Raw genomic sequence first — 112,786 nt, 5'->3', positions numbered from 1 at the left:
AAAAAGAGTTCACAAGATTTTAATGATAAGCCGTTCATAGATAGAAATGAAGCGTTGAAGGGTGAGGGTTAGATGATGACTTGCACCAGTAACGATATGAATAGATACTTTTTCATTGTATTGACCGATTCAGTATTAGGCTAAAAAGTAAACTCAAACTAGAATTGATAGTAGTATGACAGTTGTAATAACCAGGTAACAAGAAACTTAAAAGCACGGCTCAGCTAGTTTTTGCTATCGTTAAAATGTGGAAATATGAAAATATATAATAATAAGTGATAATGTTTCATAGGATCAAAGATAAATATAACTAAAACACATAAGTTATGACAATAAACGACACGATACTCTTGAATTACAGTAACAACTTATAAACAATTTTGTGCAATGTTAAACCTGTCAATAGAGGAGGCTCATGCAGAATGATAGTTGTGACAACAATTGGACTATGGCTCTGTGTACATAAGTTCCATCATCTAATTAAAATAGTAAGCATGTTCATAGTCTTAATATGTAACTATTGGTTTTAAGAGGCATGCGTTTCAAGTGCTTGTGATATATATTCATTTAATACAATGGACTACCATTGTGTTACATAGTACTAGCTACTAATTATATTTTACATAGTAAAGACACTAGCTTTCATTAATAGACTAACATATAAACTAAGAACTATGATTAACTGATAAAATAATAAACACTGTTAGATAGACTTTGAACTAAGCTTGGTATTAGACACTCAGAACATTATCTAGTAGCACTAGTAGTGCAGAAACAGACATGGAACTATAGAGGAACCTGATCCCACTATTTGATAAAAGATATCAGAGAAAACAAAACGTGCAGAATGTTGTCACTTTTATGGAAATACAGTGCAGGGAGCGACATGTATTACTTGAGACTGTCCTGAGAGTGTCAGATGTCATAGTTGGTGCGTGAGTGCTCTAAACCAGTAAACGACACAGCATAGCTACGAAGTTCTTCCTGAGCTGCATGCGTTTAGATACACCAAAGACTTTTCGCAGGTAGGTTAGTAACAATATTTTGAACACTTTGGTGCTACATTTAGCAATTCGTGGTTTGTTAAGAAGAAACATCATAGAAAGAGGAATATAAAATCTTATTAGGGCCTTAAGACAAAGAAGAGGAATTACCACGACAAGGAGACAAATATAGCCGCGACTGTAGTAGTAAAAAAGATGACTTTACAGTTTATCAAAAAGCTGTTTCTGAGGCGAAAAGAACTTTTAAAGTATTAGTAGCCCTACTTATGTGTCATAAATGTTCAAAAAAAAAATCTGCAATTAAGTTTGGCACACAGGACAGAAAAAGAAATCGAACCATAAATATTACGCTATTCTAAGGCGCGCAGTCTTCATTGAAACACAACTATTACGATAGATCATAGTGACATTTTTCTACACTATCATAGTAATAAAGTAACAGATGGACATAGCTTATAATATATTCAATCAGGGTTCTATCATATATATGACACTGTGTAGTTTATATATTTATGTGTTGAGCTGCACAACTCTTTATATTTATATTAAGGACACACCACACACGACTGCCTTATGCTTATGCATGTCTAACATTGATTGGACATGTACCTATATTTCACTGAAAACTAATTTAAAACCCATATAAAGGCATAGTAAATGACTAAAAATATGTTAACAAAAATGTGTGTAGTAATGTTTGGGCTGCAGACTTCTCGTTCAGGTCAAGAGTGTAGGTTGAGGCTGAGGCGAAGAGGGTAACAACATGTCTGGGTGGTACGGGTTGGACTAGCATCAACAAGCATGTCGGACCGAGTTACCAGTGGTAACTTAGTTTCAGGGCCAGGAAGCGAGTTCTGAGGAGGATTTGTGATAGACAAACTAAACACAAAATTCACCATGCAAAGTTGTATAGAGCCAGAGAGTAAGTGTGGTAAATAAGCCAATTTCTACTCCCGCAATTCTAATCTCTAAGCAATGTACCAATATATTAACCTAGCCCTAACGGCCTTAAGTTTTATAAGGTTATCATGTCTAAAATGTATAATACATATACATAAAGGCCACAATAGAAATCGATACGAAGAAAAGGTCACGTGTATATTAAGAACAACTCAAACGCAGGTATACTGACTCAGAATTCATAGATACATGAAATAATACTAATGGCCGCCAGGTCCTGACAATCATTCAAGGAACAAACCTCAACGGAGACACAAGCAAACCAGTGAAGAATGAATGACACCAGTTCTAGAGTTAGACTGACTTAGTCTCTCATGTTCTGAAAATTCCGCCTCTGGCGATGTCGTGGCGACGACGCTTGAACTGCTTACCTCGCAGGATAATAATTTTTTTGCGTTCCGTAGACCACCCCCGGGCACTTTAGGTCCCACCGGGTTTCTTATTACTTGTCTAAAGACGACAGCTTCTTCCCAGAGTCCGTGACAACGACGTGAGGCTCGCTGAAATGATCACCATCTCCCAAACACACCATCTGGGACTGAGCTCTCGTATCCTCCAGCTCTCTCTCTCCCACAAATACAATAAGACGGCAGCCTACTAGATTGTGCGTGACCAGAGAAGGGCGACGGTGAACAACTCTGTCCGTACTGAACCAGTGAGCGGCCTGGAGTTAGAAGAATACATGCAAACGATGACGTTACTATCCACATAAAGCTAACATCAGCTGTGCAAGCAGTATCTGCTGACTCAGTCTTCTTACTAACGTGCCATGAAACTCTGCCATGTAAGACATTAGGTGGTAGCGAGACGATGTAAAGTAACGGAATTGACAGCGCAAAGAAAACTCAGATTCCTCCAGCCCACCCAGCAGATGGCATACCTGACAATCAGCAAACTGTATAAAGAACTAGACAGTCAGAACTCCTGAGCCTAAAAACAACGTTCTTTTGCTCAAGAGACACGAAGAAGAATGTTGACAGATATAAATCACCAGGACTTACGGGATGCGTCTTGCGGTGGAGGAGGGGGCATGCTGTAGGGCCTGTGCACCTTCCCGAGGTAGGCCACATCGTCGTCCCTCAGGTGTCGTCGGTCCAAACCTTGTCACCAGACAACAACAAGAAATATGAACAGATCTGTCACGGTAAGGTACTCGCTGGCACACAATGAGAGTTTAATTCAACATTCCGTGACACAATAACTGCACACATTTTTTTACCTTTTGCTTTAATATTCAGAAAAAGAGGAAAAGCCAAGAAAAGGAAGACCTTAAGAAAAGTCACCGTCAGCCTTGCTTCATTATCATCTTCATTTTATAAATAATAACAACAAATAACATCACGGCTGCTGTTCCTGCTGCCACAACCTACAACAGCAGACACCACCACCACTACACATCCTCCTTCACTACTGCTACCTTCACTCCTTCTTCTACTACCACTCCTATCTGTAGAAAAGAAATGCTCCTCAAAAGACGACGAAGATGGAGCTACAAACATCATTATGGGAAGAAAAAATATCCCCACCAGTAGAAGTGGACGTCCGTGGCGCTCCAAAGTTTTCTATGTATTTATCAAGGAACGATTTTTTTAAACATTAACTACTGTTCCTCGTCGATGTGTGGTCTGACAGCTGTCAGTAATGACAAAGTAATGACATTGTCAGAGCCCAGGTGTGACCTAACCTCCTGTACTTTAGACTGCAAGACTCCAGGATACATTATTGAGCATAAATCATGTTCAGAGGTTCAAAGTGCACGATATCAGAAATTACTTTATACATTATCTTTCACTCTTTGATGTGTCATAAAGTGGGATTCTTAGCGGTGGAGTGAAAAAAAAACCACCTTAAATGTGATGAACAGGCTTTGATTACAAAATATTTAAAATGATGGACAAACGAGATCCACAAACATAATCATAGTAAACGGTTTTTTACAATTCATGAATACTCTGAATGAAATGAAGATTAACAGCTCGCTCAAGATATCAGCTTTAAAAAAAGTTTCATCAATGACTGATTTATGGTCAGTCTGAGCTCTTGTGAGTGCACAGACACTCCTTTGTTGAAGGGAAAGCAGAGAAGAACCAGCGAACTAGATAAATGACAAGGAAAGATTAATACAATGGAGAACAAGATGCTCATTACAGACAATAGATCGTGTTAACATGTATTGTCCTTCAAATCCTGAGTGTTGTCTATAAAAGGCCTTTAAACTCTTGATTGACTTATGATATGTATATCTGCTGTCTTAATGTTTTCCATTTCTTTAGAAGGGAAGTCTTTTTTTCGCGAGGAAGGGGAACTTGGAGTTGAAGCCTAAATAAAAGGCAGGAAGAGTTGATATTAATCATATGTAAGACTCAGTTACATGTTTAGCCTTACCCTCAAAGCTTTCATTACAATGTGCGGCCGATGATCAAAAGGAATGCATGTGACCTTCAAAAGCGTTGGCATGAACACCTGCTGCAGGTGGCGCTGTGTGTACTTAGTGTACTTACCTATATCCCAGTGCAGCGTGCAACAGGTACGCATATGCAAGTCAGTTTGACAAACAATCACATGACAACAGTGAAAAGTTCTTTGCATTGTAAATTGAGAGGCAACCGGTAATCGTTCAAATGTGCACGTGCGGTATGAACATCTTATATTTAAGGAAAGGAAGAAGAAAGATAAGTTCACCTCTTTTGATGCAATGAGAATGCCTCACACGTGGTGGAGAGCTGACGAAGTTCATGAAATGATGGCAAGAAACTTGCTGCACAAACACAGTGTCAACTTCTATAATTCTGTCAACTTACACTTGGTGCACACAGAACACAGGTTGAACAGCTTTGATTCTGTGAACACCTGGGGCAGAAACTACACCCAACATGTTGCACAGTGAACAAAACGTCTTATCTTTCTGTAAACAAAGGAAAGACAAGGTTATGGAAGCAAGTGTGTATTAATACAAAAACATTACAGCCTGAATACTTGCTGAACATTACTGCCTGAAGATAGAAAAAAAAAGCAATACAGAAAATACACATCGTCAGTTCCGGGACCTTAAAGAACTGAACACAGAAATAATTTTTAATACAGAATGAACAGCCTTAGTCTTCATGAACTTACAGAACTGAGACAGAAATAAAACTGAATACAAAATAAATGGCTTTAATTCTTTGAAAATAAGTTCGAAATAAAACTCTTCGTCAGGAAAGCATAGTGAACCACAATGAGCGCCTTTCATACAGGATCCTGTAGGACAGAGAAACCTGCAATCACCAAATACAAAGGGGGGGGTGTGACCTCTCCAAAGATTCTATCACCAAGCTGGCAGCAAAAAAGTGCATATACATATATCACACAGACGAGAAAGGCCTCTCGCTCAAAGACTTTTATAAAAAACAAACCATCTTTCAGCAACAATCATTCTTTTGAGGCAAACTAGTTCATTCAGCAGCTCAGTCAAAATTCCAAACATATTCTTTACGACAGCTACAAAAGGATAAAAGGGTGTTCATTTAGTGAAAATATAATTATACGAAATGGATGCCCTTTGTCATAAGGCTTGATTCCGATTCCTCGTAAGACATGGTAAGAGGAGGACAAAAGACTCAGTGTGGTCAGGCTTATATGCCGGCCATGTATTTATAAAAAGCACAAAACGAGACTAGCTCTCAGTTTCATGTTTGTTGACTACACCTTCAACATAGGACACAGTACGGTGTTGTGTTCTGAAAAAGTCCGTGTCGTAATGCGCACTCCACAGTCTCCAGAGCTCTACCAGATAAGATTGGCGCAGCGGAAACTTAGTTCTACTGAGTTGCTGGGAGAAGGAGAGAATCCCACATGAACAGGCTTTGCTTTAAACTATGAAATATCAAACATCCTTAAGCTAAGCTTCGTTTTGTCGATTTGGTACTTGGTGCCATTCTCTCCAGAGTTGGGGTTGTGCGGTGCTCGGCCCCCTGAAATACACCCCAACTTCAATCGAACCACGCGTCGTCCGTCGCAATGGCCGAGTACCCGCCAAAGTATTTCTGTTGGCGTCTGGAAAGTACTCTTGTGGGCTTTAATGATAAAAGACTCGAAAATATTACTCATGGACTAAGTGTTTCCCCGAATTACAATCGTGTTTGGCCGCATTCAGCTGACGTCAACAGACTAACGCTTGTGATAACTTTCCAGACAATGTCAAAGGTGTTATTGTTAGTTAGGCAGCTACACGTACAATTATGGGTGCTTGACTGCTTGACTTTTTTTCTCCTGCTAACAGTTTCTTCTTTGTTTGTGTGTTTATTCTTTTATTTCTCCCTCTTTCGTCCAGATCTTTTCCCTTTCCTTCCAGTCTAGTCATCAGTCTTTCGGCAGACCTCACTACATGTAGTACACAATACTGAGTTAAATATCTTGTAAACGGAAATAAAAAAATTTTCTCCACGATCATTTCAGTTTTTTTGATTAAATTCAATAGTTTAACTGCTGAAGTAATGCAAACACAAATGTCAAAAATTTTGAAAAATGTTCACTTTTAAAACTAATATCAAAACTCTATATTCTTAACGCCCACTTGACTTCTGATTCTTTTATCCATACACAGGTTATAGCCAGTTTCTAAACAACTCAAAGCTGATGACACAATAATACCTATTTCCTAACATCAAGAGAACACCTACTTCTTAAGGTCACGAACCTACGTCACGACAACACCTACTTGCTCGGCATCAGATGACGAACGAGCGCTGGTGGAGCTCAGTGGAGGTGACGTGTGTGGGAGGCCATCCGGCCAAAAGGCGGGGAAGGACTTCTGCTTGGGCAAAGTCATCTTGGTGCCAGCGATGCTGATGTCGTCCAGCGTGGGTCTGTGCGACCTGGACGAGGTGGGCTTCGAGAACAGGTGACCGTGCACGGGTCGACGGCGCATGGCGTAACGTCCGGTGAGAAACTCCAGCTCCTCCTGCAGACCCTCCAGGGCCATGACGTCATGGATGGTCTGCTGGTCTGCTGGCCGTCAGTCGCTTCCAGAAGCTAATTGTTCTGGTGCTCAGCTCATTTCTGGCCTTGTATGTAGTCAATGTAGTCAACAAGAACTCGGACAGGCAGATTTTCCAGTCAAGATCTTGAAAGAACAACGTGCCCTGAGCACGAAGGTCACATCCCTTGACACACAAAACTGAAGGCCACAAGACTGCTTAGTTCCAAGCGTGGTTTGTCTATTTAACACAATGCAAATGCTGTCAAGAAAATGACCGTTTCCATTGCGCTATTTGCAATGAACACGAATATTCTCAGGTTTCCTGATCGTCCCTGCTGGCAAAGTCCGTCTTATCAGAAAAAAACAAAAGATTCGTGCAGTCACGGGCGATGAAAGCGGGTGGCTGTTTGTAGAAAGCGGGCTGTAAAAGACGTGAAATGAAGGGCCCCCAGTAGGGAAGAAGTTTATAATGTTTGATCCGTTCTTTGACAGCGATGAGAGCGTCCTCTGGTGGCCAAACAATTGCCGCCTTAGGCACAAATCTGCCACCAAGATAGCACTTAGTCATCTCCGGGCAGGCCGAGCACACCGCCGCCTTGCGCCCATGTAACCACCAGCGTGCAGGTAGACCGGACGCCATATGGGGGACACTGGGGTGTGTGTGTGTTGGGGGGAGGTGTGGTATGGTGTGAGGGGGGTAAGACTTTTTATGTATCCTGCACATCCCGGCAACAGCCAACAGCCACACATGTAGGTTCATGTCTGCTCTGCTCACGATTTCCGAAATGTACACACCTACAAGCAGGTACTGATCTTGAGATGTGGGCTATATTAACGGCTCATAAATCACAGCTTTATTGGTTTTGACATGCTGTGAAAGGTTTTATGTCTTTGAGACAAAAATAAAACAGTCTTCGTGTGGAAACCACACACACATAAATTCTCCCTGACATGCCGAATATCTGATACCAGTGGAGTTTTAGTGTAACCCACTGTCGAGTTTTTTCTTATTTCATTTACGTTTTGTCGAACATTCTTCTTTTCAGTCTTCTCTGACACAAATGTTGCCTTTCTTTGACATGCAGTTTTCAGAAGAGAGGTCAATGTCGATTAAAATTATTAAAATTATTTTTAAAAAACGCATTGAAAAAAAGAAATATCGTCTTAACACTTAGAGAGAAGCACTTACAAACGGACAATCACATAATTCTTAATCTTTTTTCAAAGACAAGAAAATGATGCTTCATAAATGTAGGAAACATTTATTTAGCATTGAAATTAAAGTTGTAACTGTCAAATCAATGTTTCTACCTCCAGTAGACATAACCCTCGCGTGCGCACGCACACACACACACTGTTCCACAGCTAAAGCTTAAAGACAGTGATAAAGCATATCTTTGTCTTAGGGAAGGGATATCTTTCCTGGACTTTCTGTCTGTTCTTTATTTCATTCTCTCTTTCTTTGTTATTAATTACCTGTTTGTCTGGTATCCAGGCACTTAGAGCATCGACCCACATCAGCCTATCTGACGCCATCATCCTGTGCTTCTTGACATCTTCCCGGTGACCTGGCGCTGAGCCTGCAGCTACCGGCATCATGCAAGCATCACACACTTCGCCAACGGTCCCCTTCAAGATGGAAGCTGCTTGTGCAGACACTGGAGAGTGCACTGCAGTCTTGCCCTTTTCAAGAAAGAAGTATCATGATTATTAGTGCGTCTGTTTGTCCCTCTCTTTCTCCATCTAACCGTCAGCCTGTCTGTCGCTTGCTCTCTCTCTCTCTCACACACACACACGTGCACCACCACTCACACAAAGAGATAGAGTGCGTGTGAGTGGGAGAGAGAGAAAGAGGGAGAGAGAGAGAAGCTGACTGCTCAAATACCAAGATTAACGGTTATGGGCTCCTGGACAAGTCTAGAGGCGGTTAAAGATAATGATTTCCTAATATGCCTTCCAGCCTGTGTGTACTTTCTACTTTGCTTAAAATGTTCCTAATTATATGACATGGCTATTGCATTAGAAGGTTGGATCTCGCTTGCGTTGCATCGTTAAATTCCTGTTGCAATGTTAGCTTGAATGGCATTTTTGTACTTTCACACTACGGCTGACTACTGATGCTTTTGCCTGAACAACACAACTCGTGTATTCGCCAATAAAATATTTAGTCTTTCTTTTCTCTTGCTCTGATAATAACGAACAATGGGCTGTTGTTTAGAACTGTCACTTCAACATGAAAGGGAGCGCCTGGGCAACTGAAATCCTCTAGTTTGTTTAATCTTACAAGGTAGACCCATTTCCTTCACAATGATAGTTTCAGAGTTCTGCCGCGACAGCAGTCATATATGGCAACATCTATGTTGCCATGGGCACGACACAGCTTCAAGATGCAGACAACGACTTGTAGCTCAAGGACGGGAAGAGAAAGAAGCTTTGCCATGATATAGCCTTAGTTGCTGGCATGGCATAAAACACCAATAAACAAACAAAGAGAAAGAAGCTGAATGATCAGTCGCAGACTGAGGGAACTCACAGAAAACGACCTCATCAACTGCATCCCCTGGTTGTTTTTCCAACCTCCATGATGAGACTGGTAGTAGATTGTTCCATTAGCGAACACCTGCACCTGACGGCCGCTTCGGTGGGTGAAGTCTTTACTGCTGATGACCCTGCTGAGCTTCAACCAAAGTTACTGGGAGGAACATATCCTTGTGGTGATCCTCAGGCCAACCCAGGTCTTGGACGACATCATCCCACGTTCTACAAACGTTCTGGTCTCTGTCTGCTGAACTTTGCTACAGTGCACTTGGGGCTCCATTGTTTTTATTTGCAGTGATTTAAAAAAAACAAACTCGGATTATGTCATTACATTGTCACACGGACAAACTGTCCACACACGGACATTTGCATCACTACTTGCAGCCTGTCAAATACGAGCGCCCTCTGCTGCTAGTGCCCTCAGTTACTTTTTGTCACAACAACAATGTGTAACAGTCTTACCACACCTTCCACCAGCAGCGTGTGAGTATATTCTTGACTAAAACTTCACGATATCTTTTCTGTAGCACCACGCAGTCATCGGGGTGTAACAGATGGAAGTCATAACCCGCCGGATGCCAGTTACATTAAACATGGCGGGCGACGACAGAGACATGGTGGAGGCGGTGTGCACTTCCGGTCACGTGGTGCAGAAAGATTCCCCCCATCAATCGATAGCGCCAGGACATGGTGGGGGAAGGGGCTCGTGGTCCCCTGCACCAAGTCCCACAAAAAACTAATAAGGACATGAAGGAGACGAAGTCGTTGCTAGTGTTTCACTGACCCTGATGTTCAGCATGAACTAAACCTCACCGTCCTCTCAGAGAATTTCCTAGAGGCCCAAGTACTTATTAATCCTCCTTTACCTATCCAGTCCCCATGTCAGCTTTTGTACTTTAGACAGACGTGAAAGGCAAGCTTCTTCGCGCAGCTGCACTCGGTGAGTCGTTTAACCTTTCGTGAAAAAAGCCCATGAGCCTGACTATACTTAATCAGACTAACTACCCCGTATACCCGCTGGTCTAGCTACAGCTGGAGTCCGAGAGCTGCATTAGTTGTTTGTGACTATTGTCACTTGGTGATAGAACCCTATCTGTGTACCCACAATCTGACTGATAGTTCACCTTCTCAGTGATACACTGTCAGCTAACTATACATCGTGTCAGTCAGACACCTCACCACTTCCATGTGTCATTGTAACTACATCGTCAGCCGACTCACTACTCCATGTTAGCCTTACCACACTGGAGAAATCATCTAAGTGAGAGTAATTAGAATACTAGTCAAACATGTATTACAATGTGAGTTAATAAAAGTGATCTATGTCAAAGGTGCTTTCATTTGTTTCTACCTTACCTCAGTCCTGTACAGAAACAGTAGTCGGCCCACAGCTGGGTCAAGTGGAGGAAGTTCGCTGCGTCAGACGGGAATCGAACCGGGTTTTGACGCCACTGCTCTAACCACTAGCTATCCGCTTCCCAAACTTCAGTGTGAGAGACAGGCATCTAGCTCATGCGCGAGCAGTTCATTTTTCCGTCCGTCCAGCAGAGTGCAAAAGGCGCGATGTCAGTCAAGAGAGTGTGTGTGTGTGTCCACCGCCCCCAGAAATATGGTTACCCCCTCCCCCCTCCATTAACATGCTCTTCTCGTGGAACTTGTGGCGCCCCCTTCCGTGTGGAGGCCTGTGCCACAGGGAGGTAACTCGACTCCATCAGATTACCGTCACACCGCTGACCACCGATCGATTCCAATCATTATAGTTGTCGCCACATTCAGCTGAAAAATGGTTAGAAAAATGATTACCGGAGGTACTTTCGTTACCAAAAACATTAAAAGATAATGGCATGTATACGGTTAGGTGTAGAAAGGTCTGGAAAGAGCCAGAGACACAATCTGTGCTGGTGGGGGAGGTGGAGGAAGCGATGACATGGGGCAGGAGTACATTGTCACTAATGTCAGGAAGAGCAGGCTCTGATGACAGCCAAGTACCGCAGACTGCAGAGTCTGGGGAAGATTGATGCAGTATCCAACTACAACAATTAACATACAGGTGTGTAAACATGATGACCCACACACTGTCACGGTGTACCGAGACAGATAATTAGTGGATTGATCCGACGCTTCTGCTGAACACAGTCACGAACTCTGGAATAAATAGAGGATACTCATGATCCCACCCACGCCTGATATCTTACATCGATTTAATAAAACATCCCTCTATCTATCTAATCCTCTTCGTGCTTCAGGTTGCATATAAGGCCTCAACCAGAGTCCGCCACCGACGTCGATCGGCTGAAACCCCCATGAAACCCCATGTCCAACCCTTTCCTCACCTCTGTATAAAACATTTCATCGGTAAATGTATTAGCAGCTGTAAAAGTACTATTGTACGTTCTTATACTTTAGACTGCTGAATCTCTCTTTCTCTTTTTCTTTCTGAATAAAGAATTACCATGGGAAGTTTGATGACTTTGATCATTAATTCCATTGCCAACATAAACATCAGCACTGATTGCAGTGATTAAATAAGTTGTAGCACAATTAATTAAATATGGTTTGGAACCAGAGAGTTGCAGGAACTAATGCCATTTTTCCGACATCACATGTTCATACAACATGACCTACACAGAGCAAAATATAACTACTACAACATAGCTACGACATAGAACAAGTGTAGACAAGTATATATACTGTAAAATGTACCCTTTGAGAGAAAAGGAAGGAGGAGGGAGAAAGAAAGCTAGAGAAACGAGTGGCTGTTTGACACTGCAATTTTTAGCTCCCCTTTCGCTAGACGACGGTGTGTCTTTTCCTAACAATAAATTAAAATGAGACATAAGTTCATCAGGATCGTAGAAGGACCAGATATTAACGGCTAATTCCGCGAGCGCACTACCATGTGCAATTAAGGGGACCTAACAAGAACCTTTAATAATTAAATCCCAGGGGCGGTTACCGTTCGTGACACGGTGACGTATCACGTGATTTCCCATCATTGGCGGACATTTGGGGTGTCGTCTGCTCAGCTCCGCTTGTGCCAGGGACTCTAACCATCAGCACAAATGTCCCTACGCAGTCGCGGTATCGATATAATAAGGGATCCTCGCAGAAACAAGGTGAGATTTCCTTAGACCTCATAGAATAGAAAGGAAAGGGTCAAGTTATTCTTCGTTAAATAAAAAAATACACGTACCATCTTGCCATGCCCAAATAACGTTTTAATAGTTTATTGTGTGTTGACAGAGAAGGTGCATATTTTAGACTAAAGTTGACGTTTTCTACTAAGATTTAATTTTGATTTTAATTTATTTTGGCGGAGAGTGTTAATTTTCGAACCAGTTTTGTGTAATGGCATGTCTGGGTCAATTCAAAATTCTTCCAATATTCCTTAATTATTGTTTATAGATTAGATTTTTGTATCGTTTAGGATTGTTATTGTAGTAATCACGCCACTGTCTGTCGTTTTAGCCTCGCGGTCTGCCTAAACGATCGTTTCAAAAATCGATGGTTCATGGAGCATAATCATCGTTTTCTTCGCGCTTATCACTGACTTCATGCCGCGCATACCACCACACTATCTGGGTGTTCACAATGGAATTTCGTTGGGAAAACACCAACAAACAAATATAGTTTAGATGTTTTTAAATCAAGAAAATACAGTTTTTAGTTTTTAAAACAGTAGCAGTACGTACGTCAAGATGTCAGAGGTATAACGTGCAAAGTTCTACCAATCACTTAACATAAAATTCAGTCTTGTATTAAGTTTGCTTTACTTTACTTCACACATTCATGCTGCCGTGACAGTGTGGCAAAGTCCAAGCTGATAAGCAAACCTACCGATCTGTCAAAGTTGAGTAACACATCCTTGACGTAGCGGCCCGTCTGACCTGTGGCCAGAAACCCTCATAATTGGCTAGATCACCCACTGTTGCATGTCAGTGCCTATAAGCTGCTATAGCGGTCGATTCAGAAGGTTCACATGCTGGTATCAACTCTGAAGCGAACATAATGTCAATAATGTGAGCCTTTTAAGCTACAGCCCACGTATCTCGATCCTTTTCATCCTTCTTCAAAGAGTTGACTCCTTACTGACAGTTACCACTTGAGGCCAATCTCTTATCCCGGCTTATATTGATAATGATCTTCAACTTTTCCTCGTCTTAAATCCGAGATTTACAAAATAATCAAACCAAGGTCCAGTCCGGTCCGGTCCGGTCCAGGTCGATCAAGCACAGCTTCATACAAATACGCGATTCAAGCATGATAGCATCCCACGGAAAGTGTTACATGCTGTCAAACAGACGTGCGTGATCAGAACAATAATTTGAACATCTGTTAGACTTTGATTAAAATTAAGCCTGCTTTTTGTATGCTATGCAATTCTCTCACATATTTTAAACTGTTCGTTATTTTATAGCCAAGAAAATGTATTTAGTGCGTTTAACTAAGGACTTGTAACTCTCTTGTAACACTAAAAGCTGTGTGACCTGTAGCAATGTTTCAGAGAGGTAAATTTCTCGGGGTAGTTCATTGGTTTTTAAATAGAGTCGCTACGCTCGCTGCTTATAAAGGGTTCAAACTATGGACACGCATGTATCACTCCAGGGGTTAGCCTTCACCCTTCGAGAGCGCCAGGTTCTAGGCATCCATGGCCTGATTGCGCCAGCGCTGTACAATCAAGACAAGCAGGTGTACCGAGTTATGCAGAGCTTCCATCGCTGGGACAACGACTTTGACCGCTACCTTGATCTCATCGCCCTCCAGGATCGCAATGAGAAGCTCTTTTACCGTGTGGTGACAGAGAATGTGGAACTCATGATGCCAGTCATATACACACCTACTGTTGGTCTTGCCTGCCAGAAATTTGGACTAGTGTACAGAAAACCAAGGTGATACAGCCGATAAACATTGTGAATTACCCGTATGGTGACATCATTTAAAATACGTCAAAGCTATTTAATAGGGCTGCGATGAAAAACAAAGATATTTATATAAAAAAACTAAGCTTTTAGATGGAGTTTAGCAGTTTGTGAAAATGTTTCATTCCTTGGTAAATGTACTTTAATATTAGTCAATAGAGGAGAATCAATCCTAATGAATGTGTTAAGTATTGGATTATGAATCTTCCAGATGAATATTTAGTCATCCGTTTCTGTAACATCCTATTTAAAATGTTTTTTATTTTATAGCTGTATTTTGGTATTAGAGCTATAGAACATCAAAATCAACTAATAAACAGTACAAAATGCATTATGATGGCTAGATGTTGCAGGTGTAACAGACTGTCTTTATTTCAGAGGGCTCTATATCTCAATTTATGACCTTGGACATGTCTACAGTATCTTTTGCAACTGGCCTGTGGATGATGTGAAAGTTTGTATGAATTAGTTTATTATTAAAAAGTATGCCATATGCTTTAAAAACACATTTTTCTTTCTTTTTCAATTTTTTTTTATCTCTTGTCTCCTTCCACTTTTGCATCACATTAAAAATGGGAGTATTTTACTACAAATGCTACTTTTCATGCAGAATCATTACTGTAGACTGTAGTGTGTTATTCATATGCTTTTAGATTCTAATTTGATACACAGCAGTAAAGTTTGAACCACCCTGAGTACATCATTAATAGACGATACAACAATAGTACTTCATATTAATGTCTTTGCAGGCTATTGTTGTGACAGATGGTGAAAGAATTCTTGGCTTGGGAGATCTTGGTGCTTATGGCATGGGGATCCCTGTGGGCAAACTATCACTCTACACTGCTCTTGCAGGAATCCATCCTCATCAATGTCTACCCATTTTGCTGGATGTTGGCACTAACAATGAGGTAAGCAATTTGAAACGCATAAAGATATATCAACATTCAATATATTTTCTGGGTTTCTCTCTTTCACTCTCACCAGATAATGAAACTAGCTGTCTGCATTGCTGTACATTTTTGATGGTAGAACTGAAAATGAGGAATATTTGTTTATTGAATCCCTGCCGTCTAAAAAAGTCAAGAAAAAATATTTCAATGTTTTTATTCTTATAAGCACTATAGATATAGAGTTTAGGAGGAAAATATGGAGGATAGCAGAAAACTGGCTGCTTTTATCTTTTTTGCTCTTGAACTATGCTTCTTAGAGAACTCACCACAATGATAAGAAGTTATATTACTATTATTGTTATTATAGTGCTGGTGGTTAGAAACCTAAGACTTGTGCAACCCTTTTCAAAAGGCTTAAACCTAAATAGATAACCAGTTTTGTCAATATGTCAGTTTCTTTCTTCCGAAGAGAATTACTTAATTTGGTATCGACCTTTTTCTCTTTCTCTCTCTCACACTCACTCACTCTCCTTAATTCTGTCTTCCTGTGTGTATTTCTGTGAGTTCTTCAGCTTCCTTTCTCTCTAAAAAGCATTCATAACCCCTTACCCCTCCAGCTATGTGAAACCGATTTCACATCAAACAAGTGAATCTCTGCCTGCTCATCATATTTTTGAAAGCATGACTGGAAAACATATGGCTTTCCACTTTGTCATATAAAGAAGGAGTGACAAATCCTATGTTGGTTTCAAAACATGTCCACATTCATTTCCAGACTCTTAGAAATGATCCACTGTATATTGGGCTCAATCAGAAAAGAGAGCGAGGCAAGAAATATGACCAGTTTATAGAAGAGTTTATGCAAGCAGCAGTAAGGAGGTAACTTATCACCTTTTTGTGTAACATTCTCTAATGCCACGAAAACTAGCTAGCATTATGTAAAGCCCAGTATAGCCACTGTTAAGGTGAAGTTAGAAAAAATCTTAGGTCTTAGTGCTTATCTTCAGAAACTTTAACAGTGCAGTACAAAAACCAGTTCAGACTTGGAAAAGAACAGTAGAAAGTGAGACAAAAGGACGTATGGGAACCACCTGGGCCCAACTGAGGGGCGTTGCCCTATACCGGGTCCGCTGGCGAGGTGCTGTTGCTGCCCTACATATGATCCTCAAGGGAGCAACAAGGAATTAACTAACCAAAAACCAGTTACAGTTAAAAATCAGCCTATTTTATTGATGTGTTATATATTATTTTTGAAACCTGTAATTATAGCTAAAATGTTACTATTTATCATTTTGCTTTCAGATATGGCGAAAATGTTCTAATACAGTTTGAGGACTTTGGAAACGAGAATGCTTTCCGATTGCTGGAAAAGTACCGTCAACATTATTGCACTTTTAATGATGATATTCAAGGTATGCCCATGAATTCATACCCTCCTGGCATATTAAATAAAGACTTTGGTAAAGACTTGGGTAGGTTTCAAATACTATGATTGTGTAATACCGTACCTAATAACATTCTCTGAATAAATGTATTCTATCTAATTTAAAACAATATTCATCTTTGAAGGACAAGAAATCTAATGTAAATGTGTTTCAATTTTAGCCAGATTATGCGATTTGTCATTTTTTAAATATTTTCTGTGCTAGCACAATTGTACCTTATCTTAAAAGGCATTTTATAAAATATTTTTCAGAAATTATATGAAATATGCATCGCTAGCCTTATCCTGGGCTAATGGTTTGGATTAAGGTTAAAAGACATTTTCAGAAAATTTTAAACAACATAAATATCAAATCTGATGATTAAAGCATGTAGACAAAATTATTTTGGTTAAAACTGCTCTTTCTGCACCAGGAACAGCCAGTGTGGTACTTGCCGGAATTACGGCCAGTCTTCGACTGACTCAAAAACCTTTGGAGGACAATCTTTTTGTATTTCTGGGAGCAGGAGAGGTAGATAGGTCTTGGAGGATTAAAATATATTTCTGTCTTATTAATGAATTAAGTCTTTGAGCATCTTTTTTCACATAAAATTATTGCATCACAAAACAGCACTTCAATTTAATTTGTGTGAATAACATGTCTCTAGAGGCAGAAGTCACATTTGCTTTTATGCATATGCTTTAATGCAACCTTTCCTAGATAGGTAAATTCTTGGACTTTCCTTGCTTCTTTGTTATCAATTGTGATAGGTTCTGTTGGCGGCATTCTCTCGATCATTTCTTTTGTTGTGGCTGTGTTCACCTTTTTTATGCAGTTCTGGTTGGATTGTTGATTTCTCCTTGAGCATCCTTGTGTTGGCTGGATAGTGTAACAAAATCATCAGAATAAACTAATTCTTCCAGTTACAATGTATCCGTCCAACAGATTCCTCTTTTCTTGTCTTTTATTTTTTGTTTCATAAGCCAGTCCATAGCTACAGTATATAGGAATGGTGTGAGAATACATCTCTGTTGGACACTATAGTAGTAATATTGAAATTGTCTGTTAGTTTTTTGGTGCTACAAACCACCTGGCAATGAAAATATTTAAAAAGTGCTTTTACAACATTTGCTGTTTTCTGTGGTATTTCATAGTGATGCATCATGATAATCATTGCAACTCGTTCTTGATATTAGGCATCATTCCTTCCAGACCACAAAATAGTGTCACCATTTCCAAGAGTTCTCTTTCCTTTTCCTGTCCAACATGCTTCTGTAATTCCAAGAAGATCAAGTTGGCATAAATGCATTTCTCAGAAGGCCTGTGCTAACTTTTCTGTTTGATTCAATGCTCTCACATTTCAGCAACCAATAGTAAAGAGTTTTTTGGATGAGCAGGTTGCCTGCCAGGTTAGGAATGAATTGTTAGTCTATACCCCAACCCCATGTAATGTAGAATACCAGTGAACCACTATCATAGTCTGATCGCTACCCTTAATCTCTCCTGCCTGGTTGACCCTATCAAGAACTAGATCTCCCATCAGCATAGTTCTAAGGATCATCTGGATATGCAAACCCCCCTGACCCGGCAAGGTGGTGGTCCAACAGGGGAGGATGACTTTTATTTGCCATTTCTATAAATTTCTATGTATCCTGTCAGCAGAATACCAAGGATTTTTGGTTTCTAGGGGAGGTTTAGCATCATTTACCCCCAGGTCACCATTAGTTAAAGTACTTGCTTGTTTTATAGAACATAAAGAAAGCTTTAAAGAACTAAAACAATATTTGTTGAGACAAAACTATGGGAGCTGCTGTGTAAACATAAAAACTTTACTATAATAAAATATGAAATATATAGAAGCATGTTTAATAACTATCTAAATTAGCAGTTAAAAGATGCAAAACAAATTTTCTTATATGCCCTTTCAGCATACCACTGTGTGCATGCGCAATAGCCACACACAAAAAGCTGAGGTGATGCTTGGAGAGGAGAAAAAGGCTTTAAAAGGTGTTTGAGGCCATTGTACCTTAATCTCATTCTATATTATGACCTTACACATAACTGTATTAAAGCATGCTAGCTTTTGCTGCAGGCATCAATAGGGATTGCAAATCTTCTAACAAAAGCACTGATGAAGAAAGGCTTGAGCAAAGAAGAGGGTTGTAGCAAGATCTGGCTTGTTGACGCCAAGGGCCTTGTTGTGAAGGTAATTCTTTAAGCTCAGTGCACAGACCATTTTTTGTGTGTGATAACATAAATTCTTCATGGACATATGTTTCTTCTTTAGATATTAAACCAATAAAGACCTTAATTACTGTTATTAAGATAACCACAAGTACAATTCCAGAAAAAAATTTCTTGACAAGAGTGAATGCCCTAGTATTTGTTTGACAGTGAAAGCAGATATATATATATACTCTTGCATGGTGCTTACATTCTTGGCTGATTGTAATATGCTAGTCAGCATGTAAGTCAAAGCAAAAAATGAACAAGAACAACACTAAATCAATTACTGCTTTTGCATTCCATGATATGTTGTTACCAATCTTTTGCACACAATTTCATGTTTGGCATAGGCTGTAAATAAAACTTGCAGGCAAGATCCAGTTTTCAAAAGGCATGTTTTTTCAAGTTCAATAGCTTGTGCAATGGATTTCTTTTCTTTCTATGCACTAATTGCCTCCTCTCTGCATTATGGGACTCTTTGCTAGAGATTACATGGACAGTAGAAATGTTCTACATTTTGAGATGAAAGCTGTCGGAGTAAACAATTTGGATATCATAAATCTGGGATGTATACTGTATTTTACATTCTTGTGGGATGAAGCAGACTTTTAAATTCTCCTCTCCAATCAGTATTTCTCACTCATAGAATTATTGTAGAATTATCACAGATATTTCTGTCGATGATCTACTTGCCATGGGAAATAAGATACTAACAAAATAAATGTGAACTGCAAAAGTTTCTTAGCGGTTCAAAGTTATACTTTTCTTCATCATGAGCAGGACAGACCATCAGGGGATATAACTCACGAAAAAGCTCCATTTGCCAAGGAATACCAACACCTAGTTAATCTAGAGCAGATCATCAAGACGCTGAAGCCAACAGCTATTATTGGTAAGTTTTGGTTTTTTTAAAATCATAACAGCAGAAGATTAATTCAAATTTGGCTCTGATCTCAACAATCTGTTCTATAATTTATCATGGTACTGCTTTTGATGCTGCAAAGATAATAGAAGAAGCTGTGGTCCCTAGACTAGTCCTGTAGATATGTTTGCTTTTAGGTGCTGCAGCATGCCCAGGAGCATTCACAGAGGAGATCCTGAAGGACATGGCATCATTCAACAAACGCCCCATAATCTTTGCCCTCAGCAATCCCACTAGCAAGGCTGAGTGTACAGCAGAGCAAGCCTATTCCTTTACCCAGGTTACACTTTCTTATACTTGAAGCTTGACATATGTGGCATTTATGGTTGCACCCATAGACACAAAATGGAGAGCTGTAGTTTCTGTTGATTATAGAATGATAGCCATCCAGAGGACATGTCTAACCTGAAATTAAACTGTTTAAAGCTCAAATTCATTTTCATATCTTCTACAGAATGGTAGCATTGCAAGGAAGTATATCACATTTTCTGATTGTGTTCCATCAGATGAGGCTGAAAATTAGAAGGGCAATTTGTGACATAACTAAATAAACTAAACTTGGAAATATGTGTACAGGAGCCTAAGGTAAATCATAATTTTAATCCAGACAGTGGTTTATCATTAATTTCAAGAATCTTTTAAAAGTTCAAGTTAATTTTACAACCACCCTACCTAACCCATCCATGTTTCTTGAGTTTACCAGTGTTTGGCAATTAAAAAAGGTCAGCAAATGTTGTAGTGTATCAATGTTGACTGGAGAATGATTCATCTGTAAAAAGCATTGACAACAGCTTTACGACCAACACTTTTGTAGTAACATGAGCACTTTTTCCCCATCATGTTTGCATTGGGTTCCTGATGCAGGGCCGTGCAGTGTTTGCCAGCGGAAGTCCATTCAATCCTGTGACTTTTGGCAGGGAAGAGTGTACACACCAGGGCAGGGCAACAATGCCTACATCTTTCCTGGAGTGGCACTTGCTGTCACATCCTTAAGCATCAGGTGTATAACTGAAGATATCTTTCTAAAGGCAGCAGAGGTGAGTTGTAAGGAACGTGAGATTTTTTCAATAATTAATTAATTTTTACGGGAAACTTTTTCACAATTTGTTAGAAATATTGAGAATATTAAATCATTTTTGAAATCTACCCCCTTAATAAACTAAGTTGTCTTCTACCTTGATACTATTTTAGTTCAGGTATACTAAATTGTATTCTATGTATATATATGTCAGTATTCTCTAATAAAAAGAAAAAGAATTTCAGATTTGAAGGCTTTTGGTTTTGCATGCTTAGTTACTTCTTTACAGAGCTGCAGTAACAATCTATTGCCTTTTACGTTGTACTTAGAGTCTTGCAGAATCTGTGACTGAAAAGGACCTGGAAGAGGGCCGTGTGTACCCACCCTTGTCATCCATCCAATCTGTGTCTTTAAAAATTGCAACAGACATTGCCACATTCGCATATAAGAACAGATTAGCCCTACATATACCTGAGCCCGAGAACCTAGAGAAATTCATCAGATCCCTCAGGTACAGCACAGACTATGAAAGTTACGCTCCTGACATCTATGAATGGCCAGAAAATGCCAAGCAATAAATCAGGTAAATTATTTCTAAACTCCTAGAAATTACCGACGAATTGTGCATCTTAGATGTTGCCTTCTATCTTGTGGCAACCAATTTCAGTCAATGAAGTGATGAATTAATGGATTTGTATGTCTATAAAGGCGGCAGATATTTAACTTACAGATTAGCCGGAAGGATATAAGCAAGATAACACAAGATTATTTAGATTTTCGGTTGTTGCCAATATTTTAAAATATTCTTTGTACTGTGTAGACTAGATACATGATCTGCCAATTATTCTTTTGGACCAGCAGTGGTAATGTGTTATGAAAGTAAATGCATAAACCGAAAGTCCTTCGCCCTTGGTTCATGTCTAATTTTTCTGAAGTAAATTTAAATTCTCTTTAACATCAGAATTGCCAGCCATTTCTAGCTTAGGTTACGTATTTAAATTGGTGCTTAATTCAAAACAACTTCTCAGAGTTTGATTTGTAGTCTGTCAAAATGTGAGTTATACACTTGGTAGCAGCAAAGTACCACAGAACTATAAGAGTATCCACGATGTTTCCATACTAAACTACTGGCTACCAAGTGCAAACCATCTGGCAGGAGCACATATTTCTGTTCTCTATTGTACTGTGTGAACAGCAAAGTGAAATTAAGATACTGTTTTATAAAAATTTAAACTTCTGTTTCATGTGCCATTTAAAACATATTGTTCTCTTCATTAAAAAAAATATTCTGAATGATGACTCTACTAAATCTCTTTTTTTTTAAAGTTCTCCACTGTTTAAAATTATTAAGATCGCAGGAACCCAAGATATCAGATGTTGGTTGCTGATGTATTTTGTCACTGCCTGCACTAACTTAATCTCAGTTTATTGTTTATTGGCTTAGTCCAATTATCATCTAAATTCCTTTTTTTTTTAGCTTGTTCTTAAACAAAGTAACATCAAGCAAAAAAGAAAATTGTTATTCACTTCATGAGCCTGTTTTTACACTGTGATAATCAAACTAGAATAATTAAACAGTCATGACATTTTTTAAAATATTGTATGTCACTCATTGTCTAGCAGGCTGTGCTCTGAAAATGTCAATTTTGATGTGCACAAAAGCCCAGCATTAGATGATCTGATTTCAAGGAATTTTTTTTCTGATAATTAAGCAGATTTTGCCCAGTATTGTTCTTATCTACCAGTTTTGAAAAAAAAAATTAAAACACTAGATCTGTTTCGACAATTTATGTGTGCATTTTTTTCTGGATTGATCAATTGTCTAGACTTGTGTAAGGATGCATGTGTGTGTATGCGCGCCAGCGTAGTTGGGTGTGTGCATGTCAGTGTGAATGTGGAGGGACGGGAGAAGAGGAAGACTTGACTTGTCCCTTAAACCTTAACAGTTAGTGTTTTTTTCCATTCTAAATGAATTCATCTCTCTTTCTCTCTCTCACACACACACCCTATGAATAATATATCAACTGTGTGTTTTCTGTGCATGAAGAAGGTGAGGCGTGGACTTTAACCACAAGACTTACACATTTTTACCTGGAAACTATATCGATGGTGCTTTGCAATGTTCAGTCGCATATATGCCCTAATATGTCAGGGTTAAGGTGACCAGACGTTTCGGGGGCGAAAGCGGGACACGTGCCGATGATGGTGTCGTCACCGTCAAAGAACGCCGAAAAAAGTGATTTTTAAAACAACCGGGACATTTGAATGGATGTCAGCGGGACTGTCCCGCCTAAAGGGACATCTGGTCACCTGACTCAGTTTACAATCTAAATGCATGCTTGAAGAAACGGACAACCGAGTGCTCAGTCCACAGGCAACCCAACCTGGAGGTTCCCTTGTTCTGACACCCATGTGAGAAAAGGTAGAAGGGGAGAAAAAATGGGCATCTCTCTCTCTCACACACACACCGCTGTCTCTACTTATACCCCTAATGACTTAAAATAAGTGTGTGTGTGTGTAGGGGGAGGAGCTCTGGGACGATCTTTATCGGTGTATTTTAAATACAATATAATTATCAGTTAAGATAATGAGAAATGATTGTGTGCATCCCACCTTCTGGCAACTGTAGAAAAAGCACAAACGTAACGTAGTTTGATATAGTACTGTGCCTGTACATAACTTTATTGTGATATAATTCCTTACCTCCCAATCCCTGAAGATGCCGTGGCTCGCCTTGTCTCGTCGCTGACCAAAGAACCGGTGGCGATGCCGCTGGCGCATTAGCTGCATGCAGCGGAGACACCCGAACTTGAGCAACGGCACCACCAGCCGACGTCCGTCTGCAGCGTCCACCCATTGGACAACACTGACCGTCACCAGCGGCCCGTTGACGGCCTCTCTGTACATCCGCCTCTCTCCTGCTGCCATTTGACAGATGTATTTTCTACTACCTTTCTCTTTGCCTCACTCTCTTGTTTCTGCAATGGAGATGAATCGGAGGATTTGACAGTTTGATAATGGTTTGTCCGGAGAGGGATCTATTGACGGTAAAAATGAGGAGAACAAGGCAGGCAAAGGAATTCGACGGGGGTGCTGAGGGTGGGTGGGGGGTATTTTCAGGACTTGATAAATTAGCCCGTTAATTGTGGCCATGGTTAAGTCTTAGTCTTTATGATGATCTAGAGCTTTAATACGCGTGGCTTGTAAGCAGGAGCGGCAAGGATGAAGAGAAACAATCGTTCAAAGTCCTGCAAAATGTCATGTCACTGACAATAGTGTAGTATAGTGAATAGTGAATGCTATATAGTGTATAGGGAATGCTGTAATACGAATTCAACACCATGTGTCATTTACTGGACTTCAGCAAGAGGGAAAACAAGGTGGCATCCGCTACACGACACTTTTTATTTATTTGTCCCGCTTCATACGTTAGCCTTCAGGTCTCCAATTCGAAGCACCCTGCCCACCTGACGGAACTTGATGTGTTACGGTAAAGGTGCGTAAGGAGAACTGAGCTTCTGCATGCAGACCCCTAAACTCTGAGCCACTTACATTTCTTTGCCTCTACATCACTAGACTATGCGACCTTAAATTTTTTTTCTCCATAATCTGCATGCCTAGCAAATACAACATTGGCATTTAACAACATATGCCGAAAAATTAGCAAACATAAAAATAATAAAAACAAATATAGCATCAGATTAGTCATTAGATTTTTTTTAATATTGTGATTGCATATATAAATACTACTTGCACATCCTAGACATTACCGCGTTGTCTGCAGCTCCATACAAAGTGGGCTTAGAACCTGTGGTTTGATTACTAGCAGATTTCCCAGCACAAAGAAACTTTGCTGCAGATCGATTCAGTGAAACTACACGCTGGAACTATGGCCTTGTCATGCTCATCCTTGTTAGCACCAACCGCTACACTTTCACGGATTTCGTCTGCAACCGGCTGGGATTTTTTTGTTTTCCTTTATGTTGTATACTTTTGTTTTCATGCAGTAAAATAAGAGCGAATAATTAACACATTACATACTTCGTTATAGATTACACACTAACCAAAATGAAATTTTATTCCTGTATTTAACTAACCTGTAGCAACTCATGTGTCCGATTTTTAGGCCCTAAACTCTGAGTAAAAACAGAAGACGAAAGTTATTATTTATGAAGGTTTAAATTAAATGTTCACGCTGGAGGCGCTTGAAGACGCTCTTACCTTTTGCAGCTGGAACACAATGGTGTAGGAGACGAAGGAGAAAAGCAAAGAAAACCCAAGACCAACAAAGTTCTGTTCGTTGCTGCTGTCTGTGAACTTTGAAAACCCTCGCTTCCTTTTATTCGTGGCAGGCCATGGCATCGACAACACTATGGTCTTATGGCGTCCCCGCGGCTCAGCCACCTCCTAGGGGGTGGGTTGCATTCATCACAAATCATTATGCCACATCCACTCGGTAGTTGTTGTGATCTGAATGTTTTCCTCCTAAATCTTGCGCGACAATTTCATGGATTGAATTTTATCGTGAGATCCTATTTGGAGGAGGGAGGGAGCCAATTGTATCAGTGTGTGCGACTAGCTATTCTCATGATTTGATTTTGTCAAGCTTGTTGGTGATCAGTGTTTCAATAACCCTTCAGTCACGTTAAAATGTTCTCCGAAAGAAAGTGATGTTTCATACAAACACACACACACACGCGCGGTGAGAGAGAATGGATAGTTTTGTGTATATTTTGTGTATGTGCGAGTGTATATAGATGCATGTGTTGTTGAATGCTGGGCAGCACTGCAGGAAACATTGTGATCGTCTAAGGTATGCAGAATCTCTGGACATACTTTAAAGATACTCATACGAGAAATTAAATGAATGCAAGATAATTGTTTCTCCTGCAGGACGATTATTTCTCAATCAAAAAAAAAAAAAAAAAAAAAGAAGAGTCAAGCGAAACACAATTTGCTTTTCGTCAATTTTTGAAACACACGGGTACGACGTCGATCGTAACGTGGCCACGGTAATGACCACGTTAATGAAGCTGTAAAATTGGCAAACGTCCTCCACATAGTAACCATTTTCAGGCACAACCATTTTTTGGCGTCCTTTCGGCTTCTCGGTCAGAATTCGAGATTGACCTCACCCCTTCCCCAATAATATTTCTTTCAATTACACTAACTCCAATATCTATCTAGACTACATAATAAAATCAGGATTTATTTTTTTTAAAAAGTACCTGTGCTGGATGATACCATGCGTAAATTGTGGTAACTTGCACGCGCTTGCGAACACACACACACAAAGACCACTGACGTAGTCTTTATCTTTGGAAATTCTAGGACGAAATCACCGTCCATTTTGTTGTCCCCATCCCGTCCCCCATGCTCTACGTTGTAACGATGCAAGGTGGGGGAAACGACCCATGGGTCAACGCACTACACTAAACGGTGAGAATCGCTCATCTTTCTTGTTTGTCTTGCTTATTTATGACTGCGGTTTTCCGAGTTCTCGAGGTACCAGAGCAGGAAAGCAGCAGAACACTCAGTTGCTCGACTCGCAGATACCATGGGACGGCTTGACAGGCCGCGCAAATAGCCCGCAAAATTACGACACCAGCTCTGCGACCCCTTCTTTATTTTCTGATAAGTCTGCAGGCGCACCTTGATGCTGTATCGATTATTATTTTTCTTAATACCTGCTTGGCACTTTGATGGGCGCAGGTACCAGGCATCTCACCTTTTCTGATACGGCGCTTATAGCCCTCTCATTGTTCTTGTTCTGGTGATTCTGGCGTGAGTCAACTGAACAATTTGCCAGAGGCAGACTCGCTGTTCTAGCGGACCCATTTCTGAGGCTACCGGCTCCGATAGCCTTTGCGCGCTCTGAACAGAGCGTGACAGGCTTAAAACCCTGGCAACCATCTGCTAGTAGCGCAGAAACAGACGCAGCGGCAGCTAGCTATAATGTTCCACGGTCACTGGTCATTTTCCTGCAACCTGTGCTTTTGTGTTGCCAATTTTTATGTTAGTTTACATCCACATAGTTTTCAACATAACTATCACAATCCAAAATATGATTTCTTTTTGTTAACCCAGTTAATGTTTACACCCCTGTCCAGCCCACGAGCACAAATAAACCAATTAACGATTCAAGCGTGCGAACGCGCGCGCCCAAACACACAGAAATAAGCAAATCGTTATATCAAAATCAATAATTTTTCAAACTATTTCGCTTATCCTTAATGTAACAAAACACGGTATTTTGTGCTTCGCTAGTAAGCATTGTTGCATTTATTTTCGTTTTTTTACAGTTAATCGATCGTAGTTAAGATTATACAACAGAAAATGAGCTGTACAATAGACTATATATAGGTCCCCACTAATGATACCTTAAATTGTTATGAATGAAAGCAAAAATCATAATGAGCAACAGCTCACCTAACATTAGGCAAGATATGAGACTTTTTGTTTTTAGCCATATGTAATGTAACAAAATAGCTCCATTGCTTTCTTCAACCTGTAACCTCGATCGGTTCTCAACCTGTTGGGCGCTACGTACGTGCCGACAAGGGGCACGCGGGGGCACGAAGGCGGTCATTTAAAAGAAAAAAATAGTAAAAGCGGCTCTGTAATTGCTGAATAGTTTGTCCTCGATTACCCAGGCTCTCCTTCTTTGTGATCGAATAAATTTGCGGACAAAAATGGACTAATGCAAAAGAAAAACCACACCGTGGATGCGATCATTAGTCATCGATGACCATTTTTGAATTAAAACAACAAAGGTTTGATAATATTAATTACTGAATATATGGAGCTTTTACTTTCGCTTCTGTAATTGTTCCACATCTACTTTGCAAAGAAACTGCGTACCCAACTATAATTCATGAAGTCAGTTCGAAAATATGAATGAAAACGTTTATGAGGATCAGTTAAAGATGCACAGTCGGTCGCCTTTACCGAAGTGAAATACTGTCGTTCGTCTCACGACACTTCAGCATATCTACAGCCCTGCGTCGGGCGGGCCGGACCGCAGCGAAATTTGAGTGAGCGCACGCGGGCGCACGCGTACTAGCTTGAGAGGTACTACGCCACGGGCGCAAAGATGGCCGCCATGGTTGTAAAGTTTAGACGTGTAGATGATATTCACGGTGGATCTTCTAATAAATAAGTATTTTGCAATAGATAGATATATGCAACGACAAAGAAGGATATTTAAAGTTCAGATTTCATCGTCATGTCTTTCTAGAGATGGTAGATGAATTTGCCTTCGACCTTGAAACTTCGAATCGGGACGACAACAACAGAAAGTCTACTCGTCGTTTGTTTTTACGTGATATGCTTGACTACCGCATTGTTCTTTCCACATAATCTTTAATTCTCATGGACTTTTTCCTCTTTTAGTTCCCAAATGAATGCCACTAAAAGTATATTGTTTGGCGCTGCAATAGATTGCTTCTATTAATTCGTCGTCGTTGTCAAATATGCCCATAAACAAAATTAGATTTTCTACTTCGCTGTCAGCCGCCATTTTAACAGGCGCCCACGGTGGGCGAAGGGTATCACAAGCTCTCTAGGGCGTGAGTGAGCGCCCGCGGGCATCCGCGGTGAGCGCCCGCGTTACGGTACGCAGGGCTGCCATTTCCTGCATAATAATCGGAAGTAGGTGTGTGTGCATCATGGGATAGACACACTCCACTTCCTTTTCCGGTTTGAACCGTTCAACATGGTGAGTATGCAAATGTAACTTGGTTATAGAATCTGAGCAATCTGTTTTCAGGCAGTTGAAAGTTCCTGTTTTTTGTTGTTTAAAAAACCCCGAATGTCTGCGTAATATCTAAAAGCGTATATTGGTGGACTGCCTTGTTTTGATGACGAGAAATCGACTCCTTCATCATGGTTTGTTTTGACACACTTATGGTCCTTAAAAAAAATAAATCTATGGTACAATAATGCAGCCAGAGAATATGAGTTAAAAAGAAACATTGCATGTGTCATTAATAGTTTCTGTCTTCATCTGCAGGGTTACCGCGGACGTAGAAAGTCGCTGAAGCGCGTGGCAGCACCGAAGTCATGGATGTTGGATAAACTGAGTGGCAACTTTGTAAGCTATTTCCATATCTTTATAATTAACATTTTCATTAATAGACATAAAATCTAAACATTATAGCAGATAGAATGTTAAGTATTATCATTGTTGAATAGTAAAAGTAACGTGAGCATTTAGGTGTATGTAGACCCTATTTGATTTTTTTAAGTTTCGATTCTGAAGTGGAAGGCAGTGGGGATTATTTTCTAAGCATTGCATTAAGAACAATCTTTAATAAAGAAATGTTTATGTATTTATTTTAGGCTCCCAAGCCGAGCCCTGGCCCACACAAATCTCGAGAAAGTCTCCCTTTGGCAGTGCTTCTTCGCAATCGCTTGAAGTACGCTCTTACATATGATGAATGCCAGAAGATTACCATGCAACGTCTTATCAAGATTGACTCAAAAGTGAGAACTGATAGGACGTTCCCCTGTGGATTCATGGGTGAGATTTAAATGTGATATTTAACGCTATTGTTTTGTTTTTAAATCCTGCAACAGTTTAATGTTGGGTTAAACCAGTGGTTCTCAAAGTATTTCGGACCTCAGACCACTTTTACCTTACTAAAGTAGGACCACCAAGGTCTAAAATCACTCGGTACAATGAATTTCAAATTTAAATTGCCACGTTACTTTCATTGCAATTAAATCTAAATGTACTTTTGTGGCAGTAAAACAATAAGTCTACATCAATTTACAAAGTACACAAAACTGGAAACTAAGCAAGTGCACTTTGTCGCTAAGGGGTAACTGATGCAGTTAAATGAAACAATTCTCACACTGACATAAAGACTTAGTTGATAGGCAAGCCTTTTATGGAAACAAGCAGTTAGGCATCGATAACATTAAAACTTGTGAAATCAGTGCTAATTAGGGTCTCTGGTGGTGACTGTCAGCTGCAGACCACCTGACATACATGCAGACCATACTTTGAGAACTACTGGCACCTGAAGTCTTGGCTCTTATCGAAGCCACAAGTTTCTTTGTGTTTTCTGTGGTCAAAAATGAGCCTACAGTAGTTCTTTCAGACGGTCGCTATATACCTACATGTGGTATCTAGCATCACCAAATGAATGGGACATGTTGAAATAAAAGCAAGGACATACAAACAGACCATTTTGTTTGTCTTTTTGTTGCTGTGCTGTATAAAGCATTGCATCTATATCTACTGTCAGTCATGTAGTGAAAAAGCACATGTAAGATGGAGGTGGGAGAAAGATCTCACTTGACCCACCTTGTGATCTGCTCCTAATCTTGCTATTGCTGTAGCAGCACATTTCTTGGATTCTTTGTAAATAGTAGTAGTGGAAATAGATCTACTAAGCTTTTCAAACTTCAGCAAGTCTTAAAATTTGGAAGGTTTAGTCATGCTTTGACACATTTAGATTGTTTTTGGGGAAATTAGGCTCTATTCAAATATACAGGACATATAAGAATGTAGGAAAATGTTAACATCAATATAGTTTCAAAACCACACTGAGTATTTGCATCAGTAATGTAGAGGAGAAAATTTAAAACAGTCAAAGCATGGAAAATGTCCCACAAGCTGTGTGTAGTAGGTGGTCTGTAAAACATATCAATTAAGGATTGATGTCTGCAAAGATCTAGTACAGGAAATATCAAGTGTATAAACAGTATATTGTATTACACTGGGAGATTTTTGTTCACAGTTCGCATCTTTTGTTTGTTTTCTTATTTCTCAGATGTTGTGTCCATTGAGAGGACAAATGACTTCTTTCGCATCCTGTACGATGTAAAGGGTCGCTTTGCTGTGCACCGCATCAAGGCAGAAGAAGCCAAGGTTTTTACTTTTTCTTTATGCATACTTATAAAGCGTTCTGTCATCTATTTGGTCTTGGCTCCATCGAAGCCATGGAATTCTTTCTGTTTTCTGTGGTCATATATGAGCCTAGACTACTTCTTTCAGACGGTCGCTATGTACCTTGATCGTGTGGTATCTAGCATTACCAAATGGAAGAAACATGTAACATTTAATAAGCAGCTGTAAATCGGTAACAAAGCTTTCGGCTTAAAAAATTATTTTGCCTTATTGTGATGATTTTTGTGCGCGTTAGAGTGCTTGTATGTCAGCACATGCATTGAAAATTGCATTGCTTTAGTAGCTTGTAACTTTTTAATGATGTCTGTTCTTACTAAATGTGCAGTACAAACTGTGCCGCGTGAACCGTCTGATGGTTGGTCCTAAAGGTGTGCCATTTTTGGTAACCCATGATGGCAGAACTATTCGCTATCATGATCCTCTGATCAAAGTGAATGACACAGTCATGGTGGATTTGGCCACTGGAAAGATCAAGGACTTTATCAAGTTTGACTCTGGTAGGTATTTTTCTTATCAGATAACAGACGCCGCTGTTAAAAATTGTGCTTGTTTGGTTTTAAGATATAAGTTTTTCAGCTGATGCATCTTTTAAATATGAATTTTTGGGTTTTGTGGTCAGGTCTGATTTTCTGTCAGATATGAGTGAGAGTTTCAGGGTTTCAGTTAGCTTATGCAAGGGTTAACTTTTTTCTGACGCTTAAAACAAAGTTACATAGCTTTTTAAACAGGATCTACATAAATCACTCGTTGCAGCCCTATGCTTGTTGAGCAGTATCAGGAATAATCTACACTAACATAAATATCTATCTGGTTTTCCTTGATAAACTTCAGAATCTCAGAAAGGATGCTACAGGTCCAGTCCTGCTATGTTGCTTTCAGGTGCATGTGGTTATTTTGCGTTTCAGGCAATCTGGTGATGGTGACAGGTGGGCACAACCTTGGGCGAGTTGGAACACTCACCCATAGAGAAAGGCACCCTGGTAGCTTTGACATTGTTCACATCAAAGATGCTCTTGGACATACCTTTGCAACAAGGTTTGTATTAGTAGCTTTGATAATATATAAATGAGATGTAGTTTTTCATTTTGTATTTAGATTTAATCTTTGCTTTTCTGCATTTTACAAAAAAATGATGTGAAACAGCTAAAGGTAATTTTTATTTTTCTAATCAGCTACTAGCATTCGAGCTTCCCTCCAATGTAATGTCTTTCTGTACACTTACCTTTCAATCACTCCATCTTACCTTGTGCAGATTGTCTTACGTGTTTATCATCGGCAAAGGAGCTAAGCCATGGATTTCTCTTCCAAAAGGCAAAGGGGTTCGCTTGACCATTGCTGAGGAGCGCGATAGGAGGCTTGCAGCCAAAACCCAGTAAATGTCTGCACACTGAAGTGCAAAACTAGAACTGTTGATTGCTTCTCGTATGAATTAAAATTGAGAAGACTGTTTGCTTTTTTAATTTTTCCTTTTGATGTGCAAGATAAGTGCTTTTGTGTGCAACTTGGGTCAACCATACATTTGTTGTTCCACTAAACTTGCAGTCGTATCCAAGCATTTCTACCTAGATCAGGCTTTCTGACATTTGTCCATCAGCTGCTTTACCATGGCCTTAGTTGCTGGATCTTTGTGAAACACAATTGCCCCTCATGAATTGACCCTTTTTCTATGTTGTGGCAAGAATGGTTCTTGCTAGGCAAAATTATTGGTGCTGAAGCTCAAGAGCAGTTGTAAAGTTAAAACTTGCACCCACAGGCATTTCTATTCATTTTGGCATGTATGGTTTGTAGTTATGGTCAGCATTTTTTTATGACATTCTGTTGTGTATCCTTAAAACAAATGGATGGAAATCAGATAGGTAAGCTCTTATAGAAATCTTGCTGATCTATTTCTAGAATAAGCAATCCATTTGACTAAGACCAGTACATAAGTTCTCTGTTCCATTAGTACCAACAGGTGTTGAGGAAGGTGATGGCTTAAGGCAGTGCAATGAGGGTCTTGAGGCTGGCTGTCAATTCAGTATGGTTATTCTGTGATCTTTTGCTGCCCATGTCACTGGCAGTATTATGTGGCCAGCTGTACATCTATAAATTGTTAAACCCCTTTCACATCACTCCATAGTTTTATTTCCATGGGCATTCTACTGACCACACATTTATTGAATCAAAAACTTGAAAACATTTTGGAACAATTTAATCATTCTCTGGTAAAAATGGCACATTTCAAGTTGAAACGATGCTGTTTTTTGTTTGTTTGGTTTTTTTTTGTTACATCCCAACAGATCTATGCGCTGCTAAGGTGTAAGAATTTTGATTTCACATTGCATAGGGGTCACTTACATGCAGTAAGTATGAGGATTTCTTGTACATTTAAAACTATTCACATACATCTTCAACCTGATACATTGTTTGATAACCACTGTAAACGTTTGTAGCTAACCTAAGTGCAAAATTATTTTAAAGCTATCAAATGTATAAACTCCATTTAATTTATTAGACAGCATTTAAACACTTGTTCTAGGAGAATCTATACTTTCCTGCAAATATTTTTTTAAAAACTGATAAGCCTGCCAACTCGGATCAGTCTTGAAGAATACAAAGAATCATAATTGTAGTAAGTTGTAAGGCACAAATAGAAGAACAGTGTTGCTTATAATAGGTTAAACATCGGAGGCATCCAAGTTACTTTTCATTGCTGCATCACATATCGACATGCAAGCACACCCACACAGATGGGTGTGATGGATACTTAAACACATCTGCCTGCACATGGCCGTGCAGCAGTCTGTAACACTCTCTTTCATGTCAAAAGCTACATCAGCAGCTTCAGGTATGGGCAAGTGTGTAACAAAGAGGTAGGATAGGACAGCCACAATTGAAATTTATTTGATGTTATATAAAGTAAGGCCAAATGTAACAAGCATTTTAAAGGCCATCTACTTGTTTACCCTAATTAATCAAAAGTTTCAATTTGTAAAATCTATAACATAAGGGAAAACTGAACAAATCTACCTCATAAAAAACAGCTCAGTCTATATAACAGTTTGTGTGAAACTGCCTGCAGATTTCTGATGACAGATGAGTGATAATTTCCAAAGCATATAATAGCTAAAGATGATCTCTGTATAAATTACCTGTACCTTATAAGACAGAATAAGAATAATCCACATACAGACTTGACTGGTAAAATACAATGCCATAATATAAATGCTATGCGAGGGTCATGAACTAAGTTCTAGAATGTACATCCATCCTTTTTTCTTGCACACTTGTATAAACATGCATCCAAAGTAAATTTTTATGATGTAACAAAATCAAAGTAACATGGCAGTGAGGGGACTTCACATTTGTAAGCTAGGGGGGAGGGGGTCAGGGTTAAGATATGAACTTTCATGTCACAAACACTCCAAAACATTAACTAACATTTTCCACGCACGCACAAGTCAATTATCTTACAATTTCACAAGTCATCGTTCTTAGTGGTTTCAATTAAACGTACAAAACAGCTAACAACTGATCAGTTAAGTGCTAAAGGTCGGTGGAAGGAAGCATTTTTTTTTACCGCTTCTATTAAATGTTTTGATATGCAGTTGTATACTGGGCAGGCTTAGTGAAACAAAAAGAAAAAAAAATACATCTTCTTGGTAAGGATTAAGAACTGCAAACTCACCAACTGGAAGAAAACCTTGTAGACTTTAATGCTAAAAACATTATGCAAAAATTTAGAAAAAACATTAAACCTTACAAAATATAATTGTCTAAGGAGCATTAGGACACAATAAATAAAAACATCTAAAGTTTCTGAAACTTCAACACTTCGCCAAATATCACAATAAAGATGCAAATACCAAGTGGTTAACAATAAAATGAGAACTAAACTCTTCAATATAGGGCTGGTGTCTTGGATGTCTGTCAACCACAAAATCCTTTGAGCTGCATAATAATGAGATAATAATTACACATTAGTGATATTTTTGTACACAGCTACAAAAAGGAGGAAAAAAACATGTCATGGGAGATAACCCTAGTTTTTTTTAAACCTCCCTTTCTGGCAAGAAGCATTTTTTTGTATCAAAGAAATAGTTCTTCTAGCAGAATTACATGCAAATTCATGTACTGAATTACCGTCTAGGGCAATGTAGTTTTCACAAAGCTGGCCAAATTCCTTATACATTTAAAGATAGCAAATTAGTGCTTAAGGAAGTTGAATTAACTCTCCCCCACCCCTCCAAACCATAAGAAAAACAAAAATTGTGGAGCAGGGCAGATCATGACTAGAACTTAGCAATGAATTCATAACAAAACAAAATGTCACCTAACATGCCAAAATTAACCAAGTTAAAATGCTAACAAAAACAGTAGTTATGGATTTTATTTTAAGGATACTTTTTATTTACAAAAATGTGCCTGGTGCTTGAAAAAAATGCAAATACGTGCTGTTCAAAGTAGTGCAAAATATGCTCCCAGCTTACATCTACAGTGCAATTGGGAGCAAACCTTGCATCTTAAAAACTTTACTGCCTCTGCTTATTTTATCCCAATCTTGGGTTTTACAGACATTAAACATCGCAAATGCATGTTGTCTCAAGAGCAATTACCAATGTTTTTACTTGTAAACCAAAGAATAAATAGTCTCTTAAGACAGCTCTGTATTTCAAGAATCCACAATAAAGTGCGGAACACTGTTGATGGAAAGTATGTACATATGGAGACCACTAAAACGAATTCATTCACAGCTGTCTAACAATCACTTAAATACAGAATACATCCATCTTCTACCAGAGGCAAAAATCTACATGTTACTCCTTTAAGTTTCATCCTTTCTACTTTTCCGAAAGTTAATAACTTATATATTAAACATTCAAAAAAGTGAAAATAAAAACTAAAAGCAACAGAAAACTTCTGAAATAAAGATTTAAATTTTTTCATCATTTTCTGATGAAGCGAGCAGTACATTTAAAACATTAATACCTTTCATTTTTGTATCAACACACTAAGAATACTGTCATGCTGGTTCTGCATGTTCCAGTTAAATGGAGTGGGACATTCAGTGGATTCGGCTGTATTGAGATATATCAGACTAGAAGATTTTTGCCCAATTATGCAAAGCATCATGTCAAAAGTGTAAAATGAAGACCTACTGCTAATTGAAAATAAAATGCAATATCCTTAAATATATTTTGAATGAATGGTACAACTCAGAAGAACTAAAAAACCATCCACAAGAAGAAGAGTTTCTAGAGATAAAACATGTATGTAGTCCTAATAGTTAAAGGAACAGGCAAGTGAATGGCAAGATGAACTTAAGTGATACCAACAATGAATGTTTCTTGACCTTGAAGGATGATGAGGAAAATTACTGAGTATACTGTTATGTTTTATTGATTGTCTGCAGCTTAAAAATAAAAATTTTTTGCACTTCAGTTAGCTTATGCTAGATCTCTCTCACCATTAAAAATATTATGTTGAACTCTTCAAATCTTTTTTAATGAGTTATGATCAAGTTATGCCACATGCCCCACATTTAGTGTTCCCCGGCCATTATCATCATATTGTCTTTCAAGCAGATAGCTATGGTGTTTGACTTTTCAATTCTTAGTTAATGTCAATGATTTAGTAATGGCCTCCGAGCAACGTTCCCTCTATCACGGATAAACAGCTTGCCTGTTCTTTGGACTAAACCATCATGATTAAACAGCAGGCAGTGTCCAGACAAGCAGGACTAATCACTGATTTTAATTTAGTATTGCAGTCCATAAAACTGGATGCTTTGTTAATCAACTGGCACCAGTATGTAAGCTATCCGTAACTAGATAACTTAATTTTTTTTTTTTTAATGCTCCTAAAAAAATATTTACAACAGGATAAGTCCCAATTATGCAACTCTCCTATTTTTGTAGAGTTTATGTTGGTTGCCTATATATCTGGCAGGCAATATATGTATCCATTCTCTTCCAAAGACCTGTCTTCTTTTTATTATTATTTCTAATCGCCCCCATGTGGAGCACAGGGCCGCAACCAAAGACCTGTGCTATTGTGCAATTTTGTTCAGCGGTCTTCGGTTCCATGCACAGTAGTGCCTATAGTGTTTTGACACTGATTAAATGTTCAACAGGGGATGCTGTCTAGAAAACTGGTTGAGCAGTAAAACCTTTATTATGACACTATTTCTGTTTGAAAGTTGCCTTAAGATCTTATCATTTACTGATAACACTGGGACTACTCCAGGCTCCTTTCTGGCTAAAGCAGAACTTTGTTTTAGGTTTCACACATTGAATGAAATTTATTATTTTTCTAATGAATACAAGAAAGAACAGCCTTGATTTTTTCCTCTATTTATAAAATATCAAAAACCTTTCTTAATTATACTCCTGTAATTAAATGATTCCTTGATTCCATTAAATTTAGCCATGGTGTACTAGCAGTTAATTAAAAAAAAATACCTTGAAAATTAAATTTGTATAAATAATATTTATATTCATCACCTGAGAGCGAAGAACTTTTCTTGAAACTCTCCACACTGCCACCCTTCTTCATACTGCTCAATTTTTATGTGTACGTACAGCCAGTGAATTTTACAAAAGTTGTTCAGACACATTTCATTCAATATTAATGAGAAAAGTTCTGACAACCTGGTAACTTAGAGATAATTTTCTTTTTAATCCACACTTGCACATACAGTGCACTCCACTTATAGCACATTATATTACCATCCCTAACAAATTGGCTTGAATTAATCTTTAAATATATTTGTTAGCCCATTGGATGCCAGATTTTCTGATAGTAAAAACCATTCTGTAAAGTTTTCAATTTTTTTTTATCTTCCATTTTTTTTTTCAGGAAACAAACTAGAAAAACAGCAACCAGTAGGTTACTCATACAACCTTCTCATGTAACACTCTCTCACCAAGTGCTAGTTAAAAAAACGTAAAAACTGACATTTTAGTTTAACTGAATATTATCTTTTTCCTACCATCCTTATCAATTAGGATCAGATCCATCACAATAAAGCCATAAAACTGAGAATTTTTTCATTGTTCAATTGGCTGGGTGCTTTAATGCTGTCAAAGGAATCAAAAATATGAAAAAAGAGTCAACAGTCTCTTACTTTTGCACTAAAAATCGTCTTTTGTTTTAACAAATGGACCATTCTGTATTAACTGTTATGAGTGAAATTTAAATGCCTCAATTAAGTTTATCTATCATATTTGGTCCAGACAATGCACGTCTTCAAGTGGAGTACACTGTTATTATCATTTTTGCATGCATGAGCATACATGTTTAAATACGTGCTCACACAAATATGCACACTATATATTTATGAAATAGTCTGATGAACCTGATAAGTATCACTGCAGAAAACTGTTCTACAAGCACAAATGACATGCTGGCAGACATAACCCGTAAAGCCAACATGCCTTCTTTTAGAGAAAGCATTTCAACAGTGCCAAAGTAATTGAAATTTCATAAACAATGCAAACTCTCTTCCATCAACTTATTGGAGAAGGGCCCTTTTAAACACCTTGCTCTGTGTGACTGCTGGTGACAGGAAGGTGAGTGCTGAGACTGGTTTTGATTGGCACCAGCTCAATGATTGGCCCCTTGTCTGTATTACTGTAGATAGGTACAAACACTTGGTTTAGTGCTACAGGCCCTGTTAAAGTTGAGGGGTCTATTGTCACTGGAATTCCATTTTGTATTGCTGATGTTAAGGTTCCATCATTAGACACTTGCTGGGCAGCAGATGATTCTAAGGAATCTGAACATTGAGTGTTTGAGGTTCCTTGGGCAGCCATGCTATCTGCAGGCATGGAGTTTATGACCTGTGGCAAGCAGCAGGCATCAGCAGCAACAGAGGAGGGACATGCTTGCTGAGGCATGCTGTGAGGCTGCACACGGGTTGATATCACTGATACACTCGCATCACTGCTTAAACCAATGGTTACTTCACTCTTTTCCACAACTGATCCCGGCATTACATCCGCTGGTAACATTGGGACTACTCCAGGCTCCTCTTTTGGCTCAAGCAGAACTTTGTTTGTTTTAGGTTTCACACAGACTGAATTTTCTATAAGCACTGAAGCTGCAGACACTCCTTTAGGTACACAACAATTTGGCATAATCTGTGCAGGGTCCACCACACACATGGCTGCATTAGAGTCACTAGTAGTCAGTATAACTGAGTCTGTTCCCCCGAGACCAGCTTCTGCAGGAACAACAGCAATGATGGGTGGCAGATACTCCTGGCACTAGCAGCTGCAAAATTAAGACGTAAATTAAAAGTAATGTACAGTACTTGAGCCCATTAATACAATTCAGCACTACATTTTTCAGGATTTCTCAGTAAACAAGGAGGAGGTAAAAAGAGGTGACAGGAATAATGAAAAGATTCCTTTTAACATGAGCCTAAGCATTTAATGGGCTAACAGAATAATAGCCTGCATATTACCTGCAGAAAGAATAACTCATTAGTTCCCTTTACATCAAATCATTTAGCCTCTCACTGATACCATTTTAGTTCAATACTATTTTCAGCCATAACCGGGTCCGATGGCGGGGTGTGGTTGCAGCCTTATGCTCCAGTGGGGGCAAATAGGAACAAGAAGTCTATGCAGCCATTAGCATGTGTAAAAACCACTGTGCCTTCTCAAAAGCAATTACCAATGTTTTTATTTGTAAACAAAAGAATAAATAATGTCTTTAGACAGACAACCCATGAGATAAGCACTTTCTTCCCTCAAAACTATCATGAAATCTTGCATATGTCGCATTATGAAAAGTCCCAGAAATTTATATATATGGATGTGACATCTCTCTCTCTCTCACACACACACGGACACTCTGTTATTTTGCAAAATGTGTTAGACACATCATAACATTGTTTGCATGTGCATGTTCTAACACATCTGTTACCATGCAGCAACATCAAAATTATCAATATGTCAGTGACCAAACAGATTGGAAGAAGTCATAACAAGCATAAGTGGTGAGGCTTTTTCTTGAGACATGTGTGAAAATATGCACGGTAAAATAAACTGTGATAATACCCAAATTGTACAGAGATTGTAAAACCAATCATCAGTAGTGTTTTCCACTGCTTTTTCATGAACATTATTGAATTAGGATGAAGTAAACATATGCTTATCTCATCTACAGTCTGGAATTAACTGAGAAAGAGACAACCTGCTGTTGTCATGCCAACCTGTTACATACCTGAGACCTCTTGCTGTCCTTCACAGGATGACGCATAAAGGGAATTGAGAAGCTGTTCAGCTGTCAAAGTAGACTTACTTTCAGATACTACCTGTTTCATGCAATATGAAAGTTTTAGATACTGTGGACTTCAAGATGAAAAAAAAAATCTTTCTAGGTAATTATACATTTTTAAATGCTTTATAAAATGCAGTTATTTACTAAGAAAACGTACACAGTGACCAAGAAAGCAAAAAGACATGTGACTTAACTAAGCTACTTAACACATTATTTCGTATTAGTTCTGCATATTGAATATGCACAAAATGTTACAGCATAGGTTATCGAGTCAGTATGAAATCTGGTACCTCTGCTTGCGTGTAGTCTGGAAATGAGATCATTTCTGACAGTACTGTACTGCCCATCTGATCAGTTTCTCCTAATGATGTGCTTATGTGGTCATCTGCAAAGGAACATAAACACTGTTACATGTAAATAAAAAACAACATTGCTTTTATGCTTTTAGTGTTACTGACTATGAATTTTAAATAAAGCTCTTATAAATATCAAGGGAAGTGCAAACTTCAAACTGTATCCTCTTTACAAGCTTAACTTTGTATGTTGTCAATAAATGCCACTAACAGATGTGGATGAGAGTCAACAGTCCTATGATACGTATCTCAAAGATGATGTTGCTCATAGCACTTACAAGACACACCGATCTTCTTAACATAAATATTTGAGTGTTATCTGCATTATTTCCTTTTAAATCAATTTGACCAAAATATAAAGTGTGCTTCAAATGCTGTTTTCATCTAACATAAAAATTATAAAGTGCAACAAGCAAACTGGATTTGGCCAAGTCCAAGCCTCCCTGTTTTTCAGATTATTTTAACCCCTTTGTGTCTTACGGACTGCAAGTGTATGTTGAATGTATGGGAGAATGAATGAAAATGTCAGAGGGGAAAGGGTTAACTGTGAGACAAAGTGTTTGGTGAACCTGGTTCAGCAGTAGATTTGTGGCGGGAACCGGGTAGAAAATTTACTCAGACCTGGAAAAGTGAAGGAAGAAAACATGCCCGAGTCACGACATGTAAATCTCCCTAGTTGAGATCAGATAGTAGAGCAGGGTAGTGCTGATCGATGCTGGATGGGGCGTGGTACTGACACCTTGTGATTAACCTCACATAGAGGAGGTATGACAGCTTTTTCTGTTACTGCGTATGGAATTGTAATAGAACTCATGTAGATTTCAAAGTCGTAAAAACGAACATACGAGAGAAAGATGTGTGGATTGGAGAATATGGTTTAGAATAGCAGTATAGTGTAAACTTGAGTTACAGGTTTTAGTCGTATGGGCTGATTTAACTGGAGCCTTTCTGGATGAGGAAGAATCGCCTCCCCGGACCATTCCTTGATCACCTTTGGTCCAACACCCAGCAGCACTTGGGCTAGGAGCACCGTCAGCCCTGTGATGTCACTGCGGAGTACTTCTTCTGTGACCCTGGAAACCGCCTCACCGACAAGGCCACTGTGTACGGCCTTTGCTTGCTGTCAACTGCTAAGTTACGCAGAGTGACCAAAAAGCTCTTACCCTCCCTTATTGCTAAACAGTAGAAGAGAGTGCGAGGAGTGTATAATCTTCATACTTTGATTGTAAGATTTGACTATGGTGAGATTGATCATGGGGAGTGTCCCGGATGTAAACATTGTGGATATTGTTTAGATTTTTGTCGCCTTTAGAACGCTGTGTTGAGGCAAATTGTTATGAAGAAGTATTTGTCTTGTAGTCTGTAAAGTCCTGAGCCACTCGATAACGAAATGAGTGTGATTTAGGCAGCCTCAGGCAATCATTTTGTGGTGTGTTGAAAGAACGCGCTTTTGTCTGGTGTTATGCCACCCAAGCCACGACACACATCCGATCCTTCAAAATTCTTGTGCAAAGAGGTGGTCATGTCTGCAATGTTAAGAAATCTTCTCACAACTTCTAAGTAAAGGCCACCACTATACTGTCAAATTTTTTTAGGTGAAATTTCATGTATGCCGCTGATCTTACAAATGGGAAAATATTATGCCAAAATCAATCAGGAAAAAAAAATGTACCTGTTTTATCTTTAGCCTGGTCCCGCTCATGCCTGTTCATGTGGGACTTGAGACTGTACACTGTAGTGAAGGCTTTCCTGCAACCATCTTGTTGACAAGAAAATGGTTTATCACCTGCAGAAGCACAACAATTAAATGTACAACAGTCTTTATTTGACAATTACTTTTGCATTGTGAAATACAAAGAATTGCAATAAAAACAGATGCAACTCAATTCACATTTGCAACTATGAGAAGCCACGTGTTAGCAATTACAGTAGATTACAAAGTAATTCAATTACAGTTGCTAATGACAATTAAAAAAGCTTGTAAAAAGCCCCACAGGACAAGAAAAAGAGACAAACTACAGAAAGTCTTGAACTTGAACTCTAAATTTTTATGAAGTAGGCTGGAGTCCAAATAAGCGAAAACAACCATCACTATCCTCCTCCCAGATCATACCTTTAAATGAGCAAAGTCTGAGAATGGGAAAAGGGAAACAGAATTAAAAAGAAAGGAGGGTGCAAAGCAAAAATGAAAAGAGCTGTGACATTACAGAGTTGCACATGAAACACTTACCTTCTCAATTGTTAATGACAAGAAACGATAAAGGTGAGAGGAAAGAGAGAGGAGTTGTGTAGTGCTATAGCTGCCTAAACAACATGAAACTGAGGATAATAATTGCCGATCTCTTCCACTCTCTCTTTTAGGAGAGCATGACCATATCAACATATGAATATATAATTTACATTCTGAAGTTGTTCTCATTTTCAAGGAGGAAATGTTTCTGTCAAATCTCTAATATCTCTACTGTAATTGTGGCAACAAATCTTTTCTCAATAAAGCTTACAATTCAATTTACCTGTGTGGCTTCGGGTGTGGGTTTTTAGATGATGACTGGCAGCAAATGCTTTACCACACCCATCTTGCTGACATCTGGGAGGGAGGGGAGGAAAAACCCATCAGTTAAATTCCATGTCACTAAAAACTCTCTGCACATCAACATCTGAAGCTGTAGTACTTTACCACCAACAGAATAATATTAACAATGCCACTGGACTACATTAAAGACATTTGATTATATTAGTAAAGACATTAACCTAGATACTCTCATGTTCTACATAAAAAAGGGAAAAAAAAATCAATTTTCCCACAATTCAGTTGCAACTGCACTAGAATTGCACAAAACTGGGTCAACTGGGAGAGCAGGAACAAGAAAAAAATGCCTCTTGAAGAAAGCATGTGACAATAATACTTACATATATGGACGCTCCCCGGTGTGTGTTCGTAGATGTTTTCTAAGGTCACTGAGAGTTGTAAAAAATTTAGTACATCCATTTTCATCACAGTTAAAGGTCTTTCCTGTATGAAGTCGTTCATGTGCTTTTAACCTATCAGGAATAAAATATTTACCATCTGCCTCTTGTTTTATGGTAAATGGTAATAAAAAATAATATTGTTCACTAACTTTTCTAGACAAAGTTAAAAAAATTATACACTAAGTGACTTATACTAGTAAAGAAAAAAAACATTTTATTTTTACTTCTTACTCAGCTTTTAAAAAACACTCTTAAGGAATAATGAAAACATTAAAACATCTGAAACACAAGATTACACCTATGGTGGATGAGAAATGAGAGCCTGACATAGTAATGAGAATGATACATAAATTGGCTAATATATATATAGCAAAAGTAAATGATAAAAGGCTTCAGTGGAATCATATATCTCTCATTATAAAACTGTAAATGAGAAAAATTATAAATAAAAAAAATACAAATCACAAGGTCTTATGTTTATGCAGCAAGAAAGGGACTATGATGGTTAATCACTCAGAAAAGCTATCTTGCACTTTACACTTACTTTCTTATCTTACATTTTGACTTTATATGAGATCAGTTTCTCCTTCTAGTCTATATATACGACTCTTACTGTTGCACTAAAAGGAATTGGCTAATTATAAATTGGTTTGCTTAATCATTCATTTTGTGCACCTTGATTTTCACATACACTATTATCAATGGAAAACAGATTCCATGGAATCATTTATGACTTACGTTTATTCTCTACTTCAGTAAAGTACACCATGGGTCCAAGAAGTTAATACATAAAGCTGCTTTCTTCCTAGAAATGGATTCAATGATCCCATCAATCTAACAGTATTGTCAGAATGTTACCTGTAAAGAGTGTTAAATGACTTTTCACAGCCAGAAATATTGCATTCATATGGCTTTTCGTTTGTATGTACACGGACATGGATTTTTAGGCTATAGGATGTCAAAAACGACTTGCCACATCCTGACTGGTTACACACAAATGTGTAATCACCTGTAAAAGAGATGAAAACTTTTCAGAAACAAAATGTGTATGCAAACAAATCATTCAAACTATTATCTTTTCAAAATATTTTACACTTTTTGTATGTCTAATTCCTATAGAAACAGTTTTAGAAAGTTAAAAATTTTATACAGTCAAAATATTTTTGTTACCACAATTAGCTTCTTAAAATTATTAAAACAGAAATTAAAACCAATGTCAAAATCTTGCACTCACCTCTATGTGTTTTTTCATGAGTCTTGAGGTTTCCCTGTGTACTGTATGTGCGTGTGCAACCAGCAAATGTACACTTGAATCTGTTTTCATTTGAAAATGTCAACAGTCAACTACTGCTATTTGATGACAAGTATAAGAAAAGAAGGGTATGGATATAACCCTCCAATGTTTAACCTCAATGCTGATTTGACTTTGGGTACCATCTTAAAAGGTCACCAGTATTCTTCTACCCATTCTTCTCCACTGTCCATACAATATCAGCTAATTATTGCATAACTTTTTAGTAATAAACTAGCCAAGGTACCCAACATTACTTGGGCTGATTTATCTCGTGAATTCTTCTGACTGTGATTTTTTTTGTCAAACTTTCGATCTACCACTTCATTTAAGTCAAGTTACCAAATAACTGATGTGTGGCATCAGTAAAGTGAAATTCTTTTGACCAGAGGAGATAAAAGCTGTTAAGTTACCAGCCGCCACATGACTTTCTTATTGACCTGCTTACCCACCACTAGCACTGTCAGTTGGTCACTCATTGAATACTCTCTCAAAACAGCCTTCCGGTAGATGACAGATACAGGCCTGGCAAATTTGGTGAGGATCACCTATATGGCATGGATTTAGCTATCCCCTCAAACCACACACACACTGCTACACTCTATAACAATAGGTACCTCTTGACCTCGGTTGCTTTGGTCTTTGGGTTCTGACTCTCTACGGTTAATGTGGCATGTGTAGGATTGCTAGGCATACAGTTTCCTCCTGGCATGATCTGCATGAGGATCTGGTCATCTGATATGGTATGCTGAATGGTGCTATAAAATAGAAGCCACACACACACATATGGACACGCGCACACACACACAATTGTTGATATTATAATTAAACAAAGTCATGCTGAGTCAAATCTGAAAGAAAAAAATGACTTAAAATAAAAATGACCAATGAAATAAAAAAAATCAGCGTATATAAGTTGTACATTTGATTAATAAATAGTCCCAGCACTAAACACTTCATTTCACAGTATCAGCAATAATGCATTAGACAGGGTTTTTGAAATTAGGTATGCATTTAAATTTCTGCAAGCATAAATAAAGTACTGTAATTTTCATTCCAGTAGTTTGAACTGCATCATATTATATCTGAAATACAAATTCATGACATCCAATGTAACCAGTCTGTATATTTCATGACTGTTCTTTCTCTGCTCATTCTGCAAACCGTAGCATGTTCTTGAGAATGTTATTATGATTATATGCTCAATCTTTATTGTCTTAACTGTGCTTTATCTAATGTGCATCTGGTTCCATGCTATACAACTTCTATTACAAGGTTCAAATGTCATCATCATCATTAGTAATCAGGTTGCAGATCATTGAAAACATGTATGAATGGAATATAAAATCATACTTCTTGATCATCCCTACTTTATTCATCTGTACATATAATTTCCTACGCATGCATTTCAGTCTATATCTTAGCATGTCTCAAGTTAAATACAACTGCAAAGCATGCCATTTCACTCTTGAGTCAGGAGCATTTTCCAGGGACAGTAAGCTTGCTGTACACATCTTAATCCTCTTACAAGACACAAGTGACAGTTAAAAATGTTTTGTGTTGGCTCAAGGTTAATCCACATTTATTTGCAAAGAAATTTTACTCTAAACTTTATAACTCTATATCATATAGATAAAGCAAAATTAAACATTGAAAAAGTTAAAATAAACTATAAGAGCTGCCATCATGTTTGTTATACTCCCTTCGGCAGATATCAACAAATCATTTTACAGGGCTCGCCAAAAGTGAATCTGGACTCATCAGCAAACGGCACTCGGCCCTACAGCTGCCTTGCCCAGCATTAATGACATTTTCACCATTGCACACAAACCTACTGGAGTGACTGTGGCAGGGGCTCATGAACAGCAGAATTCTGCTATGCAGATTATATTGCCGCAGGCAGTTGCGGATGGTCTGCTGGTAGATGTTGCCATTCTCAGATATTCTGCAATGATAGTTCTGTTACGAACTGGCCATCATTATGTCCTGTCATTCAGGGCTGTCCAGACAAAGGGTATTGTTCAGTGCTACCTGTCATCCAAAATCAAACCATCAAAATGTCGCAGAATGACAGAATGGCTCACCCCAAGTTAATGGGATACTTCTCTGCCAGAATGCCATCTTGAAGCCATTCCATAGCTCAGCCACAATCCACTAATGTTCAACTTCTTCTTAGAGACATATCCACTTTAGCCCTGTTTTTATCCCAGTTACAGTTAATGCCCAAAGCAGACTTGGAAAATAACAGTAGAGAACGAGGCAAAGGACATCGGAATCACCTGGGCCCAACTGAAGGGGGCTGCCCAAAACTAGGTCCGCTGGCGAAGTGTTGTTGTGGCCCTATGTTCCTCAAAGGAGCAACAAGGAATAAACTAATAAACTACTAACTACAGTTAATGCACACATTTATTTACGCCTTCCTGCTAAACAAGTGGTGAAAAATGTTCACACGACCTGCCATCTGAAACTGTTTCAATATTTACAGCAAAAACATTAGTCTAAGAATCTGTCTTCCAAGGCACTTCATATTTTCAATATTATGTGATATATCTATGATTGAGCAAACTTTTATCTTCTATTCTAGTTAAAAGTATTAACACCTAAACGAAAGTCAAAGCAAATGAAATAACCGGTACAAATAAATAAAAAACAAACACTACTCAGAATTTTACCAAAGAAATAAAGAGTGATAATATGAGGTTTCTAGAAACTAGTTCTCCGACTAGCGTCTGCAGCAGAAAAGTAAACAGAACTGACGTTGAGAATTACGGCGAAGAAAGCTGCCACTCGTACTACAACTACTGCAATTTAGTATCTAAAGTGATAATTGTTCCCATACAAATAGGAAGCAATGTCAAAAAACTTCTTAAAATACTGAATTACTGAGCCAGGTCGTGATTTATATACAGAAGAGGATATTTTGCGAAGGCGAGAGCGAGGAAGAACATGACTTTAGTTCCGTGTGCAAAAGAAATGTCGGACATTCCATTACACTGGGAAATCTAAAAATGAAATACTGTTCATTTCGTTTTAATAACCCCATAAGCCAAAGAAGATAAAAAAATATCGGTGTTCTAATTCACTTCATACCCTTTCATTTCATCTGTGCAGTCGTCGTCCGTATTTCCATGGCCTTCATCAGTGGTCGAGTCGTCGATGTCCCGATCCATATACACCTGTGTAATCCCGCTTGAATCTTCAATCTGTTCATCCTCGTCAAATTCAAGATAATCCACAAGACTAACACCTGATTTTCCATGTTCAAAGCTGTAACCCTCCATTAATTTTGTAACCAAAACGTTGAGAAATGCTGTTGTTTTTTTCCTCTAACCCAACATCGAAACCATGTTTTTTGCAAGCGAGTACCAAGCACTGTCATTGGCCTCTACAGTCTTGCTTTTATCCAATAGAATCCCTTCTTGCAACAATTGATAATATGACAGTAAATTACGTGGATGAGACTGTGAGAATGTTAACACTTTCGTTTTGATCATTTTACTAGGCCTTATGCGATAAAACAGCTCTAAATGAAAATTGCAAAATTATTTGAGGGTCTCACTTTCAATTATGCTGGCCTGTTTCCTAATATTGTTGTACAATTATCAATAAACGACCCGATTGTCTAAGAAAAGTTTCACATAAAATAATTTGTATGGCGCCTTTTCCCAGTATCGGCCAGTCAAGACGCTTCACATACAGGCACGCGAGCACACCTTTAATTTTAGGGCTGCATCTCCACAAATAAACAAACATGTTAGATATAAATATATAGATCTTTGCTTAGTATCAAAAGTTCATCCATATTTTATACATTTCCCTGTAAAATGTACGGTTGTTGCACTGCTTGAGCAATACCGGCGGCGATTTCAGACATATAGTTGATGAATGGCCGGATTCATTGGGATATCTTTTTACATAATTTACACATACAACTACTATATCTATTCCAACCTACCTACACAGCCTAATAAAACCTAGCTAGCACTTGACTCCCTGGGGTGGGAAAGATCAGGATCTGAGTGACGCGAGCCGATTTCCAGCGGGACCATATAGCACCTTGCGGCAAAATGGAACTTCTCATGCTTAGAACCAAAGTTTTCCAAGCGCAGGGCCAGCTGCCTTTCGATAAATAGGTGCAAACACTTACTTAATTTGGCCTGCTATTTATACAGGACAGTTTGAGTCTATACGTCACCCGCCGTTGTCGTCCGTCCACAAACTTTTATTACTGGACTGCTGGCAGATGATCCCCCCCCAGCCCCCGAGTTAACTACTAAAACGAGGCATGATACTACGAAGCTTCCGGTTTGGACACATTCTTTGTTTAGGCTCGCCGAGACTAACAGCAGACAACTTCGCAAGAGGCTAAGCCAGCGATTCTCAAACTTTTACTTGTGACGCCCCCTGACGAACAAAGGTATGTCCGCGCGACCCCCTTAGCCAGCAATGTAAGCTAATTTCACTGATACCGGTATAAGAAACTTTAAAAAAATGACCACCTTCGCGCCCCCCTTGTAAGCACGTCGCCCCCCCCCCGGGGGGCGCGCCCCACAGGTTGAAAACCACTGGGCTAAGCGTTGGTCTTGGCAGACAGACAACAGTCCACCTATACACGTTCATGATCCACCTATATACACATCCATGGTCCGTCTCGCGCGACCAAGTAATGGGGTGGAAGGGGGTGCAGGGGACAAGCACTGTGAGCAGTACACGCTGCCCTAAACAAGCGCTCCTGTTACAATATTAATACGTGATCTTGTCTGCGCGACCCTCTCTAAGTTTTATCATTTCTGTGTAAGTGTGCCTGTCCGGAGACCATGCAATGGTGTGATTAGTATAGTCTGTAATCGGTGATCGATTTAACTTGTACCAGTTGTCAAATCAAGTGCGGGAGACTGAATCGATTATGGTCGAACCGACCATGGTCACCGATTATTACATCTAATTTTTATACAGCAATAAAGAATTGTTGATATCTTAAAATATCTATAAATATTTTTTTTTTGTGATGTGTGAGAGACATGCTAGGCCGGTACGTGTTAGTGGCTATTATACCTTCATCGATGCATATCGTCACAGCACCGCTACTAATAAACACGTGGGGGGGGGGGGGATTGGTTTTTACGCCGTGCCAGCAACTGAGGCTATATTACGGCAAGCAGCCAGCCCTGTAAACAGATGCCACGTGCAGAGAAAGATCAGCTTGCCCGAGACGAGAAATGAACTCAGGGCAGCCAACCTTCACTGTATTGGTGACAGGCGCTAACAGCGCTAACCGTTGCGCCACCGGACCGCTACTAATAAACACCGTAAGTACACGAACACAAACACACAATACACAAACACGAGCATAGATCTAATATTATAATATATTTTATATTTAAATTTATTTAAAACCGGCTACACACAAACTCATCTTTATCAAAATAAACTTTACAAGCATTCAGCATTTTTGGACAGAGTCCTGAAGCGGTTTGTAGACGCACGCATGGACCATATAATCCGAGAGACAGTCTATAGAATTACTCCCACCTTATATATTTTGCTTCGATCTTAAGTAGAGATTGAAGCATTAATCGATTAGGAGCGTATGACTGCTGGCAGATTGGCAGATCACCAACGTTTCGATTTACTGCGTTTTTTTTTTTTTTTAAATGTCGATTGCCTCTCCGGAACATCTAGACCGTTGCGGTCTGAGGTCAGGTGACGTTAAGCAATAAATACATTCACATGCATTTAGGGCGTGAAATCGATCTACCACCTGCAGATTTTCTTGAATGACGTCTGGGCCTTCAGGCAACAGGCAACAGAGTATTTGGCGACTTTGTACAGCAAAGTAGTTTTACACTTTGCCCAAAATGCGAATAAAAATATTTAAATACTTTGATGACGATAAACCAGAAACAGCTGAAGGTCAAGAGAATTAAGGCCAAAGGCTGAGAGAGAAAGAGAGAATACATACACACGCCAGAGCATGCACGCACGCACACATGCACGCACGCATCTATATACAATGTTTACTGTTGATCTATTGTGTACCGGAACTCAAAAACTTATCACATTATCTAGAATTAATTTGCGTCCCAAGAAAATTTCCTTTACATTTATTATTTAATTTTTACTTTAAAAAGCATATGAGGTTTAATTGCGCTAATTGTCCAAGTTGAATAAGTAGTATAGTGCGCGTTGTGGGTGTTAATGTTTGGAATTTATAATAATCATGTACTTGAATCAGTGGTTGAGTGTATGCGCGCATACAAACACACTGGCGGGACTTTTAAGGTCACTTTATTCGCTTCTGTCAGTCTGTCTGCATAGCTATCTTATTAAGCTATATCTTTCTTTCTTACACACATTTCGATCCGTGTTTTCCATTTTGTAATATTCTTTCTTTTCAGCAGTGTTAGTCCTGTGTGAAAAGGACAACGAAAGACGCAGCTGACGTACGTTGGCAGGCCCTTGCATGACTTGGCTCCCCGATCAGGAATCACTATATATACGTACGTGACCGCGCCACTAAATCCCTACATTATACATGTGCTATTTCACAGAATGCTTACCCAGGGCATATAATACCTTCATGGGGGTAATAAGTAACAAAAGCAGAACACAAGTTTGGCAAACAATGCTTCTTTAAACCCCTATCAAAAGCACAAGTCAGTTTGCGACCACCACTTAATCGAGGCTTGTGTACACGTCTCCATGGTGAGAGTTTCCGCGCATTCCACCTAAGGATAAGTTATATTCATCCGCTCACTCAATAACGGTAATATTTCGTTTTATGTTTAAGAATAAACGTAAATTCTACTTTCTGTTTATACTTGTATGTTCTTTGTAGCACATAATTCCATACTTTTATTGCAGAAAATAAGCGAAGGTTGGACTATTTTTTGTCCGTGCGTATACACATACATTGCACGTGGTCGAGAGGCTAGATCATGGAGGTGACTGAAGGTAGCTACGACTGATGTGCAGACGACATCGCATAACAGTTTGATAGGTTTGCGTTTTGGCCTTTTTCTGAAATGGCGGACACAGAACACGAAGAAGGCCTAGAAGAAAAAGAGGCCAATAAGCCAGAGAGCCCCAAGCCTGATCAAGAAGTCGCACCACCACTCATAAGCAAAGGTGCGTATATTAAGTGTAATTCCATAAGCCCCCATGCGCAGTGCATCATCCATCTTGGCCCAAGCATGGGCCAGTGTTGGTCCAGTCAAGTTTTTTGGTGTTAATTCACCCATCTTTTTCAAAGAATTACTTTCTATAGTGCTAAATCTCTAATTGTTGTCTAATTTTAATACAATCAGCTACTGTAAGTGTTGATCATTGGTCTGGTGGAGTGTACGTCTATAAAAACTTGTTTCAGTTGACAGGTTATTGTCACTGTCAGAGTCATTAGAAATAGATAAAACACTAGCAATTCACTTGTGAGTTGTTCCTTATGTTCAAAAGCAAGATAAGGACACTTTAATTGAGATATCGATCATGACCAGTAATCACACAATTTTTGCATTTAGATGTCTTAACCAGCAGAAAACAGTAAATAAGATTAATAGTCATTTTTATTTCTGTATGAAACATGAGACAGCAGGCCAAAAGATATCTGATGGGGGATAGAGTTTTAGGCTGGATGTGTCTCTCTGGTCTAAATGGTACCAGGCAAACTGCAGATAAGCTGGTGGAGGTGGGACTCTTTGTGTAAAAAAAGTTTGGAAAAGCAAGGATTGAGACTTTGATTATCTTCTTGAATCGTTTAAAATTGGAGTTGATTCTGAAAAACAAACACAGCTGTATCATTAGTTATATAATATATAATAAATATGATTAAACTAAGGATCAAGTTGATATTTTGTAATCTAAATAATTCTCTCAGGAGAAAATAAAAAAATTCACAAATTCTTTATCTCTCAGTGAGATAAGCATGGCGTTTAGAGCTTAATGGTTCATATGAAATGCACTCAATTTCCCGTCATACGTTGTCCCACTGATTATTGGGTTTGTTTAAGCCCATTTTTCATGGTCACTGAACAAGAAAAATCAAGTGCAAGAAGCAATACTAACTAACAATTTAACTTTCCTTTTAGTTTATTATCATAATTTTTTCTCTACTGTTCACCTGGCATGAGTATTGTGGCTAATTAGTGTTGAGCAGATTGAGGTGCAGTTATTCTGGTGTTAATGAAGTGCAAACACTGAAGCATAGTGCAGCATGTTCACCCCGATGGATTTGTTGATATAACACTGCAGGCAGCTCACTTCTTTCTTTTTTTTTACTTGCTATCCTCTCCCACCCGCATCCACCACAGAATAACTTTAATCAGTTGCTAGGATCTTTTGTTGTTGGGTTTCTTGTATTGTATTTTGCTTTTGTTTTTGTTAGCCACAGAAGATATCTTGTCATCCATGCTTATAGGTTTTAGAAAACCGTTTTTTTTTTTTTTTGTTCTGCAAACAATTTAAGGAAAACTATGTTACAATATTTTTTGAATGGCATTCATCTAGAGTAGCTAATACAGGATCAAAGTACTTGTTGAAATATTTAACAGATAGAACTATTGACAATATTCTCTGGTTTCCATTATATAGTTACTCAAAGATTCCCCTTACCACACACAATAATACTTATGCATGCATTTGTGATGCAAAAATATGTGCAGTCTTAAACCCAGCACACAATGACTTTTTTTGGCAAACGAGTTTAAATCTGTTGGAGACAACTTTGTAGCCTGGCAGAAGTTACACCAACAACATGCTCAGTAACAAATACTGGAGATCGCTATAAAAATTAATAGCATATAGAGTTTAGGGCATGCTTTATGGTTAGGGTATTGATTGGGTGAAGCAAACAGTGTGATATTATACGATTTCTATAGCTCTGACGTTTGATTTGCCATTTCTGTCCTTGTTATATTGAAGTTGTTCTCTCAGTTGTTGGTAAAATATCACAAGGTTTTCTTGTTTATCTTTTCAATGTCGGAATTGATGATTGTTGACATAACTTTGTGCCTCTGACCTGATGTAGAAAATCATTAAACCAAAGCTCATTTCACTCAATGTCTGAGGAAGTTTTGGACGTAGACAAATATGTAGATGCACCTAAGGCTGATAGTTCACTGATTTAATTTCTTTATTACAAAGATGACAAGGAGGCGAAGAAGCAAGCACAAAAGCCACAGGTCAAGGTAGTTCTTTGTCATTTTTCTGACTTTCTGTTATTGAAAACATTGCTAAAAATTAAATGAAAACAAAATTTCATACAGAAAAATTTGGGGAGAGAAAGAAATAATGGTGTTTGATTCAAATGGAAAATATTTGAATACTTTTTAAATTGACTTTTACCTTTTTGTTCTGAAATAATGATTATTTATTTTTTAATTTCAAGACTACAACCAAAGCTAAAAATGTGATACTGTCTGGAGAAACTATGAAGGAAATGCAAAAGCAGGCTAAGGCAAACAAGGAAGAGAGGCGGCTGCAGGTTTGTTTTCATATTCTTTGCCTGTTCAAGATGAAGGAGTCCTTACCAGCACCTATAAGAGTTTATATGTGGTCAACATGATAATGACATGTCATTGCTTGATAAATACAATTTTAATAATTACTGGATATGTGTTAGCTAAAATGATGATTTGTAGATGGAGAGGGGGAGACAAAGAGAGTAATGTATTTAATTCACAACAAAGATAACTGACTATAAGGATTTTTTTATTAACACCATAATAGTGCTATTAGCAATAGATATTCCATTTTATTTTACTTTATATACTCATTTTCAAAGTTCTTCTTTATTACTGGTTGCAGCTGGATGGTAGACACAAATATCTTTTTGAGCAGGTAAGTCTGCTTAAATAAGAAATTTTGTGTCAAAATAATGTTGACTTTGTTTTGTCAGTACAAATCTGAAAACTAAAGTTTGTAAGTTATATTGTTTACCTTTTGTAGTTATGGTTTTATATGTACAAATGTATTTTCATATGTTGTACATATTTTTCCTGTTTGAAAGTTTAGGGATACTGTATTTTATCCTTTCTCAAATTTGTTGGAGTAGACACTTGTTTGCCTAATCTTGTCAAGATTATTTGATCAGTCAGTCAATAGTCAACAGTCCTGGTAGATGGCTACATCTCAGCCCTGTCAATGGTCATGGAATTAAGAAAATAAAACCCGCAAAGACAAGGCATCTGGTCAAGACTCATTTCCCAATTTTCTCCCTTTTTTTAACCCCTGATCTTTGACAAAGTTTTAAATAGTAAAGTCTACCCTTCCACAAATTCTCTTTTACTTTCTGTGAGAAGGTGCTTGAAGTCACTTTGTCATTACAGATGGCTAATGCCCTTAGTCTTGATCTGGCTACCGTGGAAGATACCATTCTTGGAGATGAGAAGGTAAAGTGCTCAGCTGCCTTAACAAGTTCCTATTTAGAAAACTTAATAATAATATATGTACTTGTATTGTGCAGCATATAATCAACATAGGTCACACTCTTTGAGTTGACCAGTAATGATAAATGAGCATTAGGTAGACAGTGGACAGTGAGATACAGTAGGCACTCTGAACATAAAGATGAAGTACAAGAGTAGAACATGATGCAATGGATAAAGGTATGAAGGGATATAGATATTATAAACAGTGTAGAGATGGAGCAATTACATAATGGTTCACATGACAGACAATATTGCAAAAGGAGTTGGATAGTAATTCAGGGTTAGTACTTAGTGAACAGATATATTTTCAGATAATGTTTGAATGTAGCCTTTGAGTCAAAGTGGCGAATGTGAGAGTTTCACTTCTCAGCAACACAGAGGGATAACATTGTCCATTGTTCGTTGTCCATATGTGACGCTCTTTGTGTTAAAGTTTTATTATTTTTGCAACAGGCTTTGTTTTCAGAATACCATATTTCATTTGCCTATGGACTTGAGGCTATCTTTGTCAAACATATGTAGCCTTTCTAAGTTATTGATCTATTTCAACATTGTCATATTTGTCAGGGTGGGATTTTCATACTCCTATTTTGCCTTGATATGTTGTAGTTTGATGCAATGGAGAGCTTTTTTGTTGCCAATGGATCACGAAGATTGATGTTCTTTTATCAGGAGGCAGCTGTAAGTGTATTGAATTATTTACAGAATCTTATAGTTTATAGTTTAACATTGGACATGAATCAGATGAATTTTTTCATAATATCTAAGTTTGTTTTCTTATTATAGATATTTTACATTATCTACATTGTAACTACTTATGGTGTGAAATTTTATGCGTCAGGATTATATACTTACATCAATGTCTATTATTTCAATAAATTTATATGGCAAGTTATTCAGTCCTGCAAATAATGAGTGGGATAATGTGTAAAACTTCTTTGCACATTTGTTATGTTTGTTTTTTTCAAATCTTTGTGTTTTAGCATAGATCGAACACTTTAACCATTTTGTGTGTTTTTTTTTAATTATTGTCTCACATGATTATTTGGTAACATACTTCTAATTTTCCAGGGAGGTTATCAGGTGAGAATCTTTAATTGGGAAGACAAAGTAGGACAGGGACGTAAAAATATTTATTGGATTCTTTATATATTTTTTTATTTCTTGATACAAATATTTGATTCAATATGTTTAATATGTTGTAATCGAATGCATGGCATGAAATTGTTGTTGTTTATCATACTGACCTTTCAGATGAGATGAAAAGACTAACACATGCATTTGATAACTAATCAACAAAATTGCTATGGTAATGAGATAAACCAAACATATATGTAATCACAAAATCTAAATCTTTATGTAAAAACCAGATAGCATAAAACTGCTTTGAACATGGGTGTGTTAATGGGTGCTGGATCTTCTTAAAAACTAGAATTTCCCTATTCTCCTGCATGAAGATTAATTTTCACACTCCCATTTATATATATTTTTTTGGTATAAATACTTTTCACATTTTTAGCACTGACATTGTAGACTAATATTTGAATATGAAAGTAATATTGATTGATTAGATAAATTATAATAATCATTTCATCTTTCTGTTGAAAGATATTTTAACTTTTTTTTTTTGAAAATGAGAACTTGCTTTTATGGTTTCCTAGTAAGATAATGTTCATTGTTAGATGGAATATTTTTAATAGAAATATTTGACTAACGCTAATATTAATTTTGATGTTTTCACACTATTTTTCACAAAACTACCAGGGAAGAGATCATGGGTGGGTTGCTGGTGAAAGCAGAAATATATGTATATATTTATGCATGCATGAGCTGTTTTTCATGAATTTTCTCCTTACACTTTTATGAATGATTCATTTATGTTTCAATGCAGCGCTCTGTTGGTAATAACCAGACCCCCGGAAAGAAGCTGTTCATTTCCAACGGAGACACAGAGGTTTATATAAATCTTCTTCTTAATGTTTATGTTTTGGTTAGTCTTTGGCAGGAAAATGAGTGTTTTATTTAATTTTAAAGATAAAGATTGATTTGTTAATTGTTATCTTCACAAGACGTACTGGTAGATTTTGAGGGATACACTTCTTCATTTTAAGTTAAAAAATATATAACTTTAATGTCTAAAGGCTTTATGATTCTTGTCTATTTCAACAGAGTCTACATGGTATGTGCCTCTTTTTCCTGCGTACTACTGTCAAAGGTATTACCATCCAGAATGTAGCTCAAGAGGTGAATTTTGGAACTTTGGACTGCAGTGGGGCAAGGTGCTAAGTGGGTTTGAAAAACACCTCTCCAGAATTGTTTTGCCTGCCTTAAAGTCCTTGGAGGTAAAATCAGTTCTTTCATTTCTTCTTTAAGCTACAGTAATATGATTAATAAAATTTATTATTATATATTATCTTCAAATGTTATTTACATTTTTAGGTCTGCTCTTAACCAGCTGTTAAACTTCTTAATTTAAAATAGATAATCTGAACTACTTTTGGGAATTCGGTGTTGCACTTACAATCATTTATTTATCATTACAGTTATAACAAATTTCTGACAAATCTAGCATAATGATATCCTTTCTAAGTGTTTTTCCTTGTTATTTCATTATAGCAATGGGGCACACTGACCAAGGAGCGAGGTGGGGGAAAGGCAGCCACAGAGGAGGAGACAACTCCATCAGACAAAAGTGGTATTGCGATAAGTGAACAGGTGGTGGATTTCTTGGAACAGGTGGAGAAATTTGTCAACAGCCTCATGTCAGCTCGTAGCAATATGGAAGGGCGTGTGGAGCTGGCTGAGAATGGTGTTGGCCCTATCATTGACACGATCAAGACACCAGCGGACTATCAAGATGCTGGTGAGCATGAGAAAATGGTAGTGATGAGAGAAACTAAAAGAGGAGTTAGTCTGATTTTCTCCAACCATTAAGATTCCTCAGTGATTTTGAGATGTTATATGATGCAAAAATAGCATCTGAAGTATGATAAGTCTAATGAGTTAATAATAACTTGTTGACTCCTAGTTGTCTCTAATGACTGCTTTTATCTCATTGCAGAAGGTATTCTTTGCTGAGTCTTCATGAATTCTTGCTATTGTCCTTGCTCTGTTGTATCTTCTGCTGAAAAAATGCAAGCATCCCAAACATTTGTCTTCCCTCAAATGTCTCTATTAAATATTACCTTATTAACTGCTTTCAGCAAACAGTTTGTCATTTTTTCACTTATTGATATACTTTGCAGCAAGTTTGTTAACAGATTAATTATTTACTCATGTGCACTCTCATGTTTGTTTTTATCAGCCAGCAACACAGAAAGCCTGGAGAAGATGGAAGAGCTATTGTTGATGTGGCTGAAGCAGATCGAGCAGGTACTGGCAGAGAGTGAGCAAATGAGGCGTGAAGCTGATGACATTGGCCCAACTGCTGAACTGGCTTACTGGAAGTCAAGAATGGCCAAGTTCAATAAGTAAGATGTAATCTTGTTTTCAGACCTTCAAATACTGTGTTCACATGGTGGGTCTGTAGTTTAAGTTGATTTGACAACTAAAGAAGGTGCGCGTCAGCTTTCTGTAGGTCATTCTTTTGTCCATATTGGAACATCTTTTTGTCATTTGTTATTAGAAGTATTCATTTGATTAAATGTATATAATGCAATGGCCCTCTTTTTTTATTCAAGAAAAAGTTACAGAAGACATATAATGATTTTCCAAAACTTGCCATACTGCAGTTAAACATGTACATTATTTACTGTTATTACTCTTACTGTCATTGACAGTCTCCTTGAGCAGATGAAAAGTCCACGTGTGAAAGCTGTAGTGGGTATACTACAGGTCGCCAGGTCAAAAGCTCTCAAAAAGTGGAAAGATCTGGTATGTAAGATTGTGAACAGCTAAACTTGTGAATCCTTGACACTGTTTGATTTGTTTTAAGTTTACATTTTCTCATATTGGTATTTAGCTATGTAGACAGAAGCACAAATTTAGATTCAGTTCTTTTGACAACCACTGTATTCATTTTTATTTTCCAAACAGACTACTTAGTCTGAACAATTTATATTCCAATGTTGAGAATGCCAGCAGGTAGATTGGTGTAGATTATATCTGCAACATTGTAATGATATGGATATATGTTGTTTTAGGATGGGCGCATTACAGATGCAGCCAACGAGGCAAAGGACAATGTTAAGTACCTTTACACACTGGACAAGTTCTTTGGTCCACTAGTCAAGTGCACACCAGTAAGTATTGTTTTTTTCTCTTAAAAATGTATGTTTCTCTTTTTTTTAAATGGCAATGCCATGTTAGTCATATTTGTTGATTGCATACATCTTTATAAGAAGATCACTTGTCATGAGCTGATATCTGTCTTCTTCATTTGTCCATTTTTCTTACTCATGAACATTGCCTATTTTTCTCCTATCTCTAATACATTATCTTGTAAATCTAGTCCTTAGTTCTTTTGGTGTTGCCTGATTGCCTGCACATATTCATATTTTCAGTCTCTCTCACCGCTAATTCTGCAAGGAGTCATTATCTTTGATTTTAAGAGTATGCCTTTCATCTTTTAAAGTGTGTTCCTACTTTTCTTTTTTTACTTTACTGAAATGTTTGCTTTTCAGGCAACCATGATTGAGCACATACCCAGTCTTATGAATGCAGTCCGCATGATCTACAGTATTTCACAATATTACAACACTTCAGAGCGTATGACCTCACTTTTTGTAAAGGTTACCAATCAGATGATTACCACTTGCAAAGCTTACATCTACCAAGGAGTTTCCAAAATCTGGGAGCTCCCAAGGTACTATTTATACCTTCTCACCCATTTATGACAATATGAAAATTCTATGACTTTAGTATCATAATAAGCCACTGAGCAGAAAGTAGCAATTATTTTGTTTTTTCGTAATCCTGGAGACATCTATAAGAAGCAGGACTATCAGGTATTTGTTTTCCTCAAAATCTTTAAACATAATATTACAAATCTTAAACATCACTGAAGTCCTCTTTTCTTTCTGAAATGGTGCATTAGAATATTTTGCTTCAGTTTTAATTTGCCAGATATTAAGAATGCGATGTTTAAGCAGCATTTTTTACTTCTAGACCAGTTTTACTTGAGCGCCTTGCAGAGTGCATGAAACTGAACGAAGCCTACCAGCATCACTTCCAGAAGACCAAAGAGCGCCTCAGAGAGAACCCTAATGAGCGCCAGTTTGAATTCAGGTAAATTCATAAGAAATAAATTCAGATAAATCAAGGAAAAATACTTGGTGGTAAAAGAATAATAAAGGTAAATTGATTTTATATAGTTGTTCGAACTCACCTTTACTTTTACATAATCTTTGAATTATTTAAATTCTAAATTGAAAGCTATTTCTGATAGGATCAGCTCTAATAGCATCACATATAAATGCCATATATTTTAAATAAATCCGTAAAATTTATTTTTTCATCATTTTCGTTCTAGCGAGAACTACATCTTTGGCAAGTTTGATACTTTCTGCAAACGCTTGGAAAAAATTACTGACATGGTCAACACCATTGAGATGTTTGCTGGCCTGCCAGATATCAAGATTGAGGGAATAGACACAATTGGTGTGCGCTACAAGACAATTGTTGATGGAGCCAAAAAGAAGAACTATGACATACTTGACCATCGCAAAGGAGAGGTTTGTGAACTCTGAAATTTTATCTTCAACCTGCCTGTATAAAGAAAAGTGGCTAAGAAATATATTTAATTTACCATTTTACCATAATTTACCAAGATTCTCTTGCTATGTTAAAAAAAAAAAAAATATTAAACAATTTCTGATGAATTGTTTCTCCTTTTCTACAGTTTGACCAGGACTATGTCGATTTTCGTAACCAGGTGGAAAATTTACATAATGCAATCCAAACATTCATGGACTCCTGGTTCCAACGATCCTTACCTGTGAGTTTATAGCATCAGCAAGACAGTGTCAGCAATGTTTGCTTGGTTTTGACTATGCTGTAGTTCTTACAACACTTAAAACAAGTGTTTATTGTGTTTTGTTTGTTTATTTTTTTTTTGTAGTCATGTTTTGTGTAGTCATGTATTTAGCCCTTTTAGTTTATATGTAAACAAAAAACAAAGCTAAGTTTGTCTGAGGAAGTTGATTTTGGGTCATAACATGATTCCTTAGATATACTTTTCCTGCTTTTCTGCCCCTACCTGAAATGGAAATAATGAACAAAGAAATAATGGCACAGAGATGTTGATTACTTAAAGCATATAGTTCAAAATAGTGGTACGATATCCTCTGTGAAATATTCAAAATTGTGAAGGAAAGATCAGTACCACCATTTCCAAAAGCCTATATTCGTTTAAATGAAAAATAACATGAGTATTCAGGGCATTTGACAGATCAACTTAAACAGGAGGTGAGTGTGCCATCCGCAGTTCAGCTACGCAATCACAGATGAACTATCAGCGGTGTGTGTGTGTGTGTGTGTGTGTGATGGGTAGGTGTGCATGTGTGTGTTGTGTGTGTGTGTGTTTGTTTTTTTTTTTCCCCCATATACATATATTTTGGAAACAGGGCATAGCTCCCATCTAAATTGCCCGTTGGGATTAATAAAGTCGGTTGTTGTTGTTGTTGTTGTTGTTGTTGTTATCAGATATACTTCTAAAGTGGATTTTTCAGATGATCACATTAAGAAAAAATAAACTTTAAAACTGCTTAAAAATTTGGAACATTGTTCTCCTTGTTATTCCCTTTCCTTAAGTAACAACTATGCTATGAGCAAAGTATGAATGTTTGCATTAGAGATTTCATCTGTGAGAAAAAGCCAATGTTTTCCGTGAAATACAGACAGAAAAGGCATTGGAACTGCTGGCCAAGTTTGAAGCAATTGGTGGAGCTCAGCTTGACTTAACAGAGAAGTACATTCGAGTCATGTTGGGCTATGGCCGTGACTTGGAACAGATCCGAAAAGTCTACCAAGAAGCATAAAGCTGAACCAATGGTCCCACGCAATCTCCCACCTATTGCAGGACGAATCGCCTGGTCACGTCAACTGTATCGCAAAATTGAAATGCCCATGAAAGTTTTCATGTCAAAGCCAGAAATCCTTAAGGTTTGTAAAAGTTGTTAGCATACGTTTTTACAAAGTTATAACCAGAAATGTAAAAGTGAGCACGTGCACACACAGACATACAAACACAGAAACTTTCTCAGATTTTAAAAAATATTTCTAGATTTTGCTTTGCTTTACTTATGGCTTCTGAAATTTAAGAGGTCGGAAAAATTTGTATTACAATATAATAATTTTTCCAGCAGCATTTATCTCTTCATAAATGTGTTTAATAACCTTATTTGTATCCAGAACCCTGAAGCAAAGAAGATCATACGAAACTTCAACAAAATGGCTGGAGTTCTCTTGGAATACGAAGTAGGTTTATGCTTCATCGTTTGCAGTTTGGATATATATATATTCTTTTAGGTAAAATATTTTGAAGTGGCATAATTTTCATCATAAATATACCTAAAATGCAAGCTAATGATTAAGAAATTTTTGTGACTGATTTTGTCTTCAATGCCATTTGTCATGTAGCTGCTGTACCACAGGGGTTGGTGTCGTGCTGTGGAGGCTGCAAAAAGTGGGCTCAATGCATCTCTTCTGGTGAAGCATCCAGAGACTGGTGACCTTTTTGTCAACTTTGACCCTCAGATCATGGAACTGATCCAAGAAGCTAAATACCTCCAAGCTATGCATCTTGAGGTGCCTGAGATTACGAAAGATCTTGTGGTGAAAGAGAATATGATTCGTGATAATCAAGTGGCGTAAGTTCAAGCTTCCTTTTTCATGGGTATAATTTAAAATATTTTTCTCCTTTAAACTCTGTTGATGACAGCATTTGTATGTTTTAAAATAACTGCACTTTCATCTTTCTTTTGCACCTCGTTTATAAAATACACCCTTGCCAAAACCAACATACATGTCGTCCATGACAGGACAGATTAGAATATTATAAAGTCAAGCAGTAGTTTGATATAGAAAAAGTTCACAAAAAGGGAAAAGATTTAACATTTAGACCATTTAATCATTTTTTGACCCAGCATGTATTGGGTCTGCCTCAACTGTTTCATTTTCCAAGTTGAAAAATATGCTGTGAGATGACACTGTAATATCTCCTGCTTCTGTCTTGGTGTTTCCAGACTGCAAGAAATGTTGTCTGAGTTCCACAGAATAAAACAGTCCATCCCACTTGTGCTACTGCCCCTTATGCGCCCTTTCATTGGGATTGTTGAAGAAGCCATCAAGCCTGGAGTCACCACCCTCACATGGACATCTGTCAGTGTCAATACTTGTAAGTATTAACTTCTACCAAGATTTAATCAAAAGCCCTGAAAAACTTGTGGTCCTTAAACAAGAGTTCAGATTGACTTTTCACCGTTTTTCTTCTAAGCCATTAAAAATTATAGAGCCTCACAAGGTGAAACTGTTCTTTTCTTCATTTGGTCTGTAGGGTTATCTTTATGCTTTCTAAGAAGAAATGACACTGGCAAGTTAATAATAATAAGGATTTTGTGTCATATTTCAATCATATGGAAGAATGTTACTGTAAAGGTTTAATTTTCCTTTTACTACGTCATTCATAATTGCTTAGTGTACAATTTCTTTGTACATATCTTTAGATGTCACCAACATCTATACCACCATGGCTGACCTTGCTAAGTTGACCAAAACTGTTTCGGACATTCTGGACTGTCGTGTGGAAGCTGTTCTAAGTGATATGTCCATGACGGCACTATGTGACCTTCCAGAGGAAGAAGCCATAACAGCTGACCAGTTCCTAGAACTGACTACTGAGACTGTGGAAATGGCTTCACAGCAGCTTGCCATGTGAGTTAAGGTTTTGTGATACTCAACAGTGTAGCTAATTAGATTTTTTGATTTTCATAAATTTGAACCATTAAAAATGTGTTAATTAATAACATAAATTAATAGAAATAATTTATAAGCATAATAAATATTTGAATGTTCACTTTGAATTAAAATACCTCTCTTGGTGGTAACATTCCTTTCTTCAAGTACTTACCACATGACATGGTGATGTGGATTTTACCTTTAGATAGTTCCAATGCCAACTGTCCTTTCCCAATAGGTCATAGTTGACCAATGAATAAGGAGTACACAAGCTCAACTAGCTCAACCCCATATTCTTCCCCCTTCTAGCCAGTGAGTTTCCTTCTCCAGTTTTTCACCAGAACTGAGAAGAGACCCACAGCAGTGAGATAGGAGGGAACTAGCTGTTGTGTTATCTAGTAAGTACTCAAAGAAAAGAATTTTACCACCAAAAATGGTATTTCTTTTTCGTATTGTACCAGATGACATGACTATGTGAAGAATATATATCAGGTCGGGGGTGTGGCAGTCAATAAAGAAACAAGGCTGCTACTACTGCTGAACCAGTAAAACTTAAGACTCAAGACTGAAGTACACTTCAGGCTGCTATCCTCCTTAATGTTGGCCTTCTTCTCAAAGGTAGTAAAAGGTGGAGTCTGCCCTTCCTGTGAGAAGCAGATGTTTTTTAGACAAATGAATGATGCACACACTGGATCCTGAAGCCTAACTGGATCACAGGTTCCTTTCTTGAAAGAGATGTAAAGTGGCCTCTTGAGGACCCATCAAAGTGAGCCTATTCTTAGCCAAGAAAACCTGGCCATGTGAGAAGCCATTACCCCAAAACCCCAGACAGGAGAGATCTGTGGAAAGTGCATGAATCTCTGAAACTCAAGTGGCTTTGCTGACTGTTACCAAACAGAATGTCTTTCAAGTAAGCTGGTGAAATGGAGCAAGAGACAAGGGCTTAAAGGCAGTCCTTTTCTTCCATGATTCTTCTTGACCACTGCACCCATCTGTCCTTGAACCAGGAGCAGTAAACATCACTTCGCAAGTTGACAGAACAATAATAGGCTGTTGAGACTGCAAGGATGTGAGTTAGCAGGTGACTTCATCACATGCAGGCAATATGAGACTTCTCCATGACTCATTTCCAAGAAAAAATAGCTGGAAAGCATGATTGACTCAGTTGAAGACTGGAAAGGGGAACTCACAGGCTAGACATGATGGGAGTTGGTTGGTTTGTGAACTCCCTGTTCAATGGTCAACTTTAAGCAGTCAGAAGTGAACAATTGGAATTGGGTAGCTAGTAGGATTAGCTCCACATAGTCATATCATCTAGTAGAGTACAAAAAAGAAATAAATGTTTATATTATTTCCTTATGATATATTATTATTTTTTCCTTTTATTTAGTAAAGTTATTTTCAAGAAAAACACAAAGCATGACATTAAGGACTTTTTAATTGAAATAAATTTATTGATTGATTTTTCATGCAAAAAGTCAGTCACAACTGGCAGAGCGTTCTGTGATGGAGCTTGTTGCCACCTTGCGTGAGCTGTTGCCTCCAGAACAACGTGTGAATCTGACAGAAGAGGAGGGATATGCCTGTGTGCAGCCAGATTCCAAGAACAAGAAGCAAAGATGCCAAGAGTGTCAGCCTTGTTCGTACTACAGTCTACTGAACTACTTTACACAACGCAATACAGAGGCATTTGTGAAATGTGTGTTCATTACAGTTTTTTTAAAACCATATTTTACCTTTATTCTTTGTTCTTTATGGAGATGCATATAAATGGGAAATAATTATAGTTTTTAGACTATGTTACAACATCCATTTATCTGGTTAAAGGTCTAGTGGGTGCAATTTTTTTTTCTTCTAATGACTGTGGGTAAAACTCAGTAGAAGATCATTTCCTAAAATTTGGGTGAATAATTCCTTGTCCATTCTCAAGATATACATCTACAAACATTAACAGCAAATACAAAGGTCATTTTTGTCACATTTGTCCACCAGTGCGCCTAATAAAATATGATCCCAACTTTCCCATTGTCTGTAGCCTGTCCAATGTAAATGTTTCCATGTACAACCCTGAAGTATGTTTCCAGTCATAAGGAAAAAGTACATTATACAACACAAGAACTTTACATCTTTCATGAGTAATTAATCTAATGATGGCAATGACTGCTTGATACATTCCTAAATTTGTTTGGGGGGGTTTCAGGTACTCGTTTGTCTTTGGATGCTATCAAGCGCCGCTTGCAGACGACACGCTATACAATAGGTGATGAACCAAGGGATGAAGCAAAGCCACCACTTTTTCGTGTAGATGTGGTCCTGGCTATCCCTAATGTTGTGATGCGGCCTAATCTTGAAGAACTGCAGCACACGCTGAATAAGGCAGTACAGATCATCCTTAAAGCTTCCCAGGTATCTATGATGTTAGAATCTGTAATTGAGAGTATGGTTTTCTACAGTTTTAGTCCATAGATTCAACGTTTTCACTTGATTTTGTACTATTTAAGACATGGACACAGTAACAGCACTTTTTTAATAATTCAACATAATCACAAAATATTAGACATATAGTAATGTATTTACATAATTGTAGTAAAGGCAATATAAATGTATCAAAAACAAACAAAAATAAATAAAAACTAAACAAAAATAAATAAAAACTAAACAGATTTATTTCCAAATCTTAACATATCCTTTAAAATAATTCTATTAAATGTAATATGCATGCTTTATATTCTTTATCTGCAGGATGTTCCACAGTGGGAACATCAAATTTTGCACCAGCGTCAGCTACAGAAGGTAAGTAGGAAATGCTTTCATCTGATTTTTGCTTTTTGTGTATACTAGTTTGCCTGGACTAAAATGGCCTCAGCATAATGACAAGCATTTTGGGTTAATTAACAAGACTAAAATCCGACACGGTACAGCAGATCCATGACTGATAAACATAAAACTATTTCCACAATATATATGTTTCAATAGTTTTAAATGACATTTGAATTTTGTACAAAGTATTTTACCAGTTATTTTGAGGTATGCTGTAGCATATAGTAATTGTTTGCATGAATAACCATTTAACTGTAGAATGCTTCTTTAACTAATCTTTAATCAACATCTTAAAGATTGTTACAGCTGTCAGTCATAACCATGAGTCTAAAAGTTCCAGATGGTCGACCATTTTATCCCTTTATTTATTCTGTACACAAGCTTTGATATCATGCTGTGCAAAAAAAAGCCATGAAAACAAAACTAATATGTCCATTTTTTTTGTTATCAAAGTAGGTTTTTATGATAATTTTTATTAACTGACAGTAATCTGCATTGTTAAAAGAGGCCTTAAAATTTAATATTGAAAAAGGTGAAGAATAAATCCACTGCAGTTAAATGAATGCTTTTAACTCAGCATCATATTCTAGGGGGCACAAAAGCAGACTATAAAGAGTTTTTTTTCCCCATTATTCTGTGCTTTAGCGGCAACTGAATGAGCACGGCAAGGTTAGTCTGTGTGGTTATAGTGCTGTCTCCAGTTTATAGTGGAAGTGTACCATCAAGGCATGAGCGAGGAGTAGCAATTCAGTGTTCTGTGAGAGAGAGAGCAGTAAAATGTTTACTGATAAAGTGTAGTGAAGTATTCCATGATCAAGTACATGTTGGTGTGTGCAGTATTTGTGTTAACCTTTTTGCATATAAGCTATGGCACCAATTCTTTACTATCAGTCAGTTGTATGAAGTGGTTAATTGTGCTGATAATCCATTGGACTAGAAGAAAATTTTTTACTTGTGACATAGAGTAAATGAGAATTTACTGACAATAACATAAGAAGATATGAAAAATGGTGAAAAGACATCCCACCCTTCCACCCAGTTGTTTAGACAGTTCGTGCCTACGTGGTGCATGCATGGCTGAATGCTGCTAGCTGTTGTGCATTGAGAATGCTCATTTTCCAGTCAGTACTTTTACAACATGAAAATCATCCTATGTCATGCTTCTCTCCTATGGCAAATGAAACTCCTTCTATTTAATGGTGTTCTAGCCTTGTGCTATCAGACTGCTGTGGTGCAACCTGCTTTCACTTGTTGCATGAAGACTTTCTCTTCTCCTAAAAACTTTGCCACCATTTTAGTATTCCTTTTAGTAAAATTTTTCAGCTTTGCAGAGTAAGATGAACTAACAGGGTGATTGCTTGCTAATAAATTATTATCAAAGCAGAAACTTGTTCTTGATTGCTCCTTTTCAGCATAAATTTGCAGATTGTTCTTTTATATTCATAAGTATGCATTTTCTTTTAAGAGATAGAAGAGTTCTTTGAAGATTTTATACCAACATAGCATATATTTGTTCTTGATGTCTGTGATACTTACATAGCAGTTTGCTTTATATTTACTTTTACAGTTCAGAATCATAAATATTAAAATTTTTATCAAGCATGTAAACTACTGGTTTAAAAAAAGCTAAAAAATAGGAAAAGTATTTATGACGTTGAATGCTTGAAGCTTATAAAAGTGCCTTTCATTACTGCATGGGTAAACTTCAGAAAATTACATTAATTTTTGTATACGGTAGATGACAACAAATTATGTGCCATTTAAATTACATATTTGCTTTGATATCTGCCATTTTGATTCGATGAGAAGAAGGATGAAGTAACTCCAACTGTGGCACATCCTTCTTACAACATTTACAACAAACAGATGATGTTGTTTGCCATTTAAATGATGTATACACTTATGTCTGGCATTTTAGGCAATTTCGAAGAATGATGGTAGACTAGAAGAAGTAGCTACAGTTATGGCACACCCCCTCTGACACTCTTTAGCATTTTCAACAAACACACATTGACATTGACAACTGGCTGTAATGTTTGCATTGTCTACCAGGAACTTGAGATGATGGCTGCTGAACAGAATGATGAAGGTACTAAGCATGCCCCTCCCTCACAGATAAAGCCCTTGCACAAAGTGATCAGTGAGCACAAGGATGTCGTTAAAATTGTCATCCAGCTGAATTCTATCATCTCCACATTCAAGGGTGATGTTCAGGAATCTCTTGATGTCTACACCAAATATTCAGAGTTGTGGGCAAAGGTAAAGCAGAAAGAATCAAAGCAAAAGTATTGAAGAAATGTCTTTAAGCTGCATTTTCTTTTTAACAAAAAGGAAAATATTAGATTCAGTCAAATGAAATGTAGCAGATACTAGGCTAATGTTTGCTAAGCTTCCGCTATGTTTCATTTGATTGCTTCTCAGAATGCGACATAAGATCTTTGCTATAAATGAAAAATTACCTCTTATTGGTTTATTTTGCAGGAACCAGACATTGTGGTAAAGGAGTTCATGAACAGCAAACCAATCATGTCTGAAATTGAGGCACAGATCAAGTACTATCAAGTAAGCACTATGTGTTAAGGTTTATTACAGCCTGTTTCTTTTCCATGACATGATATTGGCTTATATTTTGGAAAGTCAGTGCTGCAGTCATTTGCATTGCTGAGGTATTTATAAACTGCAGTCAACTTTTAATCTGATAATGGTCAATCTTTTGTCTATCTAGTGCTGTCATTCATATCATGATCACTGTAAATGATAATTATTTTGTTTTTGTAAGAGGTTGGAGCAGGAGATTGAGGAAATACAGCACACATTCCGAGTGGGCTCAGTGTTGTTCTTGACAGACCGGCTGCGACTAGCACTAGTCACAGAGACACGCAACTGGAAGCAAACTTATGCTAAAGCTCTGAATGAAAAGTGTGCCCAAGAAATGGACTCTATCATGGAATTCATTGACAGATTGAACAAGCACCTCAGTCGACCAGTCAAAGACCTTGATGATGTGCGTGCTGCTATGGCAGCACTCAATGAGATCAGAGAGAATGAGGTGAGTGCTGCACCCACAGAACTGTGTAATCATGTCCATTATGTCAACTTTAAAGAGATGGTGAGGTATCCCACACATCTGGGAGTACAGCCTGAGAGATTTTTATTAGAAATTGTTTTGCTATTCTGCTGTTGTGCCAAAAAATCATGTGTGTGCATATATATGTGGAATGGGAGCTCAGAAAAGGACAAAGACTGACAGGTTCTGGTAGTACTTGCCGAGTGGTATTGTTATTTTTCTTCCACCAGCATCTCTCAGAACTTTCAGATTTTTGGCCTTTCTCCTATCTCTTGATCACATATCATTATATAAAACAATATAGCATAATACAGTATGATACAGCATGATATAGTATGATATAGTATGCAAAAAAAACAACTAACCAGCCCCCTTCCTCCTCTCCCCCCTTTAAACCAGCAAGGTACTGTGTTAGTTTAGTCCTTGTTACTCCTTGAAGAGCATAGGTCCGCAACAACACCTCTCCAGTGGATCTGGTTTTGGGCAGCCCCCCCTCACTTGGGCCCATGCGGTTCAGGCATCCTTTCTACTGTTTTTTTTCCATGTCTGCTTTGGCCTCCCAACTCTCCTCTTATCCTGTTGATCTTTAAGTCAGTCTTCTCTGCTTCCTCTAATAGCTTACTCAGTTTGGCATTGTGCATTCTGTTTGCTGATGAGATAGGAGACTAATGTCATCTGCAACATACAGGTCCTCTAGCTGTTTGGTGAAGGTCCACTGGATACCAGTGTTGTTGTCTTGGGTCATCTTGCACATAATCCAGTCTATGACCATCAGGAAGATTGTTGTTGGGGATAATATGCAACCCTGTCTTAGCCAGTCTTCATTACAAAAGGTTTAGTGAGTTTGCTGTTGTGGATAACTTGGCAGGACGAGTCTTCATACAAACCCTGGACAATGTTTATGAGTGTGGGAGGAATACCATAGTGGTTCGTCAACCTCCAGATGACGTCCTCTTCCTACACTGTCAAAGACCTTAAAATCCACAAAAGTTATATAAAAAGGGGATTGCCATTCGATTGACTACTCAATGATGATATGGAGGGTGGTGGTGTGGTCAATGCACTGGGAGAGGTCTCCTTTCTTTGCTAGTTTGACCCCCTCAAACCAGCAAGGTATGGGTAGATGCATTGTTTTCATAAATCTTGTTCTTTAAAATTTTTTTTTTTTAAACTTGTCATTTGTGATTGTAACTGTGGTTATAACATTGTGAAGATGAGACCTGTTTATTATTATTATAGATTCGCATTGACATGACCATTGGACCAGTTGAAGAAACCTATGCTCTCCTTCACCGCTACAACATCTTCTTCAATGATGGCAATGCTGAACGGGTGGATACCCTGTCCTACAGCTGGAGGAAGCTGATTGCTCAAGTGAGACATTAGAAATGGAACCTTTCATTATATGTTTGCAGCGCTAATATAGCATTTCTCAAGTAGTCTGAGTGTGGCTATAAGTGAAACTTATGTTGCATTTCTCATTCAGTCACATGGGTAAAGGTTTTCTTTGCTGTTATGCTATAGGCACATCAAGTGCAGGAGCATTTGCTGTCTATTCAGCCAGCCTTCAAAGCTGATTTACTGGCTGGTGTGACGCAGTTCATTGCTGACTCCAATGAATTTGTGTCCGGCTACGACAAATCGTGAGTGGTATTTAGATTTATCAGCTCATGCATCAAGCAATATTCTTGAGTTAATTCTTTTGTGTTGATTGTCAACCAACTCTGCATCCATTTTAATCAGGGAATCGATGATAATGTCAGCAACATCATAAGCTTCATTTGTTACTTTTAAAGCAACAGGTTTACCATCACAGAGAAAATTTGTCACATCATTTCCTGTTATATTGTGTCCATAGACAATGCAATCAACACATTTTGTTCACAGTGGGCCCATGGAACATGGCATTCCTCCAAGAGAAGCCTCTGATCGCTTGAATATCTACCAGGCAAGGTTTGATGAACTGTGGCGCAAGTATGTGACTTACTCTGGAGGTGAGGAGCTGTTTGGACTGACAGTCACAGAATATCCAGAAATGTTTCGCATCCGCAAAGAGCTAAACCTGCTGCAGAAGCTGTATCAGCTGTACAATACTGTACTGGAGAATGTCAGTGGATACTACGACATCCCCTGGGCTGACATTGAGATTGAGAAGATCAATGCAGAACTTCTTGACTTCCAGAACAAGTTTGAATATTGCTTTTTTTTCTTTTTTACAGCTTTTGACAGTGTTTATGACATATTTTTGTATAATTGTATACATTTTATATAATTTTAAAAAAGATGCATGCAGTTTGAAGTCAGCTTTTTCATTTTGTCATTAAAAAAAGTCAATAATACCACTCATTCAAGATCATTATTTATGAAAATACATATAGTTCATGGACAGGTAATGAGGGATCCCACTTCATGGTACTGATATGGTCATCACAGTTTTGTCAGGTGAAAAATTGATGCTTATCACATAATTTCATCGTCTCTCTTCTCCTCACTAGATGTCGCAAGCTGCCCAAGGCTCTGAAAGAGTGGCAAGCCTTCCTTGATTTGAGCAAAACCATTAATGACTTTAATGAAACTTGTCCATTATTGGAGATGATGTCCAACAAGGCTATGCAAGCTCGACACTGGGACCGCATTGCTCAGATAACTGGCCACACATTTGATGTGGAGTCTGAAAACTTCTTGCTTAGAGACTTGATGAAGGCACCTCTCTTGAAATACAAAGAAGACATCGAGGTGAGAAGTGGTGTGAATCTCTAGGCACTTCATTTTGTACTTGTACTTCTGTACTTGTTTGATATGTTAATTGCTCTTCTGTGACACTTGTCTTGTCTCAGGAATGCGTGTTGCATAAAGACAGTAAACTTGTCACACTTCTGTTAACATATTAGTCTCTGACAATGTGTAATATTTTTACACATTCATGCAGGATGCCAAAAAAAAAAAAAAAAAAAAAAAACCCACTCAGAAAAATAAGGAAAATCATGGAACTGGTCTACATGAAATGCCTCAGTAAGTGAGCACTTTGCTCGGCAGAAGTACAATGTGAGTCGTAGAGAGAGAGAGAGAGTAATGGCTGTGATGCAATTGTTCCAGGATATTTGCATCTCAGCTGTGAAGGAGAAGGACATTGAGGCCAAGCTCAAGCAGGTCATCAGTGACTGGGGGGCACAGAACTTCCAGTTCTCCAATTTCAAAAGCCGTGGGGAACTTCTCTTAAAAGGTGTGTGGATTTATTGGTCCTTATTCTGTCCATATGAGAGTAAATTGTGCTGCGGTAAAATATACTGCTACAAATATTTAATATGAGTATAATCTCTTTTGCTTAGCACTTCTTCAAACAGCATGAGTTGTATTTGTCAATCATTTTAGCCTGTTCCTATTTTGGGTTTTGTTAGTTTGTTAAGGAAGGCTCCATAGTTGTGTGGTTATGGTGCTTCACTGCATAAGGTTGCAGGCTTGGGGGTCATGGTGTCCAGGTGCAAGAACACAGGAACTGTACAGCTCTTCTGTCAGTCATATGAGAGGTCTAAAGCAACAAAAAAAAATGATATCACACTACTTCATGCATTTGACTTGGTGGACCACAATAGCCCCTTGTGTAAATTTTACCTTTTACTTTTTAATTTGTTTCTTCTTTGATTCAGGTGATGCAACATCAGAGACTGTAGCTTTGATGGAAGACAGCTTGATGGTGCTTGGGTCCTTGCTTAGTAACAGGTATTTTGTGTTGTTGTGTTGAAGTAAAAGGTATATTTTTTTGTGTAGAAGGGAACAGCTGCAACATCTTGGCTGAAGGGCGCTTGTTTCATGCAGTCATATTATTTAAAGAAATTTTTGAAATATTTCAGTTATTTTTAAGGGAGGAACTACTCAAAGTATATAAGACAAAATATTTGTTTTTGTTCACATGAGTTTGGGTTTCATCACTATGTTTATGATCTAAAGAGGCAGCACTCATGTTGTTATCATCTAAAGAGGCAGAACTTACATTGTGCAATTATTTTCCAGATACAATGCTCCATTCAAGCCTCAGATTCAGGAATGGGTGCAGAAGCTGACAGGAACAACGGAAATCATTGAAAACTGGTTGATTGTGCAGAACCTGTGGATCTACCTTGAAGCTGTGTTTGTGGGTGGTGACATTGCTAAACAACTGCCTCAGGTTTGTGTATTTCTGCATGCATATCATTGTCTGCAGTGGTTGTGCATATTTGCCTGAAGTCATTTATTCTTAATAGAGACTCACTTATGGAGTATTTGATTATATCCCAAATACAGATATGGAGTAAACAAACCTGGGCCTGTTTTTATAAAGAAGATGAGAAGTACACAAAGTTTTGTAATACATCGCCCTTCTTCAACAGGAAGCCAAGAGGTTTACCAATATTGACAAGTCTTGGCAAAAGATCATGCAGCGGGCACATGAGAACTCCAATGTAGTGCAGTGCTGTGTTGGTGATGACACACTGTCTCAGCTCCTGCCTCACCTGTTGGAACAGCTGGAGATTTGCCAGAAGTCTCTCACAGGTTACTTGGAAAAAAAACGCCTTGTATTTCCCCGATTCTTCTTTGTGTCAGACCCTGCTCTGCTGGAAATTCTGGGTCAAGCCAGCGACTCACATACTATCCAGGTAAACAAAGAAGAAACATTTAACTTAACTGTCAATGTTAATAAGTAGTTATAAGTAAATTGTAAGCATTTTTGGAATATTGTTTGTGGCAGTTGCATACTTGTTTTAATTTAACTCTAGTTCGTAATTTGTTTTGCCTTCGTTTGTACAGTAAAAAAAAGTTAGCTTTGCTAAGATCTTGGTAACATTTTTATATCACATCTTGTACCTATTAAATTGTCCAAAGACTTGTTGAACTGAATTGGTTATCATAATATAATCACTGTTACCATTATTTGGTCAAATTTGAACTAACCCATATTTCTCTCCTATTTCTGATAGAACCACTTGCTGTCAGTGTTTGATAATACACGCCTAGTTACATTTGATGAGAAAGTATACGACAAAATCCTAGCCATTAACTCTCAGGAGGGAGAACGTGTTGATCTGGTTGAACCAGTCATGGCCCAGGTAAAGTTTATCTTGTGCATACAATACGTATGATTAAAATTGAGGATCATAATTGAATCTTACATGCTAGTTGTGTAAATCAGTTAATGCTATAAAATTTTATATTGTGATTATTTAACTAAAAGAGTAAAGGGATGAAAATGAACAGCAGGATTTCTCTTACCTGGGCATTAATCACTTGATTGTGCACATAAACAAGATGACTGAGCATCGATAATGTCTAGCCTTTGACTGGCTGACTTAAAATCTTATTGTGTTTTGTGGTTACTATTTGTAACAGGGTAATGTGGAAGTCTGGCTGGGAGATCTTCTCAGGATTGGTCGTCGTTCTATCCACACCATCATCCGTTCAGCTTCTGTGGCCATTGGTGATCAAGCCTTCAACCTGTTGGAGTTTGAAAATACATATCCAGCGCAGGTAAGTTTGAGTATATTTTGACTGAGCAGAATAGTTACATTAATGATTTTGAGTTTCTGTAAACATAATAACAGAATTTTGTAGCTATTTCTTTAGGTAGAATTTGTGTATGGTTGCATAGGTAGATTATTTTAAATACATTTCTATTCATATAAATAGATATGCATGTGTGCATCTGCAATCAGATTGGCCTGCTAGGTATCCAGATGATCTGGACAAGGGACTCTGAAGATGCTTTAAACAGTGCAAGAACAGACAAAAAGATTATGGTGGCAACCAACCAGAAATTTCTGGACCTCTTGAACTTGCTGATTGACCAGACCACAAAAGATCTGACCAAGATTGAGCGCACCAAGTATGAGACGCTTATCACTATCCATGTCCATCAGAAGGACATATTTGATGATCTTGTACGCCTACACATCAAGTCTGTCAATGATTTTGAATGGCTAAAGCAGTCCGCTTTTACTACAAGGAGGATACCGACCAGTGCCTCATCTCCATTACTGACGTCAACTTCAATTACATGATGGAGTTCTTAGGCTGCACAGACCGTCTGGTTATCACTCCTCTCACAGACAGGTTTGGTTTGCGCATTATACACATTTAAAATTTTTTACATCTCAGTTATTAGTCATGCACCTTTGTACATGCATTCTGTCAATGGGTTAGTGCACTTAAATGTGGAGCAGAAGGTTACTGTCCCTTCTCTCCTAGTAACTGTGTAACAGAAATGGCTGCTTCATTTATTAGGAAAGGCAAAATCAGTAGTAGAAGAGAGCTGCGCTCAACCTTTTACATGTCGTGCGCTATGCATGTATCTTTATAATTCAACTTGCAAACTCCATTTTAAACATGATAAAGGTTTATTTACAAGATAATGTTTTACAAGACAGCAGTATAAAATAAAAATTTAAGCAGCAATCATGAGAAAGCTCAACTGCATTTATTTTTCTGCAGATGCTACATTACCCTGGCCCAGGCACTGGGTATGTCCCTGGGGGGAGCCCCAGCAGGACCTGCAGGCACAGGCAAAACAGAAACCACCAAAGACATGGGGCGTTGCCTAGGGAAGTACGTTGTAGTTTTCAACTGCTCAGATCAGATGGACTACAGAGGACTGGGTAGAATTTACAAAGGTATGACATGGAACACAATTATTTTTTATTTAGTGTGGACTTTTATTTTCAGTTTATATTTTTTTTAAGCAGTGCTTACACTATCTGCATTCTCTCTCTCTTTCACACACACCAACACAGTCTCTCCTTCCCCCCACCCCCCATCTTCTCAGGTTGACATGCAGCCTGACAATAAATGATTTTTCTTCATCTTTCTCCTGATGGTCAGGTCTAGCTCAGTCTGGCTCCTGGGGTTGCTTTGACGAGTTCAATCGCATTGAGCTCCCTGTGCTGTCAGTGGCAGCTCAGCAGATAGCCATTGTGTTGGCTTGCAAGAAGGAGCGCAAATCTCAGTTCATTTTCACTGATGGTGATGTTGTAGACATGGACCCAGAGTTTGGACTCTTTTTGACAATGGTTAGTAACAGCATCTGGTGAAGTAGATACCATGTTATATGTATGTGTCTATTTTCATGCATATATAAAAGAATATTTATTAGTACTGTAGTACTATTAGAAGTAATTACTAACTAAATTAGAAGCACTGAATTTTTTTACAGTTTGCTTGCAAATGCATTGTTGACACTATATGCTTCCTTTGAAACCCTAACCCTAAACTGTTAAGTGTGTAAATATCTGACTGAATGACTTTACTCTGCAGAATCCAGGGTATGCTGGTCGGCAGGAACTGCCAGAAAATCTTAAGATCAACTTTCGATCTGTGGCCATGATGGTGCCAGATAGAGCCATTCATCATCCGTGTCAAACTGGCCAGCTGTGGTTTCCTGCAGAACATTGTGCTGGCTAAAAAGTTTTTCACTTTATACAAACTTTGTGAAGAGCAGCTCAGCAAACAGGTTAGTACATGTCTGAAAGGAACAGATATTTGGTCTAGATATCAGAAATGGGGACATTGCAGACTTTAAGCACAAAAAACCCACAAACTCTTTCATTTCCAGATTTTGACTGATAATGAATAAGATTGGTTTTTGAACCCAGAGGCATGCTGGTTTGATACCCCTGTGGCACAGCAAACTTTCCTCAGTTGATAGCTGTCAAGAATTATGGGGAAGGTAAGGCAGAAGGAGAGGAGATGGGCACTACTTTCACAAAAAGAAACTGGCCTTAAGAAAAGTGTGGTCTCTAACACCTTACTCTCCAACGACTCAAAAAGGGTTATGAGACAACCCTTACCTTTTCTTTACCTTATTGTGTCACATGCTCAAAGCGTTTTTCAATGTCTGATTCATTAATAGGTGCATTATGATTTTGGTCTGCGCAACATTTTGTCTGTGCTGAGAACCCTTGGAGCTTTCAAGCGTGCCAACCCTGAAGACAGTGAACAGACAATAGTCATGCGTGTCTTGCGTGACATGAATCTTTCCAAATTAGTAAGTAAATAATACCCATCCTGTTGCAACAGAGCAATATTTACAGAATGACAATTATTACCTACTATTGATTATTCTCTTACAGTTGTCCTTCAGATAAAACATGGTGCATGCAATGTTTCTTTTGCAACAGGTGGATGAGGATGAACCGTTGTTTATGTCCCTCATCGATGACTTGTTCCCAGGCCTCACTTTGGACAAAGCTGGCTACCCAGAGATTGAGGCAGCCATTGAGAAAAAAGGTAAATAGTTTCCCTCATGCTTAACTGAAACTGTGTTGTGGTAAATTGTAAAAATTTGACCTGTACCAAATATTGCTGTTTCACATGAGATTTTAAGGTAAGTGAGCAGCCAAAGTCTAATCTGTGGACCAAGGAGATTTAAGCCTTGAAAGAAGTTTATTTTCTTGCTTTTTCTCCTCTAGGTGGCAGAAGGAGGTTTGATCCACCATGCCCCATGGATACTGAAACTGATTCAGCTGTATGAGACACAGAGAGTACGCCATGGCATGATGACTTTAGGGCCCTCTGGTGCTGGCAAAACCTGCTGTATACACATGCTTATGAAAGCCATGACAGAGTGTGGCACTCCCCACAAAGAGATGCGCATGAACCCCAAGGCCATTACTGCTCCCCAAATGTTTGGCCGATTGGATGTTGCTACAAATGATTGGACCGATGGGATTTTCTCTACTCTTTGGCGCCGAACTCACAAGACAAAGAAAGCAAGTACTTGTTGGAGTTAGAGCTGAATTCTTGTAAGAGATTGCCGGAAAATTAATGTACTCTACTTTGAACTAAAATAAACTGTATGCTTGTACTTTTTTTTTTTTTTGCATAATAACTCTTTTGCTTCCACCATTAACATCAAGACCTACAAATAATCACTTTTATAAATCATTCCTACTGCAGTAGATTCATTTTTATAGCTAAATAGTATAAATCTATATATTATGCTTATGTAATCTTTTCTTCATTTTATTTGTTAAATATTAGTGAACTTGTATTGCTATACAGGGTGAGCACATTTGGCTAGTGTTAGATGGTCCTGTTGATGCTATATGGATAGAGAATCTTAACTCTGTGCTGGATGACAACAAGACCTTGACTCTGGCTAATGGGGATCGCATCCCCATGGCCCCCAACTGCAAGATCATCTTTGAAGTGCACAACATTGACAATGCATCCCCAGCCACTGTGTCCCGAAATGGCATGGTCTTCATGAGCAGTTCCATTCTGGACTGGGACCCCATCCTGAAAGGTGAGAAAAATAGTGTGGACAGCACTGCTGTAATAACCCTTTACCTAAGGTCACCTCATGTGGCAGTTTGCTCAAAGATAAGCATCACTTTTATTGGTTTGTATCAGTATGTTTGCTATTTCAAAATGTTTCAGTGGCTTGTAACCACATTCAAGAAAAACAGAAAAAATTAACTTATGCATTGTTGCTATGGTCCTAAACAGCAACATTGTAGAAGGAAAATACACCTCTACACTCAGGAAACAGTTCATAGGCACTGACATGGAGCTTTCTGCACACATCCACATGCCTTTGTCAATAAGTGTAGGTAGAGTGATAGAGTGCATTCTCAAACATCATCTGCACACATCCACATGCCGTTGTAAGCAAGTGTAGGGTGAGTGATTATGTGTATTCACTCACATAATCTACAGTAAACAGTATAACAAATAATACTTTCTTGACTTCTAAAGGCTGGCTGCTTACCCGACCACCAACACAAAAAGAAGTGATCTACAATGAGTTTGAAGGGGTGTTTCCCAAGATGTACACGTATGCCATGCAGTCTCTTGAGCCAAAGATGGAGGTTGGAGTCAATTTTCATTTTTTTCTTAATAGTATCATTTCTTTGCTTGGGTGGCTGATTAGACTGATGGTTCTGTAGTTTTAATACTGCTTAATGTTTCCTTTCTTTGGAGCAGGTATGACAGGTGATGAACTAAGGTTGCTTGCACTGAACAGCATAAATACAATAAATTTTGAAAGTATTGCCACAATCTTGGAACAAGACTGTATTGTGTTAATTCTTTTGTTATTTTTTTTTCTTTCCTTTGTTCCAAATATGTCTGTCAGATCCTGGAATGTAACTACATCAGACAAGCCATCGATTTACTGGAGGGTTTGATTCCCAAGACGGATGACAACAAAGAAATTGGTGGAGAACACTTGCGCCGCCTCATTGTCTTTGCCATCATGTGGTCCATTGGTTCGCTGCTGGAGCTGAATGACAGAAAGAAGGTATTAGAGCTTCATACAAACAGTTATTGAAGATTTGTTTTGTCAACAGCAAAACTTCTTGTTTTTGGATAATATATTTTTCTTTATTTGTTTTCTGAAGTGTTGTTTATTAGTATGTGTTCATTAAATTGTTGGGACTGTATTTACTGCTTCTTATTGGTAGATGGTTGAGACCTCAACAACAGTAAGACAGCGTTCATGCTGAGTTCTGTTTTCTTTCTGGACTTGCAGATGGAGGAATGGCTTGTGTCAAACAGCCGCCTTCCACTTCCCCCAGCAAAAGGAGAGGACACAATCTTTGAATTTGTTGTTGGAGAAAATGGAGAATGGGAACATTGGCTTAAGAGGGTAATATATCATTGAATATTATTGTATCTGCATGTGTGCTTATGTGGTAAAGCTAGCATAATGACTTCTTGTATTCAAGATATTTTATAAACTTACCACACCAAGATACTAGTGCAAGAAATGGATTTTTTGTCAATTTTTTATGGAGAAGGTCTTAATGAAAAATAACTGCTCTCATGAGTTGTATTGCTTGTGACTATGTTCACAGGTACCAGAATATCAGTACCCAGCTGATTCCACCCCAGAATACACATCCATTCTGGTTCCAAATGTGGACAATGTCAGAACTGACTTCCTGATACAGACCATTGCCAAGCAGGGCAAAGCAATCCTGCTGATTGGTGAACAGGTGTGATTGGTTTGTGACAGGTTGGGTGCCTTGTATAGCTGACTGTGTCATTTAACTGCTTTGTGATTTTCTTTTGCCCTTTAAAAATTCAGCATTCGATTAGTCATTTGGGTTACTTTATTTGATTACTTTTTCGACCTGTCCTGTTTCCATGCTACATGCTAGAGTCGAGCACTGCGCGGCAATCACAAAAAAAAGTACATAGTAAATTTTTTTTACATTGAGTAAGTGGTTCTTCATTAAATGACAACTTCAAATTATCACTTACCTATGATTCTAAAGAACACCTAGTCTTGTCTCCTGTGCTGGTAGGTATGGAAACTTTGGATGCAAAGCAAGGATCACATGGTTTTCCTTTTCATCCATTGCTGCCCATCTAAATGTGTTGGCAAGATCCCCTCAGCCACAGCTCCCCACAGAATGATCTCTGCACCCATCAATTTTCCACCATTTGTGCTTTTCAAGTTGCATATAGATCTCTTCATTCCTTGCTTAAGGGAATATCCAAGAGGTTAGAGCACTGATGTCCAAACTGCGAATTGTGCTGTTTTGATACCTGAGTACTACAGCAAACATTCTTCAGCTGATCCAGCCGCTGAAATGAGTATCTTTTTCCCACATGGAATTTGGCCTGGTTTCAGAGACATTCAGATTCCATCACACGTCTTGTTCACTTTATGCAGATGGCAAGTATCCTCATGCCAGCCTTAGTCATGGCAGCAAAGGTGACAGAATGACATTCTCTGTTGGTGGCTTTCAACTCTCTGCACTCCTGAGATGCTGGACCCATGCACCTACTCCCCATTCTATCTTTTCTAGCAAACAGCATTGGCTATGTCATGTCAGCCCTCAGTGGATATATGTGTTATTATATCAGCACCCAGCCAATAGTCATCTGGCCCCTATCTTCTTTCAGACGCAATGGCCTGGGGTATCTGCAAGACCCCGTTGTTCCTTCTAATTCAGCTGTACCTTATAGGCCTTGTCTTTCTGGTTTAAATCTGTCATTAATGATGATTTGATGTCTTGCCAGTTTAAGGTATGAGTGTCTGAAGTGTGGGCAGTGGCTGTTAGACTTGCTTCCATCAGAGTGTGGCTCTAGGCAATGTTATGACCACCATTGGGTGGTTCTCTGACATTGCATTCTACCTCTATGATTGGTCAGCCCGTTCTGCTGTTAATCCATCTGGTCATCCCTGTCTCGGCTGTATGACAAGCCACAGCCTAAATTTGCCTCATTTATGTTGGTTGGTCATTGAGTATGGCTATGGCAGAGCTCACATCCTGATAAATGAGTCATCTGATAAAATTAATGAAGGAATTAAATTTTTCTTGTAAATTCTCTTTCTTTGATACTTATCAGATAATTCAATGTGAATGCCCTCCCATCCTTCTCTAACCCCAGGTGTTGACAAAAAGACTGCTGAGTTCTTTTTATAGAGTGTTTGATAGCAGTCAAAGACAAATTCACCAGGGTACAGTGGAGACTCTAGCAGCCAAGACTGCTAACTCCACTTACCATTGGTTAAAGAATAGTTGTAGCCCCATAACTCCTAGCAGTTGAGTCGTCTGGTTTCTCAAAGAAAGAGAATCTACAAGAAAATATACAAGAGATATGTCATAAAAGGAGTTTTTTCTTGGTGATTAACGGTCGTTTTCATGTGTGTCATCTTACATCTTGATTATTATTGATTACTATTGCTAAACTTGTTTTCCCTTACATGACAGGGTACAGCCAAGACTGTGATGGTGCAGGGTTACTGTGGCAAATTTGACCCAGAGACTCACATCTTCAAGAGTTTTAACTTTTCTAGTGCCACAACTCCACAAATGTTCCAGGTTAGTCATGTCAGATGTTATAGCTGTGACTTGTCATTCAGATTTGTCATGACACATGTTATTATTGTGACTATTAGTTATGCATAACAGTCATGTGATATCAGGTATAAGCTGTGTTTTAGATTGCAACTTACCAAAGTTACCAGTCATCACTTGCAGTTTTCATCAACACAATCATGAATATTTCCAGCGAACCATTGAAAGCTATGTGGACAAGCGAATGGGTACAACGTATGGTCCTCCAGCTGGAAAAAAGATGACTGTTTTCGTTGATGACATCAACATGCCCATCATCAATGAATGGGGTGATCAGGTATGGATGTGCAATGAAAACTAGCCTTCTTTTGTAAAATAATTATGAATAAAACAGATCTTCAGAGTTTAATGGGGCCTTTTTTTTTTAAATGAGTCACAGAAATAATCATTATTGCTGTTGTCTTAGCCTTTATTCATTACCCAAGGTGTTTGCAGGTGACCAATGAAATCACACGCCAGATGATGGAGAACAGGGGCTTCTATAATTTGGAAAAGCCTGGAGAGTTCACTTCCTTGGTGGACATCTCAGTCATCTCAGCTATGATCCATCCTGGTGGTGGCCGAAATGACATACCACAGCGCCTCAAGCGTCAGTTCAATGTCTTCAACTGCACCCTGCCTTCCAACAGTTCTATTGACAAAGTTTTCAAAACCATCGGCGAAGGCTGGTTTATTAAGGTTGAACATTAACCCAATTTAATTACTATCAAAATTAAAATGCATCCTGAGATGCTTGATTTAAATGCTTTTGTTAAAATTTAGAATCGGTTTTACTTTAGAGTTTGACAAAATAGATTAAAATTTATGTCAGCAGAAGTTCATTCCATTTATTTTCTTGTATTACACAGCAACGAGGTTTCCCTGATGATGTGATAGAGCTGGTAAAGTCATTGGTATCAGCAACAAGACGAGTGTGGCAGAAAACGAAAGTTCGAATGCTGCCCACACCTGCAAAGTTCCACTATGTCTTCAATTTGCGTGATCTCTCGCGCATTTGGCAGGTTGGTCTGTCTTTTTTGCTGATTTTGTTCTTAAATCATTCAGATGTTAAAATGTCCAGTGCTGCATGTTAAAATGGCAAGAGGATATACTTATAAGTGTAGGCACTTAGTAACATTTTGAGTACAAATAAACGAATATGCAAATATTTCTGCAGGGATTTTATTGTATTTTTTATATATGGCATGAAACTTTGTGCCCTTTATCTCAATAGGGCATGCTGAACACTACTGGTGAAGTGATCAACAGCACAACTGTTCTGATGTCACTCTGGAAACATGAATGCACACGTGTGATTTCAGACAGATTCACTGAACAAAATGACAAGGACTGGTTTGAAAAGACGATCAAGCAGGTAATAGTTCAATTTGCCTTGCCAACCAAAGTATGAGTCAAACTTCCTGCATCAAACGTGCACTTGAGTTTGAGTTTTGTCATATTTTCTATGTATATATATCATAAATCAAATAAATATACACTTAATACAAGATACAAGATACAAGACATCTTTATTGTCTATGGTCGCAAGAGACATAGAAATTTTTCTTTGTTGGGAGCTATATAAAAAAAAAGCTTTCTGTGAGCTCGTTGTAATCACTGCTTAATCTCTATGACTTTTAGTTTAGCAGTTTCCACTTTCTGTCGGTATCTTGGGATAAGATTAATCACATTGTGGTCGGATCTCCCCATTGGGGGCCTGCATCTGCTTGCATAAGCATTCGAGATAGAGCTGTAACATTTGTCTAAACACGATTCTGCCGAGTGGGACAGCTAACATGTTGGTATAGGGAGGGCAGTTCAGCACTTATATCACAATTGGCAATCAACATTGTGGTATCTAGAATGAATGTCTACATGCCTTTAAGCATATACCATTGGCATGCATAAAGACAGATATATTAAACCAGCCTCTCAAAAACATAATAGCTTACTCATTCACTTGCCTGCTGACTCTATGGTTTTTATTGTCGGTTTTGTAAATTTTTTATCTCCTGCTTACTTAAAAAACTGACAGGCAAAATGCAAGTAAAGAATAGGATTCTCTGAAAAATTTTAGTGCTATATCAGTAGTATATCAGCTTATGATCTGTAACTCACAAACTGAACATATTTCAACAATGTGCTCTGTATGCAGTGGTATATCAACTTATGATATCTAGGGTCTCACAAACTAACATATTTCAATGATGTGTGCTATGTGCAGGTGGCAGAAGAAGACTGTGGGTCAGCAATGGCTGGCAATATGCATGCAGAACCATACTTTGTGGACTTTATGAGGGATGCACCAGAACCCACAGGTATCTTTTTTGTCTTACTATTTTATTTTGACATTACCAGGTGACATGACCATAGGAGATAAAAGGTCACATTTGTTCTTGAAAGTTGAATGTTGACTCCTTGATAGTGAGTTAGCACATGCCTGGCTTGTGGGACACTATACTGTTCATGTGAACAGTGGCCTGCAGACAGCTATAAAGACAATAGCAAAGCCAGAATACCAGCTTAAAAAAAAAAACCAGCAGAGTTGATTCATAACAAGTGTTTGATATTATAATCCATGACTAATGTACAGGCTTGCGGCCCTATTCTCCACTGGGGGCGATTAGGAACAAGGGGAATGTACAGGCAACAGCTGAATAGTATTAACATGAATTGCATTGAAACCTATACAATCCTTGTTAAGTGTTAAATACTCAAGAATTAGTCATTAAAGTAACTCTCATTTATACAAATATTGTAATATTACCCTTTACCATTTGTTATGCAGTATTAGTACTAGATGTGATTGTGCAGGTGAAGAAGCTGAAGATGCAGCTTTTGAGGCTCCTAAAATCTATGAGCCAATCCCATCTCTGGAGGGGTTAGCAGAGCGCTTGACCTCTTATCAGGAGCAATACAATGAAAGTATCCGTGGTGCCAAGATGGACTTGGTGTTCTTCAAGGTATTATTAATACTAGGTTTTTTTTTAGAAGCATTTTTTTACAGCATATTTAAAAAAATGCAAAATACTCTGATTAGTTTTATTTTGATAAGCTTGTTTCTGAGGAAAGTCAGTCATTATAACCTTGTAACTTTTATTTATTAGGATGCAATGACCAATCTGGTGCGAATTTCACGCATCATCCGGACACCCCGTGGCCACGCACTGTTAGTCGGTGTGGGTGGGTCTGGCAAGCAGTCACTCACCCGCCTTGCCTCTTTCATCGCAGGTTACAAGACTTTTCAGATCACACTGTCCAGGTAAGGAGGTATCAACATGCTAATGAGATTCACCACTGCTGTTACCTATTTGTTGGTTTAAGAGCAATGCATCCAATATGGTGTCATCATTTAAATAAAATTCTTATCAGAGCATACCAGAACCTGCTTAACACAGTGTTATCATGATTCTTTTTACCTATATCACAACCGTGAGATATTCAAGGTGTAAGAATACAATTGCAGTCTTTCTCTAACAGGTCCTACAATGTTAGCAACTTGCTTGAGGATCTGAAGTTCCTGTACCGTACAGCTGGCCAACAAGGACAGGGAATCACCTTCCTCTTCACTGACAATGAAATCAAGGATGAGGCCTTCCTAGAGTACATGAACAACATCCTGTCTTCTGGAGAGGCAAGCACTGACCTTTTTCTTGCATGAATGTGAAAAAATGTGAAGATAAGCATGCTATATGATACTTTATAAATGATGCATATATTTCAAAGATATATAATTTCATTAGTATTGGTTGTTGATGGCTTTGTGCAGGTGTCAGGCCTGTTTGCAAGGGATGAAATGGATGAGATTTGTCAAGAGCTTATTGCAGTGATGAAGAGAGAGTTCCCTCGAAGACCTCCCACCAATGAGAACCTCAATGATTTCTACCTGAGCCGTGTGCGGAAGAACCTGCATGTTGTTCTCTGTTTTTCTCCAGTAAGTCTTCTAAATGTGATACAAGGCTCAGTTGTCTATAAGCAATGCTGTCATATTTTCACTGTTAAGTATAGAATTGATTTCTAACATGCAAACTGATTATGTAGACACATTCTTGCGGCGATCACAATTCTTTGAAGAAAGTACATCTTTTTTGCATTGAGAATTATAGAAATTTTCTGTTGTATAATGAATACTATAGAGGCTTTGAAGTAATGATGTTAGAATCATTATTTGTCTCCATTTCATTTATAAATGATACTTTTAAAATAGAGAAAATATGCTTTGTTTTCATTCTTAGGTTGGTGAGAAGTTCCGCAACAGGTCCCTTAAGTTCCCAGGGCTTATCTCAGGCTGCACCATGGACTGGTTCCAGCGCTGGCCCAAGGATGCCCTAGTGGCTGTCTCTTCCCACTTTCTGTCCTCATTCGATATTGACTGCCAGCTGCCTGTCAAAGCAAGCCATGATCAACACTATGGGCATGTTCCAAGTATGAGTAACATTTCACGCAAACCTTGTGGTACATTACACGTTCAGTTTTAGTGAGGCAGGCTCTAAACAGAATTTTCATTTATTATATTTTATATTTTTATATATTTATATGTTGAGTGATGTCTTTTTATGCTAATAAAGACTGTGTCCCTGACATGTGATAACAAGTAACAACAAAGTCTTTACGTAATGAGACCATCAACCTAAACTCTTTTGGATCTTCAGACCCCCATTGCCAAATCGTTTATGTTTTTAGACTTCACCAAATTTTCTGTACATGTGGGGATAGGGAAATGTGTGTGTGTGTCCTTGTGCTGAGTTGTATGTAAAAATAGAAAGGTTATTTAAGACCATGTAAACAGGTATTGATCTCACTTTTTTAATTTTTTTTGGATTTTTTCTTTTCTTAGATGACATTCTCTCTTTATGTTGCTGAATCTGCCTTTGAAATTTTCTTAATGTTTGATGTGATTCTGCCCTTTGTAAAAGGATAAGTTTACTGCACTTTATCATCTGTAAGAGATTTTTTGTGTTGCTGTCCACTGAGTGCCTAAAGAAATGATGGTTGACAGGATATGGTTGCTGAGACCTGTGTGCAATACTTCCAACGTTTCCGTCGACAAACACATGTCACCCCCAAATCTTACTTGTCCTTCTTGGGAGGTTACAAGCAGATCTACAAAGAAAAGAGAGACGAAATTGGAACACTTGCTGACAGGATGAATACAGGTAACTCTTTCAGCATGCTATTTTTGTTCTTTTTATATTTGGGTCACCAGTAAGTTTTTGTAATTATCTTTGTCAGATTATCAGTTCACTGGCTTGACATCAACACACTTTTGAATTTTTTTTTTTTTATTATTATAAAATTGCTGTTTTCAGTTAATTTGTTACATTCCACCCAGAAGGGAATCTACATTTTCATTCCCAGTGTTTATTTCACAGTAGTGAACAGTGCAATCATAATAATAACCCTCAAGGATTTGGTAGTGGAAAGGCTTTATAGACAGCTTGCTGTCATTGCTTCATGCAGCTAGAGTGCCTTGGCCTACATTTTCCTCCACTTCTCAAAGAGTTTCATTTACATATTAAATGTTTGGAACTCGGTGTACAGGTCTAAAGAAGCTGATTGAGGCATCAGAATCAGTAAATGAGCTCAGCAAGGAGCTGGCAGTGAAGGAAAAAGAGCTGGCTGTGGCATCTAAGAAGGCTGACCAGGTGTTGGCAGAAGTGACAGTAAAAGCTCAGGCAGCTGAGAAAGTCAAAGCTCAGGTGCAGACAGTCAAGGACAAGGCCCAAGCCATTGTGGATGGCATTTCAGTGAGCAGATCTTTTTTTCATTTAAGAAGTTCGTGTTTTATGATGGTTCTGCTGGTGACATTAAAAAATAAGAGTATTTATGCCACTTAGTAAAGTTTAAAAATCTTTATAGGTTTATCTTGATTTTCTTCTTGAATTTGTTATTTCCTTATTTTTCTGTTATCTTTCTTTGTTTTGTTTTTTTTGTCATTGGTCTTCATCTTAACTATGGTTCTGTGTAGCATGAAATGTGGATCAGTTGCTGATGAAAAGAACTTTCAAGTAAAAGTGAATAGGAATCTTTCAAGTCATTTTCAGTGGCCATGAGCTGCAGTTATTTGCTTGCTATAATTTACTGTCTCAAGAATGATGAGTAGTTCATAATTTTTCATACAAATAATTATGGCTGCAGGTTGATAAAGCTCAAGCAATGGAAAAGTTGGAAGCTGCCCGGCCAGCCTTGGAAGAAGCTGAAGCAGCCTTACAGACTATCAAGCCTGCACACATCTCCACTGTACGCAAGCTGGCCAAGCCGCCACATCTCATCATGCGCATCATGGACTGTGTATTGCTTCTCTTTCAGCGCAGATTGAACCCAGTTGAGGCTGATCCTGAGCGGCCATGTGTCAAACCTTCATGGGGTGAGGCCCTCAAAATGATGAATGCCTCCAACTTCCTGGCAACTCTGCTGACATTCCCTAAGGTTGGTCAGCTAGCCAAAAGATGCACTTAAAATCGTGCAACGTTTTAGTGTGACCAAGTTGAAGAGACATTCTACAGAGATGTAAACAGTTCATTGTATCAAATATTCTTTGAGTGTTATCAGATGACATGATACTATGTTAGGAGTTTGCCTTTCTTAACCCCTAAGTTCCCTACAAATTGAAACTGATTGACCTATCCAAGTTCCCCCAAAAAGAAAAAAAGATTTTACTGCTTAAATGGTAGTTTTTCAAAAGATCAAACAGGGAGATAAATGTGGTCTTTGTTTCATTTAAAAAACTGTTCCCAGAATTTGAGCAAATAGCTCCATTCTTTTACCAGCCTTTAAACATTTGTGTGCACATATCGAGGAAAATCCATGACCTGATGGAACAGGGATATGCAAATATCATCAGTTTGGGAGAGTTTGAATTATATCTTATCTGTTTTTCACTTTTAACATATATTTGACCCCTTTCTGTGTCCATGTGAAAATGTTGATATATGGAAACAGGTTGTTTGTTCAGATTGTGGAAATAAGTATCTAGTAATGAATTAGCATGTAGGCTCTGCATGCAGTTAATTGTCATCATGCAGCCTTTCCTCGCTCCATGTTAATATAACAACATTCAGAATTAAACAGTAAATCACCAATGTCCAATGAGTTAAATGGTAAATCACCAGTGTCCAGTATACAGTAAACATAATCATTCGCAAAACATTTTTCATTCTTGTGGATCTTCACTGTGAAATAGAAATTCTTTTTTAAATCATGAATGAGAATGGATAGGATTATCCCTGGCAAGGCACTAATTCTGAATGATAATATTCACATGGTACATTGCCTCAGTAGCCACTAATGCTGCTTACAGGACACCATTAATGCAGAGACTGTGGAACTGTTGGAACCCTACCTGACTATGGAGGACTATAATCTTGAGAATGCTAAAAAGGTGTGTGGTGACGTGGCTGGCCTCTGCTCTTGGACAGCTGCTATGTCTTTTTTCTTTGGAATCAACAAAGAGGTGTTGCCTTTGAAGGTGAGCTGATTAGAAACCTTATTTCCCTAGTGTGCATGATTTTGTGAAATGCGACAGGGTTAGGGTTAGTAACCCAGAATTTAATGAACAGGATGCTTGTATGAGAGGTTTCCCTCTATCAGAATTGAGTAGGACATTTGCTAACAGTCTTAAAACTTATGTGGGTTTATAGGTATATTTTAAAGCGAATAAAAATTGATACTTTTTTAAAAGTAATGCTAGGTTCAAGTTTATGTGCAGCTTGAAGGAAGAATTGACTTGTTCTGATTTGCAGGCCAACTTGGCAGTGCAAGAAGTTCGCCTGGAGGTTGCCAATAGTGACCTTGCCAAGGCTCAGGCTACCCTGGATGCTAAGCAGAAAGAGCTGGATGTAGTGCAAGCGCAGTTTGACGCAGCAATGGCAGAGAAACAGGTTACATATTATGGGTTTGCACACAAACTGTACAGATAACACTAAATTATTGAAAAAAATTCATACATTTTCATATTTTTAGGATAAAGGTTGCTTTATCTTTAGGTAGGAAAACAATATCTAGGAATAGGAAACTAGAACTAGTGGGGTGTAAAATATTTTTCTAACAGCTGATTAAAGCTCAGTGCAAGATACTATTCACCAAATTTGGATGAACACTTCTCTTACATTCTCAAGATGTATGCCTACAAACATTACCAAGCACTTAAAAAAAAAAAATCAAAATCTTGACCACATTTGTACACAAGAAATGCTTAATTAACATATAGTCCCAGCTAGATCATTGTACCCAAGCACTATGCTAACTGCATAGCATTCTTTATTTGACCCTACTTTTTTATCAACCATTTGCTACAGGCTCTCATGGATGATGCTGAAGCTTGTCGACGTAAGATGAATAATGCCGAAGCCCTGATTAATGGACTGTCAGGAGAAAAAATTAGGTGGACTGAAGCAAGCAAATCTTTTGACGCACAGATCAAACGTCTTGTTGGTGATGTACTTCTTGCGACAGGTTTCTTGTCATACACAGGACCTTTCAATCAGGAATTCCGAAATCTGATCTTGAAGACCTGGAAGAAAGAGATGGTCCAGTCCAAGATACCTTTCACAGAGGTGAAGGCAATTAAAAGCATGATGTTTTAAAGAATATCGCTGTCAGATTCAGTTCTTTTTCAAAATTCTACTACCCATCTCAAATGTGATTGGCTCTTTTTTGTCATATGTTGTCTGATTTTGGGATTTTTTTTCCCAGGATCTGAACATCATACAGATGCTGGTGCATAATACAGTCATTGCTGAGTGGAACCTGCAGGGTCTACCCAATGATGAGCTGTCCATTCAGAATGGACTGATTGTCACCAAGGCCTCGCGCTTCCCTCTCCTTATTGACCCACAGGGTCAGGGCAAGGCCTGGATCAGAAACAGAGAAGGCAACAATGATTTACAGGTATGCACAGCATCCAAATCCTTTGATCAATAATGACCTATTAATAATACAGTCAGGCATGACAGGTGAAGAGTCTATTTGCCTAGTAGCAGTAGGGACAATGAATATGTGGTTCATAATAATAAATACAAAATTTGTAAAGCGTATACTCACACTCCTAAGGAGCATACTCTTAGCACGAAACATGGACAACATACGAGGTACAGGAAAACAAATAACAAATGAGCTATAAAAGAATAAACAGCCGTACTAAATGAAGAATAAAATGATATACAGAAAACACAAAGAGGAACCAGATAACAAGAACATGAGTTGAGAGTAACATGTGTCTAAGGCATGGCTTGTGGAAGGCATAGCTCAGTCCTTCCCTTCCACCATTTTTACCTCCCTTGGTAAATCGGGTACCCATATCTGCTCGTCAGCTATTGGGTAGACAGCCTCAGGCCAGTCAGGCATGGGATCAGCAACCTACTGCTTCACAGTCAAACCCTCCAATCACTAGTCTACAGTGCCTTACAATATAAAAGGGATGGGTGGACTAACTTTGTACTTTTTAAACTTTTTTGTGCAGATCACATCACTAAACCACAAGTACTTCAGGGCACACCTGGAAGATGCTTTGTCTTTGGGTCGTCCACTTCTGATTGAAGATGTTGGTGAAGAACTAGATCCAGCTCTGGACAATGTTCTGGAGAAAAACTTCATCAAGTCAGGCTCCACATTCAAGGTATGTTCTTTACACATGTCTTTGTGGGTGAATACTATGGCACAGATGATTGATTCTAACATGGTAGAGTGGGGAGCCAGTTTGGAAGGGCTTATGTTTTATGTTGTTCAAAGTAGAATAGGTACTTAAGATACCTTTTACCAATTCATTAAAATTGCATATACATCTCCTGTCCAAGCTTATGGATAAACAGTTGGTGATAGATGTTCTCATACATGTTAGGTATTTATAAAATGGTGGTGGAAGTCTGAAAAGCAATTATTTATACTTAGACCCATTAGAAAATTCATATTTCTGACTCTAACAGGTTAAAGTAGGTGACAAGGAGTGTGATGTGATGTCTGGCTTCCGTCTGTATATCACCACCAAGCTTGGCAACCCTGCCTACACGCCAGAAGTGTCTGCTCGCACCTCCATCATCGACTTCACTGTAACAATGAAAGGCCTTGAAGATCAGCTGTTGGGTGTTGTCATTTTGACAGAAAAACAGGTCAGTTTAGTCACATGAACAGCATGCTTACATCTCACAAAGCCTGTCTAACACTAAAACAAATCTTGGTATATTTAGTATTTCAAGTACCTAGTTAATTGTGACTTTTAAATTAAATAAATGAATTGTTGTTACTGCTTATTGTAGTCTATTTGTGTCTTGAGTTCTTATTCATCTTCATGGTTTAGCATGTACAAGTCTTATGTAAAATTGGAAAGACATGGATAATTGCTTCTTAATTAAAAATGATAATTAAAGACACACAAAAGTAGGAAATGAAATTGCTTATTCAGAATTACTGTTGAAAAGTGATGGGCAATTTTTCACCAAGATCTTGAAACTGGATGACCTGTGACAGGAGCTGGAAGCAGAGCGCACCAATTTGTTGGAGGAAGTGACCTCCAACAAGCGCAAGATGAAAGAGCTGGAAGACAACCTGCTATACAGACTCACCTCCACACAGGGTTCACTTGTGGAAGATGAGTCTCTCATTGAAGTACTCAGGGTCACAAAGGCAACTGCAGAAGAAGTCAGTGAGAAGTTGGCCATTGCTGCGGAGACTGAGATCAAGATCAACAGTGCTCGTGAGGAGTTCAGACCAGGTGAGGAGCTCCAAGCTTATTTATTTAGATAAAGAAGACTGTCTTTGCTGAGATGTGTCTGTTGGAGGGGTGTGTTGGAGTTGCAGTTTTTGTATTCCAGTGGATGGTAATGAAATATAAATATATTTGTTTTCTGTTGGTAGTATAAACTAATTGTTAATGAACCATATATGATATTTTGAGCAGCCTGTGTATAATGCAAAATCTGTTTTCTGTAAATGTAAAGTATTACTATTTGTTTTCTGATGCCAGTGAACTAGATTCAGTAAAAGTAAAATATGATAGTTGAAGGCAAATGTTGATAGCTACCCAGTTTATGACAATGCACTATTTCTGAATGCTTTTTTTTTTGGACACTTTCAGTGGCCTTGCGTGGCAGCATCTTGTACTTTGTGATTGTGGAGATGAGCATGGTGAATGTTATGTACCAGACATCTCTCAAGCAGTTCCTGGAACTCTTTGATATGTCTATGGCTCGCTCACCCAAGTCACCCATCACCAGCAAGCGTATAAACAGCATCATTGAATACCTCACACTGTCTGTTTTCCAGTATACAGCACGGGGCCTGTATGAGATTGACAAATTTCTGTACACTATTTTGATGACTCTTAAACTTGAGATGGCTGCAGGTCGTGTCAAGGTTGAGGAATTCAGTGTCTTCATCAAAGGTATGTTAGGACTGTGCATCAAATTCAGTGGGGTTGGCTTGTAATAGAGAATAAAAGATTTCTTTTACCTGCACTAGGTCCTAATGAAAGTGTTAACATGCAGAAGATTTAATCTCTTGCAGGTGGTGCAGCCCTAGATCTCAACGCTGTGGAGCCCAAGCCGAAGAAGTGGATTACAGACATGACCTGGTTGAACTTGGTGGAACTTAGCAAGCTCCCACAGTTCACACAGATCCTTTCCCAAGTTGGCCGCAATGACAAGGTCACAGCAACCTTTTTCTTCTCAAATGGCACTGTAAAAGTATTCTTAATCTACAGAACAACTTCATCAGAGTTAATAGCTTAGCACACATGAAGTAACATTTTGGTACTTGGTGACTACAGCTGTCATAATAAAACTGAGAAAGTTTTTAAATAAGCAGATAAGTAATTGGAATTCTAATTTCAACAAGACCTTATATGTATATCTAGGCCTGGAAAGCTTGGTTTGATGAAGATGCACCGGAGGAGTGCCCAGTCCCTGATGGGTATGCCAACACCCTAGACACATTCCGGAAACTGCTGCTGATCCGATCCTGGTGTCCGGATAGAACTGTCCCCATGGCAAAGGTCTATGTTGCTGAGGCCATGGGCACTGCAGTGAGTAGAGTGTATTGAGTTCATGTCCACATGGAAATGTGCTATACAAATTTATTATTATTACCTTTTTTAGTGATAGGATTTTGGAAGTAGGATTGTTGAGCATGTGCACAGATAAACAGCTTAATGGCTATAGACAACACTTATTGATGAATGAACAAAAAAAAATTCATTTTTTTTCAAGTGAATAGCTCTGGCTTGTTCTCAGTTTGCTGAAGGGGTTATTCTCAACCTTGAGACCATGTGGGAAGAATCAAACAAGCGCACACCTCTCGTAGGCTTCCTGTCCATGGGATCAGACCCAACAGAAAATATTGAACGCCTGGCTAAACAGAAGGGACTCAGTGAGTACTATTCCTTCCTGCATTCAATGCAAGAATGCTTATGAAATCTGCAATCTGTAGTGCTAATTGTGAAATTTACAAGTAGTTTCTCCACTTACTGATAAAGAACTACTAGAAGAAGAAATTAAAAGGTTAGTTTTCCTTACTTTGTCCAGATCCAAATAAATTATTAAACCAGCAGGAGGATTATCCATTTTGAGCTAATGCTTGCCCATAGCAGCATAATTTTATAATAAATAGTAATTATGATAAGAAATTATCAGATAAAATTGTTTGCTTGCAGTGATTGGAGCAATCTCCATGGGTCAAGGTCAGGATGTGCATGCACGGCGATTGATGAATGTGTCCATGCAAGAAGGTCGCTGGGTACTTTTACAGAACTGCCACTTAGGCTTGGACTTTATGGACGAGGCTCTGGACACAGTCAGTTTTCTTTTTTTTGGTTGACTGCTGGCCTTTTGTCTGACACTACACAGTATGCAACATTTGTAAAAATAAGAAACATTTTTATAACCATTTATTTGGTAAACTATATTTATATCAAGCAGTTTGGCAATATTTCTACTTCATCTCTTGTCAGAGAAAGCCAGTTTCATGATTACCAGTGTTTTTGAGAGATGGGTTGTAAAAAAGAGAGGTTCAATTTTACTTACAGGTATTAACAGCAGAATCTGTAAAAGATGGCTTTCGTCTGTGGATGACCACAGAGCCCCATCCCAAGTTTCCCATCAACTTGCTGCAGTCTTCTATAAAGTTTACCAATGAACCCCCTCTAGGTGTCAAGGCTGGACTGAAGAGAACCTATGGTGGCATTACTCAGGTAAAAAAATTATTATTTTTTTTTTTTGCAAATTATCATTCTATGTATCAAAGTGTTTCTAATTTTGTGAAGTAGAGATATTTCCTTTTTAGTGTATTTTATTTAGTTGGTATATATTGTACCTCAATCTATTTATTACCTATGCAGTCTTCAAGTTGTGACACAAAGAAACCTCTTGTGTATGTTAACAGGAACAGCTGGAGTACAGCAATATGCCCATGTGGAAGCCTATGCTGTATGGTGTTGCCTTCCTACACACCACCGTACAAGAGCGGCGTAAATTTGGGCCCATCGGCTGGAACATCCCCTATGAGTTCAACCAAGGTGACTTCAATGCCACAGTGCAATTTATCCAGAACCATTTAGATGACCTGGATCCAAAACGAGTATGTTCATTTTTTGAAATATTGTAATATTTAATATTTTGTTGTTGCATCTAAAAGTAAGAGACTGTATTAAGAAATTACTGAAAACATTGTCATGCTGTAGTAATGTGGATTGTTACTTTTTTCATAAATTTTTCCAGAAGATTTGTGTTGTTATGGTCATCATTATTCATCTACATAACAAAATTTTAGAAAGTTTCTGCATCAGTCATCTTTGAAGAACACTTGAAACAGACTTTTGATAGAAAGAAACCTGTGTTCAGGGTGTGAACTGGGTGACAGTGCGGTACATGATTGGTGAAGTGCAGTATGGAGGACGTGTGACTGATGACTATGACAAGCGGCTTCTTAACACGTACACACGCGTGTGGTTCACTGAACACATGTTCAATGACAGCTTTAACTTCTACACAGGTTTGGATGTATTTTCTGATTTTCTAAGTTTTTGAATGGATTTGAGTATCAGTTCAAGTTTGTTTGAGATGATGTAATGTACTAGACACACAGGGTTAGGGTTAGGGTTAAGGTGTCCATTTAGCTGCAGGTCAGCACATCTATTGCCCTTTCATTCCACAAGATCATATCCTTATTTACCCATTTTATATCTTTGTGTTGTACACTTTTGCAAAGTGCATTGAGCTTGCTGCCCAGTGAGGAAATATGCTAAATAAGTGCTCTTTTTAGTTTTATTATTATTACTATTATTATCTAGACATATGTATTGTGTCTAGTCCATGAAATTTTCAAGAGTCACCATAAGTACTTGATCTGAAACCTTCAGTCATCTTCTTGATGACTTTCTTGAGGTCATTTGAACATGCTGCTCCACCATACTTGCCAGAAACCTACTTTCTTCTTATATAACTTCTTGCCATAGCTCTGAACTGACTATATCTATTAGGGGTAAGGCTGTCTACACATTCTTTTTTATTTTTTGTGGATTGGTGGGTGGAAGTGTGAGTGACCAAGAATGGTGAGTGACATTGATATATGATGAAATGATATATTTCTGTTACTGTCTGCAGGTTACAAGATCCCTAAATGCAAGACAATAGATGAGTACAGAAGCTATATTGAGGGTCTACCATTAATTGATACACCAGAATGCTTTGGCTTGCATCCCAATGCTGACATCACGTGAGTCGCATAAATCATAGCAAATCAGTCATCCTATTTTATGATGTCATTTTGTTATACTTGATATATATACATTCATATAGATTCAGATTTGTTCCCTGCAGCTTTTCAATTCAAAAGATCCAAACCTCACCATTTAAATTTATTTTATTGTATTTTTTCCTTGTTCTTATACTCTTCTGATCTTGTTTATTTTTTGTTTAAATCTTTCTATGATAATTTTCTGTTGATGGCTTTAAGTGCTTATCAGAGATTCAGAATGTCAACTGATCACCAGTTACTGGGGGAAATTAGTGTTATATCAAACACAGAGGTGCTACTTATCCTTAAACACCAGATCACTAACAGGAAGTAAGTCTGGAAGAATCCCTTTGGAGTAATTTCCAGCCTTAAGTGATGTGTATCCTGTTTTAATCAGCTGAATGGTGGCATTACCCTGAATTGTTCTGTTAGGTACCAGACCAACACAGCAAACACCATCCTGGACACCATAGTCAATATCCAGCCCAAAGATGCTGGTGGCGGTGGTGGCGAGACACGTGAGACAATCGTCTATCGTCTAGCAGATGATATGCTGGAGAAGCTGCCCCAAGATTATGTGCCCTTTGAGGTATTGATCCAGCACTGTGTTTGGTTTTTGGAGCAACTTACTTTTTACAAAGCATTTTTTTAAAGGAAAAACATATATTTCAAAATAAAAACATGATAGTTTTAAAAGAAAACCAACTGCTGAGGAGTTAAGAGTTCTGTGAATCTTGGTTTCTCATGGATATCAGCTAATGTTATTTGTGAACTCAATGTTCTTTTGAACAGGTTAAAGAAAGACTACGAAAGATGGGTCACCTGCAGCCATTAAATATCTTCTTGCGTCAGGAGATTGATCGTATGCAAAGGGTCATCAGTAATGTGCGCACCACACTACAAGACCTTAAACTAGCCATTGATGGCACCATCATCATGAGTGAAAACCTCCGTGATGCTCTTGATAACATGTTTGATGCTCGTGTTCCTAACTGGTGGAAAAAGGTTTGTAACTGAAGTTGAGTTCTGTTGTTTGATGCTCCTATATGCTGATGTAAATTTTAATAAAATTTACTGTTACTGAGCAATATTTTTAATTGCATCATCAATAGTTGAAAGAGGATTTATATATATAAACACACACACACACACACACAGAGTAATTAGACAAAGGAAAATTCCAAAGTAGTGCTATAAAATAGAAAAAGTATCTGACATGTTTATTGTTATGACTAAATCGCAACATTACAGATGAACTAGACACTTTTCCTAATGATCTATATTTCAGATCTCCTGGGAGTCAGCTACCCTTGGTTTCTGGTTCACTGATTTGCTGGATCGTAACACACAGTTCCACGCCTGGCTCTTTGAAGGTCGACCAACTTCATTTTGGATGACTGGCTTCTTCAACCCCCAGGTACATTTGCCATTCACTTCATCATCGTTTTGCTCAGTCAGTGATTATCAAGAAGCATCACAAAACCATAGAATAAAACAGCATCAAAACAACCTTTTTCATTGTCAGACACACTCATATGTGAAGGCGTCAGCAAACCATGCTCTTACAAGGCATTCCTGACCACAAAGCAAAAAAGCTCAAGGTAGCTCGCAAAAAGCTTATGCTGAAGCAGTTAATCACCACAGCTGTGTGTCTTAAACACTTAAAAAATAACCCAAATCATTGGATGTTTTAATGTGCTATGCTTAGTTTTGCAATTACTGAGATAGCAACAAGTTAGTGCTCACCATGTTTAACGGTAATGAGATCCAGAGGACAAACCACTTGCATAAAACTCACAATGAAGCACTGTTTCTTTGTTGGGATTGCAGGGCTTTTTAACTGCCATGAGACAGGAAATCACACGTGCCCACAAGGGCTGGGCCTTGGACACCGTCATTTTAGACAATGACGTTACCCGCATGATGCGGGAGGATGTTACTAATGCACCTGGTGAAGGTAATTGAGTCTGTAGCAAGAACAGGATTGTCCTAATGTTCTCTTTTTAGTGTGGAATACTTTATACTTTAAAGGCAAGGATTATGATAAAAGCTATAGCTGCTCATATTGTCATTTGTTGAATCCATATTTTAAAAAAAATGTTAAACATAAATGGAAATGTTGGCTACCATGATTTTATATTTTTAATTTCTTTAGTTGATTGAATGTCTAGAGTTTTACATGGTTAAATACTATTAGGGTTGTGGTTTCTGAAAATACTATAGTACTGCTTTACCAAATGCAGGTGTCTACATTCATGGTTTGTACCTGGATGGAGCTGGCTGGGATCGACGAAATGCTCGGCTGATTGAGCCCACAGCTAAGGTGCTGTATACATCACTGCCAGTAGTCCATGTAAGTGCAACCAACCAAGAGAAGCAGCGCTCAGCCGCCCTATATGATTGTCCAGTCTACAAGAAGCCAAAGCGCACTGATTTGACCTACATCTTTCCTCTTTCGCTGAAGACACAAAAACCTGCAGATTACTGGGTGCTGCGAGGTGTTGCCCTGCTCTGTGACATCAAATGATCTTTTTATATTCTGAAGCCCAGCAATAATCTAGCAAAGGCAGACAAATGGAAATGTCTTTTAAGGTTTTTGGACATTTTGTTGTTTAGGCAGGACGACACTTTACATCAATTTCTTCTCTGCTCTTCTCTAATGCAGAGAGCTGTGTAAAAACCACGTAAAGATACACAACAACAGGTGACAGAGTTTGTGATAATAATGATTTAAGAAAGATAATAAAATTTATGGTGATAATAATTTTATGTAACAAAATCTGTGGTAAACTAAATGAAATGTAATGTTTGCCATTTAAGTGACCAGTATTATATTTTTCAAGGTTTTATCAATTGTTTAGGTTTTGAACATTACCAAATGTCAATTGGTTCAGTAGAGTCAAGATGTGGTTGCTAGGCAAGACGCCTGTTTTATTGTGGATTTCTGTTTTGGACACTTGCTGCTGACATGTAGTCAGTTGATTCAAAAACTGTGTGCTGTGATAGCTTGTGTGGTAGGTTATGTGGTTATTGATTGGCAAGCTGTCAATCCTAGAACTGCAGTGACTTTTGTATTGCTACGCAATGTTACTGTATATTTTCTGGCTTGAAAAATTGGGTTGCAATATTTTTTATTAAAGTTGTGCAAAATTATTTTTAATTTTGTGCACTGTTTTAGGTTTTCTGTGCTTTAAGTAATGAACTTACAACAAAGTAATTTTAATTTGTTATAACTGGGCAATGCTACAGTTAGCTAAAGTATGTATATTTGGCTGTGATGTATAGAGTGCAAAGAGTGCTGTTGTCTATTACATATCCAAAATCACCTCTGTAAACAGTATTAACAATATTAACATATGCTAGATTATACCAATCTTCCATTGGTGTCTTCATTCTCTCGTAATCATCACAGTGTTTATTCATGATGCTACTACCCTTTGTATTGTTCTTTGATGATCAGTACTGCACAGTTTGAAGTACGAGACCAAAGAAATGCCATACTATTTTAATATTGGACAAGCAGTTCTTTCAGCACAGACTGGACAAAAGTGGCAGAAATAAGATTTTTAACAAATTGATTTCAGGTTGTAGATGTGCTGGGAACTAACACATTTACCTGATTTCATTAATCTAAATTTAAGAACCTTTCTTGTTAGATAACATATTACGGACGCAGTTGAAATTTTTTTGTTGCAGGTGTAGTGAAATGTGTTTTTAGAACCTTTAAGGGATCAATTTCTGCATCTATCAAATTTCTTGACACAAAGGGACATGTTCAACAGGACAATGGGTTTCACAACCTTAAATGGTTGAGGTAGAAGCTTGTTTCATGAAGTGCATTTGCAAAATTGTAAGAATAAAAAAATAAATTTTTACCACATAGTTTAAATGTATTTTCTATGCAACAGAAAATAAAAAGGTTTTTGACAAAAATCTTGTGAGCTATGTTGCAAAATATATTGCAAGTAGGTGCAAGTGAATGTGTTTGATAACAGACCTGTAACAGAATGAGCATCACCCAAAATAATAATGCAAAGAACATGTTTGGATGGACTGATCATGTACTGTCTGTATTCTTGGTAGAGTAAAAAAAAGAATGATACGTTGTGCATATTATTTAGAAAATGAAACATACATGCAGTCTTACTTTTCAAACAATCCTGCAAATTAGGTGTGGCCAATAAAATTAATGTGATCTGAACACACTGGCAATGTTGCATGCACTAACCTTTTGCAACCAACATCCTAACTGCACTATGCTGCAGACATAAGTTGAACACAATATGTCATGTAAGCAAGAGGTATGCAAATGGGTCAAAATATATAACTTTACCTGAACATTTCCAAATGAAATCGCATCACTCATCTGGCAAAACTGATAAATAAGATGACAGTTAATGGATGTGTATAGATTTTCTCAACTCTCTTTGCCTTTCTGAAAATTTGGTGTCCAGATCGTACAGTGATTAAATGCAAAAGAAGTCCTAGAAACCATGTTAAGTCCCAAATAGCAGTTCTGAAGCAGAAGACATAAGCCCTTAGATCTATCTGATGCTCCTGGCAGTGGTGATGAATTTACCAAAAAAATAGTGGGAGACCACATGGCACATAGGCCCATAAAAACCAGTCATATTGAAGGATGAACAATATGCAGACGTGTGTGCACATATTCACAGCTTCAGACAAAGCAAAATTTCATCCTTTTCAATAACATGGAAGATACTTCAATCTTTACAACTTCAGTTGCTCATCCTACGTAATCCTAAAGTGATTTATTATTTGTGGTCATCAGGACTTTCACAAGTCATCATATTGATATCCAGAGATTTTTAGAGTGACATTTTTCAGTTTATACCATTTGCAAAGCCACTTCATGGGCTGATGTTATTTTTTATCAGTATGAATAATTTTCATTTCTACATGCGATTATTATAGTCTACTAGCTATGGGACTAGACTATTCAACATGAATAACCATGTGTTCAAAAATAATTTTGGAGGGACCATTGGAAGTAGATTTTTAGATTTCCAAGTGCATTGTTAGGAAGAAATGAGGTTAATTTCTGCATATTTTTAACTTCAACTGCAGTTTTTTTTTCTTTCTCTTATCATTTTTAATTCTACTTTTGTGATTTTTTTTGAAGGGCTTGAATTGTGTGCACACATGAGTATCTCCGTGACATCTATCATGATGTTGCCAATAAGTCTAACATCACCACAGGAATTAATAAGCTGTGTATCCATTCATTTGTGGTCAATGTCATTAATAAAAAATGCACTAAGACAAGGTTAAAAAAACATTGATTCACAGTCATGAAAATGTATGACAAATATCAAATACAACATTGCTATGTATGTCTTAAATGTATCATTTAAGAGCTGTAGTTATTGCCCTCATAAATAAATAAAAATAAAATGACAATTCATATTTGTTCATAAATTTTAATGTGGAATTTTCTACAGACACAAAATAATAAAATAGTAGCTATTTAATTTACTCTGGAACAACAGTCTTGATAATCAATACTAAGATTGTACACATTACCTATCTACATTGCCAAAAATTACATTTCTTTCAATATGTTCATATCCAAGCAACACAAACAAGGATTCAAAGTCAAAAAGTCTGTGCCATTAGTCAAAATTTTACTCACCTATTGCACCCTAACCCTTTGTAAATAGTAGATTTTGATACAAATTGTAACATTGATAACTCAGCTTAGCAAAACTGCCTCTTGTCCATTAGCGATACATTCTCAGAATGTCAACTCTGAGGTAATATTACTTCCTTTCTTGGATTAGATCCACGGTTCTCAACTTTTGGGGCGTGCCTCCAAGAGAGGGCGTGAAGACGGTCATGTCTTAAAAAAGTTTCTCTTATCTAATATTGGTATTAGTGAAATTAGCTGGCTAAAGGGGGTGCATGGATGTACTTTTTTTTCATCTGGTGGGCATCATAAAAGGTTGAGAAATGCAGGATTAGATGTTATCATAAACTTTGATTATGTGGTGGGGAGTGCTTGTGGTTAAAGATGGGCTGTATACCATCATAGCTTGGTGAGCAGGCTGGTTTAAATTCAAAACAGGATTAAAGCAGTGCAATTTTCTGAACTATTCATGGCACAAGAGTGTCTTGGTGGGTATAAAAGAAGAATAGTTGTGGATTCATGGTCTAAGAAATCACAGCACAGTTCTAGCTGGTTAGCAGAGACTTCAAAAGCAGCGTGAAAAACCTGTTGCTGCCTCAACCAGCATCTGGGTTGAGAAGAAAGCCATCTAGAGTGTTGATCCAGCTTTGACAGTATTATCGTATATGCTAGGTCAAGTGGTAAACAAGTAAACAGGTAAACTGTTCCATGCAGTCTTAGCTTCTTGATCATGAAAGCTTGCTGCAAGAGTCTGATTTATTGTGTAGTCACAATAGAAGCTAAGGGTGACACACCTAAAGCTCGACATCCTACAGTTACACCTTTGGTGTTACTGCCACAAATCTGTACTGTGTAGTAGGCAAACCTAGTTACAATACAGTTCATTTTGTAACACATTACATAATTACTGCCTCTTTCCAAGCAGCAAGGCACAAAGTGTTGAAAAGTAATTTTGTGAAATATTGTGAAGTACATGAAATAGGTTTTTAAAATGTCAATAGATATAATCAGCAATAGATCTTTAAATAGCATAACAATTTGGCAAAAAAGCTGTTCAAACACCCTCATTTGAAATATATGATTCCATTAAATAATAAAGAAGTGTCATAAGAGTACAATTTGAAAAGTGCAGAAAAATAATTTAATGCAAAAATTATAGTCTAGTGTTATTACATCATGTAATATATCCAAATGAAATTTAGAACACTCACTGCCTTTTCATTCATTCATTCAGTGCATTCAGAGCCATTTTTTTGTCTTCTTGCCAATAAGTGATGACAGGCATGCTGTTTTTTAAGCAAATTTACAGGATATACTGTTGAAGATATTAAGGTAGTTTTCTTCTCACGCACAAGACACTGAAAATACAATGACTGCTTTATGGATTAAAGATTTAGTGATAATCACATATCGTTAAAAAGTTTTTCCAAATTTTCCCACAAGAAATTGAGTCGAAAACCTTTTATTCATCATGAAGCATTCAACTTTCTTCCAAAGCACGATATTTAGCAACTAAATGAAACTGTACAGTCCTGATGTACTATAAGATAAATAGCAACTTTGTATTCAAACTATCTGAAGGCCAAAATACACAGTCATCCTGAAAGACATAAGCATATAGTGATAAAATGGGAAGAACTTGCTGGAAGAACTGGTAAAGATGACTTTAGAATGAGCAAAATTAAAATTCATTTTCATCTGGCTGCCAGTTTAAGTGATTAAAGTGGTTTGAAGAGGGTCTAGACCCATATCCTCTGTTGGCTTGATTGGAGGTGGGGCTGCTGGTACTCCTACTATTTTGACCGAAAGTAGGGTAGCTTGAACCTCGAGCTCCTGTCCATGTCAGGGTTTCTTTTAAAAAAAAAAAAAAAAGCAAATGACCAAGGGAAGTAATAAACGGGAAGTCTGTATAGTTGGGCATAGTCTACGGGAGTGTAGTTATTTACAATGTCTTCTTTTTGTTTATATACTAAGTTAAAAGAATGTGCACATACGGATCTCAAAGAGAGAGAGAGATACTGGTAAGAAGAGAGTAATATTCCTTTCAAGGTTACACCTTTGTGTCCAGTTGTTCACTTTCCATGTCTGCAAAAAGTAAGATTTGAGTTTCCTACTTTCAATGCTTCCCACTACAAGATGGACATACATTTTAAAGTTTTTGTATGACAGTTAGTTTTAAGCGATCCCTACCCACAATGTAAAAGATATTTTATCAATGGTCTTAAGTTTTGGGAAACTTTAATATAAATCTCACCTTGTTTACCACCAATTCCTGCAGATGGTGCTGTTGTGTCTTTCCCACTATCTGTCAAATAATTAAACTCCTTTTATTGTAGAGTTACTACAATTAAATGTAAACACTATAATGTATACACATTACATTATCATGATAAATAATACTTTATATGGATGTGGAAATAAACAATCACATGATAATGTAAAATCAGTTGAGAAACGTATACCAAAAGAGAGATTTTACCCTCACATCACATTTAAAATGACTTGCGAATAACATTTGGTTACCTTTAATGCCACCATGCCTGGAGTAGAAACTTCTGTTGCTATTATACGGCAGTGTGCTTGATGCCTGTAACCCACTTCCATTCTTTAAACTGACATTTCTTTGGATACTCCATACTCCTGCTAAATCCACTGGCTTGTTGTCTAAAAAAAGGCCAAAAGTGAGCATGAAAGTGGATGGCCCACTGGCACAATAAAAATGCAGCACTAGTATTTAAGTAATTTGTAACTGCTGATAAAAAGACAACATGGATGTTAAGTATTTGGATCAAAACTAACACAATGAAGAGAAATCTCTCTCTCTCTCTCACTCACACACACACAAACCAATCATTAAACCCTTGTGTCCTACTCTTGAGCAAGAAAACAATATTTCCGCTTCTTCATGTGGGTGCCCCCCCCAAAAAAAACAACCTACAAACACTAAATCTGTGACGAAAAAATTTTTCATTATGATTTCAAATAAAAGAATTGTTTTAATACTTCTAGAAAATTGCTGTATATATTAGAATCACTTGTGATTGTACTACAGAAAACATCTGCTTACTATTTGAATTACAAAAGGCTTTAGGGGCAAAGTTCCATTGGTCTTCATCTCCTGAGTCTTTCCTGGGACCTGTGTACAAGAACTTCTTTGGACCACTTGCTATGAGATATAAAAGGCAATGTTATAATTTGAAGGAAACTCATTCTCAAGACTAGAGATCTTTAACAATATTACAGTGTATTAAATTCTTGGTTCTCACAGGGCGGGTTAGCAGCCGCATGTTAAAAAAGATTCATTAAGTAATTTTCAAAACTCATTATCCTCTCATTTCTTTTTCTCTTTATCTTACCACTGTTTTCTTATTAATCATATACTTAACAGACCTTAGTAACCTGGATAAGTTATACAACACAGATGTTGGAAAAATAATGTCTAAGGTGATTTATTCCTAATTTTTTTCTTAGTTTAGGAACTTAAGCATAATGATAAAAATGTTTTAAACCTGTATATAAGACAAACATTAATATAAACTATGAGTTCCCACAATCTTTGATGTAATGTTATTATGAATCCATCTAAAAAAGGCAGTCAGCATCTTTAGGGAAGGTATAAAACTGAGCAACTAAATGAAGAAAATAAATGAACCATATCCTATCATATACAGACATTACAGGAGTGACAAGGTTTAATAATATAAAATCATTAATCTATATCATGTTTATTTTGACTGGTTTTCTCTAACAAGATAGGGAAACTCACATTACAACTGTGTCCTATGTATGACAAAACTGATTTTGTAAAATCCACTTCAGCAAACAATTGTTAAGCAGTTGAATTCATTACCATACAAAACAATACATGTGTTTAAAAGTGCTAAGCTAACAAATGCAAATGTATTCTGAAAAAGATAAATTATTAGATTGTGAATTCGATAACTAAAACATAAGTAAAATGGACAACAAAATGGCAAAATTTTCAATTTATGCTCTGTGGTTTTATCTAATTTTTCTCAGCCAGCAAACACTAAATTCAATCATCCATAATTATAATATTGAGGGTTTCAAATACTCTTAAATTTACTGTCAAAATGTGGAAATAAAGTGGAGGTATGTGGGCTATTTTCAGCAGACCATCCCAGTACTAAAACACAACTGCCATGTTCCACTGACCAGGAATGTCCTAACATTAATGCTTTCACAAGTTGATGTCTTAACCCTTTTATCTTGGGAGTGTTCTTTTTCTCTTTCAAGTCACACTTTTCTAATAAATGTATGTAATATGCATTGATTTAGACAAAGAAGAAAGTGCAGCTATGGCAGTAGCATATCTGATTATACACCAGTATATCACTAACAATGAGCGCTAGGGTGTGATGGTAAAACTAAAATAACCTTCTGTAATTCTTTATGATCCATATCAAAATCAATGTGTGAGAAATCTGTAAAGTGTTACACAACTTGCTTCTACATAGCTTAGAAGTCCCAGACAATTAAATAACTGATCTGTGAGGCCCTTTAGGTAGTGATTATCCTAGCAGCATATGTAATACTGGTCGGAACACTGATGCATGATTGGCACATGTAATATGTAAGCATTCAAAAAAAAAAAAAATATGCACAGCATGATGTGAGAATGTTCATAGAATGATCACATTTCATTTACTTTACTGAACCTGTTGATAATAAGAAGCTAAGCTCTCTCCAGCACACCCCTATCAAGCAACGTGCAGACATAGACAGTTAAAAAAGCTTATTGCAAAGGTGCTAAGAAAAATTTTTTTTTAACAAATATTTTACAGCTGAATATAAACAGTGTGATGAGTTAAAACCAACAGTCAATGTGGGAATATGTGCATGCATATTAACATGCACATGCAAACATGCATGTAAATGTATACAAACATACATGCAAAGTTGTTCACCTCCTCAGAAAGATGATCGGTGTACTATTGTTTTATACTTTTCTAAAACCAAGCTAGATTACTGACATAATAATTTTGATGCAGCATAGCATAACACTAAGCCATATCCCATGATGTTAAAGTAGTAAAGATAAACACAGTTTGATATGCTTATTAATATTAGTAATATCAATATGAAGTGTGATTTGTAGCCTGAGGGTGGTGAAAATATAATTAAAAATGTGTAATAATTGTGATGAAGGACCTACAATTTTAATGTTTGTTAAGATTTGGAGATAAAAATAAGCAATTGAAAGACTTCATAAGAAAGAGAATGAAGAAGAAGGCCATGTGCTGTGTTAGAATAACAGTTTGTCCATAGAACATACAACCAGCACAAGATAAACAAGAATGGGTAAGCAATTTTCCATTTGTCCACTTTAAAAGAAAATGCAAAAGAAACACAAAGATAAAAAAATTAAGAATATTAAAAAAGGCACCATTAAGGAATGAAATCATGACTGAACTATTAGCAATAATAAGTAAAGCTTACCAGGGTCCATTCTTGGTCCTGTCTAGCAAATGAAAAGTGACTTTCACACTTTGATGTGTGGCTACAATAAATTTAGGTTGAGGATGTTTTTTAAAGAAAAATGTGGATTCACAAAGAGCAAGAGGTAACTGCAATAAATTAGTGAAAAAGAATGGGTAATATCCACACTATAAGGTATATTATAATCATAAGAAAACATGAAACCAACTACTGAAAGATATATCATCAATCTGGTATAAAGTGCACTGATTCCATAAAAACAGTTCAAGGCACTGAGAGTGTTCGAAAGATTAGGGCAACAGCAAGAAAGATAATTAAACTAGACAATTTACAGAAATATACACTGGGTGTAATTTACTCATTCTGATTCACCATATGTTTATTCTTATGAAAATTTTTATTATGTTTCAGAAGCTGCCTCATTATCCAGAGGCAAAACATCCTTACCAATGATTTCAAAAACAAACTGTGATAAAACGATCTGGTGTCTTTGTCTCGAACTATACCACATAAAAATAAGTCGACACACGCGGCACATATAATGAAAATTAAAGGGAAGGCATCAGAAATGTCAATCACTGGAGGACAGCCACATAAGTACAATATGCTGGACAACGCTGTTTGGTGATACATCTTTCCATGAAGATGATCTCATGTGTGGAACAATGGTTAGCTGAAATATATAGTATATACATGTATATACATATAGTAACACAGACACAATAGACCACTGCTGAAGTGGGTGAGGACTAACCACAATTCAAGATTCACGACATACAATGTTTATACGAGGCATTCTCACCTTGAGATTTACGAAAAGTTTCGTTTTCTCTCATTTGAGAGACATATCACTGAAAAACCAATGAGCGTTTAAGTTTCTTTCGTCCTGCGAAAACCCTACAATTATCAGCTGAAGCCCCAGGTGTTAGACAACAGCTTAAATATGTTTCTCTTAAGAGGAAATTCAGTTACTACAAACGCTTAAAGCGAATGGTGGTCGTAAGGAAATTCTGAATTAACTGTAATTGTGGCAAAATAAAATATTTGTTCAACACTATTCAATCTGTCTAAAGTTATAAATGATTTAAATTATATTAATGTCGCTCAAGTATTATAGTGTGAGGTATCAAAATTTTATAAATTATTGCTATTTTGTTGTTGGATATGCACGTCATTTCCTTTCGTCTTAGCACTGTATAACAGAGTGACGTCCCTTACTCGGGAGGGGATGTGGTAGCGAGGTGATGCTCGTTTTTCATCACTACAGCGAAGATTGTTAAGTCCAGATCGAGTTCTCATGGAACACGTACAGCCCCTCTGTGTATTAGACACCTGTTTACAGAGCTGGCCATCATATATTTTCCCTGGGTGCTCCTTGTAATTTCTTTCCCCTTTATCGACCTACTCACCCACCCTGACCTTATAGCGGAATCACCCGACCCCGCTCACAAATTTTTTTATTAGAAGCATTATCGAATAAAACAACCATCAATCCTCCAACCCCACCACATCCTGTAGAACACAAACGTCTTTCGTAGTATACTTTAAAGACAGTACTATACATTTCCCTCCAAACATTACTATTTGTACAGCTGGGTTGTAGCGAGGCATCGAGCAACAGATCGAAAAACTGCCAGTTGCAGCTCTTGCTACTGAACATGTACATCAGGGATGGTTTTGTGGCTGCCAGGGATGGGGAGCGAGCTACAGCTACTGTAGCTGGCTACAAATTTTGTAGCTTGTAGCTTAGCCGGCTACAAATTTTAAAAAAGTAGCTTGTAGCCGTAGCTACATTTTAGAAAGTAGCTGTAGCTTGGCTACATGTTGGCTACTTTCACGACCATTCGTCGACAGCGTGTCAGCAAGACGACGACAGCCACTGCTCTCACTGCTCGGTGTCTTGACAGCCAGACACCACGTTTCTCGAACGCTCAGTAACCGGAAGTACTGTGTCGTCCATGTGGCGGGAGCGATTTGAAAAACGAAGATGGACGTACCCATCAATTTCCAGCCTTATTTGAAATTTTTTACATTTTGCGAAGCCACAAAATGTGGGTATAGTTTCAAATGCAAGAATTGTTGAGAGATAGTTCAGTCTGGCAGGACTTATCATGACAAAGCTGCGCACTAGGGTGACAGCAACTTCGAGGCCAAAGTTCTGGCCAAATTCAATTCCATGAAGGACTAAAAGAATGTAGATTTGTTTTAAGGTTACCGGTACACTCCAAAAATTAAAATCCATATTTTAAATATCTTTAGGGGTTTTTAAATATAGAGTAACAAAATAACATAAATATAGCACTTTAAAACTGTTTTTGAGTACCTAAAGTGAAAATTGTGACTTTAATCAACGTTTTTGTTTCAAAACGTACAAGCATTTTAAAAACAAATTTACACAATACCATAAGTCATATACCAAAGGTTTTGGGTTTTTTGTAAACTAGAGGCACTGATAAGAAAACTGATGCATAAGCCGTTTTGATATCTCAAGATTGCTAGGAGATATAAAAAATCAGACATGGTACCCCCCGATTCAGTGTGAATGTGGCAATTAAATATTTAGAAAATATTTAGAAAAATGTTAATTTTATCAAAAGTAATGTTTATACCATATTCTCAAATGCATCACTTTGTAGCTTATGCATTTCTAAACAAAATTGCAAAATTTTACTGCTGTAGAACAAGCCAATCTTGAGAAATATGTTTTTATAGTTTAGGACTGGATGTCAAAAACGACAAACAGAGAAATTCAAGCTTAAAGATTTAAAATAAATATATCTTGTATCAGATCATTTTTGAAAATATATTTCAGTGTTTATATGCTACATTTGACATCCTACTATATAATTAAAGCCTATTCTAGTATGCCAGGACTATACTTTTCACCCTATCAGCTTTTGGAAACAATTAGTTTGTGTTCCTTTCTTTGTTTTCAGTGTCAGTGTAGAAAAAAATGCCTTATGATCTGCTGCCTAAATTAGATTAAGCAGTGTTTACTTATATTTCATGCAAACTCATTTATTTCAATGGTCTGTTGTTCATTGTCACAGTATTGATAAGAGGTTGACATTTTTCATCACCACATAACCTAACTTATTGAAAATTCTACCAGGTACCTGATACTTAAGCATCTGTTTAGTTTTCATTTCTAAGTAATAGGAACAAATAGTTATAGAAAACAAATGTTTATCGGAAAACTTATATAATTTCTTTTGTCACTAAAACAGGATGAGGAAAAGATCCAGAAATGTTTAATATAATCGTAAATACGTGTACTTATTGTGTGAAAAAGGCCGGGGAGGAAGGGGCAAGGAATGAATGAAAGCATTTATGGATTCACTAAATAAAATTGTCGGTATATCGCAGCTCTCCGTTTCATTATTATAATAAAAACTTTGTAAAGCAAGTAATAGTGTTTTGTGTGTATGTTTGATGTTTGTGTATGTTGCTACAGCTAACTTGTTATAACATCACGCTTTTAAAAGTAGCCAAAAGAAGCCAAAAGAAGCTGGCTACATTTTAAAAGTAGCCCAAAGTAGCTGGCTACTTTTTGGAAAATTGTAGCTGTAGTGTAGCCGGCTACATTTTGAAAAAAAGTAGCTGTAGCCTAGCCGGCTACAAATTAAAAGTAGCTTGCCCATCCCTGGTGGCTGGTAACATAGTTGAGGAGACTTGAAGTACACTGATCGATCCCGTTAAACAGTTGAAAGCCCGATCATTGTTGGCTCTTGGCCTTCAGTGGGGGACGGTAACTATATGCACAGAAGGGTGGTGGATGTAGTGGTGTGAATGCTATAATTAGTTCTGCTGCTTAGTACGTCGTGTGGATGAAGGGGAGATAGACTTTGAAAGCAGTCGAGGAACATTTAATTTGAAGACACTATCCCTGTAGATAACAGCGATGCCATCCGCTCGTGGTGGGCAAAGGAAAGGACATGATCCGGTAGCATGTCGATTGAGGTGGGCTCTGCATTCAGGTCATCACCGTTACGCAGCCGCAAGTTTTAGTGGTGACGAACTTGTCAGCGTCATATGCTCAAGGATGTAGTCAATAATGTAAGTAGATAAACCTTGCCCACAGCATTCAAAAATCGCAAAAGGGACGATATCGACATCTTCTAGTTAAGTTACGAAAGCAGTCCGTAAACTTGGCAGAATTTTTTAAACTTAAAAACTTAGTAGAAAAACTAAGAAGCTCCGATCTTCGTCAAACTAGCCAGCTTTGGCTACAACATGGAACTTGTACTGGGCAACAACGACTGCCAGAAGG

At 37.8% G+C, this 112,786-nt stretch overlaps 5 protein-coding genes and 2 non-coding genes across 10 annotated transcripts; 5 read left to right on the top strand and 2 right to left on the bottom strand.

The window, feature by feature from the left end:
- The first annotated feature begins 12,457 nt into the window (after positions 1-12,457).
- LOC112567108 (NADP-dependent malic enzyme-like) lies at positions 12,458-22,642 on the top strand. Its single transcript, XM_025243655.1, is given in 13 exon segments — positions 12,458-12,578; positions 14,068-14,351; positions 14,760-14,835; positions 15,131-15,292; positions 16,050-16,153; positions 16,577-16,686; positions 17,132-17,229; positions 18,791-18,904; positions 19,705-19,816; positions 19,984-20,126; positions 20,711-20,770; positions 20,773-20,883; positions 21,194-22,642. Coding segments are annotated over 13 exon segments (1,677 nt in total). The 5' UTR covers positions 12,458-12,524; the 3' UTR covers positions 21,443-22,642.
- A 5,810-nt stretch (positions 22,643-28,452) lies between these two features.
- On the top strand, positions 28,453-32,227 carry LOC112565742 (40S ribosomal protein S4-like). Its single transcript, XM_025241440.1, has 7 exons — positions 28,453-28,581; positions 28,876-28,956; positions 29,205-29,385; positions 30,644-30,741; positions 31,106-31,277; positions 31,686-31,815; positions 32,033-32,227. Exons 1-7 carry the CDS (start codon positions 28,579-28,581, stop codon positions 32,154-32,156), a joined length of 789 nt encoding a protein of 262 aa, XP_025097225.1. The 5' UTR covers positions 28,453-28,578; the 3' UTR covers positions 32,157-32,227.
- LOC112567392 lies at positions 29,895-30,024 on the top strand. Its single transcript, XR_003099823.1, has one exon. It is a non-coding gene; the product is annotated as a small nucleolar RNA SNORA16B/SNORA16A family (small nucleolar RNA).
- On the top strand, positions 30,794-30,926 carry LOC112567393. The gene has a single exon (XR_003099824.1). It is a non-coding gene; the product is annotated as a small nucleolar RNA SNORA16B/SNORA16A family (small nucleolar RNA).
- Positions 32,228-32,954: 727 nt separating the features above from the next.
- LOC112565743 (metal regulatory transcription factor 1-like) lies at positions 32,955-48,037 on the bottom strand. Its single transcript, XM_025241441.1, is given in 11 exon segments — positions 32,955-38,939; positions 38,942-39,033; positions 39,991-40,081; positions 40,338-40,432; positions 42,073-42,186; positions 42,914-42,987; positions 43,311-43,442; positions 44,229-44,379; positions 44,605-44,684; positions 45,279-45,419; positions 47,752-48,037. Coding segments are annotated over 11 exon segments (1,809 nt in total). The 5' UTR covers positions 47,943-48,037; the 3' UTR covers positions 32,955-38,291.
- A 3,527-nt stretch (positions 48,038-51,564) lies between these two features.
- LOC112565653 (dynein heavy chain 5, axonemal-like) lies at positions 51,565-101,342 on the top strand. Its single transcript, XM_025241254.1, is given in 90 exon segments — positions 51,565-51,789; positions 53,800-53,843; positions 54,044-54,139; positions 54,463-54,495; positions 54,984-55,046; positions 55,695-55,766; positions 56,157-56,168; positions 56,977-57,039; positions 57,255-57,354; positions 57,357-57,427; positions 57,702-57,948; positions 58,390-58,555; positions 58,865-58,958; positions 59,228-59,326; positions 59,708-59,889; positions 60,192-60,311; positions 60,556-60,757; positions 60,925-61,020; positions 61,922-62,053; positions 62,055-62,186; positions 62,436-62,501; positions 62,664-62,893; positions 63,269-63,420; positions 63,749-63,956; positions 65,459-65,679; positions 66,181-66,386; positions 66,723-66,773; positions 68,853-69,059; positions 69,282-69,362; positions 69,580-69,849; positions 71,107-71,241; positions 71,392-71,510; positions 71,755-72,054; positions 72,363-72,603; positions 72,964-73,090; positions 73,515-73,587; positions 73,879-74,032; positions 74,235-74,501; positions 74,823-74,951; positions 75,232-75,369; positions 75,555-75,825; positions 75,828-75,951; positions 76,330-76,508; positions 76,717-76,904; positions 77,149-77,238; positions 77,240-77,344; positions 77,744-77,878; positions 78,012-78,117; positions 78,301-78,602; positions 78,895-79,138; positions 79,591-79,703; positions 79,970-80,134; positions 80,366-80,482; positions 80,691-80,831; positions 82,560-82,670; positions 82,861-82,983; positions 83,142-83,384; positions 83,555-83,707; positions 83,920-84,060; positions 84,910-85,003; positions 85,500-85,648; positions 85,793-85,947; positions 86,166-86,319; positions 86,455-86,619; positions 86,921-87,073; positions 87,075-87,110; positions 87,685-87,841; positions 88,227-88,432; positions 88,824-89,114; positions 89,986-90,153; positions 90,428-90,565; positions 90,983-91,240; positions 91,380-91,574; positions 92,146-92,301; positions 92,609-92,791; positions 93,150-93,393; positions 93,757-94,062; positions 94,185-94,324; positions 94,534-94,701; positions 94,910-95,045; positions 95,329-95,468; positions 95,701-95,865; positions 96,057-96,251; positions 96,515-96,665; positions 97,277-97,388; positions 97,842-97,998; positions 98,202-98,414; positions 98,698-98,826; positions 99,240-99,366; positions 99,653-101,342. Coding segments are annotated over 90 exon segments (13,878 nt in total). The 5' UTR covers positions 51,565-51,686; the 3' UTR covers positions 99,937-101,342.
- A 1,491-nt stretch (positions 101,343-102,833) lies between these two features.
- LOC112565654 lies at positions 102,834-109,658 on the bottom strand. 4 transcript variants are annotated; one of them, XM_025241258.1, is made up of 6 exons: positions 109,319-109,657; positions 108,517-108,644; positions 106,124-106,222; positions 105,580-105,720; positions 105,311-105,361; positions 102,834-104,907 (listed from the first exon to the last, which is right to left on the bottom strand). In XM_025241258.1, the coding sequence occupies exons 2-6, from the start codon at positions 108,524-108,526 to the stop codon at positions 104,738-104,740; spliced, it is 471 nt and encodes a 156-aa protein (XP_025097043.1). In that variant the 5' UTR covers positions 108,527-108,644; positions 109,319-109,657; the 3' UTR covers positions 102,834-104,737. The 4 variants fall into 4 exon arrangements, with proteins under 4 accessions (XP_025097043.1, XP_025097040.1, XP_025097042.1 ...); XM_025241255.1 differs by having other exon boundaries at positions 108,517-108,534; XM_025241257.1 differs by having other exon boundaries at positions 108,517-108,538; positions 109,319-109,647.
- Positions 109,659-112,786: the final 3,128 nt, after the last annotated feature.

Source organism: Pomacea canaliculata, linkage group LG6, assembly GCF_003073045.1.
Source record: "Pomacea canaliculata isolate SZHN2017 linkage group LG6, ASM307304v1, whole genome shotgun sequence".
NCBI lineage: Eukaryota > Metazoa > Mollusca > Gastropoda > Architaenioglossa > Ampullariidae > Pomacea > Pomacea canaliculata.
Note: the sequence above shows the minus strand (reverse complement) of the source record. Positions and strands in the feature narration are given on the sequence as shown.

Coding starts and splice junctions, on each gene's coding strand:
- LOC112565654 (XM_025241255.1), bottom strand. CDS start 109,352: ATGAGAGAAAACGAAACTTTTCGTAAATCTCAAG. Junction 105,721..106,123: donor AGCCTTTTGTAATTCAAATA/GTAAGCAGATGT, acceptor GCCTTTTTTTAG/ACAACAAGCCAGTGGATTTA. Junction 105,362..105,579: donor CAGGCATGGTGGCATTAAAG/GTAACCAAATGT, acceptor ATTATTTGACAG/ATAGTGGGAAAGACACAACA.
- LOC112565742 (XM_025241440.1), top strand. Junction 29,386..30,643: donor GTTCCCCTGTGGATTCATGG/GTGAGATTTAAA, acceptor CTTATTTCTCAG/ATGTTGTGTCCATTGAGAGG. Junction 31,816..32,032: donor GGACATACCTTTGCAACAAG/GTTTGTATTAGT, acceptor TACCTTGTGCAG/ATTGTCTTACGTGTTTATCA.